The sequence below is a fragment of the Chionomys nivalis genome, chromosome 8, assembly GCF_950005125.1.
Source record: "Chionomys nivalis chromosome 8, mChiNiv1.1, whole genome shotgun sequence".
In the NCBI taxonomy this organism is placed as follows: domain Eukaryota; kingdom Metazoa; phylum Chordata; class Mammalia; order Rodentia; family Cricetidae; genus Chionomys; species Chionomys nivalis.
Genome location: NC_080093.1, coordinates 22964071 through 23096081, shown reverse-complemented (window position 1 = coordinate 23096081; position 132011 = coordinate 22964071). Strand labels below are relative to the sequence as shown.

Genomic DNA, 132011 nt, shown 5'->3' with positions numbered 1-132011 from the left:
ACTCAGTGGTAGAGTGATTACCAAGCATTAAGCAAGCCTACCCAGCACTATCAAAAAAATTATTGATCTGCAAAAGACTAGAAATTATAATTTGAGTCAGGTGTGGTGACACATACCTCTAATACCAACACTTGGGAGGCAGAGACAGACTGATCTCTGAGTTCTAGGCCAGCCTACAAAGCAAGTTCCAGGACAGCTAGGGCTACACAGAAACCCTATGTGGGAATTGGGGTAATTTGAAAAGTTTTAGAACCGGGTGGTGGTGCACACCTTTAACCCCAGCGCTAGGGAAGCAGAGACAGGTGGACAGCCAGGCTTGAATGGATGAATGAATGCAGCCAGTGTCTAGGTGAGCAAATAAAGGCTGATCCCTGGAATCCACATGATGGAAGGGAAATTCCTTCATGTATACGTGTGCACATTCACCCATCCCCACATCTCATGTTCACACAAAATAAAATGTAATTATTTTATTTGTTTAGGTTTTTTAAAACAAGCCTTCTTAGTCCAGGATGCTCTCAAACTCAGTTCTGTCTCAGCCTCTGTGGTACTAGGATCACAGGCCTGTGCCAAGCAGGTGGTGTATAGGCATACATGCAGGCAATATACCCATACATATAAAAAAGCGCTGAGAAACTAAAAGGCAACTCAGAAAAAGAAGTCTGCCACCTGAACCTTTCATTGCCCCTCGAACAGAGGGGAACACAGCCACAAACACACGTGTGCCACTCCAGTTGTAACGGTGGCGATTGACATCCTAACCTTAAGAGGAACCCAAGGTTGTCAACAGGGTTTAAACCCAATGTGGAGGGATTGGTCTGAATGGTTAGCTTTTTGCAAGAAATTCATTGATAGTGCTCGCCATGTACTCTAGCAGAGTTATATAAACAAGGCATGGCTACTGCTGGGAATCAGAAAAGCCAGGAGACAGTTCTGATCACACAATAGGATGTTATTTTGTTGTGCATTACTGCACACAACCAGCTTTGTAAATAGGTGCTGAGGATTTGAGCTCAAGTTCTCATGTGTGTGCTGCCAGCACCCACTGAGCCATCTCCCCTGCCCACTCTTCCCTTCCAGTCTGCACACCATCACACAGAGGGAGCAAGCTAGTAGAGATACTACAGCAGTAACAGCATAGCAAGGCTACAACTAGTAATAGAAGTAAGTCAGAGTTTTCTAAGAGATTGACCGCCAAGAGGTGAAGAATAGAGACTATGGAGTACTCAACTCTAAACGAGTATCTGTTACAACCTCCCCCCAGTGCTCTGGGATCAGCACAGAAAAGGGGGCCAAGATCTAAAGAGCTACAAGTCTGTCTGCAACAGAACTATTTACTGGATGTGACAGGGCTGTTGCACACATAACTAAGATCTAGCCAACAGAAATCTAGGCGTAGGTGGAAGAGGGAATTATGAAGTCCTTTAGCTGTGGCACTATTTGGCAAATGATGGCTGAAAAAGAGGGAGGGAGTAGCTTTTTCCAGGAATACAGATGAAGCTCCAGTAGATGGCTCCACACCCATGCCCATCCGATCAAACACTAAGTGGACTCTGGGTGTTACTACATGACATTGAGAAGGGGATAGGGGAGTCACTGGAGGAGGAGGAATAGTGGTGGGTTAGAACCAAACGTGTGTATGAATATTAACTTTTTAAAAATAATACCAGTCAGTTATTCTCAAGTCTACCACCAGTTATAGCAATAATACGTATCACCCAACTCCCTATACACTGAGCCAGATAATCCCATATTAGAGATTCAGTCCATCTTCAGATGAGAGCAGGAGCACTCAGAAATTAAACTCAAAGCCCATGACTGGTAAGTGGGGTCCTTCCTGACACCCCTGTTTTCAGAAACTCACCCTAAATGTGCTATGTTCCTGGCATCTGGGAGAAAGCCACAGACATGCACACCATTGAGATGCAAGACGGGTAGCTATATGTGGTTCTCACAGTCTCAGCTCACTCTAGGACTCTAAAGGAACCCCATTTCCTCCTTATCACAGCCAGTTCACAGCTTTACCAGAAGAGCTCTTATCTTGAGGCAAAAACCCACTTGAGCTTACCTTCCAAGGAGGCCAACGGAAATCAGTGCCTAGGCCAGGAGGAGTGCATCAGATCCCCCGGACCTGGAGGATGTTTGCGAGCCACTGTGTGGGTACTGAACACTGAACCTAGGTCAGCTAGTGCTGTTAGCTGCCCAGCCATCTCTCTAAGGCTCCAACTCCCCACAACACACACACAAACATCTGTATTTTAAACTGACCCAGGTAAGTCAGGATGAAGCTGTAATGGAAAGGCTTATAGCGGTTCCAAATGACAGTTTCAACCCCACATACTTGTTCACAGTGATCTCTCTGTTGAAGGAGAGAGTTTCTGTTCTGACCACTGAACAAAAGAATGAATCTGGGTAGAAGTGACCTGGTTGCCGGTTAATAGATTTTCATAGAAAAAGGCTAGCAGGTTCCAGTGGAAGTTTATATAGTCTGTTTGTTATTTATAGACAGGGAGTATAAAAGCTAATTCAATGGGAGTCTGTGCTGTCCATTGGGAATACGATGAATCCGTCTGTGTGAGAAGAATCTTTAATGAGCAAGGATCCATGGCTCAGTGGGCAGGAAGGCACCGGGGAGACCACCCGTCTGGATAATCAGACATTCACATTGCCCACTGTTTTGCTCCATTGTATCCAAAAGTGAGAAGCTGCTCTCCAGTTCTCCTGTACAAAGCTCTTTATTGGACTTTACTGAGGCATGATCCCAGCTGCTGAGCTCCAACTGCCAGCTACTGAAGGGGCTTGGCTTGATGGTGTCCGGCAGCTTTGCCCCCAAGGAGATTTATGATCTGTGAAAGATAGTCAAATTAACACCCTGAGCATTGCTGATAGGATTAGAGGCCTGCATTTGCACGCTTCTCTGACATACCACACAATCTTTTCTCAGTCTTGCTGGGTGGGGTTTGTGGAGGTAATTGGAAGGAGCTGGCCACACAGCCCTCTCCCATCTGGCCAGGCAAAGGGTCACTATGCATTTCCAGAGGGGTTGTCTGAGCTTCAGCACCTCATTGTTGCACCATGTGGGGAAGACTGAGGAGAGCCTCGGGTTCCGGTCTCACTTTCCATGTTAGAGATAGGATTTCTGTTGTTTCTGTGCTGCAGAGACCACACTCACTAGCCCTTCAGTGCCTCACACTGTGCTCCAGCTTTTATATCGGGTCTAGTATTTTGAACTCAGATCCTCAAATGTATGTGGGGGATGCTTTTATCCATCAAACCATCTCCCCAGCCTGTTACTATCTTTTTGCCTTGGGAGGCAGGACTACTAACAGAAGAATCCTTTCAACATACTTGAGCCCCATGAAATAGAAGTAACACTCCAGTAAACAGCAAGCAATGTCTGCCATGGCAGAAGGATGTAGGATGTATATGCATGTGTGCGTCGTGTGTGTGTATGTGTGTGTGTGTGTGTGTAAAATCTCCAGAATTTCACAGAACCTCTAGAAAAGAAAGTGAAGGGAGAGCTCAGTGTGTTTGTCCTGATGTTAAAATGCCTTCCAGATTCTCCAGGACTATGTCCACAAGGCGGATTATCCTTTGCCAGCACAAGCTCCAGTCTCTTAGTTGCGTATCTGCTGGATTTTTTTTTTTTTTTTTTTTTGGTTTTTCGAGACAGGGTTTCTCTGTGGTTTTGGAGCCTGTCCTGGAGCTAGCTCTGTAGACCAGGCTGGTCTCGAACTCACAGAGATCCGCCTGCCTCTGCCTCCCGAGTGCTGGGATTAAAGGCGTGCGCCACCATCGCCCGGCTCTGCTGGATTTTTTTAAAGGATGTACTTGCTTTTTATTTTCAGAGTTAGACTGTTTCTGGTATGAAATCTATTTCAATATACTTGAGCTATGTACCTAATCTGTATTCAGAAATGAATTTAATTTTTTCTGGTTTAATTGAAGACTATGACCCAGGAATCAATCATCTTTAGTGTCTTGTCCAATAGGAAGTTGTCTGATATCCACTGTGAAAAAGAGTTCTCAAGGCTGGTTGCCATTAGAATCAGTACCTATAATCAATCCCCTCTCTAGGGGTTGGGGGAACTGAGGCAGGAAGACTAGCCTGTCTTCAAATCCTGAGCTGCAGCATGAGCCCTTCCCTTCCTCCCCAACACATACACACATATCATGGGGAATTTAAAGAACACTTAATTCTGATTATCTGTTAAGTATGGACTTGGAAATTTTAGTTAGCATCCAAACTTGTTTCTCACAAGCAATGCCTTGTGAAGCTACCTCCAAAACAAAACACATGGACAAGAAGTCTTGTTTATGACTCTTCCAGTCGGTGCTGGGGACATTCATGTTAAATGAACACAATAATGCCCTTGAAGCTCACTGATTCAAAGCCTGAATGACAGTCCAGTTAGATTATCTACTGGGTATGGGGGAACTGAAGACTCTTGGTACTGGTTTGCATCAGGATTGGATGATAGTGATGCAGACTCAATGAGAACACTCAAGGAGCAGACAGGATCTTAACAAGATTTGGGGCAGGCTTGGCTGACCTGGAGACAGGTTCCTTGGGAAGGCAGTTCCTTATCTCATCAAGGACTCTGATCTGCCGCACTCACACGTAGCTGCAGAGCTGTGTGTAAATTCATAGCTCCCTCTAGCTCAGTGGCTGTAATACACTAAGTACCACTGATTGTTCTAGACTGTCTGTTGGCAATCAGTTTCTTGTTTCTTTTATTCTATGGTTTTTGTTTTGTTTTGTTTGTGTGTTTTGTTTTTGGAAAAGGGATTCTCTGTTAGCCTTGGCTGTCCTGGAACCCCACCTGCCTCTGCCTCCCAAGTGCACGACTCCCACTGCTGCATGATTTTTTTTAATTTTTATTTTTATTTATTTTTTTAAAATATTTATTTATATACAATATTCTGTCTGTGTGTATGTCTGCAGACCAGAAGAGGGCAGCAAACCTCGTTACAGATGGTTGTGAGCCACCATGTGGTTGCCGGGAATTGAACTCATGACCTTTGGAAGAGCAGGCAATGCTCTTAACCACTGAGCCATCTCTCCAGCCCCCATGACTTTTTTTTATTATATTTTATTTGTTGTTTTTTTTATATATATTTATTTATTTATTATGTATACAATATTCTGTCTGTATGCCTGAAGGCCAGAAGAGAGCGCCAGACCTCTTTTACAAATGGTTGTGAGCCACCATGTGGTTGCTGGGAATTGAACTCAGGACCTTTGGAAGAGCAAGCAGTGCTCTTAACCACTAAGCCATCCCTCCAGCCCTATATTTTATTTGTTAATGTATTTACTAGGTGTCATATGCCATAGCAAATGGCAAGTACTTTTACCCGTTGAGCCCTCCTGCCAGCCCCCTTTACTCTAGTCTTAATTGCTCATATTAACTCTCAGACCACACATTACACTTCATGTTGCGTTATACACACATGCATGGACATGCGCTTGAATACTACAGAATGGTTGGAGAAGAAAGCCAAAGTATGAGTTTCACGTTTGTTTTTAAATAGCAGTTAATATTTGAATATGTATTACATTTATACAGCTTAAAAATATTAAACCGAAAGGTATACAAGAAGGTCTCTCTCCTATCCCTATTCCCCATTCTTCTGGTTTCCCCATATTAAATTAACTATTAATGTATGTGTGCGCGCGCACACACATGAGCATCTGCGTGGCATGTGTGTGTTGCTAGGGATCAAATTCAGAAGATCTGTTTATGATACATGCAAGCTTCTTTTTTCTCTTCTTTTAAAACACGAACAGTAATCTGAAAGACATCTTGTATTTTTCTTCTCAACAATACATCTCCACACATATCTACTCTACATCAGTCTAACATTAACTCAGTCAAAGGAGAATTAAGTTTTGGGGATGTTGGAATTAGAACACAGTGCATACCAAGCAAGTGTTCTACCATCTAGCTACACCCCCAGCTCTGAAGGGGAATTTTTCTAAACATAGTCCATTGTGGCTCAGTTATTGTCACTCCTTTTAATTTTTCTTTCATCTGAATAGAAAGCATCTTAGTTAAATACTGAGATTCTCATTCAATCACAGGCCCAGGGTGCTAAAATGCGATTGAGGGCCAGGCGGCAGTGGCGCACACCTTTAATCCCAGCACTTGGGAGGTAGAGACAGGCAGATTTCTGTGAGTTTGAGACCAGCCTGGTCTACAGAGTGAGTCCAGGACAAGCTACAAAGCTACAAAGAAATCCTGTTTCCAAAAGCCAAAGCCAACAACAACAAAGATTCGGTTGGGGTCAGCTAGTTATATCCGTTTACGTTGCTGTCTCTGGACAGCAGCACAGGAGGAAGAAAGAAGTCCAGGAAGCTCAGAAATTGGAGCCTCATCTGTGCTGTAATGGAGTACTGGTACCTGTCCTTTAGGTGCTTGCAAGTCTTCTGTATCGTGTGTGTGTGCGCGTGTGTGTGCGCGTGTGTGTGCATGTGTGTGTGTGTGCGTGTGTTCATTTGAGTATGTTCATGTATGTATGCATGTGTGTGGAAGCCAGAAATGTCCTCCTCTTACCTTTTTTTTTGAGACCAAGTCTCTTCACTGAATCTGGAGCCCACAGATTGGCTAGAGTGGCTGGCCAGGAAACCTGAGGAGTCTCCACCAGGCAGCACTGAAGTTGCAAGCCCTCGCGGCCTTATCCAGTTCTCTGAGTACTTATGCCCTCTTTATGAGTTCTGCTGAGCTGAACTCAAGTCCTACTGCTTGTATAGCAAGCACTTTACCTTCTCCGGCATCTTCCTATGATCTTTCTCTTTGCCTTAGTTACTGCCCCTACCCCCTTTTTTTAAAAGACAAAGTTCATTCCATAGCTCCAACTGACTTGAATCTTAACCACTGAGCCATCTCTCCAGCTCCAACTTGCATGCTTTTGTAAGGAACTTTGCAGGGAGGTAATTTCCCATACACCAGTTCCACACACCACCAGACTCAAGTCTTTGAGGCGTCTGTGCCCAGGGCACCCACCTACAGCACTTGGAATTCATCCTTTATAACATTGGTTTCCTCAGGGGTACTAGGAGGGCAGGACCATGTCCCTAGTCACCCTAAAACATCACCAACTCCCTAAGTGCTAATCGAAGTGATCAATTTATCTTGTGTTTGCGTGTACAGCATTCTGTTTATGTCTTCATGCTAATTTATTTTCCCTAGTTAAATAAATGGACTCAGTCTCACTTTCTCTGCTGTGATCGGATGCCAAAGGGTGGTCAGTCTATGGCCAACTCCACAGCACTAAAAAGGAAACAAATAGGGAAGCATTTACACTATTTGTTTATCAAATATCTTGGGGATCATTGCCAGCTCAGGCCTATCAAAAGATCCCAGCGTGGGTTTGTCAGAGAGTAGGTTCAGTTCTGGATTGTTATTTTCATTTAAATTGCCATAGCTTAAAAACTTATTTTCTCATATACATTCATATTTCCCAAAACATACTTTATAAAATTAAACAACGTCGAATCCCGCCCCCTCCCCCCATTATCATGGACTCAGTGACAGGACAGGCAACAATCTTTAGTAGCCGTGCCACGCTTTATTTCCAAAACGCAGACAAAGAAACATTCGTGAACACCAGCGAGTTACACTACAGAAGCGGTCAGAATGCAAGACGGGGCGACCCGGCCTAAAGTGCCACGGTAGCTGTCCCCGATCCTGGCCCCACGTTTCTAATTACAGCGACGCCCGCAGACTTCTTAATGTCCGGGCTTTGTAAACCCACAGGGTCGCCTGAATGGCTGCGAAGGTAACGTGACCGCGCGGCGCCGGGGCGGCCAGGGAGGGGCGCGGGCTCGGCCAGTGGGAGGGTAGGATGTGAAGAGGCGAAATCACCCCACCGGCATCAGACCACCCGCCCCTTTGAGCGACGGAATGTAGGCGGGCAGAGGCCCCTCGCCCCGGGTTAACCCAGTGTGCGCCGGGGAGGGTTGGGGCTAGGGGTGGGGTGCTCCCCAAGACCACCTGGTGCGCGCAGCGGAGCGTTCACCTTCCCTGGCTCGTGCTCAGGACTCTGTTGATATAGCTGTTTCTAGAACCTCACTTTTTGATGCCTTATTTTTATTCCTAGAACCACGAATTCTCACCTCAGTTCAAATAATTTAGGAAACCCTTTCAGGAGGCTGTGGAGCTAGCTGAGTTTTAACTCACTGGAAAATATGGCCCAACCAGGCACCTAAAACTGCCCTTCGGTGGCCCAAGCTTGTGATCTCAACACCTGGAGAGGTGGAGGCAGGAGGATTGTGATGCTAGCGAGATCACTAGGAACGGTTCCCATTCAGAAGCCTTTGAGAGACCAAGTAAAGTCGCTCAGTGAAACAGATTGCCCCCAAGATAACCTACCGATGTGTGCTAAAGGCTGGTCCGTCCATGGCCTCCTGGCGGGTTAGCTCCGCAGCATTAAGAGGACTCTGGTTCAGCGTCAGCGCTCTTCTCTGGAGAAATCACTTAATGACTGAACCTGATTCCTCACCCATGAAATCCATCTCATTCCAGGCCTGGTGTCACATGCCTGTAATCCCAACCTGAGGGAGATGCAGGTAGGAAGAATAGGAGTTCAAAACCGGCCTCAGCTATACAGTGAATTTGATGCCATACTGGGCTGCATGACATGTTTTGTCCCTTGAGAATTTCCTTCCCAGGAATGTGGGGAGAACACAGTTCTCTTTATGTTAAATAGGGGTGGTTTCCAGTCTCTCTAACCCTCTACTACAAGGGTTAACTAACTCTTGCAAAGAGAGTGCAGTACAAAATAGAAAACCCAAAGCCCAAGGTTGGGCATCCCTGAATCCCAGATCCCAGGAGGGTATACTAAGCTCCTAAGAGGAAGGCTCCACAAGGGAAGACCAGATGGAAAGACCTCTACCTGAACTTGCTCTGGAGAAAGCCCTGGGTATCACAGGCACCCTCTCAAAAAAACAATAAAACCTGCAACTATGTTTATGTTAGACAAGACACACAATCGACAGCCCAGGTGCTCATAAAGAAAATATAAGATAGCCGGGGGGTGGTGGCGCACGCCTTTAATTCCAGCACTTGGGAGGCAGAGGCAGGCGGATCTCTGTGAGTTCGAGACCAGCCTGGTCTACAAGAGCTAGTTCCAGGACAGGCTCCAAAACCACAGAGAAACCCTGTCTCAAAAACCAAAAAAAAAAAAAATTAAAAAAATAAATAAATAAAGGAATAAACAGATGGACAGAAGCAGAGGGCAGTGTGGAAGTGGAAAAAACCAGACACAGGGAAAACACTACGTGTTTCCATTTACATGCAAAAGCTAGAAATTGGTGCAATAGATATAAAAAAGTACAGCCTGATCCAAATGACGAACTCCAGGCCCGCCAGAGATACAGTACAGTGGGAAAGCCTGAGACCAGGGTGTGGGGGATGGGCGGGTGGCAGGCCCCTGGAAGTGGAAGTAGAGGTGCAGCCTAAAAGGACTCAGTGCCAACACTTCCCAGCACAGCAGGCTAACTACGGTTAGTAACAACATTACATATCTAAACCCAGCTCATGGACAGGGTTTTGAATATTCCCAACACAAAGAAGGAATAAATGCCCAAGAAAGTATATATACCAATAACACTTTCATCATTATATGTGGAAAAAAAAAAAAAAAAGAAGAAGAAGAAGAAGGGGGTAACTGGTTTTTTGGGATGATTGGTATTTGTGAATTACTGTCTATAGAAAATTGTACTGGTACTGTTTCTTGTATATTGATATGTTAAATATTGAATATGAGTGTTCCTACCTCTATTTTTGTATGAGTATGCTTATAACTTTGTCCATATTGTATTGATACATCTACCATATTACATTGTACATTTCTACCTCTGATACTATGACATTGTTTACAGTTGAAGATCATTGTCTTCATATATTGCACAGTTGTTTATTCTTTTAGTCTTCAAAGTTAGATAGGTATTGAGAATTATATGTTTGTCATATTTATTTTTAAGTTTATCAGGTCTTTTAGTTACATAGAGATTATATTTAGTATAGATAGTATGATCTTCAGCCTCTTCGAAGAGCTGTAGAAAATGGCCTTTAATCTAACCTAAAATTTCTATGCCAAAGAGACACAATTACTCCTGGCAACACCACTCTACTCCCGAGAGAACGTTGAGCACCAAAGACACTCCACTGGGAGCTTGTCTTCTTGGCAGAACTGGCCTTTGGGTTAAGAAAAGCCCATACCTCAACTTCTGACAAAGATACAGAATATCCCTAAGTGGATGAAACAGGATTGTCTTATCTTGCCAAGACAGGGTAGGATAGTCCTAGGAAAGTTCCTTGCCTTTAATAATGGTATGCCAGTTATGTTAGGCCTTAGCCAAAGTTGGTTGACTCAACATTGCAAACGAGACTTTGGGTGATTGCCCAGGTAGTCAGTTGTCTCTGTCAATTGTTGCACATTTTGGATATCTCTCGATTGTTAAGTGATATTTATTCCCTTCTCAGATCTTTGACGGAGTTGAAGATTATATAATTGTAGTTACTCTCTATGTTATTTAGACTCCTTGAGATAGAATGTTTAGCAAAAGTTTTGTTCTCAATATTGTTTGTTATATTTATTATTTGTTATTATTGTATATAGTTGTATTTGGTTTGGTTCTATCTTATTTAGACAAAAGGGGGAGATGTAGGGACATAGCCCCACCCATTGGGGGCGTGTTCGCCTCGGGCTAATGTTTATGGATAAATCTGCCGGGCATGAGCCCAGCAGCCCTTTTTCTTTTGCTCCGCTTTTCCGGTACACCGCGGGAACCTGTGGTCCTGTAAGTTTATTTCCTTATTAAAGCTGTATATATCTATATAATCTGTCTACATTCATTTGCGCCACCACAATTATACATTATATACGTGTATGAAAATGTATCCCATAAACACGTACAATTACTGAGCATCAGTTAAAACAATAAAAATACGTTTTTAAAAAGATGTATTCATTTCATTTTCTGTGTGTTTTGCCTGCATGCATGCATGTGACCACTTGTACCCTCTCAGTCATCTTCCTACCCGTGTGTTGTAGATCTTAACAGGGTTTTCCAAGAGCATTAAGACCTGTCTAAGCAAACCTTTATCCAAACTAACCAAAAAACAGAGAGAGAATATCTTAATTAACAAAATCAGAAATGAAAAGGGGGACATAACAACAGACATGGAGGAAATCCAGAGAATCATCAAGTCATATTTCAAAAACCTGTACTCCACAAAATTAAAAAACTTAAAGGAAATGGATAAATTTTCTGGATAAATATTACTACCAAAATTAAATCAAGACCAGATAAGCAAATTAAACAGACCTATAACTGCTAAAGAAATAGAAACAGTTATCAACAGTCTTCCAACCAAAAAAAGTCCAGGACCAGATGGTTCAGCACAGAATTGTACAAGATTTTCAAAGAACTAACACCAATATTCCTCAAATTGTTCCACACAATAGAAACAGAAGGAACACTACCAAACTCTTTTTATGAAGCTACAATTATCCTGATACTCAAACCACACAAAGGCATTCCTAAGAAAGAGAATTACAGACCAATGTCACTCATGAACATTGATGCAAAAATACTCAATAAAATACTGGCAAACTGAATCCAAGAACACATCAGAAAAGTCATCCACCATGATCAAGTCAGCTTCATCCCAGAGATGCAGGGATGGTTCAACATACGAAAATCTGTCATTGTAATCCACCATATAAACAAACTGAAAAAAAAAAAAAGCCACACACACACATGATCATCTCATTAGAGCTGAAAAAGCGTTCGACAAAATACAACATCCCTTTTTGATAAAGATCTTGGAGAGAGCGGGGACACAAGGAACATACCTAAACATAATAAAGGCAATATACAGCAAGCCAACAGCCAACATCAAACTAAATGGAGAGAAACTCAAAGTGATCCCACTGAAATCAGGAACAAAACAAAGTTGTCCACTCTCTCCGTATCTCTTCAATATAGTTCTTGAGGTTCTAGCTAGAGGAATAAGACAACAAAAGGAGATCAAGGGGATTCAAATCAGAAAAGAAGTCAAACTCTCACTATTTGCTGATATGATAGTTTACATAAACAACCCCAAAAATTCTACCAGGGAACTTTTACAACTCACAAACACTTTCAGTAATGTAGCAGGATGCAAGATTAACTCAAAAAAATCAGTAGTCCTCCTGTATACAGATGATAAAAGGGCTGGGGAAGAAATCAAAGAAGCCTCGCCCTTCACAATAGCCACAAATAGCATAAAATATCTCAGAGTAATTCTAACCAAACAAGTGGAATACCTACATGACAAAAACTTTAAATCTTTGAAGAAAGAAATTGAAGAAGATGCCAGAAAATGGAAAGATCTCCCATGCTCTTGGGTAGGTACAATTAACATTGTAAAAATGGTAATCTTAATAAAAACAATCTACAGATTCAATGCAATGCCCATTAAAATCCCAGCAAAATTCTTCACAGACCTCGAAAGAACAATATTCAACTTCATATGGAAAGCAAAAACTCAGGAGATCCAAAACAATCCTGTACAATAAAGGAACTTCTGGAGGCATCACAATCCCTGACTTCAAACTCTACTACAGAGCTACAGTACTGAAAACAGCCTGGTATTGGCATAAAAACAGACAGAAGGACCAATGGAACCAAAGCAAAGATCCAGATATCAATCCACATACCTACGAACACCTGATTTTTGACAAAGAAGCAAAAATATAAAAGGGAAAAAAGAAAGCATATCCAACAAATGGTGCTGACATAACTGGATATCAACATGTAGAAGAATGAAAATAGATCCACATCTATCGCCATGCACAAAACTCAAGTCCAAATGAATCAAAGACCTTAACATAAAACCAACCACACTGAACCTCATAGAAGATAAAGTGGGAAGAACACTTAGGAGACCACTTCCTAAATATAATCCCAGTAGCACAGACACTCAGAGAAACAATTAATAAATGAGACCTCCTGAAACTGAGAAACTTCTGTAAAGCAAAGGACATGGTCAACAAGACAAAATAGCAGCCTACAGAATGGGAAAAGATCTTCACCAACCCCACATCGGGCAGAGGGCTGATCTCCAAACTCAAGAAATTGGTCATCGAAAGAACAAAGAATCCAATTTTTAAAATGGGGTACAGTTGGGCTGTGGTGGCGCACGTCTTTAATCCCAGCACTCAGGAGGCAGAGGCAGGCGGATCTCTGTGAGTTCGAGGCCAACCTGGTCTACAAGAGCTAGTTCCAGGACAAGCTACAGAGAAACCCAGTCTCGAAAAACCAAAAATCAAAACAAAACAAAAATGAGGTACAGATCTAAACAGAGCACTCTCAACAGAGGAATCTAAAATGACACTTAAAATCTAAAAAGACACTTAAGGAAATACTCAACATCCTTAGCCATCAGAGAATGCAAATCAAAACAACTCTGAGATTCCATCTTATACCTGTAAGAATGGCCAAGATCAAAAAACACTGATAACAACTTATGCTGGAGAGGTTGTGGGGTAAAGGGAACACTCCTGCATTGCTGGTGGGAATGCAAGCTGGTACAGCCCCTTTGGATGTATGTATGGCAGTTTCTCAGAAAATTAGGAAATAACCTTCCTCAAGACCCAGCAATACCACTTTTGGGTATATATCCAAAGGATGCTCAATCGTGCCACAAGGACACATGCTCAACTATGTTCATAGCAGCATTGTTGACATAGCCAGAACCTGGAAGCAACCTAAATGCCCCTCGACCGAAGAATGGATAAGGAAAATGTGGTACATTTACACAATGGAGTACTACACAGCAGAAAAAAATGATGACATCTTGAATTTTGCAGGCAAATGGATGGAGCTAGAAAACATCATATTGAGTGAGGTAACCCAGACCCAGAAAGACAAATATAATATGTATTCGCTCATGAGTGGCTTTTAGACATAAAGCAATGAAAACCAGCTCACAAATCACAATCTCAGAGAACCTAGACAACAATGAGGACCCTAAAAGAGACTTACATAGATCTAATCTACATGGGAAGTAGAAAAAGACAAGATCTCCTGAGTAAATTGGGAACCATGGGAAAGGGTATAAGGGGGGAGAGAGGAAGGGAGGGCAGCAGAGAAAAACGTAGAGCTCAATAAAAACAATAAAAAAAAAGACTTGTCTAAGACAAGCATTTAATCCCTGCACTTGAGAGTCAAAGGTCGGTTGATCTCTGTGAGTTCCAGGCCAGCCTGGTTCTACAAAGCAAGTTCCAGGACAGCCCCAGATTTGTTATACAGAGAAACCCTATCTCAAAAAACAAAACAAAACAAACAAACAAAAAAGTCTACCTTAAGAGGCTAGTTGCACGTCCACATACTGACCTGGGTTACAGGAGCCAAAGCAGTGGTTCTAAACCTGTGGTCTGGAACCCTTTAAGGGGTCCCATATCAGATACCTTGCATATCAGATATTTGCATTATGATTCATAACGGTAGCAAAATTATGGTTCTGAAGTAGCAACAAAATAATTCTGTGGTTGGGGTCACCACAACACAAGGAAGTGCAGTTAAAGGATCAGAGCATTAGGAAGGTTGAGGATTATTGAGCTAGAGGATTAAAGAGAAGATGATTCCCATCTCTGTCTCTGGAGTGCTGGGATTAAAGGCACGTGACAACACCGAGGTGAATCTCTGTGAGATCTAGGCCAGCCTGGTCTACAGAGCGAGTTCCAGGACAGGTTTCAAAGCTTACAGAGAAACGCAGTCCAGAAAAACCAAAAACTCCACCAGAGAGAAGGCGATCCTAAGCATCCTCTAGATACTATCGCTGCTGGCCAATTTCAGGACGTTCCAGTGCCCCCATCTTGTTTTGTTCCCCCTCTCACCCATGTTTTTAATTGAGAGCATTCAGAGCATTGAGTTTCATAGGAAGAGATATTTAGAGGAGAGGAGGAGAAATGGGTGCCTCTGCATTCCGTTTGCTTTTTCACCCTGCGCTCGGCCTAGGAACACTTCCACCGCACAGGACCAAGCGCTAATTTTGACATCTCACCCTCCTGGGATTTCTGGGATCTCCCACAACCAGTTTTCCCTTCAGCTCGTTCCCCACATCTTTACAATCGGTAAGCAGGGGATCCCTGTTTTAACTTAGAGAAGAATCATCCTCATTGTAACCATTGTCCCTGAGAACAAAAGAATATATGGATCAAAGCCTAAGGGTCTTCGACCCCACCACCGTCACATGACCACCCAGCTCAAAGACAGCTACTGTTCTTTCAAATGAAGCCCCGGTCCTATCTGGAGCTTCTAGTCTTTTTAAAGGAGTCCCCGTGGTTACCTAGAAACAACACCCCCACCACAGCGTCGCATTGTGTGAGGCTGTGTTGCCAGCATTCCCTCTTCGGCGAGACTGTATTTAGCCACTTCAAACTGCGTGCTCGGTAAAAGCATCTTTCTCCTCTCTGAGTCACAGAACTTTTCCTCTCTCCTCCCCGCTGCTCGCTTACTTCATTTTGGTTTGCCGCAGGAATCTAAGACTCAGCTTACCTAACTAAATCAGGCCCGAAAAATCCTACTGGTGTTTAAATGTAATCGCATTTAAACGTATACATTAGTCTAGGGAGACCTTTTCTTAATGTTAATTATTTTATGTAATAATGATAACCCATATGTTTTCATTTGAGTCTTTGTTTTCCATCCCCAAAGGAGTTCTGCGTTTTTCATAGAGCTTTCCTGTATCTCCTGTTGAGCTCACTCTCCTTTTACCGTGCGTTTCTATCAACAGACATTTCTACTGCGTTTCTTAATTTCTTGCTGTCCCTATGTGATGACCACCTCTCTCCACCACCACCCTCGACCCCTCCAACCGTGATGGGGATGAAACCCAGAGTGTTGTACATGCAAAGCATTTGCTTTGCCTCTGAACTACACTCTAAGCGCGCATGGTTTTAATATGATTGAAGTGGGCTTCTTGGTTTTTTGTTCTGTTCTGTTTTGTTTTGTTTTAAAGGACAGGAGGAGTTTATAGTTGCTTTTATATTTCGAAAAGGAGAGAATGTTGAATGTGATGAGCCAGAGGTCACAGGGGGGACAGAATTCAGAGTAAGTTCATCAAAGCCTAGCTGCTGTCAGCGCTGGTCAAGAACTAAAGATGCTTTTCTTTGAAGTTAGAGGAAAGCTGAGGAGCTGGGGGGTCAGCTGTGGTCCCCTAGGCTCTAAGGCCGCTCTCCTCCCCTTTCAAGTCCTCCACATTGAAGATTTCCCAAACCACCCCCATCCAACCCTTGTGCTTAGGCATCAGAGATGTGAGTGCTAAGTGCCAGCCAACTCATATCACTCCTCTCTTCTCCCTGCCCCTCTTTTTTTCCTCTCCTTTCTTTTCAGTTTCTGGTGCTGGAAAAGTGAAACTCAGTATTCTCATATGTCCAAGTATACCCTGGCCCTGAGCCACACCCCAACCTTCTTTTTGTTTGTTTGTTTGTTTATTGCTGTTCCAAACTGAGATGGAGAGTTGCTGATGATTATCATGGAGCCAGAGATCCCCCTTTTGATGTGCGTGTTGGTATACAAAAGAAAATAGGCTTTAACAATATACCAGCTGCACACTTGGATGAGTCAGGCACTTAGCTCTACCGTGAGCAGCCCTTTTGAGCCTATCCACGCCTTCTGGTTAAAGTACTATATGACCATCCCTATTTCACAAATGGCAAAACTGAGGCTCGGAGAGGGGAAGTGAATTGCCCAAGATTACAGGGCTGCAAGGCCTCGTGTTTGTTGCCTTCTATCGCGTATGTTGCTACTTAGAGTTTCCTATAATATTTTATAGCTACGGGAGGGGAAAATGCCAAAATCTTGTCTCAGTGATTCTGAAATAGTTTTTCTTAAATTTCTTTGTATGGAAGCTATAGAAACTAGCATGTGTAATTGTGCATATGGTGACTGGGTACCATGTTAGCCAGCTACATCTCACCAACAGCATCTTGAGAAGACACCACAGTTCCCATGAGACCATACTCTGTCTGGGCCACTACAAGTACCTGCCGAGAAGCTAGGATGGGCCACTCCTGTCCAATACAGCATCCTCCCATGAGCAATGTCTGTGCTAAGACTTGACAAGGCACGGCCAAGGTTTTCTCAGGGCTGCAATTCTGAAGCTATTCCTTCTCACTTTTCCCTCCTCCTCTCCTCAGCCTTTTACTCTGCCACCTTAGGGTACTGCACACCTCCGCATGGTTAAGGTTCCCTTTCTAGTGAACCCTTGACTAAAGTGGGAGGAAAAGGCAAGTTCAAGGCAAGCCACAGCTTTAAGCAGAGTGAAGCTGAAGTTGCACAAGTCACTGGCAGAAGGTTTGTCACTTGTTCACACTCCCTCACTTGGGGCATTCATCCAGGAAAAGAGGGGGACCGGATTTGGGTGACTAACTGGTACTTTATCATGATGAACAATGGAGAAATCAGAGGCATATTTTCCCTTCTCCCTTCCACTCCCTTTGCTCCCTTCCCCACCCACCAGGCAGTGGTGGTGCACGCCTTTAATCCCAGCACCCGGGAGGCAAAGGCAGGTGGATCTATGTGAGTTCGAGGCCAGCCTGGTCTACAAGAGCTAGTTCCAGGACAGGAACCAAAAGCTACGGAGAAACCCTGTCTCGAAAATAAAAAAAAAAGAAAGAAAGAAAAAGAAAAAAAAAAAAAAAACCAGCCTACCACAGTCCAGAGGTTGATCTCTTTTCTTTCTTTCCCTTGTTGAGACAGGGTCTCATGATGTATCCCTGGGTGTCCTGGAACTCACTACATAGACCAGGCGGGCCTCGAACTCACAGAGATCTGCCTGTCTCTGCTTCTGAGTTCTGGGACTAACAGTTTTCACCCTGATGTGGGAAGGTCATACATCAATCTATTGATTTCATTGGTTAATAAAGAAACTGCCTTGGCCCATTTGATAGGCCAGCCTGTAGATGAATGGAATAGACAGAACAGAATGCTGGGAAGAAGGGAAGTGAGCCAGATGTGATGAAGCTCCAGCCCAAGATGGACGCAGGTCAGACATGCTGAGTCTTTCCTGGTAAGACACCACTTCGTGGTGCTACATAGATTCTTAGGAATGGGTTAAGCAAGATATGAGAGTTAGCCAAAAAGAGGCTAGATATAATGGGCCAGGCAGTGTTTATATGAATACAGTTTGTGTGTTGTTATTTCGGGTGTAAAGCTAACCATGCGGGAGCCGGGCGGGATGAAAAACAGGCCTGCCCGCAGCTCCTTCAACATCACCCGACTACTGCAGAGGTTGATTTCTATTCCTGAGACTGCGGATCACACTGGAAGCTTGACAGTCTCTGGTTTCCATTCCTCCTCTGCTGTCTTTGCTAGCAGATGCAATGGAACTATAAGATTATCGTTTTTTATTTCTTTGCTTATTTTGTTGAGACACGGTCTCACTATGTAGACTTGTTGGACTTGGAACTCATGTCTAGACCAGGCTAACCTTGAACTCAGAGATATCTGCCTGCCTTTGCCTCCCAAGTCCTGGGACTAAAGTTGTGTACCACCATGCCTAGTGTTTTTTGTTGTTGATGTTGTTTTGGTTTTGTTATTGTTTGTTTTGTAAAAGAGAGAGGCAGGTATGAAAATGAAATTCTGAAAAACATAAAGATAGAATCAGTGAATGAGATGTTGCCAGCTTCAAAGATGGAAGAAGCCTGTGGGCCAGGGAACGTGGGCGTCTTCTGACAGCTGGAAAAGGCAATGAAACTGGTCCCCCAATTCCAAAAGATTCCATTCTTTATTTCCTTTGCAACTGGCTGAGTGCCCTTCTACGGTGACCTTTTCAAGGACTCTGTTTAGCTTTGAACTTTGTGCTGAATATCAAAATGGGAAGATTATCCCCAGGATGTAAAGATTAAAACACATCTTCTGGTGACTGGAGAGATGACTCAGAGGTTAAGAGCACTGGTTGTTCTTCCAGAGGTCCTGAGTTCAATTCTCAGCAACCACATGGTGGCTCACAGCCATCTGTAATGAGATCAGGTGCCCTCTTCTGGTGTGCAGGCATACATGGAGGCAGAATGTTGTATGCATAATAAAGAAATCTTTTAAAAAATGATAAAGCACAGCTTCTAGTTGATAATTATGCTTAGGCAATGAGATATGATATAAAGTTAGCATTTTTATGAATCTAATAATATTCTTGTACAAATTTGCATTCTGGGCTAAAAATGTAGGGCAGACTGTCAGTGTACCAAGACGCTGTGACTAGTCATTTTCCATTTCCTATGTCTGCCAAGCAAATTTATAAATTGGACCAGTATCTTAAGGCAGATATCTTTTCTTTTCTTTTTTGTGAGACAGAGTCTATCATGTAGACTGGCCCAGAAGTAACTATATAAACCATCCTAACCTTGAACTTAGGCTCTGCCTGCCTTTGCGTCCTGAGTGCCAAATAATTTTTTCAAATATTTATTTATTTATTATGTATGCAATAGTCTGTCTGTGTGTATGCCTGCAGGGCAGAAGAGGGCACCAGACCTCATTACAGATGGTTGTGAGCCACCATGTGGTTGCTGGGAATTGAACTCAGGACCTTTGGAAGAGCAGGCAATGCTCTTAACCACTGAGCCATCTCTCCAGCCCCAGTGCCAAGTAATTTTGAACACAGAACCAGAACTAGATGGCTTTATGTCTATGATAACCTCTCTTTCTCCCATAGACAGAGGCCAGTGCCTTCCTCTTTGATACCTTCCAATCTCAGCACTGACTGTAAATGTTAATGTATCCCGGCAATTCTCCCTCCACAGGATGGTACCCCTGTGGGAAAACACTCATGTTTCCCAGAACCATCCTCCTTGTTATTATAGAATTTTGATTCAGTTCTCTCCCAGCTGCAGACTTGTCTTGCTAGTGTGTTCTTCCAAACCTTTGCCCCAGACACAGAGGTTTTTCTCTCTTTCCCCGGTCATCTCAGGTGCCTTTCTTCAGTTCTTTGAAGTCCACCATCTTTCTTGGGTTACAGCATGTACTCTGCATGTTATATATCTTGATATTCACGTTGTTATCTCTGTGGAGACTACGTGTATAATTCCTCAAGGCGATGGCTTTAAAGTCCCAGACTTAACCAAACCCAGTCTTCATACAGCCCTGGAGACCCTGGGACTTAGCCAATGTCATTCAAAAGACAGATGGGAGGATCTGATCCCTTCCAGTCCCACTGAAAGTAGCTGACTCCTGTCCCTCTATTGTGTTCCCAGGGCGGAGTCCTGGCACAGCTCTTCCCGGAGAGTAAGGGAGCAGGGATGCTAGCTGCCTGCTTGCTTGGACACACAGAGCGTGACCTTTTCCTCTTTCTTAGAAAGAAGTTTGTCAGTCCATCAGGGGGGTTGGCAGACCTCTTTCACCAAGAGCTGGAAGCACGATCCTAGCTGTGTGCCTGTCCATCACTTCTTTCTCGGGAAACATGCCTTTTGCTCGTTTTTTTCAGATACCTCGTACATTGGGTTATACTTCTGGAGAATGGTCTCCAGATACATTGAGTTTCCTTTCCTTGACCAGGATGAATTTTAATCTAAGGGTCAGTGCTACTCAACATGAGACCACATAAGCCTACCCAAACACTTTGTTCAATGGGCATGCTTTGACAAGTGTGTGAGTACAAAATAACACACAAAAGGAGCACAAAATAGTTTCTATTTCCCAGAGGCAGATCAAAACAGGGAAAGTCGGGAATGTGTTGCCCTTACTGATATTTTTTAAGGGAAAGAGTAAAAATAGAAGGGGTCAACAGAAACGTATTATACCTGGGGAGTGGACCTTGCATTGGCATTGGACTCAGGCTGGTAAGTAAGAAGATAACTGGGCATGGTGGGCATGCCGTTCATCCCGGCTATTTGGGAGCTGAGTCAGGAAGATTTCAGGGTTCATGTGGTTGCAGAACACGACCCTGTTTCAAACTAAAATTTAAAAACAAGTTTAGGGGCTCAGCAAGATGCCTCAGGTGGTATAGGAGTGTCTAGGCTGGACACTCTGAGCTCAATCCCCAGGACCCACACAGTGGAAGGTGAGAACTAACTCCGGGAGGCAAGTTGTCCCTTGACTGCCATGTGTGCACACCTATAGACAAGCACACATACAAACACATATACACACCAAAAGCCCAGCTTGGATGTAGCTCAGTGATCAAGTGCTTGCCTAATATGCACAAGGCCCTGGGCTCAATCCCCAATTAAACACACACACACACATACACACACACACACACACACTCACATACCACATTAATAAAATTGATTGATGCATTGGAATAAGCAAGAACTCTAGAAAACACACCTAATCCAAACAGAGCCAGCCGACAGTCAGTCAGTCAGTCAGTTACCATGTGGGAAGACAGGCCTGGTGTCAACAGATCTGCTTTTGTTTCAAGAAAACCCAAACTTTGGGGTTTTATATAAAATTATTTCATCTTAAAATGCTGACAGTTAATCCAAATTGGAGGAAAGAGGGGAGGAAGAGGAGAAGGAAACAGGGGGCAGGAGAAACAAGCAGGGAATGAGAGAGGGATGAGAGAGGACAGAGAGAGAGAGAGAGAGAATGCCCTGTGAAGTTCAAGCAGAACAGTGCAGACCCCAGAAGCTGCCTATTAATGGCCCTTGCTTTATACACATTTTTGTTTCTTTTCACAACAATTCACATTGTGTTTAAGAACTTAATTCAAGTTGGTCATGGTGGAGCACCTATAAACCCAGACTTGGAGGTCTGAGGCATCAAGATCTTGAGAAAACGACGGTAGCGCACACACACACACACACACACACACAGATGTGGGCTTTAACAAAAGTATATTTAGAAATAGATAAATGGCCGGGCGGTGGTGGCGCACGCCTGTAATCCCAGCACTCGGGAGGCAGAGGCAGGCGGATCTCTGTGAGTTCGAGGCCAGCCTGGTCTAGAAGAGCTAGTTCCAGGACAGGAACCAAAAGCCACGGAGAAACCCTGTCTCGAAAAATCAAAAAAAAAAAAAAAAAAAGAAATAGATAAATGACAAAAGCAGAATTTCCATTGTTTTATAACTCTTTGAGTATTTTTATTAAAGATGATCATTACATCATATTAAAAAAGAAAAAAATTAATTTAATTGTACAGGCAATAAGGGCCCAAACAACTGAGATACATGTCTACATTTTATCTGAGTTTCAAAAGAGCAAGCGATCAAATGTAAAGACTTGGGGATTTTTGTTTATATTTGGAGATCTAAGGAGCATTGAACTCACTGATTTTATGTAGTTAGTGACCTTTCAGGACAGTATGTTCAAAATTCAGTTTCAACGTAGCAATGCTAAAGAAACTGAAAAGCAATTATCCTAATAATCCATTCCTGGATTTATTTTGTACCTTTAAGCCTTCAATCCACATAGAAAATGTGATGTTGTCACAGCCAGAGTTCATAACAATCCAGAAAAGGGGGTGGGGAGAAAAACTAATCAGTCAGCTGAATAGCCAAGAAGACTTTGAACAATTCAACCTGGCTCAGGTTCTTACTCACAATTACATTTTAATAATAATGTGTTAATATACATCGTCTCCTACTTCACAGGAGAGATTCGCACCTCTTTAGTGACTTCATTCCCTCTATTCTTAGCTCCTCTCCCTAGTCTACAGTTTTTGCAAACTTAATATAAACCTATCCGTTTCCACTATTCTTCTGCTCTTAAATCAAAATTGAGATGCTTCAAGAACGTTTCTTCCTCTGCCCTCTCAGATTCTCCCTACCCTGACCCCTGCCCTATTTTGGAATCCGGACTCCCGCCTACTCTCCTTCCCGGTTCCCACTGTCTAAGATGCCCCGAGCCTCCCGTCCCGGCTGCACTGCCCTCTGCTCTGCAGCACCTGGCCCTGGTGCCCCCCCTAGGACCGCAGCATCAGCCATTCCAGAAATTGACGAAGAAGTTGCAGAGGGAGTGCCACTTCTCCGTGCAGTAGGTCTCAGTGAGCTGGACATTCTGATCCAGCCCGTCTGGCTGGAGCCCGGCCACTACGGAAGGCTCTGGGACCGGGTCCAAGCCCACCTTCCTCCTGCCCACTCTGGTCTTCGTCCTCGAGGGCTTCTCCTTGGGCGGCGGCGAGCTCCGGGACAACACCGGCTGTCGCTGCCGAGCCTGGCTCCGCGCCCTGGCCCGGGTCTGCTCGACGGAACGCGCGGACAGGGTGGGGCGCGCGGGCGGGTGCAGCTCGGCGCCTACCTTCTTGCGGGCGCACAGGCGCGGTGGCAGCGGCTCGGGGTCTAGACAGGGTCGCGGTCTCCTGCGCAGTGCTCCCAGCAGCCGCTTCCAGTAGTGCGAGCGCCGGGCGCCCGAGGTCGCGCAGCGCTCGGGATGCCCGCGGTAGGCGCAGTGAAGGCGAGCCCCGCCCGGGGCCTGGCAGCTCAGGACCAGCTCGCCGCCCGTCGGTGTCCCCGGGGCCGGCACCAAGAGCTGCCAGCTGCACGCGTGCTGCTCTGGGCTCACGAAGCGACCCGAGGAACCGCCCGTGGAGCCCGAGACCCGGCCCGCCTCCCTACCAGCCGCCCCCTTGTCCTTCCGGGCGGCCGCGAGGAGACAGCATTCCAGCAGTAGCAGCAGCCTCAGCGGAGAGAGCAACGCCCGCGGCCTCGGAGGACTCCTGCTCGCGGTGGCCATCCCACTCTTCTGGGGTCCCTGTGGCTTCAATGAAGGCAGCACGCGGCGAGGAGCATCCTCGGATCTGCGGATTAAGGCTACGGATGAGTCCCATGCAACCCTCACCCTCTGCACAGGAACCTGCCAACTCTCCTGACCGTACTTTCTGGAAACTAATGATATCAGTTAGCTGCAGGGAGCCCCTCTAAAGAGTTGTCCTAGGAGAACAACTTACTGTTTAAGAAATCGTTTTTGAAACGTTTATTGAGATAGGAAAATGACGTTTAATAACCGCCCCCCCCCCCCCCGCCAAAGTGTCTACAAAATCATTTCAGGTTAGTCGTAGGTCACATGCACTTTTAGCTTACCGAATTCTAGAAGAGGTGGAGGGGCCCTATTAGAGTAGAGCGAATGACTGCATAAGGGATTAGTCTGTTTTAAAGGGTTCTCTGAATGAACCTGTTATCAATGGGACAGAAGGGGCCTCCCTCTCTATGCCCCTCCCAGATTTCTCTCACACTGGATTTCCCACACCACAAACACAGACAGAAGAAACACCCTCGTGCAGACCCACACGCCACAGAAGTATGGGAGAATCAGCCGTGTGACATGAAACATAAATGCTGTATTTTGCTTCCATCTCTGAAAATAACGCAAATGTTAACAAATCTTTCTTTTCTTTTGTAACTTTTACTTATTTATCTGAAGACCTAAGTTTTAAGATAAAAAAGATAAAATGAAGCAAAAATTTCGGAACCAGATATTATTTGACTATTTGTACAGTTTCCTTTTTCTTTTTACATTACATGTGTTGTGTGTGTGTGTGTCTGTGTGTGTGTGTGTGTGTGTTTGGGCGTGCGTAGGTCAGAGAAAAGCCTGCGGGAGCCAGTTCTCTTCTCTCTCTGCCTTGTGGGTCCCAGGGATCCAACTCAGTTTGTGGGGTACGGTGGCAAGCTCTTTTACCTCCTGAGTCGTCTTGAAGGCCTCATTATTTTTGTTTTTTCATATCACTCAGTTCTATATTTTTATCAGTGCATCTAGGGATAGGTATTTTGGGTTTTAACTATTTAGGGGTATGACAAATTAGTTCTAAATCTCTTTCAAAACTTACAGGTTCTAACACAGAACTATTTGCTTCGTAGTCAGAAAGTAATAGGAACTAAAATAGTGTAACACTTAACTATTCACCTGTAGTGGAGGGATAGACTTTGGGTCTGATTAATCTGCAGTGTGATTTTTTTTAACTTACAAGTGTTTTTTATGATAACGTGTATAAGGTGAAAGAGAGTTTTACATTTATTATTTATTTATTTGCTGTATATGTGCTCAAATGCTACAGCACATTTGTGGAGGTCAGAAGACAAGTTTCAGAAGCCTATCCTTGAGACCCACACGGTCTCAAGGATTAAAGGCTCAGACTCTGACGATGAGGCTTGGCAGCTCAACCCTTTACTTGCTGAGACATCTCTTTAGCCCCCTGCCTTTTGAAATTGGATCTCACGCACCCAATCCTGGCTTGAGTTCACTCTGTATCTGTGACCTTGTATTTTAAGCAAAGTTATTTTTAAGCTTTGGGATTTTTGTATTCACCCCTTTTCACCCCATAATATATGTGACCTCTCTTCTCTCTCTGTCTCTCTCTCTTTAAGAGTTTATTGCCAAGGGGCTGGCGAGACCCATGTAAAGGCAGAAAAAGAAAAATGACTTCACAAAATTGCCCTGCAATCTCCATTCAGGCACAGTGACACATGCCCCTCCCATCCACACACTAATAATAAAAGAAAACATTTTTGACTTTGTTTTGTTAAAGCATTTATTCCTACAGGGAAGGTCATGGGGACGTTGCTCACTAGAAGAGACTTGCTTAGTGTGTCCAAGGCACTGTGTTTACATATCAGTACTGAAAATATTTATTTCCTAATCTAATTTTGGTATTAACTATACTAGTTAAATGGTAAATAAAAACAAATTGGTATCTACAGCTACAGCATTAAGAAACACTAATAACATTGAAACAGGAATATGCTAACAAAAGTTTTGTAATTACCAGTAGATAATTAATGAATTTTAAAGATGGAAATCCTTTCTAAATTTCTCTCCGAAAAAAAAAATATTCTCACAGGAAAAACACCAAAAGGGGTCACAGACTTTTTTTTCCCTGTAGCTCTGTTATCAAGAGCTGCATAACATTTGAAATAGATTTTTCAGCTAAAGAGTGACATCTTGTGGCTTTGTTGTCTAATTACATTAAGATTATCTAATGAGATCCACAGATTGAGTATCCCTGTCAGAGACACCGCTCCAAGAAGAAAAGGAAGGGCACAAAGATGTGCTAACAAGTCAGAAAAGGAAAGATAAGTTCAAAACCACGGTAAAGTGAAGGAGAACACGAGTAGCCTGGTGGCTCCTGCCTGCAATTCCAGCACCCTAAATGCTGAGGCAGGGGAATCAGACACTCAGGGCTGGACTGGGCCGCACAGTGAGGCTCAGGTCAGCCTGAGAGACAAGAGCCTGTCTCAAAAAACAAAGAGAAAGAAAGAAGTCATAACGTAAGACTTAGCAGTTTAGGGGCTGGAGTGAGGAAGGTTTACTGCTCTTGCAGAGAACTGGAATTTGGTTCCCAGCACCCGTGTCAGGTAGCTCATAGCCTCCTGTTACTTCAGCTCTAGGTGATCCATCGCCCCCTTCTGTCCATCGTGGGACACCTGCACTCCCATGAGCATACCGCCACAGAGATACATACACATGATTAAAAATAAAAATAATCTTTCTAAGGGAGGTCCAATCTCAGCAGCCCTGGGCTCTCCTTCCTCCAGGACTCGGATGCTGCAGGTCCCTCTTGGTTTAGCCTGCTGCTAGGAGGCTTACGTTAATTGTGAGTGGTTTGTAAATTTTCTCTTGCCATGTTTTTCTGTTCTGGAGCTCTCCCAGAGTCTGTTCTTGAGCATTTAGGTTTCACGTGTGAGCACAGGGGTTTTCATTACTCTCCTCCTCCGTTAACGTCATTCCGCCATCTCATCTCACTGCTTCCTTCCTAGGCCCGATCTTCCTCCTCCTCCCAACTGCATTCTAGCTGCCTTTTTAGATGAAAAAGGATTGGAGAGGGTGGGATGGAGCCTTTGAGTCCTTTCTAGAAACCTGTGTCCAGTCCAGCAGTACCCAGCTTGCTGCAGTCCATCCTAACATCTGATGGCATGGGTTGGATATGTTGGATCATGCCTGGCCCTGGCCCTGGCCCCTGTACCTTAGCTCTGGGTGACCAAGTGGAGAGGCATCCATACCCCTCCTTAGTTGTAAAGCCCCGCCCCCCAATCACAGATCCCAAAGCACAGTCTCCTGGTAACTTGGCAAGCAGCTGAGCCTGGCCAAGGTGAGGGCTTTGTCAGGTAGCAGTTCCCTGGTACTTGGAGGTCTTGCAGCACAAAGCCCATTGGTTCCAAGAATCTCAAGTGGTGGCTCTGGCTCCTGGGACTGAGGGGAGTCAGTGTCAAGTCAGGAGAGCAAACTACTCAGCGGGAGAGTCAAAGACAGGGTTGTGTCTTATCCCAGGAGCCACCTTGTGGTCTCCCTGTGCCCCTCCTTTAGTGGTCTGCTGCTTGTCCTGTCCTGACCTCATGAGCTGCATACTCCCCCACACCCTGGGCATCCAGGAGAGTATGAAAAAATAACCCACCTCGTAGGGAAGACGACTAGGGAAAACACTCAGTGGCTGCCTCACACCCACCATGCCTCTGTCAACGGGCAGCCTTGCCAAGGGCTCGTGTGAAGAGTCAGTTCCACTTCTGCCCCCTCCCTCACCGGCCCAGAGACAAGCTCCCACCCCTGCACCTCCCACCCCCAGCCCACAAAGGGGACTGCACACTGTATGAAGAGGGGCAGTGAAGGGAAATATCAACCCTGGCAGTAAGAGATGCTGAGAAGAATACATGGGAAGTCTTTATAACAGGGAAATCAATAATTACCGTCTTAGCCATTTAAAAGTATATATATAGTTCAGCAGCAGTGAGAACATCCATGCTTGTGAAGACATTGTCACATCCATCTCCAGAATTTTCTTCACTTGTCCAAATAAAAGTTTGTCTCTCTGGGGTTGGAGGCATCGATGCCTCAGAGGCTAAGAGTTCTTACTGTTCTTCCAGCGTTCATCTCCCGGCACCCACCTGTAACCCCATCTTTAGGGCATCCAGCACCCTCTTCTGGTCTCCCCTGCATCCACATATTCACACAGACAAACAGACACTAAATAAAAACAATAAAAATACATAGTAAAAGTTTGTCTCCATTAAAACTAACTCCCCATTCTTCTCCTTCTCCATCCCCTGACAACCATAATTCTATTTTCTGACTCTATGAATATAGCCATCTACTATAAAGTAAAATCATATGGCATTTATCCATTTAGGACGGGCTTACTCCATCTAAAATGATATCCTCCAGATTCAGTCATGTAGTAGCATGTCTCTAGATTCCTTTCATTTTCAAGATTAAATAATATGCCATTGTATTTATATGCCACATTTTGCTTATTCATTCATCTGCTTATAGCTTTCAGCTATTATCAATAATGCTTCTATAACCCTGGCTTGCAAATATCTGACCAAGTTTCTGTGTTTACTTATAAGGTTCTGTTGTATGATGTTTTACTATTTTGGCTTTTTGGGGGGCCTGCCATCCAGCTCCCAAATAAATCACATACAGAGGCTTATTCTTACTTACGAATGTCTGATCTTAGCTTGGCTTGCTTGACAGTTTTTCTTAACTTAAATTATCCTGACTACCTTTTGCCTCTGGGCTTTTATCTTTCTCTATTTCTGTATACCTTTCTTTATTTCTTTCTCCATGGCTTGCTGTGTAGCTGAGTAGCTGGTTCCTGAGGTCATCTTCTCCTTGTTCTCTTGCTTCTCTTCTTCCTCCTTTCTCCTTCTATTTATTCTCTCTGCCTGCCAGCCCTGCCTATCCTTGCTCCTGCCTTGCTATTGGCCATTCAGCTCTTTATTAGACCATCAGGTATTTTAGAAAGGCAAAGAATCACAGCTTCAAAATTAGCCAAATGCAGCATAAACAAAGTCACACACTTTAAAATAATATTCCCCCACAAAGTTTCATTTATATTTTTTCCAGTTTATTTTTATTTTTTATGTGCATTGATCATCTCAGACAGCAGTCTTTTTTTTTTTTTTTTTTTTTTTTGGTTTTTCAAGACAGGGTTTCTCTGTAGCTTTGGTGCCTGTCCCGGAACTAGCTCTTGTAGACCAGGCTGGCCTTGAACTCCCAGAGATCCGCCTGCCTCTGCCTCCCGAGTGCTGGGATTAAAGGCGTGCGCCACCACGTGCTCAGACAGCAGTCTTAAAGCTATTCTGGATGCAAAACTCGGAAGAAACTGCAACACAGGTGCTCTGAAATGTTGGATCATCTGGTCATCCATTCCCAGATGAAATAGAGTAGCTGGGTGAGGTGGCACACACCTTTAATCCCAGAACTTGGGAGGCAGAGGTAGGCAGATCTCTGTGACTTTGAGACCAGCCTGGTCTACCAAGTGAGATCCAGGACAGTTAAAGACACACAGAAAAACCTCGTCTCAAAAATACAAAAATTAAGAATAAAAGAAATAGAAATTGGAGATTTCTCAGGGGGTCTTCCTTGATCAAACATTATTTTTCTTAATCAAGAATGAATCCACAGCCTCACATTTCTTGTGGAAACAAAAGCAAAACTTCTTCTACAAAGTAACATATCTTTTGACTTAAATTTTGAAGTCAAGGCATTTTCAAAAATATATATGTTGGATTAGCCCAGCATCATTTATAATCAAATGTCTTTAGCAGCTGTTGTTCCTTACACAGCAGTCAAACAATTCAATGACAATATAATAACATACAGTATCCAGATTCTCTATGTATTTTCCATCTTTATGTGGCTTTTTTTTTTACTCTATTTTTTTTATTCTTAATTTTTGTTGTTTTGAGACGAGGTTTCTCTGAGTGTCTTTAACTGTCCTGGATTTCACTCGGTAGACCAGGCTGGTCTCAAAGTCACAGAGATCTGCCTACCTCTGCCTCCCAAGTGCTGGGATTAAAGGTGTGTGCCACCTCGCCTGGCTACTCTATTTCTTTCTTTCTTTCTTTCTTTCTTTCTTTCTTTCTTTCTTCTTTCTTTCTTTCTTTCTTTTTTTTTTAAAAAAACTTTATCATTTTTCTTTTATTTCCCAAGACTACATATATATTTTTAAGCACACCATAAACTGTTCAGAGTTTTATTTTTCCCATCTGAATTTGTCTTTACTGAATATGTGTATATATATATATACATACATATATATATATATATATATACATACATATACATATATATATATATATTCGTACACGAGTCTTTAATCTGCTAAATGGCATGGCTAGGATGCTGTGGTTTTGGTGATTGGCTCAACTCATTCCTTAGCTTCCTGAGAGTCTAGTTTCATGGTAGAGGTACAGGCAGGAGTCATGTTTATTGGCACAACTCTGTGGAGTTTCTAGGTCCATGCCATCATCAAGAACCATGCCACCAGCTGCTCATAAAAGCTATTTAAGTGTTTGGGGGCAGGGCCTTTTAAAAGAGCTGCAAGGTTTTTGCCACTAACCTTGAATCAGGAAGCCTTTCTTAAAGGAGTCCATACCTCTGTTTTCAAACAGAGAAAAGACAGTTACCAAGACGCTGTGTTTGATTCTGTTCTTGTGTGTCTAGGATTTTTTTTAAGGTTTCTTAGGCTTTATGTGGAAGTTCTTGCCCTATGATGGGTGCCGTTTTTAGACTGAGACTACACTTTTGTTTCCTGGCTGCCCAGTCCCAAATCACTGAAACTATATTAATTACAACACTGTTTGGCCTATTAACTTAGGCTTATTATTAATTAGCTCCTACAAGTTAAATTAGCCCCTAATTCTTATGTATGTTTAGCCAGGTGGCTTGGTACCTTTTCTCAATGAGGCATTCTCATCTTGCTTCCTCTGCATCTGGCTGATGATTGCATCTCTGCCTTTCCTCTTCCCAGAATTCACCTATACTTCCTGCCTGGCTACTGACCTATCAGTGTTTTATTAAAACATACATATTAAACCAATACAAGTGACAAATCTTTACAAGAGCATTATCTCACAGCATACATACACATACATACCCCCAAAACAAAACAACCTGAAAAGTTTGGCTGGTGAGATGGCACAGCAAGCAAAGTGCTTGCTTACATCCTAGTAATAAGTAAGATGAGTCCTCTCCTATTTTTATGTGGGTTCTTGGGATTAAACAGCTGAGTCATCTTGCTGGCCCAGTTACCGTTTTCCTTAGTGACTCAAAAGTCTTTTGTTGCTGCTGTTTTTTTGAGACAGGGTTTCTCTGTGTAGCTCTGGCTGTCCTGAAATGCACTTTGTAGACCAGAATGGCTTTGAACTTACAGAGATCCACCTGCCTCTGCCTCCCGAGTGCCGGTATTAAAGGTGTGCACCAGCACTACTCCGACCCAAAAGTCTTAACAGTCTAAAAGAAGGCAAAGTTTGTTGATGACGTCAGTGATTAAGCCAGGAGTGGTTGTGCATGCCTAAAAGTTGAGGAGGCTGGGACAGGATAGCTACCAGTTTGAGGTCAGCAGGGATATATTTTTGTTTTGTTCTTTGTGTTTTTGAGACAGGGTTTCTTTAGGTAACTCTGCCTGGCTGTTCTGGAATTAGTTCTGTAGAACAGGCTGGGCTTGAACTCAGAGATCTGCCTGCCTCTGCCTCCCAAGTGCTGGGATTAAAGGCGTGCGCCACCAACACCCGGCCTACTTTGTCTCAAGTTTAAACAAAAGATAAAGCTTACATTTCTATTACCTCTTTCATATCCCATCTTCTTCTCCACTCAGTTTCCTTCCAGGGGTAGAGAATATGTTATAAATCTAGAGTGAATTCTTTTTTTTTTTTTTTAAGATTTATGTATTTATTTTGTTTACAGTGTTCTGTCTGCATGTATGCCTGCAGGACAGGAGAGGGCACCAGATTTCATTACAGGTGGTTGTGAGCCACCATGTGGTTGCGAGGAATTGAACTCAGGACCTCTGGAAGAACAATCAGTGCTCTTAACCTCTGAGCCATCTCTCCAGCCCCTGGATTGAATTCTTTTAATCCATTTGTAATAATTCTATACTTGCTTATGTCCATTTATGTAAATATAGACCAAGTATAGTTACTGTATCTTTATGGATATTAATTCAAATTGGGAAAGCCTAAATATTAAGTGTTTTGAATTTTTATGTACTGGAAATATAATATTAGTTAAGCAAATTTATACAGACCACTGTGGATTGCAAGTTCAAAGACAGCTGTGCTACATTGAGACTCTCTCAAAGATAAATGGGGGATGGAGAGACACGTCAGTTGGGAAGGTGTTTGACAGGCAAGTATGAAGATTTGAGCTCAGATCCCTGAACCCATGTAAAGCCTAACTTGGTACCACATCTGTAACCCCAGCTCTCCTATGGCAAGAGGAGAGGCTGAGAAAGGAGAATTCCCAGAAGCTGGTAGACCAGCTAGCCTGGCACAAAGAGCAGCAAACATCGGTTCAAAGAAGATGATAGTCGAGGACTGATACTCAGGGCTGTTCTTTGACATATGTGTGCTGTGTATGGGGAAGACACACATTCGTTAAAAAACAAAAAAGGAATGACAGTGAAACCCTGTCTCAACCCCCCCCCCAAAAAAAAGAATGAACAAATAATTTATACCTTAATCCCAGAACTCAGGAGGCAGAGGCAGGCAGATCTCTAAATGGAGGCTAGCCTGGTCTACAGAGTGAGTTCCAGGACATCAAGGGCTACACAGAAAAACCCTGTTTCAAAGAAGAAAAAAAGAAAAAGAAAAAAACTTACAAAATTATATTCTGGATACATATATATTCAATGTATATTTATACAAACTCAAGCTTCATAGAGATGTTATTTCTGGAATGGTACAGAGGATAGATTAGAGAGGAGTAAACGATAAGTTTAACTATAATTTTGTAGAAATTTATCTAAAGCAAATACAGTAGAAGTATTAAAATATTTTTAATTTTTCTTAATTTATAATTTGTCCACAAATCCTGTTTATTCACTTCACTTGCTTTGGGATTCTATTATAAAATTAGAGGTAGATATTTATTTAGATGGATATAAAGCCATGGATTCAGATCACATCCAGGTTTTCTATGTAGTAACAGGGCTTCACTATGCAGCCTTTGCTGGCCTGGAACCTGCTATATAGACCAGGCTGGTCTTGAACTCACAGACCTTCTTCTGCCTCGAGTGCTGGGATTAAAACACTTTAAATGTTCTTTCTTAAAAACACATTTATATGTTTGTGTGTAGGGGTGTGAGTACCATGTCACATGCGTGACCGTCAGAGGACAACTTGCAGGAGTTGGTGCTCTATTTCCACTGTGTGGGTCCCAGGGGTTGAACTCAGGCTAAGCTTGGTGGCAAGTGCCCTTACTCACCGAGCCAGCTTTCCAGCCCTCAGTTAACATTCCTGTAGGGATCATCTCCAGCAAAAGAGTGTGTTTCTACAGCCATTATCTTTAACTTGGGGATTCATGGATCCTCAAGAAATGAGGTCTATTAGTACCATGCTTTTAAAAGTCAGTGTACCACAACTATAAATATATTTGATTAAAGAGCATTGTCCTCGAAGCTGCTGGGGTGTGGCATCATAAAAGTTATATGTACTAGATTACTTTTCAAACCCCAAATCTGTAACTTAGACAACCATCTTACTAAATTGTTAAGATACAGAAATAAAGTAAGCAGCTCAAGGTCATGTTATTAACAAAAGGAAAAATCAGGGATGGGGTTTAGCTCAGTGCTGCAGTATGTGCCCAGCCCTGAGTTCCATCACCACCACTGCACAAAGCACCAAAGGTCAACGTGTTAATAGTTTTGAGTGCTCATTATGTAGTCATTTGGGTAAATGTTTGCGTTCTCATTTAGTCTCCACGTCTGAGTCCACTGCTTTCCTCACATCCCAGATGCTGAGCTGAAGCTCAGGGAGACTGAAAGACTTCTTTGGGCACGGAACAGTCAAGTGTGATGAGAAAAGACTTGGCCAGCCTCATCTACATAGCGATACAGGACAGCCAGGGCTACACAGGCCTGTCTTGGAAAAAGTCAAAACAGAGGGCTGGAGGGATGGCTCAGAGGTTAAGAGCTCTGATTGCTCTTCCTGTGGTCCTGAATTCAATTCCCAGCAACCACATGGTGGCTCACAACCATCTGTAATGATATCTGGTGTCCTCTTCTGTCATGCGGGTATACATGTAGGCAGAAAACGGTGTACATAATAAATAAAAATAACTTTAAAAAATATAAAGCAAAATCAAAAAAGAAAGAAGTCAGTCAGTCCTATATGAAAATATTTGACCATTTGACGATTACATTATCCTTACATGTTGAAGGGGTTGGAAACATTACTCAGTAGTTAAGAGTACACACTACTCTTCCAGAGGACCTGAGTTTGATTCTCAGGAGGCTCCCAACCATCTGTAACTTCAGCTCCAGGAGGATTAGATACTCTGGCCTCTGTGGGCATCTGCCACACAAACATAATTGAAAAAAAACCCAAGTTGATAACAATAGTCCTTTCCTCTCTTTGAAGCTTAATTTACACTACAGAGCTGTGTATCTTTGATATTAAAGATTCTTAAAAATGTAAATCAGGGGGTTGGGGATTTAGCTCAGTGGTAGAGCAATTGCCTAGCAAGCACAAGGCCCTGGGTTCAGTCCTCAGCTCTGGGGGCAAAAATAACCAGAGTAAATAAAGTTGTTACCTAGCTGTGACGCATGGGAAAAAAGAATGTATATCAGGGCAAGGTGGTGGTGGCGCATGCCTTTAATCCCAGCACTCAGGAGGCAGAGGCAGGATCTCTGAGTTCGAGGCCAGCCTGGTCTACAGAGGGAGTTCCAGAACAGCCAGGGTTGTTGCTGTCACACAGAGAAACCCTGTATCGAAAACCAGAAGAAAAAGAAAAAAAAGAAACCAAACTTCTTTTACAGTCCGAGGGTTAAAGTTAGTGATAAAGCAGTGGCCAAGCTCTTGTGAGGTTTCTGAGTTCTAGCCCCAGCACCATCAAACAACAAACTGGAAACACATCACATTATATAAAGCCTGTAATTGTAAGAGATGATGAGAGCCACCTCCACAGCTCTTCAGCGGGTACTTGCTTTATTTCTTCCCATTCATATCTACTGTGTAGTTCACCGAGTTCTTGTGAGTTTTTCTAGATACATGACCTCATTTTATTTTCACAGCCTTCTAGAGTGCTTCTCATCTCACAGATGACAAACAGACTCAGGGATTGAGACATAACTTTGAACAAGGTGATGAGAAGCCGATGGGCATGTTTTATAAGCGGAGGGCTGACACGACAGGTGCCTTTTGAAGATTAATCTGTCAGGGGCCCATAAACTGGGCTTGCCGAAACTAGAGAAATACTAGTTTGACTGCCGGCACAAAATGTACATTTTGTTGTTTTAAAAAAGGAACTTAAACTGTATCCGAAGAGCCCTCCTACAGGGTTTCTGAGATTATTTTTCTTTGTGTAACAATATTTTGTATCAATTTCTATTTTTCACTTTTATACATAGCAATCAGATGACTGAGGTTTTCGAGGCAGGGGAATTATGAGTTGCAGGGAAGCCTGAGCTACATAATGAGTCCTAGGCCAGCTCAATTTAAAAAGGGGAAGCTGCTTCAAGCAAGCAAATAAACCAAATCGATCTTTTATATAAACAGAAGTCTTTGCAAATCCTAATAGCGCTCCAGAAGCAGAGGTAGGTGAATACAAAGTCAGTCTGATTTAAACAGTGAGTTCCAGTACAGCTACCTAGGGAGACCCTACCTCAAAACAACAAACAAAAGCCTGGGGCAGTGGCCCAGGCCTTTAACCCTAGCATTTGGGAGGCAGAGGCAGGCAGATCTTTGTGAGTTCTAGGTCAGCCTGGTCTACAGAGCTAGTTACAGGATGGCCAGGACTACGCAGAGACCCAGGTCTCGAAAAACCAACCAATCAAACAACAAACAAAAACACGACAAAAACGTTAAGGTCCTAATAAATTTTAAGTGTAAAGAAATCCAAGATGCTGGACATAGTGATGCACGCCCTTAATTCCAGCATTTGGGAGGCAGAGACAAAGGAATCTGTGAGTTCAAGGCAGGACAGTCAGGGCTATGTAGTGAAAGAAACCTTGTCTTAAAAAAAAAAAAAAAAAAGGAGGGAGGAAGGAAGGAAAAAGAAAAAAAATCCAAAACTCCCATCCTCAAATTGAAACCCACTGAACTAGATTCCTGGATCTCTAGCCTTTAACACGTCAGGCGTCCTAAGGCCAGGCATTTTGTAAGGTATGGAGGTTACAGCGATGAAGAGACTTCTCTCCCTACTCTGATAGTTCACATTTGGATGAGATGAAAACTGAAGCAAGGTGATTTCTGAGACTCCGGGTTTAATAAAGGAAGAGGCAGGGCGGTGCTCGCTGTTACCCGCTCTCTCTGCAGTAAAGGCCGGCGGCCCCTATATAAACAGTACATTTTAAGGTGGCAAGAGGCCATAGGAGGCAACAGGAGTGTTTAGTAGTAAAAGGAAAGAAGGGAGAGCGGGAGGAAAAGAGGGGAAGCAGGCCTGGTAAAACCCTAGGCAGTCTCTTCGGCAGTTATGCGGAGCTTTGGCAAACAATGGCACACACTTGAGCCTCCTTCCTCGCGGAACCACTGCAGATTCTTGGCCTGGAAATCGCTATGTAGCCCAGACTGACCTCCTATTTAACAATCTGCTGCCTCAGCCTCCCGGGTACTAGGATTATAGGCGTGCACCACCCCACCCAGCCCTGTGCAGGTGCTCCTTGACTTCACCGCGCCCACAGCATCGCCATCCCGGCCCGAGTCCGTTCCCGTTTGGAATCGGCCTAGAGGGGTAGGGTCAGGAGGGAAAGCATTCAGGAAGCGACGTTTTTAGCTTCCAGAGCTCTAGCTGGGCAATCTTCTTCCTTCCCTGGGAAACACAGACCTCTTTCTACGTCTCTCCCTAACCTCAGGACAAAGAGTCCCGTCCGGATCCGCACTGCGAACCAGCTCCAGCAGCGGCCAGCCCCGCAGCCGCTCCGAGGGCAGCCCACAGCGCGCCGCCCCACGTGTCGCTGACGTTACTTCCGGCGCCCTGACGCCGGGTCCGGCGTTCCGACGTTGGCGTCAGCAGAGAGCGGGGCTGGGGGCACCGGGTTTGAAGTGGTGCGGGTCAGAGCGGCGCCGCCTCCGCCCGAGTGTAGGACCCCGGTGGCGTTGGGAGACGAGCTCGGGTGGCCGGCCCATGCCCGAAGGCCCGTGCCGGTCGCTACACGCCGCGCCGCCTGCTGCCCTGCGCCCGACGGCCTGGGCCTGCGCCGCTCTGCCCGGGAAACGAGCGCCCGAGCGGCGCGGCGTGTAGCTCCCCGGGAGTTCCGAACCGTCGGTCCCGGCCATGGCGGTCTCCAGGTGGGTGTCGCCGCCTGCCAGCTAACGGGGAGCGCGCGTGGGCAAGGCTGTCTGCTCCCGGTGCCTCAGCGCGGCCCGGGAGCGCTGCTTCTCTCTCGTCCGGACTTCCGAGTTCGCCCCACGGCCGCCGGCGCTTGGGGCTCGGGTTACCCGGAGAAATCGGCTCAAGAAGGGCTTTTTCCCCCTTAAATGTGACTCCTTGGCTCGTTCCAACTGGCTCTTTCTTTCTTTCTTTCTTTCTTTCTTTCTTTCTTTCTTTCTTTCTTTCTTTTTTTCTCTTCACCACGTTTTTCTTTGGTTTCTCTTCCCTCTTTGAATTGTAGGCGAGTCTCTTTTCTTTCTTAGTATCTAAGTCTGATCCCTAACCACCATTTGACGGCAAAACTTGGTGGTAAACTGCCGAAGGAAGCGGAGGTTGAAATACTGTTATCTAAGAGACCATCTGGTTATACTAAATTTAAAAAATTAACAGCGTTAAGGGAATAGCCTTGCTCATTTTTTTCTTAAGGTATGATTCCTTCTTTTGTTCGGCAGTAAGCATTCCGTCATCAGCGTGTAGTCTTAAACTGTTTTAGCATTTACCCCCCCCCCCCAGAGATATCATAGCTTTTAAATTATTGTAAAATTTTGCCTACTGTGGAAAAGTCTAAGAAAATGATAGAAAAACTTACAAGCATTTGACTTGTATAGCTTCTGATTATAGAACAGGTTGGAAAACTTGGAAATGGTTTTGGTGTCCCGATGACATCTCGGTGTTTAGTCAGAAAGAGTTGCCAAGTTCTTTAGTTGGGGTGATGAGGTAATACTGAGAATTGAGTCCTTTCGCCATATGGACTCAAGGAGAGAAATGATGAAAAGAAACAGCTTTCCTTCATTTTTCGCAGTTAGTTGAACACATTCCTCTGAGTACGGTATGTATGTGCTGAAGTTTTCTAACAAAAGACTAACCCATCCCTCACGACTCCCTACGGAACTGATGAAATAGTGTGTGGGAGAAGCCCATGGGAGTTGAATGAAGGGGGTTGCTAGGTACCAGTAGTACGGGACATCTAATTTTTATTTCATAAGCAGACTCATCCACTCAGTGTTAAGTTTTTCAGCATCTATAAAACTGCTTTGAGAGAATTCAAGTGGCATTTCCTTTTTTCCCTGCAAGTACGGGATAACTTTATCTTATAATTTATCTTCAATGTAAATGCGTTAATATGTGCGCAAGAAATATGTTGCTACATAAACAATCTCTCTCTGTCTCTCTCTCTCTCTCTGTCTGTCTCTCTGTCTGTCTCTCTGTCTGTCTCTCTGTCTGTCTCTCTGTCTCTGTCTGTCTCTCTCTCTCTCTCTCTCTCTCTCTCTCTCTCTCTCTCTCTCTCCAGACAAGGGTCTCATGTAGCCACAAACTCAGAAGGCTTCTCTGGTTCTGGGATTAGAGCTGTGGTGTCACCTTGCCTTATCAGGCCTTTCTAGTTTAAAAGAATTGGTACTTCTTTTCTTAAAGTAGATGTATATTTGTACAGTGTTAAAAACCTTATAGAGACAAAATGGCAGTGCTCAAAAAGACTCATCTTCTTTGATTAACACTAACCTATTGACCCAAGTTTAGGACACCCAGTTTTTGAAAGTCACATTTTATAAAAACAGCTTCTGTGCTTAGCTTAGAAATACAAGTTCAAGCGAATATTTTGGAATACTTTTTTGTTTGTTTGTGGGAGATGGAGGGTACTGGACTTTTAAAAATATTTGTGATTCAATTTGAAAATCAAACTTTGTGGTTTCAGCTGTGATATGATCTCATGCACTCAGCATATGTCTGTGCTAAATAAGCTTCATTTTTTTCTTGCTGTTATTGTGGAAATGGAGGCTCATTTCAGTACTTTTAGGTAAAATAGGCAAAAAAATTTTGAGAAGTGGAAATCATATGCCAGAATCAAATTCAAAATATTTTTGCCCAATTTGTGTCAGTGTGCATAGCTGTAGAGAAACCTTATAATATTAAGGTTTTATCTAAACATTTCTAACAGGCAATAAATTTGTACTATTGTTCCTTCCTCTGTCTGGAGTTCTGGAATAATCTTTGACTTTTGATTCTTTTCTGTTCCCTCTATCCTGCCAGTCATTAAATCCAATTCTGCGCTGCCTTTCTAAACTCCTGCAGCCAGTCCTTTCTTCTGTAATTGTCACGGTCGTCTGTGATCTGTCGTCTAGTCCAAGACACCTGCAATAGTAACCCCCTCTTTTTTTTAGAATGGGTTTTCTTTTGGCTCATTTTGAAGGTAAAGTTGATCATGATGGGGAAGGCGTGTAGGATCATGAGACAGCTGGCCACACTGCATCCAGTTAGGAAGCAGAAAGGAATGCATCTCTCTCTGTTTTCTTTCTCTTTCTTTTTTTGAGATGCATTTTTTTTAAGATTTATTTATTTATTTATTTATTTATTTATTTATTTATTATGTATACAATGGTCTGCCTGCATGTGTCCTTGTAGACAGAAGTTGGCACCAGATCTTATTATTATGGTTGTGAGCCACCATATGGTTGTTGGGAGTTGAACTCAGGACCTCTAGAAGAGCAGTCAGTGCTCTTAACTACTGAGCCATCTCTCCAGCCCCTTAAATGCATTTCTTTAAAAAATATTTTTGTGTGAGTGTACATGTAGCGGGCAGAGGACACTTTTGGGAGTAAGTTTTCTCCTTTCTGCCTTGACTTCCAGGGATAGAACTCAGCTTGTGAGGCCCACTTGTCCAATGCCCTCACCTGCAGCAGCAGGTGAGGCAGCAGATTGAGCTGGTCAGCTCACAACAGCCTTTTTCCTTGTACTTGTTCCCCCGGCATCTCTAATTTATTCATCACTTCGGATGTGTTATTTGCTAATATGCAAATGTTAATGCTATTATTTTTCTACTTAAAACTTGCTAGCTTTCTGTTGTTTTAGGATAATTCCCAAATCCCCCCAAATCTTGTAGATCTCTTGGTTCTTGCTTCATGTTGCATCAAGCTCTCTGCACTTCCCTCCCTCACGTTTATCTTCTTCCTCAGAATGTTTTTATCTCCCATTCTTTATTTCTGGAACACTTATCTTCCCATCTCAGGTCTTTCTCGTTATAATCTTAGCTGTGCCCTAATGCCTACATATCACTTTGTTCAGAAAGTCTTCTTCCTGAGTTTTACTTTACTTACGCTATTCGGGGTTTATTTATTTATTTATTTATTTTTCTTTTTGGAGATTGGGTCTCAATTTAGTTAGTGCCCAAGATATCCTTACTTCAGTTTTCCATAACAGACCACAGGAATGTGCCACTTTCCCAGTGAGTGTTTCCTAGTTCCGCTAAGCTATAGGTTTTTGTTTGGTCATACTGGGGAGTGAACTCAAGAGACTTGTGAATGCCAGGCAAACACTTTACCACTGAAATACAGCTCTAACTTTGGTTTTGTGTTATAGACTCTGGATATGTACCGAGGGCTGACCAGCAACTAACTATCAGTCTGTCTCTACCTCTGGAAAGCTAGGTTTATAGGTACTAACAAGTCAGGCGTCCAGCTGCTTTTTTGTTGTTGCTGGGAAGAAAAACATTTACTTTAGTTTTGCATATTTCGTGTTTATAAGTGTATTATGAATGTTTCTAAAAGGATAACAGTTATAGTTAAAAATATTTATTAGTTTTAATTATGTTTGTGCCTGTATGTGGGGTATGTGGATGTGAATGCAGGTGACCTTGGAGGCCAGAGACATCAAATTCCTTGGACCTGCAGTTACAATTTATTGTGAGTGTATTGATATGGGTGCTGGGAATATAACTCAGGTCCTCTGGAAGAACAGGAAAGTGCTTTAAAAAAAAAGATTTATTTATTTTATGTCTGAGTGTTTCTGACAAGTACAGCTGCTTGTCAGAAGAGGGCATCAGATCTCATTATAGATGGATGTGAGTCACCTTGTGATTGCTGGAAATTGAACTCAGGACCTTTGGAAGAGCAGCCCGTGCTCTAAACTGCAGAGCCCAGTATCATGTTAAAAAATAAGTCATCAGGCTGGGTGGTGGTGGTGCATGCCTTTATTCCCTGTACTTCGGAGGCAGAGGCAGGCCATCCTGGTCTACAGAATGAGTTTCAGGGCAGGACTACACAGGGAAACCTTGTCTCTTGTCAGGTCCTCTGGAAGAACAGGAAAGTGCTTTAAAAAAAAAGATTTATTTATTTTATGTCTGAGTGCTTCTGACAAGTACAGCTGCTTGTCAGAAGAGGGCATCAGATCTCATTATAGATGGATGTGAGTCACCTTGTGATTGCTGGAAATTGAACTCAGGACCTTTGGAAGAGCAGCCCATGCTCTAAACTGCAGAGCCCAGTATCATGTTAAAAAATAAGTCATCAGGCTGGGTGGTGGTGGTGCATGCCTTTATTCCCTGTACTTCGGAGGCAGAGGCAGGCCATCCTGGTCTACAGAATGAGTTTCAGGGCAGGACTACACAGGGAAACCTTGTCTCAAAAATAACAAACAAGAAGCAGGTGGATCTCCGTGAGTTCGAGGCCAGCCTGGTCTATAAGAGCTAGTTCCAGGACATGCATCAAAACTATAGAGAAATCCTGTCTCGAAAGTCCAAAAAAACAAAACAAAGCAAACAAAAAAACCCATTGTAATAGTTTTAAATAAGTCCTGTTATGACATGACTTTTTATGATGTAAAGTGTATATAAAGTGCATATAATCTGGTTTTTCTTTTTCTTTTTTTAAACATTTATTTTTATTTTATTTTTTTTAATACTTATTTATTATGTATGCAGAGCATTCCTTCCATGTATGCCTACAGGCCAGAAGAGGGCACCAGACCCCATTACAGATGGTTGTGAGCCACCATATGGTTGCTGGGAATTGAACTCAGGACCTTTGGAAGAGCAGGCAATGCGCTTAACCTCTGAGCCATCTCTCCAGCCCCATAATCTGGTTTTTCAAGACAGGGTGTATAATTGGTTTTTCGAGACAGGGTTGTTTTTTTTTTTTTTTTGGTTTTTCGAGACAGGGTTTCTCTGTAGCTTTGGAGCCTGTTCTGGAACTCCCTTTGTAGACCAGGCTGGCCTCAAACTCACAGAGATCCGCCTGCCTCTGCCTCCCAAGTGCTGGGATTAAAGGCGTGCGCCACCACCGCCCGGCGAGACAGGGTTTCTTTATAGTTTTGGAGCCTGTCCTGAAACTCACTCTGTAGACCAGGCTGGCCTCAAACTCACAAAGATCATCCGCACTCAAGGATCTTTAATCTCACCCAAGTGCTGGGATTAAAGGTGTGTGCCACCACCGCCTGGCTTAACCCTTCATTTTGTATGGTCAAAAATTTTGATTCTGCTTACATTGTTATAAGGATTGACTTTATTGTACTTAGAATGTGTCACGTTGTGAGCTTTTGATCTCTGGATGAGGATATAAATAATTTTAAAAAAATATTTTTTATTTACATAACGTTTTGTCTGCATGTTTGCCTGCATGTCAGAAGAGGGTGCCAGATCTCATTGCAGATGGTTGTGAGCCACCATGTGAGTGCTGGGAATTGAACTCAGGACCACTGGAAGAGCAGTCATTGCTCTTAACCTCTGAGCTGTCTCTCCAGCCCCAAGGATATAAATCTTGCATAAATAACTGAGTCTTGAAGATTGCAAATGCAAGTAGAATTTGGAATTTTTTGTAAAATTCAGCAAAGTATCATTGGAAGAAAAATTCAGCAAAATATCATTGGAAGATAGTGTCTCCTTTAGGTGCTCGAAAGAGAATCTATATGTCAGAATTTTAAATAATTTAACTGTTTAACTGCTGTTGTAATGTGGAGGCTAGAAAGTCAGCTAAACTAATTACTATGTGACTTGTGACTGTCCCATAAATTTTACCACCCCTAAACCAACTCAGTACTTGTTAAGAGCTTGGGGTGTTGCTTGGAAACAGTCATACTTGCTAAATCTTTGAATTCCATCTTCTTGCTTTGTGGAAGTCTCTTCTGCTATCTATTTTACGTAGCAGGAATTAGAACAGAAAAGGCAACCTTAGTGGGTTTGTTAAGGCTTATTCACTGGTAAAGACTCTGTAACTGTTAGGTTCTGAGTTTAACATAGATTTGCTTTCTTTGAGATTGGGTCTTGCTTATGTAGCCCAGGCTAAACTCCAGTTGGTGGTCCTCTTCTCTCATCCTCCTGATGCTGGGCTTACAGGTATGTACCACCATGTTCCGCTTAATGTGGATTAGAAAATATTGTATGTGATACACACTTGCTTAAAAGGCAATTTGAGGGAGTCGGTTTCTTTTACCATGTGAGTCTGGGGATTTGAACTCAGGTTATTAGGCTTAACAGTGTCTTTAGTAGATGAGCTATATTGACAGTCCTGATACAGGTTTTTAAAAAAAGGATTGTTTTTGGTGTGGTTGCCTGTTTATTCCATAACTGACTGAGTTTACTGTTGTACATTAATATTTTCCTATTAGCCAGGCAAGTTTTTTTCTTTATTATGTCATTTCAGAAATGTACTATATATTATTTTTCTCAAATTTACACATAAAAAGTAATGTCTAAAGTATTTTGACAACGTTGAGAATTTATTTTAGAAGCTCTCCTCCCTATCCCCGCAAATATATGAATTGTAGGTAATATAACCAGAAAAGATTCAGGGAGGAAAAATGTCTCTTAAATTGTTATATACAAACTGAACTTTTGTTCTCACTACACTGCTGATACTTGAGAGAAACATGGTTTTTACAGGCCTGCTCTACAAGTAAGAGGAAGTGGTACTGCCCACCCCCACCCCCATGGTCTTGTAGCCTTCTGAGTCTGCTTTCTCAGTACTGAGCTTACATGCTGACAAAAGGAAGTTCCTTGATGTGGGAAAGTGCTAAGGACAGGGGAAATAATTACTTATATGGGTCAATTCCAGTATGCTGTGCCTGATACTCCGCCTCCCTTGCCATTAATTTTAGCCTTTATAAGATTGACAGGGAGCTGGGCGGTACTGGTACACTTATTTAATCCCAGCACTTGGGAGGCAGGCAGATCTCTGAGTTTGAAGCCAGCCTGGTGTACAGAATGAGTTCCAGGACAGCTAGGGCTACAGGACTATACAGAGAAACCCTGTCTTGAAAAACCAATAAAAAAAAAAAAAAAAGAAAAGAAAGAAAAAAAGAGTGGCAGGAAGTATTACTGTAAATTACATTTTTAAAAATATTTCATTCTTTAGAAAATTCAGAGATAATCAGGAAAAAGTAGAGGAGGCATTATAGAAGACTTTCCATTTCACTGTGATAAATTTCAACCTGTTGATTTGGTTTCTCAAAGTACACTTACAAAGTTTGCTTTAATTTATTGTGTTGGATATTATGCACAGTAGGCAAGTCCCCTACCACTGACCTACACTCCCAGCTAGGTTCTTGTTTTTAACTGTGGTACTACAGCAAAATGCACTTCAGCCATTTCAAAGGATGTAGTTTCATATTATTTGAAATCACATGTATTTATGCCAAATATTCTAGCTTACTATTTTTGATCTTTAAGATAAAGTCATGAAAGACTATTAAGTTGTTGGATAGGGGTGGAGTATAGGAAAATGGCTCACCCGTTTAGTCCTATTTATGGACTGCTTCTGTGTCTTCTGTGTTCTAGGGACTAGAATTAGAACAGAACCAAAGCATTTTCCGCCTGTGCTTGCACCTGACTGTGGTTTCTCATCTTCCTGCTCATTATGAGTGTGCTACATGGCATCTTAAAGTTAATCTGCTTTCTTGTTTAGGAAGAAACGTCAACATGGTTTTATGTTGCTCTCAGTAGGAACTAGAAGATAGTCCATTTTAAAACAATAGAGAACTTGGAAAATAACTTGATACAAGGTACTTGGTGTAGCAGACCAGCCTTCCTCCACCCCACTCCCACCCCAGGTTTCTCTGTGTAACAGCACTAGCTGTCCAGACTGGCCTCGAACTCCCAGAGATTTGCCTGCCTTTGCCTTCCAAGTGCTGAGAATTAAAGGCGTACGACATCACTGCCCGGCTTATTCTCTTTATTTCTTAAATAGCACAGGCACTACGTTAAATTTTACTGTATTTAATTACATGTGGAAAAAAATAGCATATGCCCTTAATCCTAGCACTCAGGAGGCAGAAACAGGTGGATCTCTGTGAGTTCAAGGCCAGCCTGGTCCACCGAGCTAGTTCCAGTATAGCCAGGGTTACACAGTGAAATCCTGTCTCCAAAAAAACAAAACAACAACAAAAACCCAAAACCCACAAAAGCACTCAATTGGACAAACTTGACTGACCATTGTTTCTTTTTTAAAAAGATTTATTTTGCTAATGTGTAGTCCTCTCTCTGTCTTTGTCTCTGTGCAGTGGCTGTAGAGACTAGATGAAGGGCATTACATCCCTGGAATGGTGTTACAGGTGGTCATGATCTGCCCACTGTGTGGGAGCTGTCAGATGGTTGCTGGAGCCAAACCCAGGTCCACTGCAAAAGCAGCCAGTGCTCTTAACTGCTGAGCCAGCTTTCCAACACCATTACTGGAGCATTGTGTTTTATTTTATGGCTTTTTGTGTCCTGGGATAACCTATAGTCCTGCTAGTGCTAGTCACTCTTAACTGAGTTTACATTACCACTTTTGTGAGCTGTCTTGTCAATTGTCCTTCCCCAGTTTTTCAGAGATTAAAGTCTTAAGAATTCCAGTGAGGTTTTTTCTTTTCTTTTCAGGTAGGCATAGAGTAGAAAATGTAACTTTTGTTGTTGTTGTTGTTGTTGTTAAAAGTTGTAATCTGGTGCATGTTATAGTTTAAAAATGTACAAGATTTCTTTGTCTTTTTAATAGTTTAACTGTTATAATTTATATTGCCAACCTCTAGAGAGGAGAGAGGTTACATTGTAGTTACTTGCAGAACTTCCACAAACATCCATATACCCTTTCCTCTTTTAAGGCAATTTTTAGGACATTTGTTTGAAATCAGTTTGATGAAACAAAAATGAATCATGTCTTTTGTATTACTTTTTTTGAATTGAAAGCAGGCTAGATTTCATAGAATCAGTTGATTTCACAACTAGTGAATATTGTCAAATATAATTACCTTATTTTAAAAAAGATTTGTTATTTTTTACATGTATATGTGTATGTCTGAGTATATAAGTTACTCTCATGTGTGCAGTGTCCATGGAGGCCAGAAGAGTTTCAGTTAGTTGGCCACTTAACATGTGTGCTGAGAACTGAACTTAGAATCTCTGCAAGTCCGGTAAATGCTCATAGTCTGAAATACCTTAAGTTTTGTCTAAATTGCTCTGTAGTCTCTGATACTTTCTATTCAACTTGGCATTTGTTATTTGTTTCTTCCATCTGTTATCCTTTTGAAAATTAAGATAAGATAGGATTTTACTACTAGCTCTTGCTGACCTAGAACTCACTGTGTAGATGAGGTAGGTCTTTAGCTCACAGAGATCTGCCTGCTTCTGCCTCCTTAATCCTAGTACTCTGGAGGCTGAGACAGGATGATCTCAAGTACTAAGCCAACTTGAACTATATATTGAGACCTTGCCTTAAAAACAAACAATGGAGCCGGGAGATGGTTGTGCATCCCTTTAATCCTAGCATTTGGGAGGCAGAGACAGGTGGATCTGCAAGTTCAAGGCCAGCCTGGTCTACAGAGCAAGGACAGCCAGACTCACAGAAAAACCCTGTCTTGAAACCCCCCTTCTCCAAATACGACAAGAAAAACAGACAGTGGTGGAGATGCCCAGGAGTTAAAAGCACTAGGTGCTCTTACCTGAGTTGGATTCCTAGTACTCACATGGGGGCAGTCAACCATCTGTAAACTCCAGTTCTAGGGGAACTGACACCCTTTTCTTGCTTCCACTGGCACCACACACACATGATACATAGACATATATAAAAGCAAAACACCTATACATATAAATTAACAATATAACAAACATCACCTCTTATTTGGGGGAGGTATGCTTAGAGAAGAAGGAAGGGGAAGGGAAGAAAAGTACTACATTTCAAACTCTTGCCCTTCTTTACTTTCTCTTTTCTCTTGATATCTAGCCTCCCTCATCAAGGGTTGTGCATGCCATCTAACATAATACTGATTTTATCTCTGGTGTTTCCCCCATCACCTCTACCAGCTTGCACTCATTGCTGTGGTCTGACTCTGATGAGTACCCTACTTGTCTCATTCCTGGCTACCCTAGATTAACAGGTCAGACTGCCTTGTTGTTAGATCCTTGTCTGTTCATTCCTTTGTTTTTTCTTTTTTGTGCTCTCTAATTTGCTGTCTGAAATGAGGGATAGTAGCATGAATAATAAAAATCCAGAGACAGATATTGGGGTTCAAGCTGAAGATTGGAGATGCAAAGCAGCCAACCACTAGAGAGACCTTTTACTTCTACCAAACCTTCAGGTCAAAAGATCCAGTCTACACAAATCCTCAGACTCCCCACTCCAGTGAGTTCCTGTCTCTTCCCCTTTATGTTTCTCTCTGCCCAGCTATATCATTCCTGTCTCTACCTCCCTAGTGCTTGGATTAAAGATGTGTGACTCCCAAACACTGGGATTAAAGGTGTGAGCTGTCACCACCTGGATCTGTTTCTGGATCAGCTCTTGTGTAGCTCAGGGTAGCCTTGAATTCACAGAGATCCATCTGTCTCTTGTCTCTATCTCCTGAGTGCTGGGATTAAACATGTGTGCCCCTACTGCCTACCTGGCCTGTATGGCTGACTAGTATGGCTGCCTTGCCCTCTTATCTTGAGGCAAGCTTTATTTATTAAAACACAAATAATATACCACTATAAGAAATTGAGGCCGGGCGGTGGTGGCGCACGCCTTTAATCCCAGCACTCGGGGGGCAGAGGCAGGCGGATCTCTGTGAGTTCGAGACCAGCCTGGTCTACAAGAGCTAGTTCCAGGACAGGCTCCAAAACCACAGAGAAACCCTGTCTCGAAAAACCAAAAAAAGAAAAAAAAAAAAAATTGAGAACTCAAAAGTGCTTTGGTCAAGAAGATTAGAGAAGCATTCTTGTGTGTTATTCTTCTAGTCAAGGACGCAATTTTGGTTATTACTACAGTGGAAGAAATAAAGAGTAAAGCTGGAATTGAAGGAGACAGTGATCGCAAAGCAGTTGTCTGATAGATGAGCAGAGATGTGACTTGGCATTGGGATAAAGGCTCCGCAGGAAGGAGGGGCAGGACCTTTGTGGGATAGATAGGGTCAGCATTGCATTAGAGAGGTATCAAAAGATGTTTGTGTAGGAGAATGGTGAACAGAGGACAATCCCTCAGGTTAGTACTTGCTTCTTTTTTTTTTTTTTTTTTTTTTTTTTTTTTTGATTTTTTGAGACAAAGTTTCTCTATAACATCTCTGGCTACCTGGAACTCAGACCAGGCTGATCTCAAACTCACAGACATATGCCTGCCTCTGCCTCCTGAGTGCTTGGATTAAAGGAGTGAGCCACCACTACGAGACACTTCTACTTTTTTTGGAGGCAGGGTGTCTTGTCATCTTCTCCACCCCTGTTTTGTAAACCAGGGTGACTGGCTGTGAACTTCCCAGGATATGCACTGCTCCATCTATCTGGTCGTGGTGTTTTATGACAACAATAAAAGCAAGCTAATACGGAAGTTTACTGGTGAACCAAGACACTATCATGGTTCTGTAACACAGGTTGGGTTTGAACTCAAGATTATAGTCTTCAAACCCAGTTTAGAAGACGTGGTTAATACTGTGGGAATAGTTCAGTTGGTCGAGTGCTTGAATGCATAAAATCTCACAAAGGCATGGTGGCACACACCTGTAATCCTACCTAGCCCTTGGGAGGTGGAGGTAGAACAATTAGGATTTAATGGCCAGCCTTAGCTGCATCAAGAGTTCAAGACAAATCCAGGCTACATGAGGAACCTTGTAGCATGAATTCTAATTGGTCTTAAGAAGTAAAGCCTGGAGTCAGATATTACGTGGTGAAAGCTGAAGTATCAGAGAAGCAGAGCTGCCAGCCACTAAAGAGACCTTTTACTTCTACCAGTGTTCAGTCCGAAGTGAAGATCCTGTCCTTAGACTGCCCTGAGCTCTTGTCTCCTCCTGCCTTATATTCCTCTCTCCAACCAGCCACATCACTCCTGTCTCCATCTCCGTAGTTTTGGGATTAAAGGTGTGGGATCACACCTTTGTGTGAGCTGTGTTTCTCTTTTATACAGATTCAATCTTGTGTAGCCCAGGGTGGCCTTCAACTCACAGAGATCCGTCTGCCTCTGTCTCCCAAGTCCTGGGATTAAAGGTGTGTGCCACTACCCCCTGGCCTCCATGGCTAACTAGTGGCTTAGCTCTGCACTTTGATCTTCAGGCAAACTTTTATTTGTTAGATTACAAACAAAATATCACTACTTTGTTTGTACTGGTTGTAAACAAATAATAGTGTGGAGTTTCCTGAAAGAGAAACTGGTGAAATGAGCAATCAAAGATGGTGTGAGTTCTGAAGGTTCATAGAAAGAGTGGTATGAATAGAAGGTGAAGTAAAGAAGTACTTGGTGACTACAAAGTAATCCAAACTTGAGAAGGAAAGGATTCAAGAAGGAATACTTGCTGGTATCAAAAGCCATAGAAGAGTCAAGAAAATTTGAATTTATAAGAATGCTATTATATTTGGAGCTTAAGGGTTCCTTGGTGACCTACACATGTGATACTTCTGTCTTTTATAATTCAGGTTATCCAGAATTAAATTTCACAAGTTCAGAAAAAAATGGTGTGTATACATGTGTGTGCACATTTGTTTGGAGGCCTAATGACAGTCTTGTGACATCCCTAATAGCTATCTAGTTTTTGGAGACAGTCTCTCACTGGCCTGAAACTCCCTGATTAGAATAAGGTTGGCTGGTCATCGAGCCTCGAGGACCCACCTGTCTCTGCCTTCCCAGAACTAGGATTTCAAGTGTGCTGTACAATGCTTGCCTTTTTAAATGTGGGGTGCGGGGTGTGCATTCAGGTCCTCATGCTTGGGCAAGGCAACCACTTTGCTGACTGAGTTGTTTCACCAGCCCCAGGAATAAATGTATTTGATATTTAAGCACTTGCTGAAGATGTTTGTTATTATAGAAAATAGAGATCAAGAGATCTTTGCATAGTTAGTGGGAGGTAGAGAGAAAGGATTGATGAGACAGGTATTGGGGAAATGGTAATTGGGGTTAGAAAAGTAATGGTATCAAGACATGGTCTTATAAATAGGCTAGTAGTAGGCATTCCTTAGAGTGTATTTTGCTGTATATGGACTTACAAATAGATTGGTAATGGCTCTTTAGAGTGTTTATTTTTCACCTAGCCTTGCTTTTGGTCATATAAAAAAACTGCAGAAATTAAATTTTAGAGTGTTGAAGTTTTTCCAGAGGCACAATTTAACAAATTGGCATCACATAAATGAAAGATATCACAAACAATGGTCTCGAAAAACCAAAAAAAAATAAAAATAAAAATAAAAAAATAAAAAACTTTTGATATATAGATATCAGTGGTTAAAAAATATAAAAAACTTTTGTAAGAATGTTAGACTGTCAAATATATACACAATCTAGTTCTATTCTCCAAAATAAGAGGAGCCTAAGTAAAATTTTAGGTGAGTCTGGCAGTCTTCCAACAAATGGACAGACGTTGGGTAGTGGTGGCACACCTTTAATCTCAGCACTCAGGAAGCAGAGGCAGGCAGATCTGTGAGTTTGAGGCCAGCTGGTCTACAGAGTGAGTTCTAGGACAGCCAGGGCTATGCAGAGAAACCCTGCCTAGGGAGTAGAGTGAGGGAGTGAGGGGAGGGTGTGTGGGGGTGGGGACCACCGACAACAACAAAACCAACAAATGACAGTAAGATTTTGAATTTAGGAAGGTCTTTTAACTTCAGTCTATTTCTTTTTGTGGGTGGGGGTATTTTTCCAAATGAGTCCTCAGTGGATGTGGATTACACAGATTGTAGGAGAGCGTGTCCGTGATATTTTATTTTATTTTTTAAATATTTATTTATATATTATGTATACAATATTCTGTCTACATGTACGCCTGCAGGCCAGAAGAGGGCACCAGACCTCATTACAGATGGTTGTGAGCCACCATGTGGTTGCTGGGAATTGAACTCAGGACCTTTGGAAGAGCAGGCAATGCTCTTAACCACAGCCATCTCTCCAGCCCCGTGATATTTTAAAGAATACAAATATAGCCAGGTGTTGGTGGCACACACTTAATCCCAGCTCTTGGGAGGCAGAGGTGGGTGGATCTCTGTGAGTTTGAGGCCAGCCTGGTCTACAGAGCAAGTTCCAGGACAGGCTCCAAAGCTACACAGAGAAAACCTGTTTCAGGAAAACAAAACAAAAACAGCAAAAAGAATACAAATATAAATATCTGTGGTGTAGATTTGATCTTCAGCTCTTTGTGTTAGTATGTATGTATATTGTTGTGTGGCATGCATGCTTGCAGAGGCCATAGGAGACTGTCAGGTGTCCTGTTCTGTCATTCACCACCTATTCTCTTGGGCCAGGGTCTTATTGAGTCATGAGCTAGGTCAGTAGACAACGAGCCTCAGCAACCCGGCCTGTCACTGACTCCCACAGCCCTGGAATTACAGGGGGCATGCATGGCCATGCCCAACTTTTTACAAATGTGGGCACTAGAGATTTGAGTCAGCCTTCATGTTTGTCCAACAGTGTGCTATCTCCCAGCTCCTTTAATTATTTCTTTATAATAAAAATTATTTGAATAATTAATTTTTGGCGATTATGCCTTCTATAAAAGATTTAAAATGCGTATCTGGCCCAAGTGAGGCTGCAGTTTCTTAAATACTTTAAGTAGAAGGTTAAGTTTAGTTGAGTCAGGGTGGTGGTGGCGCACGCCTTTAATCCCAGCACTCGGGGAGTCAGAGGCAGGTGAATCCCTGTGAGATTGAGGCCAGCCTGGTCTACAAGAGCTAGTTCCAGGACAGCTAGGACTGTTACACAGGGAAACCCTGTCTCGAAAAACCAAAAAAAATAAAAATAAATAAATAAAAAAAATGAAAGAAAATAAAAAGAAGGTTAAGTTTAGTTGAATTTAACAAGAAAACTTAAAAAAATAGATCCTTGTCATGGTGTCTATTGCATGCTTAAAATTTCTTTTTAAAAACATTTATTTTGGGGGTTGCAGGGTGTACATGTGTCATGGTATGTATATAGAGATCAGGAGATAATTTGCGGGATTTAATTCTTTTCTTCAACTAAGTGGATTCTAGAGACTGAACCCAGTTCATCAGGCTTGGTGGCAGACCCTTTTACCTGCTCAGTAAGCCATCTTGTTGGTCTCCTAAAATTTTGTTAATTTTTTTTTTGTCATTGAGTTTGAGGCATTCTGGATAGCAATATGCAGATGCTTGTCATCTTCAAGGATATTTGTTGTGAAGATTCACAGAGGGTGTCCAACTCTGACATGGAATCTCATGAAAATAAGTCAGAGGGCTCAAACCTGATAACCACAAGTAAAATGGATTAAGGGAATCAGTTTATAGTGAAAGGATTTTAAGTTTGACCTCACCTTAGAACTTTTTAAGAATACTATTGGTCCTAAACAGTTTTCCTTTCTTTTGTCTCAGTCCAAACCTTTCCACCAATCCTTTAGCAAAAACCAGTGAATGAAAGGTGTGCCAGTCAGTGTTTTGTCATTGTGCCAGGTATCTGAGAGAGAGCTTTTGAGGCTAACCTGGTGTACAAGAGCTAGTTCCAGGACAGACTCCAAAGCTACAGAGAAACCATAAGCAAACAAAACAAAACAAAAAAAGTAGCTATTTTGGCTCACTGTTTCTGAAGTTACAGTCCCTGGTTGACCTATGGGAAGGCAGAATGGCTTGAGTAAAGGGTGTGGTAGTGCAGGACTACCTCACCCCAGGCAGAGCAAAGGAGAAGGGAGAAAGAGGCAGAGGCACCCTTTGAAAGACAGCCCCAGTGATCTACACCCTTCAGCTAGACCCACCTTCTGAACTTCTACTACATTCCCAAATAGCACCATATGCTGGGGAATCAAACTGCCAACACATTAGTCTGTGGAGATATTTTATATTCCACAGAGGGGTAAAGGCAAGCGTTTAGGTAGCTATGAATGAACAAAAAAATACAATCTACATGCACTGTATATGTGTAAATTAATTTTTGCATTTCTTTTGGACTTTAACTGTTTTTGTTTGTAGCTTTAATTGCCTAAACGAATTTTCTTGAGCCATATCTTCCTTACAATACCCTTAAACTAGGGCTGGAGAGATGGCTCAGTGGTTAAGCACATTGCCTGCTCTTCCAAAGGTCCTGAGTTCAATTCCCAGCAACCACATGGTGGCTCACAACCATCTGTAATGAGGTCTGGTGCCCTCTTCTGGCCTGCAGACATACACACTTACAGAATATTGTATACATAATAAATAAATAAATAAATATTTTTTTTAAAACAATGCCCTTAAACTATAAAATATAAATCATGTCTCGTTTCAGTTCTGAAATGCTGAACATTTTAATACTATTAATATTGACTAAAAAAGATATTTTAGTTATGTTTCTAACCATATATAACGATTTTGTGTTTAATATGAATATGACTTTTTTTTTCTGGGCTTTTTTTTTTTTTTTGAGACAGGGTTTTGCTGTATAACAACTCTGGCTGTCCTGGAACTCACTTTGTAGATCACGCTGGCCTCAAACTCATAGATATCAGCCCACCTCTGCCTCCTGAGTGCTGGGATCAAAGGCATGTGCTACCATCACCTGACTTTTCTTGATTTTTTTAGGCAGGGTTTCTTTCTCTATGTAGCCCTGGTTCTCCTGGAACTAGCTCTTTAGATCAGGCTGGCCTGGAACTCAACAGAGATCCTTCTGCCTCTGCTTCATGAGTGCTGGGGTTAGAATGCACCAACGCTGCCGGCAATATGAATCATATTAAAATACCATGTTTCTGTCTTACTATGTAGCCGTGGCTGACTTTGAACTCAGAGATCCACCAGCCTCTGTCTCCCTTCTGAGTGTTGGGATTAAAGGCATGTAGTGTAAAGAAATTCATCTATTTCATTTGTTCTCTAATAGTCTTTATTTCTTCAGCCTTTTCTCCTTCTCTTCCTTTTTTTTTCTTAAATAAAAGGCTTCCAGAACTTTGTAACATTTTGATTCTGTGAAACAAAGAGTCCTATAAGTATTATAAGCCTCTTAGTTTATTGATGCTTAAAGCTCATGTCTACCTTTGAGACTGTTCTCTCTTGCTCATAGACGAAATGTAAAGTTATATCCACTAGCTCTCCCCTCATGTCAGATGGGCAGTTATAACCTTGCTCATTGTTCCTGTCCATTTTGTTTAAAGTGTCCATTATGTCAAATACGAAGCCACCTTTCATAAACATGGCATTAACTTTACTTCAGTGGGTTAGTTTAGTGGCAAGGCTACTGTGTGACATGTAGGTCAGCTGGGTAGTTGTGACTTTGTCCACCTTCACTTCTTACCATCTATAGTGGTTTTATTGCACACCTTGTTTATAAGTAGCTGAACTAGGGTTTGGATTTGTATCGTATCCATACAAGTTACAAACTCAGGAATATATTAATTGCCATGTTTATCACCTCTGCGCAGGTGACTCTTACCAACTCTCGTCTGACATCAGCTGTGTATGCCAACTGTTGTTCTCTGTTCTCCTAGCTATTCTTTCCCTGCCACCAGTGAGCTCGCCATCTTCTCTTGTGTTTCACCTGCCTTTCTAATTTCTTTCAGTGATATCTTTTTTCTTTTTAGGGAGTAGGATGGGATGGGGAGTTGTGGCAGAGTCTTAATATGTAGCCCAAGCTGGTCTTGAACTCAGTTGTAACCCAGGCTGGTCTCACCCAAACTAATCATTCTGCGTCATTTTCCTAAGTGCTGGGATTATAAGCATGTGCCACAAAGCCTTACTTGATATCTTTATTTCTAAGATTCAGAATCTCATAGTTCTTCCCACACCCATGATGTTTTGCTTAATTACCACACTATGTATGTTTTGTTACTATGTATTTCTTCTGTATCATGACTGTTAGCTTCTTTGTGTTTCTGTTTGGATTATGGTTTAGTTGTCTACAAAGCGTCCCACGACTGCCAGATCATTCTTTCTAATGCATAACTCCACTTACACTTGGTGTGCCCTATCTACTCTCTTCTGCTTGTCTCCTTTCCCCTTTCTTTTTATGTAGTCCAGGCTGGCTTTAAATCCACAGTCATCCTATTCCAGCCTTCTGAGTACTGAGATAATTGTGTACCACTATGCCCTGCTGGGCCCATCATTCCCTCCCTCCTTCCCTCCCTCCCTCCTTCCCTCCCTCCCTCCTTCCCTCCTTCCCTCCTTCCCTCCTTCCCTCCTTCCCTCCTTCCCTCCTTCCCTCCTTCCCTCCTTCCCTCCCTCCCTCCCTCCCTCCCTCCCTCCCTCCCTCCCTCCCTCCCTCCCTCCCTATCATTGCCTGCCTTCCTTCCTTCCTCTCTTCTTCTCTTTTTCATTATTTTATTATTTAGACAAGGTCTTCCTATGAAGTTCTGGCTGGTGGGAACACTTTATGTAGACTAGGCTGGCCTCAAACTTATAACCTGCCTCTGCCTTCCTCCGGAGCTAGGAGTTGTACCTGATCATCCTGTTTTCTTTTTACCCTGAATTATAACCAAGCCATATTATTTGCTTTGCAAATTGCATTCGTTTTTTTTTTGTTTGTTTGTTTTTTGTTTTTTGTTTATTGCTGTCTCTTCTTAAATTTCATTTATTTATGTATTTTTGAGACAGGGTCTTCTCTGTCTCCCAGACTGGACTAGAACTCACTATATAGCCTAGGTTGGCCTTGGATTTGTGACAGTTTTGCCTCAGCTTTCCTAATGCTGGGATTATAGGCGTGAGCCACCACCCCCAGTTTATTGCTGGCTCCTGTTCCTTCTTCCTTATAGCCATGGCACAGATCTTTTATATCTATTTTTATTTATCTTTTAATTTTTGAGACAAGGTTTTGCGTAGCCCAGATTGGCCTTGAATTTGCTCTGTAGCTGTGGCTGTCCTTGAATTCTCAATATTTCTGCTTCTTCTCAGGTAATGGGATTATAGGTACATGCCACCATGCCTGGCTCCCAGCATAGCTCTTTGTTCAGGGGTCTTGAATACATTTTCTGCCTCAAACTTATGAGGAAACACATCCAGAATAACTGTTATCTTTTTGATCTTGTTATAGACTCGATCGTCTTTTTATCCTACTGGATACTGGTACTACTCCAGTTACAAGAAAAGCTGCTGCACAGCAGCTTGGAGAAGTAGTGAAGCTTCATCCTCATGAACTAAATAATTTGTTATCTAAGGTAAGAACTTATTGTTTTCTTAATGTAATGCAAGTATCAAGACTTGTCCATGGGTAGAGAAACAACAGAACAGGTAAAATCACCCTAAGTAACCTGGTGTTCTCTGAATTCCATTAAATATCTTTAGTTCTTCAAATAGTTTTTCAAAGTTGCTATTTGTTTGAAAGATAAAAGTATTTAAATCAATTTTAATTGTTTAAGAGATCTGTCAATATTGAACCTTTTGCTTGTGTAACAAACTTGAATCTGACCCAATTTGGTAATGGACTAAGTTGTTAATCTGGTTTGTTAGCAGTCTAACTTGTTCTTAATGGCAAATAATTATATGATAGTTGGTAGTTTTCAAAAGCTTATGGGAATGCTTGAATATGTAAGACGCTAGTTGAGCTGTTTGGGATGGGAAATTTTTGCTTTGATGGGTCAGTGTTTCTGTAATCCTAGTACATGTCTTTTCCTATGTATTTTTGCTTAACTGTGGATATGTCGCAGTGCACCTATACATCACTATTTGACAAAGGCATTCAGAGTAAAGTGGTAATACTTCGGGATGGTGGCAGCAGGGAGGTGGCAGGAGTTAGAGTAGTGGTTTTTAACCTGTGGGTTGTGACCCTGTCAGGGGTTCACAAATCAGATTATCCTGCACATCACATATTTGCGATTCATAAACAGTAGCAAAATTACAGTTAGAAAGTAGCAATGAAGTAATTTTATGGTTGGGGGCAGTCACCACAACATGAGGAACTGTGTTATAGGGCCACAGCGTTAGGAAGGTCAAGAACCACTGAGAAGTGGACAGGGTGAGGGCATATTGATTGCCTAGACATTGGAAACCCTGAGATAGTCTAGTGACTAATAGACTCTAGTCTAACCCTCTCCTTTCATTCTGACTTGTCTCCCTGATGCATAGGAGTCAGTTATAAGTCTCCTTCAACACATACTGTATATGTATTGTGTGATTGGTGCCATAAGCGCTAATAGTATCAGATACTATCTGGAATTCTTAACCAAGGTGTAGATGGAGAGACAGATTTGTTACCTATAGGTCCCACATTCTCAGAATGGAAAAGGTTACATATTAGGCATTATTATACTCATCTGTAAGTTGAGTGGAGAGGCATATGTATTTCTTTTCTTTTTTCTTTTTTTTTTTTTAAGATTTATTTATTTTACAGTGTTCTGGCATGGAGGACACCAGATCTCATTACAGATGGTTGTGAGCCATCATGTGGTTGCTGGGAATTGAACTCAGGACCTCTGGAAGAGCAGCCTGTGCTCTTAACCTCTGAGCCATCTCTCCAGCCCCCAGTATTTCTTATTATTACAAGAGAAGAAATGGAAAACTGCCTTCCAAGGTCTTTTTCTCCTTTTTGGTTTTTTTGAAATAGGGTTTCGCTGGTGTAGCTCTGGTTGTTCTGGAACTTGCTCTGTAGATCAGGCTGGCCTTGAAGTCACAGGGGTCTGCCTGCCTCTGCCTCCAGAGTGCTGGGATTAAAGATGTTTGCCACCACTGCCCCAGCATCTTAATTTTAAAATGTTTTTTATACGACAGAAGGACATCATAGCCCTTTTAGCAGTTGCTGTAACACACACTCAATACTTAGTCACATGCTCAGCTTGATTTGTCTGTTTGAATATGTTGTGCAAAACAAATTGTGCTGTGTGATGTAGAATATGTGTTTGTATTGTAGTGTGCTTTATTCATTCTTCTCTATTGCGAAATGTTAGTTAATTCCGTGGCCATAATTGGACAGTACTTACACAGTGTACTGCCTCCTGTCTGCTCATCAGTCAAGGGGCATTTATGTTGTGAAAAATACCGCCGTGAAAACTTATGTACAATTTTTTTTTTTATTGTGTGGGAATGTGTTTCTTGGTGTGTTCTGTTTCTCCTCCCTCTCCCCCTTAAACAGGATTTCTCTGTGTAATAGGTCTGGCTGTTCTGGAACTTGCTATGTAGACCAGGCTGGCCTCGAACTCACAGAGATCCACATGTCTTTGCCTCTTCAGTGCTGGGATTAAAGATGTGGACCACCATGCCAGGTTTGACACTTGCTTTTCGTGTGTGTGTGTGTGTGTGTGAGACAGAGAGAGACACACACACACACACAGAGACACACAGAGGGAGACACAGAGAGACACAGAGAGAGAGAACGAGAACAGACATGTGCTCTGTGTACTTCAGAGGTCAGCCATGTTTTGTTGTTTTTGATTTGGAGCCATAATCCATGTTGGGATGTTTTGAGACAGAACCTCAGAGGCTTGGAGATCACTGAATAGGGAGATCTAGGTTGATTGGTCAAGTAAGTTCCAGAAATCTATTTCTCTCTGTCTCCCAATGCTGAGATTATAAATGCTAGCCATCATTCCTGGTTTATTTCTTGGGTTCTAAGGATTATTGAATTTACATCTTCATGCTTGCTTGGCTAGGAGTTTACTTATTAACTGAGCTATCTTGCTGGTCCACATTTGTTTTTCAGTGTGTTAAATAGCTATGTTATTTCTAAAATGCCTTTAAATATTTTATCCTGCCCCCTCTTTGTTTTTTTGAGATGGGGTTTCTCTGTGTAATAGCTCTAACTGTCCTGGAACTTCCTTTGTCGATCAAGCTGACCTCAAACTCAAAGAGATCCACCTGCCTCTGCCTCCCGAGTGCTGGGTTTAAAGGTGTGCACTACCACACCTGGCTTCTCTTTCCACTTTTTAAGATGCTAATGAAGGCAAGAGAAATGGCTCAGTGGGTAAAGGAGGATGCTGCCAAACGTGGTAACTGAATTCAGTTACTGGAATGCTGATAGTGGAAGGAGAGTACTGACTTCTGCAAGTTGACCTTTGACCTCCACACATCCACACACAATAAATGTAAAAAAAAGTGATAATATTTTCTTTGAATGATCAAACTTTATGAATTAGTTTAATAATTATAAATGTTTTATATGTATTTGAAGGATTCCAGATTATAAATTAATAGCAAATTAATATTTTTCTGGTTACCTGGAACAAACTATTGATATGTAATTATTTTATTTTATAATTTTAAGGTATTAATATATTTAAGGAGTGCAAATTGGGATACTCGGATTGCTGCAGGACAAGCTGTGGAAGCTATAGTGAAAAACGTGCCCGAGTGGAATCCAGTGCCAAGAACCAAACAAGGTGCCTTTAAAGTGCAAAAGTAGTTTGAAATCAGACATAACTGTAGAATTAACTACAGTGTGAAGTATGTTGTTAATAATTTCAATTTTGATTTAAAGACTTAATTTACACATTTTCAGGTTCAGCTTTCCTGGGAAAGAATATTGAATAATATGTTTTTTGCCACTAGACTTAAAAAAAAGAAACTTCTGGATAAACTATTTTCATATGTATTTCCATATATATTTAATCCTATAGGGTACTAAATTTATTACTTCCCTCACAGGGATGAATATGTTGTTTGGAAGTTCATATGGTGTGATATTTTCTAAACTTCAGCATAATTATGTATGAATATTTGGCAAACTAAGTCTTTAGTAATGTCCCTCTCAGTGTAGGGGTTTTGTCTTCTGGTTTGTTGTTTGAGTTTGTGGTATTGAGGATTGAACCCTTGTGGATGCTAGACAAGAAATTCTACTACTGAGTTGTACTGCTCTCCCAAATTAGTGTTTTTTGTTGTTGTTCTCTTTGAATGTTGTATAGAGGTAAAAGGTTGTAGTACTTATTTTATGATTGCCTCTACTGATAATTTAAAGCAAATCATGTCTTGGAGTCAATATAAGGCATACAATTATTTCTTGTTTTTTAAAGATGGTATCTCAGTGTAGCCTTGGCTGTTCTGGAACTTTGTAGACCAGGCTAGCCTCAAACTCAGAGAGATTCATCTGTCTCTGCCTCCTGAGTGTTGGGATTAAAGGCATGAATTACTACTGCCCAAGGCAGACAATTTAATTAAGTGATTTTATTTTAATTAATTTTTTTTGAGATAGGGTTTCTCTGTGTAACAGTCCTGGCTGTGCTGGAACTTGCTTTTGTAGACCAGGCTGTTCTAAAACACAGAGAGATCTGTCTGCCTCTGCCTCCTGAGTGCTGGTTGAATTTGTTTTCTTATTCTAGCATTGTACAGTACTTCATAAGATATAAATATTCCCTAAGTGAGAATCCAGTAACAAGCAGCTAGATTCATTTTAGTCTTTTTGCATAATAATCTTGTCTTTCTTAAAGTTTTTGTTTTTATTTTCTGATGTTATTTTGAATTTTTGTGTTAATTTGTCTTTTACCAAATGTAAAACCTTTTCAATTACAGCTCCTTTCCCCCGATTATCTTGTTAGATGGACACGGTGCAGCTTATTTTATTGAATTAGTTACACTAGCATTAAAATTTATAGTGAGACTGTTTATCATTACTAGAAAACATTCAGAGTTCTGTTTTTTTTTTTAAATATTTATTTATTATGTATACAATATTCTGTCTGTAGGCCAGAAGAGGGCACCAGACCTCATTACAGATGGTTGTGAGCCACCATGTGGTTGCCAGGAATTGAACTCAGGACCTTTGGAAGAGCAGGCAATGCTCTTAACCACTGAGCCATCTCTCCAGCCCCCAGAGTTCTGTTTTTTAAGTTAAAGCATTTATAGTTTACAGTAAATGACTGAAAATGCCAGATTAACTGTTGTCTTAGTAAGCAGGTATAGTTTAGCATTTACAGCTAACCTGTTTTTGGAACGAATGGAGAACATTTTGAAGATATTCTTGGGTCTCAAATGGATGTAGAATTTCAATAGTTCGTCATGAGTGTGGAAAATAAGTTCTCTGTTGAATGAGTAGTTTCTATCCTAGCTATTCCTATTCCTCCGACATAGGGAGGGATGATGTTATTTATGAATACATTTTATGTATGTTGTCTTCTGATTTAGCAGTGTAATAAACTCATACTGTAACTCTGGAGATTTTAAACCCTTAAACAGTAAATTAAAGTATGATATTTAACATATATGTCAACATGGAAATGCATTTCTTTATATAACATGCTTTCACAGTTGGAAACTCACACCCACTTACCATCTGATGGTTTGTAGAAGAGTCACCAAGTTAATAATTGTTTCACAGATAACTAAGAGTGATTGTAGATAAATCGTAGTGTTTTTTCTATTTCTTCATTTTTCTTATTAGCCAATACTGCAAGTAATGCTATGCCATGTTCTTTGATTCTGCGTTTTTGACTTTATGGTCAAATTGATATTTTTAAACTTCTAGAACCTACAGAAAGTTCTATGGAAGATTCATCTACTACAGATCGATTAAATTTTGACAGATTTGATATATGCAGATTGTTACAGCATGGTGCATCACTTTTGGGGTCTGCTGGTGCAGAATTTGAAGTCCAAGATGAAAAATCAGGTTAGTAATAGTCCTGAAGAAGTCTGAAATTTTGCTGTCAAACTACTTATAATTTGGTGTGCTGTTTAATACATAAAGGAATCATGAAACATAAATTGTGTGAAGCTTTTATGTGTAGGGGACTTATGGGTAGTCAAAGTAACCAACAGTGCTTGTTCTAAAGCTGGAATAATCAGAACCAATATAGAATGTGCCAATGCTTTTATAATTCTGGGAATTTGAAGGTTATTATATTGTATATTATCTTATATTTCAAGTAGTATTGTATCTTGTGCCTATGTGCAAAGTGAAAAATTCAAACCAAACCTTAGCAAGGTACCTGGCTTATCTTTAAGCTAACAGAATATATAGATATATATAGAATATAGGATATGTAGATACAAAGGTGAATAGATGCCTTGAGTGCGGTGGCTATCGTGCCAGCAGCTCCTAGAGGCCGAAACAGGATCATTTGAGTCTTGGGATTTGGGATTAGACTGCAACAAAGGGAGGCTCTGCCTCAAAAAAACAAAAAACAGTGATCACAGAAAAATAAATGTTTTCTTACTCAAGATTGTGACTTTGAGTAGAAAAACATCTAATGTTTTTAATGGATTTCTGTAAATAGGTTGTTTCTTAACTTCAAATGGGGGTAGGGTGTGGTATCACACACCTTTATTCTTAAGCCAGCCTGGTCTACATAGTGAGTTCTAGGCCAGACAAAGCAACACAATGAGATTTTTTTTTTTTTTTAAAAGCAATAGATGTTATCAGTATGATTTTGACTATGGTCTGTGTCTTGTGGCCATTTATTTTTTTATTTTATTTTGTTTTTGTTTTTTTTCGAGACAAGGTTTCTCTGTAGCTTTGGTGCCTGTCCTGACCAGGCTGGCCTTGAACTCACAGAGATCCACCTGCCTCTGCCTCCCTCCCAAGTGCTGGGATTAAAGGTGTGTGCCACCACTGCCTGGCATGGCCATTTATTTATTAATTGTGTATGTATGTAGGGTGAAGGGCTTGTGTGTCATGGTGCTCATGTAGAGGTCAGAGGAAGTATTTGGTTCTTGCTATCTGATATGAGTTCTAGGGATTGAACTCAAATTATCAGGTTTGATGGCAAGCACCTTTATTATGTATTTTATGTATGCTCTGCCTGCATGTATGTCTGCATGCCAGAAAAGGAATTGGATCTTACCCAGCAAGCACCTTTATGGACTTGCCTAGTGCAGCAACCTTCTGCTTTGTTTTCTGTATTACCATGAAGTGAATTGCTGATCAGGTGGTATTTCTAAGTTTTCTGTTGCTCCTGCATCATTTCATATTACCACTAACAGTGAACGGGGATTTCAGTTCTTTCTTTCTTTTTAATATTTATTTATTTATTATGTATGCAATATACTGTCTGTGTGTATGCCTGCAGGCCAGAAGAGGGCACCAGACCCCATTACAGATGGTTGTGAGCCTCCATGTAGTTGCTGGGAATTGAACTCAGGACCTTTGGCAGAGCAGGCAATGCTCTTAACCTCTGAGCCATCTCTCCAGCCCCAGTTCTTTCATGCTCTAGCCAGAACCTTCTTTTTTTGGCATGCTAGGGACTGAACTTAAAGGCATAATTCATTCTATAAGATTCAACAGTAAGTTATACTCCAGTCTTTTTTATTTTTCTTTACCCCCTTTGGTTTGATTGTGTGTTTGTGGGGTATGTGCACACATGTATGCCTGAGGGCCATGTTCCTATTGGCTTTTTGAACTCACTGATGTGACTGGGCTGGGTGGCCAGTGAGCTCCAGAGTCCCATCTCCACCTCTTTATCACTGGGGTTATAGGTGTGTGCTATCAGACCAGGGTTCTGGAAGCTTGAAATCAGGTGCTACCTCTCTAGCCCCCATTTTCATTATTTTGATAGTAGTCTTTTTGTTGGTTTTTTGGTTTTTTTGGGTTTTTTTTTTGGGGGGGGGTGGCTTTTTAAGACATTTTCTCTGTAGCTTTGGAGCCTGTCCTGGAGCTAGCTCTTTTAGACCAGGCTGGCTTCAAACTCACAGAGATCTGCCTGTCTCTGCCTCCCGAGTACTGGGATTAAAGGAGTGTGCCACCACTGCCTGGCTTGTTAGTAGTCATCTTAAGGATATGAGTCATATTTTATGGCTAAATGATATTTCATTTTGTGGACACCATATTTTATTTATTCTCTCCTCCTTTGGGTTGTTTCCACTTTCTGGCTATTAAGAATAAGCTTCTGTCAGGTCTGGGAATATGGTTTACTGGTTAAAATTTTACTGCTCTTTTAGAGGATCCGTATTTGTTTCTGAGCCAACGTGTCAGGTGATCAAGCCACCTATAACTCTAGCTCCAGATCCAGTGCCTTTATTCTGTGCACATATCTCCCCCACATACACATGATTAAAAATAAAAAATAAATGTTGAAAAGAATAAGTTACTATAAATCATTCATTTACAAGTTTTAGTATGAGCAAATGTTTTTATTTCTTCTAGGAGTAGAATGCTGGGTCATACTAGCCATATTTTTCTATTAGAGAAACTACCAATTTTTAAAAAGTAGCTCCTCCATTTTATATTCCACCAGCATTGTATGAGAAAACGAATTTCTTTATAGCCTTACCAACACTTTATTATCTTAACTTTTGATGCTCGCCACACTAGTGAATATGAATGCTAGCTCTGTGGTTGTCATTTGTAATTTCCAACTGACTAGTGATATTGAATATCTTTCATCTTATATTGTGGTTGTTGTCCATTTTAATCTACTCTTTGGAAAGTTTCTTTGTAGAAATGCCTGTTTAGGGTCTTTTCTCATTTTAGAATTTGTTATTTATTATGAGTTGGAAGTATTCTTTGTATGTTCTAGATACAATGCCTTATCAGATATATGACTTGCATATTTTCATTTACTAATTTATTCTGTGGGTTGCCTTTTTATTTTCTTGGCCATATTTTTTTTTTTTCTTTTTTAATGGTGAGCTGTGAATCAAATCCAAATCCTGGCACATATTTTGCTAATGCTCTATCACTGAATTAAGTCCTTGTTTTATTTAAATTATTATTTTTTTTTTCAAGAGGGATTTCTGTCCTGAAACTAGCTCTGTAGACTAGGCTGGCCAAAAACCCACAGAAATCCACTCGCCTCTGCCTCCTGAGTGCTGGGATTAAAAGCGTGGGACACCACCACCTGGCTGTTTTAATTTTCTTAATGGTGTTCTTTGAAGCATAAAATATAATTTCGTTAGGTCCAATTTATGTGTTTTTCTATTTTTTGTGTGTGTCATATGTAAGAAACTTCCTCCAAAGAGTTTTCCAACATGAATTGTTCTAGTTTTTTTTTTTAACTTTGGCTTTTGCCATATGTAAGATTGATTAATGTTCTATTTTAACAAGATTTTTGTTTTTGTTGTTTTAGACAGCGTTTCTGTGTGGAACCCTGGCTGTCCTAGAACATACTGTAGACCAGGCTGACCTAGAACTCAGAGATCCTCCTGCCTCTGCCTCCTCCCAAGTGCTGGGATTAAAGGTGTGCACCATCACTGCCCGGCCCAGCCCTAGTGCTGTTTTAGAAAAAAAGTATTTTTTTGTAGAACTTAATAAAATAGCTGTTTTAAGGCCAACTTTTAATTTTTAAAGATTTATTTATTTTTATGTATATGAGTGCTCTATTGATTTTATGCCAGAAGAGGGCGTTGCATCCCACCGTAGATGGTTGTGAGACACTGTATGGTTGCTGGGGATTGAATTCAGGACCTTTGAAGAGCAGCCAGTGCTTTTAACCACTTGCCATTTCTCCAGCCCCCAAGTTTCAATTTTTAAACAGTCTATTTACTCAGAGTCTCACTATGTAGCCCCCCTAGCTGACCTGGAAAGTAGAGGTTTGCTTCCCTCCTGGACTCTGAGATTAAAGATAGACGCTGCCACACCTAGCTCTTATTTATTTAATTAAAATATATATTTTATATGTGTATGGGTGTACACCCACATGTGTGGCTGGTGCCTGAAAAGGCCAGAAGAGGACATCAGATCCCCTAGAACTGCTTTTATAACCTTTTTTAAACTGCTGTTTGGCTCTAAAAATCAAATGTAGGTCCTCTGGATGAGCAGCCAGTGCTTTAACCCTAAAACCATCTCTCCAGCCTGCTCAATTTTTATTTTTGAAATGACAATTTTTTGGTATAATTTTGTTTTACTATTTTTCATCGAAAGATTTGATATTTTGCTTGTGACATTTCAAAACTTAGCTCAACTTTGTATCCTAGACTGACCCCTACTGCTGCCTCAGCTTTCTGAGTGCTGGAATTACAAGCACGTGGTACCACTGGCAATTAACCAAGCAAATGTCAGTATGTGTTTTTTAATGTGGTGGGAGTCTGATCTGCACATAAGAAAGTTCTAACTAATTAGGAGAGAATGTATTTCTTTTCTGTTTACAGGTGAAGTGGATCCTAAAGAGAGAATAACACGTCAACGGAAATTATTACAGAAGAAACTTGGACTTAATATGGGAGAAGCAATTGGAATGAGTACTGAAGAACTCTTCAACGATGAAGATTTGGATTACACCCCAACTTCAGCAGCCCTTGTAAACAAACAATCTGTAGGTAAAACATTGGGTTGATTGCAAATAACAACACAAAAGTTTATTTTACTACGCAACTGAACCAAGAAATTTCTATAGACCAAGTATTGTGTGTCCATTTAGGCCATATTGACCATTCCCCACTAAGTATAGCTAGTATATCAGTATATGTAGATTAAACACATTTATGTGCGTAGTATATGTATGTGTTCATGTGGGAGTATGCATGAGTTTTTCCAGGTACATTTGTATGTGTGTGTTCTTATGTGTGGAAATAAGGTCAAATTTAGTATCTTCTTTCTTGATTAGTTGCCTTAGTTTTAGAGACAGGGTCTCCTTTGAACCTGGAGCTCATCCATTCACTAGGTTGTCTGGACAGTGAGCTCAAGGGACCGGTCAGTCAATCTCCACCTGGAATGCCTGACTTTGACATGAACTCAAGTCCTCATGCTTACACAGTAGACACTTGATTGACACTCTTTTATGACAGTCTCATTCCAATTTGTGACTGAGTCATAGTTTTACTTTGTCCTATTTTTTCCCTTTATTCTTTCAATTCTCAGTGGATACATATGAACTTTTAAAAATTGTTTTTATTATTTTAGAATTTTATAGGATGTATTTTGATCATAGTCACCCTTAAGTCATCCCAGATCCACTCGCACCTCCTTCCATTTCCTCCAGTGCACGCTAACTTTATTTTGGACACTGTCTTTTGAAGTGCGAAAGACTGTGACTCTGTTTCACATAGAAGTGCAATGTTATGTTTCAAGAGGTTCAGTATTCATTCTCCTATCCTCTAAAACCTGTAAGGGCCCTTTTGCTCCATCAATATTTCTTGCTTCTGGTCAGGTACAGTGGCACATGTCTATAATTCCATGACTCTGGAGGCAGAAACCAGCCTGGGGTACAGAAAGAATTCTAGGCTAGCTTGAGCTCAGGGCAAGACTTGTCTTATCGGGGAGGCTTTGGTCCTAACAGGTTGGTCTTGCATGTTGAGGTCCCTTAGGGAAGTTTCTTAAAGGTTTGTGTTATCATCTGCTATTATAGCTCACTGTCACATGCCAATGGTTCCTGGTTCCAAGACATTATCACCATATCCATATTAATACTCCTTACTAGTTGTAAATTATATAATTTCAGTTAATTCTTAGGATAGATACAGAAAGGAATTTCTTTTCTTTGTCCCCTCCTCCTCTTCCCCTGAGGCAGTGTTGCTCTGCGTAGCCCTGGCTGTTCTGTAGACCTGGCTGGCTTCTAACTCACAGAGATTCACCTGTCTCTACCTCCTGAGTGCTGGGATTAAAGGAGTGCACCACCACTGCCCAGCTTCAGAAAGGAATTTTTAAGATAATTTTTATTATATAAACAGAGTATATCTTTCTGTCTCTGTGTGTCTCTCCCTCTTCTGTCTATGATACTTCTGCCTCTGCCTACAGAGGGCTAGGATTCTTACTTACTATGTTGTTTAGGTCCAAATTCCTGGACTCAAGTTTTATCCTCTTGCATCAGCCTCCTGAGTAGACAAGCACCTTGATATTTGCTTATTATGCAGTTTTTATAGTGTTTCCAATGGACAGAAAAAGATCAAAAAAAGCAGGAAGTGGCTAAGATAAAAGAATCATATGACTAAGTTGATGATAGCATGCTTGGACCAGCAAGTAAGTCACTTAAGGCTACACCTTTTTTTTTTTTTTTAAACATGATAAGCATCGGTTTCTTTTATTGAAAATTTTATTTTCAAAACTTGATTGTTTAATTGTTTTGAAGACTCAACTCTTCAGAAACCCTCTTTTTGTTAGGATTATTTATTTATGCCACACCTGTAGTATAAAAAAGTTATGAAACAAGACTTAGTCTGTTGGGAATTAGATAATTAAGAAGGAATTTTTTTGAAAGTTTTAATTATTTTTTGAGACAGGGTCTTTCTATGTGTTTCCGACTGTCCAGGAACTCAGTAGACTAGGCTTACCTCGAACTCACAGATACCATCTGTTGGGATTAAAGATGTGCCTTTTGTTGTTGTTGTTACTGTTTCAAACAATTTTTATTACTGGTTTTGCTTGTAAGTTTGCTTGTTTTGATTTCTGTTTTGGACTTCTTCCTTTTTTTATTTTATTATTTAAAAGCCATTTTTGTTTTTGAGACAAAGTCTTACTAGGTAGCTCTGGCTTTCTCATCCTCCTCCAGCCTTCTAAGTGTTGGGATTTTAAGTGTTCCAGTACACAGGGCTTGAGAGTAAAATCATGATGCAGCCATACAACACAGTAGTGTAATATTATTAAAAAGAATGTTCATCTCTATATTAATTTCTATATTAGGTGTACTACTATACACCTATTTCTCTCATAAAATTGAAATTATAGATATTTTAATTTCTGACAGTTTAAACTTGTTTTATTTTTTTAGACTCTTCAGGCAGCTGAATTGATAGATTCAGAATTCCGAGCAGGAATGAGTAATAGACAGAAGAACAAAGCTAAAAGAATGGCCAAGTTATTTGCAAAACAGAGATCCAGGGATGCGGTAGAAACAAATGAGAAAAGGTAGTAATCTCTTTATTTACTTGAAACAGAAATTGTGCTTGATTTACAGATAAAGATTTTGATTTTTTATTCGGCTGAATGGTACTGTGCTTGTATTGTTTTACTCAGGACATAGTATTTGCTGTTGCTGCGAAATGAGATTTCTACAGAAAAATCTATAGGAGTAGAATTTTTTTGTTTTGTTTTATTAATTTTCCTCAGTGATTTTCAGCATCACATGAAGACTGAAGACAGAGGGAAGAGCATTCCAGCCACAGGGAGAATAAGTGCCTTCACTGTGGAGTATTTAGGATGGAGATCATTAGAGAAGGAATTCAGAATGCTGGTCTAAGGATGACCAGTCAAGATGATAGGCTTGTTAAGATAACGAACTGTCATGGTGTTTTCCCTTGTTCTTTGTTTGGGGCTGTGCTAAATTGCTGGTGATAATCCAGACTTGCTCGGTTAATCTTTTCGTGGAAAAGAATTCTGAAGTAGAGTAATTGTCTTATTGACTTGAATTAATAAAAGTGTTATCTATCCTCAAAGGGTAGCTAGTTCAGAACTACATCTTTAAGATTGGTCTCTGAAAGTGCTTATTAAATTATAGATTCTTGGGCCCCTTGTTTGTTTGTTTGTTTGTTTATCTATTTATTTACTTACGGTATTTCGAGACAGGGTTTCTCTGTAGCCTTGGAGCCTGTCCTGGAACTAGCTCTCATAGGCCATGCTGGCCTGAAACTAAGAGATCCGCCTGCCTCTACCTACTGAGTACTGGGATGAAAGGCGTATGCCACCACCGCCTGCCTGCCCCTTGTATCTATTAAACCAGAGTCTAATGGTGTTCAATAAATGTTTGAGCAAGTTATGAATTAATAAATATTGCAAAGTATAAAAGTAGGTCTTTGTAGATGGTGATACTTATCCTTTTTAAATTCAATTGAAGTTGAAAAGTGTTTACAGTGTTTAAGAGTTAAGCACAAACGGATGCATAATAAACTTACTTGATAGGAATCCATGCTTGAGCCATACAGTAGTGACTCATGCATTTAATCCCAGTGCTCAGGGAGGCAGGCAGATCTCTGTAAGTTTGAGGCTAGCCTGGTCTACAGAGGGAGTTCCAGGACAGCCAGAGATAAACAGAGAAACCCCGTATCGCCAAAAAAAAAAAAAAAAAAAAAAAAAAAAAATCAACACCTCACCACCACCAAAAAAAAGAAGAAGAAATCTATACTTGGGTTTTGTTGATGTTTTTGTTTTGTTTTTTAGATTTATTCTTGTATTTTATATATGCGAGTTCTCTATTCGCATGTATGTATGCCTGTAGTAGGAGCTGTTGGGCTGTGTTCCTGCCGCCCTAGCTCCTGGTCGCCTGGCTAGCTTATGCCCCAAAAAAACAACACACAAACTGTATTCATTTAAACACTGCCTGGCCCATTATATCTAGCCTCTTCTAGGCTAATTCTCACGTATTAATTTAGCCCATTTATAATAATCTGTGTAGCACCACTAGGTGTGCTTACCGGGAAAGATTCAGCATGTCTGACCTGGTGGCTTGCTTCATCGCGTCTGTCCTGGAGAGCAGAAGCATGGCGTCTGGCTCTGTGAGGAGCTGCCCTGCATCTGAGCTCACTTCCTCTTTCTCCCAGCATTCTATTCTGTTTACTCCACCCACCTATGTTCTAACCTATGAGGGCCAAGCAGTTTATTTTTTAACCAATGACCTTCCTCCATCATATGCCTGTATGTATGCCTGTATGATAGAAGAGGATTTTAGTTCTCATCATACATGGTTTTGAGCCACCGTATAGTTGCTGGGAATTAAAATTCAAGACCTCTGGAAGAACAGCCAGTGCTCTTAACCACTAAGCCATCTCTCCAGCCACCAAGTTCTAATTTTAAAAAAATTTATTCATTCAGAGAGAGTCTCATTATGTTGCCCTGTCTGAGCCATCCCTCCAGCTCCAGTTACTTGTTTTTTTAAAGTGTAAACTTCATTGAATTTGTTAACTATGGGATTTTTAAAAGTGAACAACTGGTTAAGGCCATAGACATTGAATATCCCTAAGCCAAAATGTTCCAAAAATCTAAAACTTTGAGCATAAGTTTCTGATTCCAGAGGATTTTAGGTTTTTGCTATTAAAGAGACTCATCTAATAAAGCCTATGCAAATATTTTCAAATTCTATAAAGTCTAAGAGCAGAATGTTTCTGGTCCCAACCAGAAATATTTTGTATATACCTATATGTATGATGCATCATATTAATATAATCGTTAAAAGGGGGGAGAAAGACATAATAAGGAAAGTGTCTTAGTCACTGTTCTATTGCTGTCAAGAGACACCATGACTAAGGCAACTCTTATAAAAGAAAGCATTTCTCCAAAGGCTTGCTTACAGTTTCAGAGATCTAATCCATTATGGTGGGGAACATTGCAGCATGCATGGCACTGGAGCAGGAGAGATACATTTTGATCCACAGGCTGAGGAGGGAGGGGGCGGTTGGCATGGGCGGTTGGCATGGGTGTTTGAAACCTCAAATCCCACCTACCAGTGATATACTTCTTCTAACAAGGCTCCACCTCCAAATCCTTTTAAATAGTGCCATTCGCTGGTGGCTAAGCATTAAAATATCTGAGCCTATGGGGTCATTCTTACTCAAACCACCACAGAAGAGGAAATAAGAGTTTGAAAGATTTGATTGGATGGTCTAGGAGGCCTTCACAGAGGTTAGAGTAAAGATCTAAAAGAAGGCCTTTTAACTGTCTAGGAAGAGACACTCCAAATGCAATTTTAAAGTCAAATATCTAGAAGTAGAATTATGCAGGCTTTAAAGATGTAAGATGATGTACCAGTATAACATGATAGGAGAGAATTAAGGAAAGACAGGGGGTGAGGTGACAGAGTCTTCAACCTCTTGATGACTTTATAGAACAAGTACCTTGGCCAAAAGTTTACACAATTAAGATGCAGAGACTGAGCACTGGGCATGGTGTTGCACACACCTTTAATTTTAGCATTGGGATCTCTGAGTTTGAGGTCAGCATGATCTACAGAGCTAGTTCCAGGACAGCAGAGAAGTCTTGTCTCCAAAAACAAAACAAAAGATGTAACAAGAGGGAAATATTCAGAGAAAGTAAGTCTATCTATACTTTTGATTTTTCAAGACAGGATTTTTTTGTGTAACAGTCCTGACTGTCTTGGATCCCTCTTTTGTGGACCAGGTTGGCTTCAAACTCAGAAAGATATGCCTGCTTTTGCCTCCTGAGTGTTGGGATTAAAGACCTGCACCACCAGTTCTTTTAATGATGTATAAAGGTAGTTTGTGTTTTGTTGGTTTATTGGCTAAGATGACCTTGAGTTCGTCATGTTTTTACCTCTCCTTGGTCCTGGGGTAAAAGGTGTGTGCTACCACACCCAGATTAAATAAAAGTAATATTACTTGTCTTTTAATTTTTAATATTTATTAGGCTAGCCTTTATATTTTTTTTCAAGTTATAAAGCAGTGCTTTTCTCAAATGTTCTGCATACTTTTTATCAGTGGTCAGATTCTGTATATTTTTAAAATTTTTGCTAATTTTTCCATACAGTATATTTTAATCATATTCTTTCAACAAATAAGCATAATTATAGTACTTCGCATATTAGTTTTCTCTAGGTTGCAAAAGCTTAAAAATGTTAATGCCATGCGTGGCTAGACTAAGTTGATGAGTTAAAAGAATTTAAAATTAAAAGAAAGGGAACTAACTGGTTATAGAGATGAAAGAATGTTAGTCTTGAGATTTTTCAATTTCAAAGAAAAGATTTACCAACTTAAAGACTAGTGGGGTTTTTTATACTTACTTTATTGTTTTTAATTGAGCTATACATTTTTCCAGCCTCCCCTTCCCAATTTACTCAGTAGATCTTGTCTTTCTGTCCTTCCTAGGCAAATCCATGTATTTCTCTGTTAGGGACGTCTTTGTCTAGGTAATAGGGTATATTTTGTTCAAAAATATTAATGAGTTCATTTTAGTTGATTTTTCTAAAAGTAAGCTACGTAAGCAAAATTGATACATCTGTGAAGATGATGGATTTTTCTTATATGCATTGTGTATCATTCATATTTTCCTTCATTTACTTTAAATTTGGTGACTTCTTTTTTAGCAATGACAGCACTGATGGAGAACCAGAAGAAAAGAGACGGAAAGTAGCAAATGTTGTTATTAATCAGCCTACTACTGATTCCAAAGTCTTGGTTGATAATGTTTCAGAAAGTTCTTCCATAATTGAGGAGGTATATTGAAATTGTTTATAACTTTTAACTATTATTATTACTATTATTATTTGTATGGATGTTTGCTAATGCTACAAATAAATGCACTTCATTAACTTCCTTAAATTATTAGTATAAAGCTTTGATGTAGTTGTAATTATATTTTTCTTATTTAGACAAACGAATGGCCTTTGGAAAGTTTCTGTGAAGAACTTTGCAATGATCTTTTTAATCCCTCCTGGGAGGTAAAGTATCTTCTTAGCTCCGTTTGGTGTAAAGTAAGGAAACAATGCCAAGGATAGAAAACGTGCTGAGATTCTTATTTTCCCCTTGGGTATCTCTTAGGACTTAGGGCATATTATATAGTTTTATTGTCTCTCTCCTTTATGTGTGTATGTTGGAGTGGGGTTGGGGTTGAGGCCGGGTCTCATCATGTAACTAGCTTTCTTTGAACTCACAGAGATTCCTTTGTCTCTGCCTTCTGGGTGCTAGGATTAAAAGTATACTCTACCATACCAGGTTTGACTTCTAAGTAGAAATTTTTAGATTTTTTTTAAAAAAATAGTTTTTATCCTTTATGTTGTGAAACAAATTGTCCTTTCTTTTTATTCTTTTGGCTACTATAAAAACTTGTATTTTCCTTATAGACAGTAAAATGTGTTATTTTTTCATTGAAAATAAACAGTTTTGGGGAATAGGATGGCAGTCTCATTGTAGTTCAGGATGGTTTTGAACATGTGATATTCTTGACTCCACCTCCTTTGTTCTGGGTTTACAAGTATTCACTGTATCGTGCCTACAGTGGGCAGTTTTGATTTACTAAGATTAGTAATTTCAGTGCCTGGGTGTTTATTCAGTGTGTACAGAAGCATGTGTGTACCATACTCAAGGCTCTGGACTCATACCTCAAGATCACTCCACCACCAAAACTAAACAATATAGTTTTGAGTTGAGATTGGGTACTTCCAGGGTGGTATGGCCATATACAGGGTGGAAGTTTTCCAACCAGTTTCAGAAGTAATTTAGCCTCCAAAGTATTTCTTTAATGAAAACTTCAAACTTTTCCCAATATGTAGAAAAAGTGAAAATGAAGCCTTTGGATGAATTGCTAATTGGTCATTTCAGACCTTTGGTTATCTCTTGAATTAACAAACAAGACTTTGGGGCCAAGGAATGTAGCTCATTGGTACAGCACTTGTATGAGATCCTGCCTGGGTGTTATTGTCAACATGAAAAAAAAAAGGAAAAGAAAAGAAGGGAAAAAAATCCTAGTGTTGAGTACTTCTGAAGTTAAGTAAGTCTTTGCTCAGATAACATTTTAAATAAACGAATATAGTGTCAGTGGCTCTCTCCCTCCTCCCCCGGCAGATAACATGTAAGAGTATCCTCATCTATGAGAATGGTGCTTTATCCATGGGCTTTAGGGAAGCATTATATTATTATATTAGACATCTTGGGTAAATTCTTTCTTCTGGAACTTGACCTTACTTTTTAATGCATGTACTTCTAAAATATTTAGTGTTTGGGCTATACAGAAAAATATATGGAAATTTCTTTCCCTTGCTGTTTAATTCTAGAGTGCAGGTAGAGGCTGGGGGTGAGGATAAGAGCCTGGCTAGAGTTAGAATAACCATTTTCTTGCTTAGCTTTTTTTTATTTCTCTTTTCTTGAGACAGGGTTTCTTTATGTAGTACTACTGGCTGTTTTGGAACTCACTCTGTGTAGACCAGGCTGGCCACGAACTCACTGAGATCCACCTGCCTCTGCCTCCCAGATTCTGGGATTAAAAGTGTGCACCACCACTGCCTGTCTTTGCTTCACTTTTAAAACCTTTGCACATAACCAAAAAAGTTGTGAAATAAATATATGTAATTTGTCTCAGTTGAAAAACTTAGTCATATAAGGTAACACTTATTTTACTTTCTCTGTATCCCAGTACACAATGCTTATTCTTAAAAGCATTATTGTAGGCCAGGTGTGGTGTCACATGCCTTTAATCTCAACATTTGGGAAGTAGAGGCTGACCAATCTTTGTGGGTTCTTGGCCAGCCTTGTGTACTGAGCAGCTTTCAGATCCTCTAGGGTTAACAAAGTAAAACACTGCATTAAAATGAAAGAAGGAAGGAAGACAGACAGACATAATTATGTTTTAATAGATGTTTCTGTAACATCATCACTGACTGAAAAACATTTTCATATTAAAGAAAAGTTGAACTTGACTTCTTTAAACATTTGACCTCTGATATTTCCTTCCTGGGGTTTTTTTAGGTTCGACATGGGGCAGGTACTGGACTTAGAGAAATTCTTAAAGCTCATGGGAAAAGTGGTGGTAAAATGGGAGATAGCACTTTAGAAGAGGTAAGTATATTAAAATTATGATTTAGTTTTAGTAGTCAGTCTCTCTTCCCAACTTAGGGGAAGTAACAAATGTTACGTGCCATTAGAGTGGACATGCAAGGTGAGAGGAAACACTGTTAAAAGGTTAAAAAAACCAAGCTTGTAGTCATAGAATACATCTAGGGATCAGAGAGATTCAGAAGGACGAGTGCAAAAATTGTAGAAAGAAGAGCATTTGAGCAGGTTATAATGCAGTAGAAAGTAGTAGAGGAGATGGTAATGTCGAACAGCAGCCATTATGTAGTGAGAAACACTGGAAACAGCACAGCTAAAGTAACCTTCTTTTGTATTGTTGGAGGTTGGGGGTGCTTTGAGACGGTATCACTGTTTAGTCCTGGATGACCTGTAACTCCTGTTTACCTTTCTAACCTGGAGCTCACAGAGACCTGTTTGCCTCTGGGTCCTGAATGCCCAGCCTATAACCAGTTTTTTTTGTTTTCTTTTGTTTTGTTTTTTTGAGACAGGGTTCTCTACAGAGAACCTTTGGAGCCTGTCTTGGAACTTGCTCTGTAGACGGCTGGTCTCAAACTCACAGAGATCCTTCTGCCTTTGCATCCCGAGTGCTGGGATTAAAGGCGTGTGCCACCACCACTTGGCATAATTAGTTTTCTTAAGAGTACAGGTAACTTAATAGAACCATGAATAGAAGAATTTTGATAGTGTTTCTGAATATAATTTTCAAAGAGGACATGTTTACAATTAAAGATGGTATGTGGAGCTCTTCCACTGGTAACTGTTAATTCTCCTAAGATAATCTGTTCCAGTATTGTATTTTTTCTTTTTTGGGCCTAACAGCTATATTTTTATTTACTTTTAAATTAATTAATTAATTAATTTATTTATTTATTTTATCTATCTACCTATCTCTATCTATCTATCTATCTATCTATCTATCTATCTATCTATCTATCTATCTATCTATCTATCTATCATCTATCTATCTATCATTTTTTAAGACAGGGTTTCTCTGTAGCTTTGGTGCCTGTCCTGGAAGTAGCTCTTGTAGACCATGCTGGCCTCAAACTCAAAGAGGTCTGCCTGCCTCCGGGTGTGCCACCACTGCCTGACTCTAACACTTCTATTATCCCCTAGTACAGAGTTGATTTTTACCTGTTATTAAAAATGATTGTATCTTAATAGATGATTCAGCAGCATCAAGAGTGGTTGGAGGACTTAGTCATTAGACTCCTTTGTGTTTTTGCCTTGGACAGATTTGGAGACTTTGTTTCTGATGAAGTAAGTATCACCTGAGTGAAGCTTTGCCTAGATTGTAAATTCTACATAAGTACCTTTTCTGCATATGTAACTTCTTTCTGTTCTCTAGGTTGTAGCACCCGTTCGTGAAACTTGTGCTCAAACATTAGGTGTGGTTCTAAAGCACATGAACGAAACAGGAGTTCATAAGACAGTGGATGTGCTACTGAAATTACTGACCCAAGAACAGTGGGAAGTTAGACATGGTGGTTTGCTGGGAATAAAATATGCTTTGGCAGTTCGTCAGGTAAATAACTCAGTTTGGAAAGTGCATGGATTTTTTAGTCATAGGTGTTTTGTTGTGATGAGTGTATGCTTGATTGCTTGTTTGTTCCTTTGTTTTATGATCTAGGTATGTAGCTCCACCTGGCCTGGACCTTGCTATATAGACCCAGGCGGGCCTCAGAATTGCAGAGGTAGTTCCGCTTCTGCCCCTTGGGTTCAGAGATTATAGGTGTGTGTTGTCATGCCTTCTTGAGAAAGTGTCACAGAAAAAAAGATGTCTATCAGAGTCAGACTTAGTTTGCTCAATATAGTGGTTTCCAAGTCTCTCTATTTTTCTGCAGTTATCGCTCTTTTAATCCTTTCTTTTCTTTTCCTCCTTCCTCCTTTCTTCTTTCTTTTCTTCTTCGACTGGGTTTCTCTGTGTAGCCCAGACTGGTCTCAAACTCACAGAGATCTGCTTCCTCTGCCTTCTGAGTGCTGGGATTAAAGGCATGCACCAGCACCATGTAGCTAATAATCTTTTTTTCATATGGTCTTATTATATAGTCCTGGCTGGTGTAGAACTCACAGATATTGGGATTATAGGTGTGTGCCATCATGACCAGCCTTTAGTGCTTGATAGCTTTTTTTAAAAATTAATTTATTTTTTATTTTATGTGTATTGGTGTTTTGCCTACATGTGTGCCTATGTAAGGAGAGGAGAGGATGTTGAATCCTTGGAACTGGAGTTCCAGACAGTTGTGAGCTGCCCTGTATGTGCTGGGAATAGAAGCCGGGTCCTCTGGAAGAGCAGTTAGTGCTCTTACCCACTGAGCCATCTCTCCAGCCCCAGTACTTGATAGCTTTAATGAAGTATTTAATAAAGCTTTTAATAAAGTATTGGAATCTTTCTCTAGTGGTATTATTTATGTAAGCTTCTGCTAACTTATTTTTTTTTGTTTGTTTCTTTTCAAATACAAAAATATTTTAAATATTTGTTCAAAGTTAATAGAGATGTTTGAACACAGTAATTATTCCATAGAAAATTAGCCTGTTTTGGTGTACTATTTTGCAGGATGTAATTAATACTTTATTGCCTAAAGTTTTAACTCGAATAATTGAAGGACTCCAGGACCTTGATGACGATGTCAGAGCTGTTGCGGCAGCATCCTTAGTGCCTGTGGTAGAAAACCTTGTCTACCTTCAGACACAAAAGGTATATTAAAGATTTTTCAGCATTTTTTCCTATAGTGCATGTTTACATTTGGGTATGGAATAGTAGGAAAAACATTGAGTTCTTGTTATTTTATCTCCTACACCTTTTATAGAAATTCTCTTGTTTCTAACAAGGCACATGCACGCTTGATTGTGTGTTGTCTTTGGGAACAGTGAGTTGTGTATTATCTAATTCCCTTTATGTACATAATAAACAGAAGTTCCTTGAAAAAGAAACAGCTATTTCTTCCTAAATTTACCCTTTATGTTTAGAGATATCAAGTTTTAATTTTTATTTTGTTTTTTAACATTTTAACTTGATCTCATTTTTAAGAGACTGTTAAATTTTAGCTACAGTTCCATTTCATCAAATCCAGAATATGAAGTTAAAAGGGCAGCCAGCGTTATTTTGTGAGCTCAAAAACTAAACATGTATTTTCATGATTGTTTATATCACTTAAAATTCCCTGAAGCTATCCTGCCCAGTAAACCTCTGGGTAGGAGGAAGTGAGAAAAGTAGACCCTAATGACATTAAAGGAGGTAGAGAATTGTTAATGCAAATAGTGTCTTCTCCTTGATACTACTTAAAACTGACACTGTCCAAATGCATCGAGGTTATATATCCTATTGACTCGTCAGTTACCCTTTGGATATAATTTGGCAGGATTTAAGAATTTGTTGTGTGAAGTCAATAACTTTTCTTAAAAACTGATCTTACAGGTACCCTCCATTATAAATACCTTATGGGATTCTCTCCTGGAATTAGATGATCTAACAGCTTCAACAAATAGTATTATGACTCTTCTTTCATCAATGTTAACTTACCCTCAGGTCCAGCAATGCAGGTAATTATTTCTTAGTAGTTTGATAGAATAATAAGCCTTTCTATGTCTTTCCAGATGATTAAACTTAGACTTCTAGCAGCTTTAAGAACAGTGCTGTATATTGAGGACACCACTTTTTCTAGGAAGTTTTTTCCCTTCTTTATTCTAACTACTAGAAATTTGGGACAAGAAACGTTATTTTAGGGGCTAGGATCAGACCTTAGTGGGAGATTGCCTAATGAACAAAGCCCCGTGTTCTAGCACTGCATACACACAAATAAACTTTTTAAGTAGTTGTTTGCTTTACCTTGGGTATTAGTTTTATAGTTCATTATCTTGTGGATCTAAAATAGATAGCTCAAAATAGTTTATTTTAAAAACGTCATTTTGCTGGGTGGTTGTGGCTCATGCCTTTCATTCCAGCACTTGGGAGACAGAGACAAGTGAATCTGTTCGATGCCAGCCTCATCTACAAAGCGAGTTCCAGGACAGCCAGAGCTGTTACACAGAGGAAACCCTGTCTCGAAAAAAACAAAACAAGAAAAAATCCAAACAAACAAAAATCAGTCATTTTAGAGCCTTTAATTCTAGCATGCAGAGGCAGGCAGCTCTCTGAGTTCCAGACTAAACTGGTTGTCTAAGTGAGTTCCAGAACACATAGGGCTGTTCTTGAAAAATCCTGTCTTGAAAAACCAAAAACTAATCATCTAAACAAAAAAGCAGTCAGTTTATATTATCTCCAGTGATGGTCCAAAATACAGATTTTTGAAATTTAACATGCCAGAATGCTGTTATTGTTTCTAATAATAGTATCCACAAAAATGCAGAAGAAATTTATACAGCTTTTTTAAAATTCACAAATGGGGAAATTGCTGTTCTTAGCCTAGTGAGTTTATTCAGTGAATGTTTATACGTTTATGATTTTAAAGTGGCTGTATGAATATTTCGTGAAATTCAAACATATTTGAAAAACATGTTCTTCGTATATTATCAGCTAATAAGTAGTATTTAGTGCAGAATTTAGTGGGCTATCAAGTGAGTTCCCATAGATCTAATTGAAGATAGCAGCTGAAGCGGTAGTACACGTGTGGGGCTTCCCACTTTTGATAGCTTCTGATACTAATACAGCACAAAGGGATTGGGTGTGTTCAAGTTATAGCTCTCCCAAAGCTGTATAGTCACAGGGGTTTTAAATTTCTTTAAACTAGAGGTTAAGTAAATCTCTTTGAAGGCCTAAATACTGAACATTTTTGATTGTGAATTAATCTTAGCTGAAACTATTCCACTATTTTACTATACAGAAAACTGCCAGTATACAGTATATAGGGGACATGTTCCAGTAAAACTTTCACTAAAAAAGAAAGAAGGAAAGAAAAGCCTATATAGGTTTAGCCTATGGACCTTGATAGGTGGCACCTAGAAAGCTAAATTTTATAGAACTGGAGAGATCTTAGCAGTTAGGAGCACTGGTTGTTCTTCCAGAGAACCCAGGTCCAATTTCTTGCAGCCACATGATGATGTGAGGACTCACAGCCATCTGTAACTCTAGCTCCAGGGCTTCCAGTGCTGCCTTCTGGTCTCTGTGGATACCGAATGCATGTTAGTACAGATACACATGCAGGCAGAACACCCATGCGTATAAAATAATGAAATAATTAAAAAACCATAGGTAATGTAAGAAAACTATGCAATGAAATAAAATTTCTGATAATCCAATGTGGAATAATGTAGTTTTATGCCCTTTTTAAATTTCTTTTCTTTTTTTTTTTTAAGATTTTTATTTATTTATTTATTATGTACACAACATTCTGCCTCCATGTATGCCTGCAGGCCAGAAGAGGGCGCCAAATCTCATTACAGATGGTTGTGAGCCACCATGTGGTTGCTGGGAATTGAACTCAAGTCCTCTGGAAGAACAGTCAATGCTCTTAACCACTGAGCCATCTCTCCAGCCCCACCCTTTTTTAATTTCAAAGTTGGCCTTATTAGATAACTTGTATCCTATGTTGTGATAATTGGCAGATACTTTCCAGCTTATACAAGAAGAAATGTAGCATGTCATGTGGAGCTTGAACAATTACACTATTAACAAGTCTTTGTTATGATGCTTGTGTGTATTCTAAATTACTCATGTCCACATGTGTGTGTGTTTAAATTAAATTTACTGAGTGCAAAAGTAAAGTTTATGTATACTTGCAAGTAATGAAAATATCACTGAAGGATCCTCTGAGGGGCATAGAGGATGACAGAATGGTAGTGTTGATATTAGTGTGTCCTTCTGTTGTCTGTTTGTTTTTTCAAGACAGAGTTTTCTGCATAACAGTCTTGGTTGTCCTCTTGTAGACCAGGCTGGCCTCAAACTCAGTGAAATCCACCTGAGTCTCCTTCCAAATGCTAGGATTAAAAACATGTGTCACCGCCTTTAATCCCAGCACTCGGGAGGCAGAGGCAGGTGAATCTCTGTGAGTTCAAGTCCAGCCTGGTCTACAAGAGCTAGTTCCAGGACAGGCTCCAAAACCACAGAGAAACCCTGTCTCGAAAAACCAAAAAAAAAAAAGGTGTCACCATGACCTGGCTGAAATGTCCTTTTTTGTTCCTACCTTTTTCCTATTCAGGGATGTAGTTCAAATGCTACTGACGAAGTATTTCCTAATTTGAAGCACCTTTTAGAAATGCTCCTGAATGTGGCAGAAGAGCTATGATTCAAGTTAGCTTAGGTTTGACTTTGTTTAGTTTCTCCATTTAAAATTTTATCTGAGAAGGAAGAAATGAGAGTCTTTCTAATTTAGAAAATGCTAAACCAGGATAAGAAATTTCAGAACTCTATTATCTCTTAATCTCTTGCTTGTTTAAGGCCTGAAAGATGAATAGAAGTAATGATTAGCTACCCATTGAGATTAGCCCTCGGGATGGAAAAGAGTTATGCGAGCCCAGTTTTGTAGCTAGGATACATTTTTCATTTTTTGGGGAAGAACAAAGTTACAATTGCAGATATATTGGAAAGTTCTAACTTAATGAGGTTAATTAAAGCATTAGTGACATTGAGAAACCTATTATTAAAACTTTACCCTTTATTGGCGGTATTTTCTGTCTTTTGGTTTTACAATAATATTTTTGAGTAAGTGTTAAGTGAATACTCATGAAAATCAGATCATCTTTTATTTATTAAAAAGCCATGTTAACATCACCAGTGATACTAGATAACTTATTTATGGAGTTTAACTGAGAATGAATGGGACTCCTTTGTGTTTCCTTTGCAGTATTCAGCAGTCACTCACAGTTCTAGTTCCACGTGTCTGGCCATTTTTACATCACACTATATCTTCAGTCCGAAGAGCAGCACTGGAAACTCTCTTTACATTGTTGTCAACACAGGACCAGGTAAGAACTGATAGCTATAAATACACCCTTAGAACTTTTGTAAGTTAATTTTATAAAACAGAGCAGATCATTGCCTCCTCATTGCTAGCTATCAAAAAATCAGAATGCTTGGGCATAGTAGGTTTATAATAACCATATAAACCTAAGAACATCATCAATATGAGATTAGAAATATTTTATAATTTTGTTTCAGTGTTATATTCAGAACATGGAGAAATGCTTAATAAATAGGAGATATTGAATATTTGTTAAATGAGTTAGGGATTGAATAATTCCTTCCTATAGGAGGCATGTTAGTCTTTATTTATGGTTGGTAGATGATTGGCAGAAACCATCCCAGGTTATGAAGGCTGCATTTGAAGCACTGAAGTAAAATTCCTTAACGACTGGATTCCCAACTTGCCTTTGCTTAAAAATTGCTGTCACAAGAGCATGCGTTTTCAAGGATTGTATAATTTATTAGTCACATACTGGGATTCCCACAGCATTCCTTCAGGTCCTGTTAGTGTGAGCTGACGAGTCCTGTTTACATTCCTATTTTTGAAATAATTCTGGAGATTGAAGAAACTATGTCAGGAAAAAATACCAATAAGATGTTATTGTTTGAGCCAGTCATTTGTTTATATATTTATATATGTAATTATATATGTGTGTATACATACATACGTATGTATGTATGCATGCATGCATGCACACACACTCTCCCCCCCTTCCCCCAGACAGGTGTTTACTGTATGGGCTTGGCTGCCCTGGAACTCATTATGTTAACTAGGCTGGGTGCCAGCTGAGAGATATTTGTCTGCCTCTGCCTCCTGAGTACTAGAATTGAAATTTGGGTCAGTCGAATTTGGATCTCAGTAAGTTTGAGGCTAGCCTGGTTTACAAAGCGAGTTCTAGGACAGTCAGGGTTGTTACATAGATAAACCCTGTCTCAAAAACAAAAACTTAAAAAAAAAAAAAAGTAACAATACTTTGAAATATTATTGCGATTCATTTTATGCTTGGAACTGACTAGCACTTTACAGGAGATGGCTACTGCTTTTTATATTTTGCAAATGAGAGAACTAATGATAAAAAAATTAAGAAACTTTCCCAAATTTACATAGATTACACCGCTCTTTCAGCTTTAACCTAAATTTGACATAAAAAGAAAATGAATTATGTACCTACTGAATTGCGTTCAACTTCTGAATGTGAAATGAGCTTAAGCACAGAGTGAGAAAATGAGCCTGGTGTCCGAGTTCCTGATCACTGTTCCTTTGTCAGTCTCTCACGCAGCTGTCACGTTTGAGTAATTGCGCAGTAGCTTGGTGGGTAAGGTCGCTGTAACAGTGTATCACCTCGTTAGAGCTCTTCTGTTTACTCAAAAAAAAAATTTATTGTTTTACCCATAAAATTGGGAGATTCTAAGAAGATACATTATTGTCCACTGTATAAAGACATGTGTCCACCATTATCAGTATCATAGACAGCTGTTTTCATTGCCCTCAAAGTTGCCTTTGTTCTTCTCATTTTCCAGCCTTCCAGCCTCTCAGAATCACGTGTTTTTCACTGTCTCCAGAGTTTTGCATATGTCATGTAGTTGGAGTCATCAGTTTGAAACCTTGTTATTACTTCATAATATGTATTCAAGTTTCCTTTGTGTGTCTCATGTCTTGATAGCTTATATTTTTAAGGGTATCTTATACTCCTATTGTTTTGTTTTACCCTAATTTATTCATCCACGTATTGAAAGGATACCTTGGGTACTTTCAAGTTTTGGTAGTATACACATAAGGCTTCTATAAAATACAGGTTTTTATATGTATAAATACTTCTTTCCTGTGGGCAGATATTTAGGAGCCCACATACTAGACTCTACTGTAAGAATATGTTCAGTGGTGGCGCATGCTTTTAATCCCAGCACTCGGGAGACAAGAAGCAGATGGATCTCTGGTTTGAGGCCAGCCTGGTCTTCAGGAGCTAGTTTCAGGACAGGCTCCAAACACGCCATGTTGCTTTTTCATCAACGTTCAGTACTCCACATTCTGGCCAATGTATATATAATATTATCAAGTGTTTTTATTTAGGCCATTCCAGTAGGTGTGTGTCTCGTTGCAACATACCATGTGGACCATTTTCTTTTCTTTGTTTCTTTGTCATAGTGCTATGGACTAAACCCAGGTTTGACACTGCAAGGCAAGAATTCTACCACTGAATCTATGTGCCTGGAACCATTCCCCTTCTCTCCCCCCCTTTTTTTCTTTTCTTTTCTTTTCTTTTCTTTTCTTTTCTTTTCTTTTCTTTTCTTTTCTTTTCTTTTCTTTTCTTTTCTTTTTTCTACACAGACCTGGCTGTCCTGGAACTCCCTGTGTAGACCATGCTGATCTCAAACTCAAAAGATATGCCTGCCTCTGTCTCAGGAATGCTGAGATGAAAGGTGTATGCCACAATGCCCAGATTTCTTAGAACAGTTTTGAGAGAAAACTGAAGTGTTCCCATATACCTTAATCTCACAATATATACACCATCCCCTCTGTGAACACCCTATATGGGAAAGTAAGGCAATCATTATTGTCAGTTGATTTGTATTAACCAAGTTTATAGTTTCCATTAGGGTTCGCCCATGGTGTTTACAGCCTGTGGACTTAGATGCTTGTGTCATGTTTGTACAATTACATAGAATAGTCCTCTGTGCTCTCCCCATGAAATTTGTCCTTTCAGTCAGATTTGAATACTTAAAATGTGTATTTATCTGCATTTGTAGCATGAGACAGCAAATATACTTCATATCACATTTTACTTGTTCTTAGTAAAGGACAAACATCTTCCTTTAGAGTTGCAGTTTGCTGTCTACAGGTAACTGTTTAGATTGCCAGTGATTGAGATGAGAGTAAGAGAAGAAAGTCAGACTATTCTAAGTACCTTGTATTATTGATGGTTATGTAGAATTTAAGTTTTGATCTTTTTGCCCAACAGCAGTAACTGAACATTTCCCAGTTTCCTGACAAAGCCGTGATGTATGCTGATGACCCTGCTGCTTACAGCTTGGTTCTGTACTTCTTACTTACTTGGGAAAGATTTCATGTTAGGGTAAATCAGGGTCTTCACACCATTTCCCTGTGATTATAGGATTGTGGAATTTTTAAGCCATTGCAATAATGATGTGGTACTTGTTGCCTCTTAAGTCTTACAAAAATTTATCACCAGTTGACTCTTTCTGATAAAGCCATTTGGTCTTTTCGTGATAACGTTTGTGTTATTTGACTTTTTGTTCATGTAAATTAATGTCAAGGAACTACATGTCATAAATTTGATTATGTTTTTGTTTTCAGAACTCTTCATCTTGGCTTATCCCCATCCTGTCTGATATGCTGCGACACATTTTTCAGTTTTGTGTTTTAGAAAGCAGCCAGGAAATTCTGGATCTTATTCATAAGGTACATGATGAATCTGTATTTCTTATCTTAATAAATTTGCAAATATAAATAAAAAAATTACTATGCTATTGGTGAGGGATTTTAATGAATTAAACCAACTAAGATATTTGAAGAGTCCAGTAATCTACCAGATGGTCAGAAGACTAGACTCCTTATAGAATATGACGTAAATTCTGGTTAGTTATGTTTCTTTGATTCTTCTTTCATTTATTTATGTATTTTGTTTGTTTTGTTTTATATTTTTTATGGTTTATTTAACTTTATTTTATGTGCACTGGTGTGAAGGTATCAGATCCCCTGTAACTGGATCTTCAGGCAGTGGTGAGCTGCCATGTGGGTGCTGGGAATTGAACCCCAGTCCTCTTCTTAGGAAGAGCAGTCAGTGCTCTTAACCACTGAGCCCCTTGTTCTTTGTTTTTTTGAGACAGGGTTTTGCTGTAGTTTTGGAGCCTGTAGGCTGGCCTCGAACTCAGAGAGATTGCCTGCCTCTGTCTCTAGAGTCCTGGTATTAAAGGCATGAGCCACCACCACCCTGCCTGATTCTTCTTTTTATATGTCCTATTAAGCTAATATTTTACTTTTTAAAAAGAGTATTTTCTTTTTAATAGTGGGGTGGGGTGGGGAGAGAGTGAGAAGAGGAGAGGGAATTTCTGTGGAGGTCAGAGGTATCCAGTTTCTTTTGTGTGGGGAGTTTATTGGAATATCTGAGACAAGGTCTCACATAACTAAGGCTGGGCTTAGCTTGCTATGTAGCTTGGGTTGGCTTCAAACTCCTGGTCCTCTTGCTTTCGTCTCTCAATCCTGGGCTTTCAGATATTTTGAGTATCCCTGGCTTGGCATATTTAATTTATAAAGTCTTTTATAAACTATCAAATATTCTCTCGGTTTTTGTTGTTTATTTGTTCAGTAGATCTGTGTGCCTCAGGCTGACCCTGAACCCTAATCCTTCTGCTTAGTCCTCCTGCGGGCTTCATAGGTGTGTACCACCATGCCCAACTCCTACATTCCTTTTTTGTTTTTGTTCTTTTAGGTTTTTCGATATAGAGTTTCTCTGTGTAACAGCTCTGGCTGTCTTTGAACCTCCTCTTGAGACCAGGCTGGCCTTGAACTCACAGAGACTCACCTGCCTCTCCCTTCTGAGTGCTGGGATTAAAGGCCTGCACCACCTGTGCCTGGCTCTTACATTCCTTTTTTAAAACCTTTTTTACTGGGATGGAGATTGGCTCAGTGGTTGAGAGCACTTGTTGCAGAAGATCAGATTTGATTCCCAGCACCGGCATGGCAGCTCCTAATCATCTGTCACTTAGTTCTAGGAGATATGATAACTTTCTCTGACCTTCATGGCTACCGGTCACACATGTACATATACATATATGCAGGCAAACACACATAAAATACACACATAAAAATCAATTTAGTCTTAAAAAAACACAACTTCTATTTTTGGGTGTGGTGTGTAGGACAGGGGACAGCATTTTAGGAGTTGGTTCTCTCCTTTCACCATGTAGGTTCTGGAAACTGAACTCAGATTGTTAAGTGTGGTGGCATGTGACCTTACTCATTGAGTCATCTTTGTGGCCTCCAGGATATTAAAAAACAACAAAGCCAAAAACTTTTCTTTGCATATTTCATGTAGTGTAGAAACCTATCAACCAAATCAGTATTTCAAAGTGAATCTCTTATGTTGACTTTTCAAATGAATCTCGTGCTATATTGTATTCCCCCTAGTTCCTTTTCCCTAAAAGTGTGTTTTAGATTTTGTTAGGACTTAATGGAAAAATTTGTTTTCTATTCTCCTTTTCACTTCATAGGTTTGGATGGAACTGTTGAGCAAGGCTTCAGTTCAGTATGTGGTAGCAGCTGCTTGCCCATGGATGGGCGCTTGGCTTTGCTTAATGATGCAGCCTTCTCATTTACCTATTGATTTAAATATGCTACTAGAAGTAAAAGCTAAAGCCAAGGTAAGTATAAAGAGACCTAAGGGGTTTCTGTGTTCACCTCATTACTACCAATGTAGTAGCTGTTTGAGAAATTTGTATTTATTGCTTAATTCTAAGGGTGCCTTCATTAACATTAGGCAGATTCAATTCTTTATTAAGACCAACAAACTGAATAGTAATTATTAGTCCTTAGTTTTTTTTGTTTGTTTGTTTTTCGAGACAGGGTTTCTCTTTAGTTTTGGAGCCTATCCTGGAACTATCTCTTTTAGACCAGGCTGGCCTCAAATTCAGGACCTGTCTACCTCTGCCTCCCAAGTGCTGGGATGAAAGGAGTGCACCACCACCTTCTGGCATCCTTAGAATTTGTTTTGTTTTGTTTTTGTTTTTCTGAGACAGGGTTTCTCTGTGTAGCTCTGAAGCCTGTCCTGGAACTAACTCTTGTACACCAGGCTGGCTTCGAACTCATGGAGATTCGCCTGCATCTGCCTCCTGAGTGCTGGTATTAAAGGCGTGTGCAAGCCCTTAGAAATTTTTGAAAAGAACTACATTTTACTGGCTTTGTTGTTTCCAAAAAAATTTTTTGATTAATCTTTAATTATTGCTTTTCCTTCCTGCTTTTCCTCTAGGAAAAAACAGGTGGTAAGATACGGCAAGGCCAAATCCAGAATAAGGAAGTGCTTCAGGAGTACATTGCAGGTGCAGACACCGTCATGGAAGACCCGGCTACGAGGGATTTTGTAGTTATGAGGGCCAGGATGATGGCAGCTAAGTGAGTATTCATCAAGTGTCAAGTATCATAGTTTGAAGATTGTGGCTAATAGCTATAACATTTAACCAAAAGATTTTTTTTCATGTCTGTCAGTTGTTCTTCCTTTATACTAGTTACCTAAGAAAAATTAAAGCAAATAAACATTTTTAAGTTTTTGAAGCTTTAAAAATAGGTGGTTGGGTGGTGGTAGCCCATGCTTTTAATCCCAACACTTGAGAGGTAGGTGGGTTTCTATGAGTACAAGGCCAGCCTGGTCTGCAAAGAGAGTTCCAGAACAGCCAGGGCTGTTACACAGAGAAGCCCTGTTTTTTGTTTTTTTTTTAATTTTTTTTTTTTTTTTTATTTTAAATAGGTGATTGGGGTGTATTTTTCTTAGTAGAATGTTTAGCATGTCCCCAGCTCTGGATTCGACCCCAGATAGCACCTAAACAGTGTGGTGGTGCACACCCACATTGTCCCTGCAGAGGTGAGGGAGGGAGCAGGGATTCAGAGTTATCCTCAGTGATGTAGAGAGTGCAAGACCAACCTGAATTATGTTAGACCTGTATCAAAAACAAAAATGAACTATCTCCTGTCTTCATGAAAATAAGCTAGAAGATAAGTTATAGTTTTATGGGGAAATTTATAACTTTAGTAAGAAATTTTTCTTCAAGTAATTTTTATAGTATGGTCTTTCCCTCTCTTTTAGGTTGTTAGGAGCACTTTGTTGCTGTATTTGTGATCCAGGTGTAAATATGGTAAACCAAGAAATTAAACCAGCAGAATCCCTTGGCCAGTTACTTCTATTCCATTTGAACTCCAAATCTGCTTTACAGAGAATTAGTGTTGCATTAGTGATATGTGAATGGGCCGCTTTACAAAAGGTAAGATATATTCCTAAAGTAATGAAGGCAGATTTAGTAAAACCAATTTCCATTAGCATTTAGGACTATTTACAACTTACGATATAAAAGTAGAAGCAATTTCTTTATGAAAATCTAGCAGTTATGGGAAAGTATTCCATATCATATTGAACATTATTTGTCATCTGTTTAACTTTTTTTTAGCACCCCATTCGTACCTGAGACTACTATGCTGTGTTCATATAGTATCTGTCCATCCCTACAGTCTGTTACAAAGCTCCCTGTTAAGACTTCTTTGTGTAAGCCGGGCGGTGGTGGCGCACGCCTTTAATCCCAGCACTCGGGAGGCAGAGGCAAGTGGATCTCTGTGAGTTCAAGACCAGCCTGGTCTACAAGAGCTAGTTCCAGGACAGGCTCCAAAACCACAGAGAAACCCTGTCTTGAAAAACAAAAAAAAAAAAACAAACAAAAAAAAAAGACTTCTGTGTGTATAAAAAGAAGCAAGCCAGCGCCTGACTGTGTAATCCAGTTGGTCATTACTTTCAGGCAGCACATTTTCAGTCAGTTGTGTTTTTGGAGCTCTATCTGTATGGATAATAACAAAGGCAGAAGTTTTGGTCACAAGAAAAGAGATCTCTACATTTAAACTCAAATCTTCATTTCTAGATGAGCCAACTTCCCTTCTAGTCTCTTTAACTTTAAACTTCTATAAGATGTATGATTTTATGTAAGATTTATTTCTGGAAATTTAACTGTCTGCACTTGCTGTGAGAGTTGCTTGTTACTGCCTCTTAGCAGTTTGTCAAAGCTGTGTCGAAAAGTAATTGAACCATGCTTTATTGCAATTGAGACCCTACTTTGCCTCTGGAAAGAAGCAAAGCTTATCTGTTTTGTTGTCAGGACTCCATGTGCTGGAGAGGCAGTGATGCTGTGTTTTTGTGCCTCTCAGACTCAGCAGCAAGTGTTGACAGTTCGGTTTCTGGACCCTCACAGAGCTTCTCTGGATTTACTCTGTGAAGCCCAGGCTGATCACCCAGATCCCACAGAACCCCTCATGGCTCACCACTGAGGCCATTCCCCCTCTTGTTGGGGCAGGCAACAACCAGAGAAAGTGGGAAGGGTTAGTTAAATTTGGGGGCAGGTAAGTAGCTTTTAAATTATATCCATTTTTACAGTACAGCATGTGAAGCTGTGGTTGAACCTTTAAAGATATCTAATATCAAATTTTGAATAATATTTTTAGTGCATGCCAGATTGTTTTCTGACTGGTGTTTATAGTAATATACTTCTAAATGTCTGCTCTATTTGTTTGTTTGTTTGTTTGTTTATTTGCTCATTTATTTATATGCATATTTTGAATACATTCAGAGTACACTAAGAATAATCAGGTTGAAAATTAAATGCAGTTATAGTGGTTACATGTGCATGTCCTGTAGTCATATTAAATTTTCAGAGCAGTTTTGATGTAATATTTTTTCTTTGTGTAAATAACTGTTCTGAAAGGTAACAGACTATAGATTCAAAATCAGTGGCAATGAAGTCTTTGGTTGTCTAAATTCAAGATTTAAACGTCTCTACCATTATATTTCTATATTTTCCCTGAATCTTGTTATCTATTGTATTTTAGGAGTGTAAAGCTGTTACCCTAGCTGTGCAGCCACGTTTACTTGATATCCTTTCAGAACATTTGTATTATGATGAAATTGCTGTTCCATTCACAAGAATGCAGAATGAATGTAAACAGTTTATATCATCATTAGCTGATGCACATATTGAAGTTGGTAATAGAATAAACAACAATGTTTTAACAATAGATCAAGCTAATGACCTGGTGAGTAAAGAAGTACCTTTTTTTAAATTTTATTTATTGTTTTTTTCCAGACAGGGTTTCTCTGTCGCTTTGGAGCCTGTCCTGGAACTAGCTCTTGTAGACCAGGTGGCCTCGAACTCACAGAGATCCGCCTGCCTCTGCCTTCTGGGTGCTGGGGTTAAAGGCTGGCTGGAAGTGATTTTCTTAATTTTACGCCATGAAATAAAGATTGGAAATGTGCCGTGCTGTGTCACCACAGAAGTGTACCAATATGTTGGATCTGTTTGTGAAATGGTATCTTGTCATCCTGTTCTTTAGAAAGATTATTTCATTGTACTCAATTTCTTGAAATTATAGTACAGAAAACTATTCAATACACCTTACTGGAAAACTGGCCAGGTTTTGTCACTTATTGGTGTATCATAAGGTTTTGGTAGATGGGAAAACTGCATCTACAGCTTACTTAATACATCTTACCAGAAAACTTGTGAAGTTTTGTCATTTTTGAATACATCATAAAATTTTGGTATAAGGGGAAAACTACTTGTATGATTTCTCGCGTATTTTTCTTCTTGGTGTAAGATGAAAATATTTGAACATATAGAAGCAAAAGTGTTACATAAAACTGCTCATGTACTTAGCATTTAGAATAACAACACCCATACCTAGTGGTTAGATTTTGCAGTTAACATTTTACCAAGTTGGCCGGGCAATGGTGGCGCACGCCTTTAATCCCAGCACTCGGGAGGCAGAGGCAGGCGGATCTCTGTGAGTTCAAGACCAGCCTGGTCTACAGAGCTAGTTCCAGGACAGGCTCCAAAGCCACAGAGAAACCCTGTTTTGAAAAACAAACAAACAAAAAAAAACCCACATTTTACCAAGTTCATTATATTATACATGTACTTAAAAATATCTCCATTTTTCCAATCACCAGTTCATCTGATGATTTCCTAACATTTCTAAGTAAATACAGATATTTGTACATGTTAGGTGAAGACACAGATCTAAAGTGGACCAATATGGATTTTTCACAGATACATAAACCAGAGAAGCACAAATGCAATCAAGATAGAGAACAGCACTGTTTCCAAGCCTATCCTTTCTTCTCCTTGCTCCCAATAACAATTATTCTGACCCGTCTGTTACTAATTTATTTGTGCATTCTATAATTCTGTATAAATTATACCATATATTATGCAGTTTGGTATAAGGATTTTAGGCCATGAAATTTTTGAATTTATTGTGTCTTACATATTATTTTTGTTGCTGAGTTTACCACAGCTAGTGCCAGCCATTTGCCTCTTTATAAAACATGTCCTGGGGCTGGAGAGATGGCTCAGAGGTTAAGAGCATTGCCTGCTCTTCTAAAGGTTCTGAGTTCAATTCCCAGCAACCACATGGTGGCTCATAACGATCTGTAATGAGGTCTGGTGCCCTTTTCTGGCCAGCGGGCATACACACAGACAGAATATTGTATATACATAATAAAAAAATATGAAGAAAAAGAAAAAAAATAAAACATGTCCTGTTCCTAGTTTTTGGCTATTATGAATAAAGATGCTATAAATATTATTTCAATCATTATTATATAAATTTGTAATATATAGTTAGATTTTTCTTAGATATAGTAGAATTGCTATAAGAGATGTTTGGCTTTATTTATATATATATTTAAATTAATTTCATTTTATATGCATCGGTAGTTTTGCCTTCACGTATACCTATGTGAGTGTCATCCCCTGGAACTGGCGTTACAGTGGGTAGGAACCTTCATGAGGGCACTAGAAATTAAACCTGGTTCTTCTGCAAGAGCAACAATTCTCTTAACCACTGAGCCAACTCTCCAGTCTCCAATCTTTTATATTTAGGCATTTCTACTTTGATTTTTTTTTTTTGCTGCCATTTTTATATTAGTTGACCTGAGGTTTTTAATAGAAAAGTGATTCTTTTATCCATATTTGGAGAGTTGTCAGCATTTTCTTTTAGAAAGACTCATGTGTTTACCCTTTATCCCATTTTTTCTTTTTTATTATTACAGCCCAATCAAAGACTTTCTTATCTTATGCCTAGTTCCAGATTCTTTTCTAAGTCTTTAAGCATTTCCTTGTTCATATAGCCTATGTGATTGTGCTAGGTTTATATAGTCTTTTAGGGCCTCTCTGTCACACCCCTCCTCTACTTAAAAACATTATTTCTAGTCAGACGTATTCTGGGTATTCATCTAATCCCAGCTTTTGGGAGAGTAAAGCAGAAGAATCTCAAGTTCAAGGCCAGTGTGAGCCACATTCTGAGACTATCTCAAAACAAACAAATGAACACGCGGTTCCTCTACAGTTTTTTTCTTCCATTTCTTTGAGTTCCTCTTCTTCCTTGGGTTAGCTTGCTTCTTGAATCCTTTTCAGTTCTTTGGAAAATAGCCTGCTTTCTACTTCTTCACATTTTCTTTAAACAAAGACATACCAATAACGCACGAACTATTCTTTTAAAACTAGGCTCCAAACTACAGAGAAACCTTGTCTCAAAAAGCAAAACAAAAAAACTAGGCAGGATGTCATGTGTCTGTGGTCCCAGCTATTTGAGACTTGGTAAACTGAGATTGGGAGAACCCTTAAGCCTTGGAGTTTGAGGTCATCTAGGACAGTATGGTAAGACCCGTCTCCCAAAAAAGAACAATGCTGGGCACACAGTGTTAATCTCAGCACTTGGGAGGCAAAGGCAAGTGAATCTATGTGAGTTAAAGTCCAGCCTGGTCTACATAGCAAACTACATAGCCCTAGGGCTCCATAACCAAACCCAGTATCAAAACAGAAAGCAAAAGCTTAAACGGCCAATGCCTGTGGCGACGTAAATGAATGCAGACAGATTATAAAAATATATACAGCTTTAATAAGGAAATAGACTTACAGGACCACAGGTTCCCGCGGAGAACAGGAAAAGCAGAGAAAAAGGGGCTGCTGGGCTGCTGGGCAGATTTATCAGTAAACATTAGCCCAAGGCGAACACGCCCCCAAATTATCCCTACAAATGCCGAGTCTTCACTGATGTCTTCCACTATAAAGAATCAAGCAATTCTGTGGCCACAGGACTTGTCTTCCCTTAGATTTACATTGATTCAGTTCCTTACTTGTGTCTCTTCCACATTTGCTTCCACTTTGAGAGGGAATGAAGGGGTTTAAGACATCAGTTAAGTCTTAGGGATTAAGACATTCAGTTTTACTCATCTGTTAGATTAGTTAAATGACAGCAATAATTTGGGGTTGTTTGAAAATTTATCCTCAGTTGTCAATAGTCAATGAAGATTGGCAGAATAGTACTTTAGACAGTGTTTCAAATTTTTAAGCCTAACAGTTTCTTATAAATCTTGAGCATAACAACACCAAATGGACAAGACAAAGTGGAAAGTATAAGTTAGACATAGTGATTTCTGTTCTTTTGTAATGAGCAAATTGGCATGATCATGTAGCTATAATTTAAAACTTTTTTTAACCTTTTATATTTTTAATTGATAAAGAATAAGATCTCATATAACTATTTAGTTTTTTATAATAAATATAGAATTAGGCATTTTGTCTATTGTGGAATCATTTATTTATGGATCTTAAAAGATAGGTTCTTGGGGGCTGGAGAGATGGCTCAGTGGTTAAGAGCACTGACTGCTCTTCCAGCGGACCCGGGTTCAATTCCCAGCACCCACATGGTTGCTCACAACTTGTCTGAAGATCCAGTTCCAGGGGATCTGAGACTTCACACCAATGCATATAAAATATAAACCATTAAAAAATATTTAAAGAAAAAAAATATAGGTTCTTGGCCGGGCAGTGGTAGTGCATGCCTTTAATCCCAGCAGAGACAGGCGGAGGCAGAGACAGACAGATCTCTGAGTTCGAGGCCAGCCTAGTCTATAAGAACAAGTTCCAGGACAGGCTCCAAAGCTAAAGAGAAACCCTATCATGAAAAACAAACAAGCAAACAAAAGATAGATTCTTTGTAGGAATGGTGGCAAATACCTACAGTCCCAGCATGCAGGAGAATGACGTTGTGCTACTTGGTGAAACTGTTCCTGTAACTAAAATAGAAGCAAAAACTCAATACCCATGAAAAGTTTTGCTTTTCAATGTTTACTTGTTTTGTGATCAGTAATTATCAGGCTGTTACCTATTTATGAAAGCTCTCAAATGTACTTACCCAGCAAAGATGACCTACCCACTTACTTACTTATTTACTCATTTGTTTATTTGTTTATGGGTGTGTTTTGTTTTGTTTGAAACAACATTTCTCTCCATAATCTTGGCTGTTCTGGAACTTGCTTTGTGCGACCATACTGGTCTTGTACTCCACCTGTTTTTGCCTCCTGGGTGCTGGGGTTAAAGGTGTGAGCTCCCACTGCCTGGACTATTTTTGTTATATAAGCCTTTACACAATCTTGATGTGCATAAAATTTCAGAGCAACATTACTTATAATATTCAGAAGATAGGAAGAACCCAAATATTAATCAACTGAATGGATAAATGAAATATAGGATAGAAAAGTTATATATGAAAGTTAAATATTGTTTGACAGAAAATATCATTACATGGTGCAACATAGATGGACCTGAAGAACATTACTTATATTGAGATTTCATACATATGGCATAGCCAAAATAAACCTATTTTTATAAGAGGGAAATAGGTTCCATAACACTGGGGAAATGAGGAGTAATTGCTAATAGGTAAGATGTTTTCACTGTGGTGAGCCATAGTTCTTAAAACCACTGAATTATTTACTTCACATGAGTTAACTTATGGTATAGGAATTATATCTTAATAAAGTTAAAATGATGAAGAACAGTCTTTTAATGTACTCTGTCACAATGGTATTGGGCCTTCTACAGTGGAACAGAACACTGCATCTGTTCGCTGTTGTTTCTGGAGTAGAGAAGTAGTTTGTAAATTTTGATATTCCTCAAACTAACAGTTTGTATTTGCCTGTAGCTTTCATATTTTACCAGTTAGGGGAAATTTGATATATTTAATAGTAATTTTATTTCTCTTAAGAGACTGTCCCTTTTCTTAAGCTTACTCAGTATTACAGCAAATCTTGATACTATGGGAGACAAGTGAAAGAGAAAACTGCCATTTAGGATTTTCAAGTCTACCTGGAGTTGTTGTAATTAATGATTTTTCGTTTTTTCTTCTTTTTTTTTTTATTAGGTAACTACTGTTTTTAATGAAGTCACATCAACTTTTGATCTAAATCCTCAAGTGTTACAGCAGTTAGATAGTAAACGCCATCAGGTCCAAATGACAGTTGCAGAGACGAACCAAGAGTGGCAAGTGTTGCAGTTGAGAGTGCATACTTTTGCTGCATGTGCAGTTGTGAGCTTGCAGCAACTTCCGGAGAAGTTAAATCCTATCATAAAACCACTAATGGAAACAATTAAAAAAGAAGAGAATACGCTAGTACAGAACTATGCTGCTCAGTGCATAGCTAAGCTTCTTCAGCAGTGTACAGCAAGGACACCATGTCCTAATTCAAAAATTATTAAAAACCTCTGTAGCTCTCTTTGTGTGGACCCATACCTCACTCCCTGTGTAACATGTCCAGTACCAACACAGAGTGGCCAGGAAAATTCTAAAGGTATATATCTAAACCTTTATTTGCAGAGAAGGAATTGACCATTTAAGTTTGCATTACCATTAAATTATAGTTATAATTTAAGCATAAATAGAGTTCCTTTTAGAGCCTACCCCCCATTTCCTATTCTCCATGAACAAAGAAGTTGTCTTATAAGTATGTGTATTTGCCAGTCAATCAGCCCTCTTAGATGCAAATTAGCTGTACATATAAGAAGTGATGTAAGTCAGCTGAAGCCTGTGTTCACCCTTCCTTAATCTTTAAAGTCATTGTGTGGCTTCTTATAACTAGGCTAGAAAACTAGTTAAATCAAATGTTAATAATTTGGTTCCTTAATTTAGTGCCATGATATGATGTAAGTGAAGTCTGTTTAATAATGCCAAGTAAACAAGTTTTCTATTCTCATGTAGAAAATTTATATGGAAAACAGCTCTTTCATTAAGATGGTTTTAGAAATAAGACTAACACTGGTGTAGTCATATGACTGAGTCTTATGATTTTTTAATCAGTAAGATTTTAGAAAACCTAAATTATACACAATGTAATAGACTTACAACTTTAAAAAACAAATGAGAAGGAAGAAAGTTCTGTACTTGTCCTAGAACTCACTCTGTAGACCAGGGTGACCTCAAACTCACAGAGATTGGCCTGCCTCTTGTATCCTGATTGCTGGGATTAAAGACATGCACCACCACCACCCAGCTTCAATATAAATCTTAATTCAAGTAGACAACTTTGTTACCATTTCATTGTCTAATAACAACATCCTCTATAAAAATTGAGGTCTTGCTCAGTTTAAAATTACATTATGTCTCTTTAGGAGCAGGAAGCATTTTCTCATCTATATTTTGATTAAATGGCTATTTTCTTTATTAGGCTCCAACTCAGAAAAAGATGGGATGCACCATACTGTCACCAAACACAGAGGTATCATTACACTCTATCGGCACCAGAAAGCAGCTTTTGCTATCACAAGCAGGCGAGGTCCTATCCCCAAAGCAATCAAAGCTCAGATCGCAGAGCTGCCTGCGGGGAGTAGTGGGAATGTCCTGGTTGAACTTGATGAGGTAAATGGTTTTTTATCTCCCTTTCTGAATGCTTATACTCTTTAAATATTTAGTTTCTAGATGAAGAATCAAGTTGTCTTATTAGCTGTCAGAATTGTATTTTTGTGCTTACAAGTGAATTAATAGCTTTTTGAAGCACGATTAAAATCTCAGAGTTAGAAACTGGGGTTCAACTTGAAGATCTGAAAAGCAAAGCAATTAGCCACTGGCTCTCACCGAGACCTCAGTCCAAAATGGTGATCCTGCCTCCAGGAATCTCGGAATGAGACTGAGAGCTGTCTCTTCCCTTTTATAATCCTCTCGGGCTGGGATTAAAGGCATGCACCACCCGGTTTCTATGGCAATTAGTGTGGCAACTAGGATTAAAGGTGCGTGTTGTGGGTACTGGAATTAAAAGGTGTGTGTCATTGCTGGCTGGTCTGTAAGTCTGGCCAGTGTGGCTGTTTTACTTTCCTGATCTCCAGGAAAGCTTTGTTTATTAAAATACAAGTGAAATGCCACTACATCTTTTAAAAGTATTTTAGCAATATTACCAGAAAATTTAATTTAATTTTTAAATATCTTATTTCTCTTCTAATTTATACTAATTTAGCTTGCTTGGTAACTACCTTTTTTTATTGTAGGTACATAAGCTATTCATAAATGTAAGCCAACTCACACTCAGAGCATTGGCTGCAAAGATCATATTAAATGGCAGTGGCGACTAATCTTTCTTATCCTATCAGTGCCAAGAATTCCTAGTGATATTCTGAGAAAATTTTATATTAACACCTACCGTTAGTCAACCAGGCTTTATATTAGATGTGTTTTCCCAGGGTAAGGAACAAAATCTAATTTTCCTATAAACAGCTAGTCGCTTCACTATGAAATACTTTCATCTCTGATTATAATGGCATATCAGTATAATGACATCTGCTCTGAAGATGCTCCATCCTATTCTGTTATAAACTACTGAAAATTATCCTCTGTGTTTATGCATCTATCTCATGTATTTCAGGCTGACTGAAAACATAATGATATAGCCAGGGATGACACTGAACATCTCATCCTCCTGCGTGCACTTCCCAAGTGCAACCACACTTGGTCTATTTGTCTAGTCAGTACTGGAGATGAAACTCAGGGCCTTATGCATGCCGGGCAAGCACTATGCTAACTGAATAACATCCCTGGCCTATAACCAGTGTTTCAGAAAGGTCTTTAGGCTGGGTGTGGTGGTAAATACCTGCAGATAGTATTGCAGGGCAGGGAATGTAGGCAAATGCTTTGCACTCTCTAAGTCATAGCCGCAGCCCTTACAGTAGCATATTAGCAGCGGGGTGACTGTCCCTGTTCTTTTGATTGTAAGACTTGGATACCACAGTAAACTGTTAGTACTAAAAAGATTGTTTTCGTAAAATGGGGGCCGTGGATAAGTTTCGGATTAAAATCAGTATCCTACTGTTTTTTCTGAAACATTTTATAAATCTATTTCACTGATTATCTCTCTCCATCATTTTCAGCTCTTTCCTTGAGGTCCCTTTGTAAATCATCTGGACTTAGAGCTCTCAGAGATCCACCTGCCTCTGCCTTCTGAGTGCTGGGATTGAAGGTGTGCAGCACCACCACCTGGCTTCTTTTTGTCCTTTTTGGTGTGGTCCAGGCCAGCCTCAAGCTCTTAGTTTACCTCAGCCTCCTGAGTGTGCCACCGTGCTCTGCATTTCTTTTCCACTTTAATTTAAAACTCTGTATTCTTTGAGAGAAGCCAGTTTTATGACTCTAAATAAATAAAGTATAACCCTTGGGATTAGCAAAAACATGTCCATCTCCCTGGATGATTTTAAATAAGAAGCTGGGCAGTGGTGGCACACGCCTCGGGAGGCAGAGGCAGGTGGATCTCTGTGAGTTTGAGGCCATCCTGGTCTACAGAGTGAGTTCCAGAACAGGCACCAAAGCTACACAGAAAAACGGTCTCTCAGAAAATTAAAAAACAAAACAAAAAACAAAAAACGATGGTTTTGGGTGGGCACATACCTGTAATCCCAACACACTCAGGAGGCAGAGATGGGTGGATCTCTTGAGTTTGAGGTCATCCTGGTCTACAAGTGAGTTCCAGGACAGCAAGGGGCCACACAAACCCTGTGTGGGGTGGGGTAGGAGGAGGAAAACAGATGGTTTCATCTCTGAGACTGCTGTTTCTTTGGGGCAAGGAACACTAAAAAAACGGCACTGGTGACTGTCTCTAGAAGTCATGTGTCCTTTTATTTATTTTATTCCTATTTTAATCAATAACATTAAAAAAATCCAGTTATGAGTTTTAGGCCCGCGTGGAGCCAATTATTGGAAGATGCTTGTAATGCTCCTAAGTACCATCTAGTAACTGCTTCATTGACTAGCAGCAGTATTCTCGGTGTTTAGAGGGTGACTTTGAAATCCTTTTGATTAAAATTTTAATGCATAATGCTTTTTTTCTAAAATTCTTCTTTGAACTAACATTGGGCTGTAGGGTCAGAAGCCTTTCCTGGTACAGCGGAGAGGAGCTGAATTTGCGTTAACAACTATAGTGAAGCATTTTGATGCTGAAATGGCAGTGAAGTTGCCACATCTTTGGGATGCTATGGTTGGCCCGTTGAAGGCTATGATTGACCTAAATAATTTCGGTATGTGTTCATTTTAATCAGTTCTGGTTTTTCAGTATATTTTATATATCCTTTTGAAAGAAATGTGTTTATCTCTATTTATCTTAAACCAGTAGATAAGTTTAAAATGGAATTCTTGTGACTTTCATGTTATTCTGTATGCTTTCCCCTTTTATATATTTAACAATAGATTTGGAATTGGATTATTATCTTAAATCTGTTTGGTTGCTATAAGTGCAGTATTTGAGCACTTAAAGTCACTTCATTTTTCACACAAAAAGCTTTGTTGACACTTGTATAAATACTAGCTCAGAGGGACTAATATTTTTTGTGTTCTCTAGATTTTGAAAATTATTTTAAAAGTGATATAACTTTTATTTGAACAGATGGAAAGTCCCTCCTGGAAAGAGGTGATGGTCCTGCTCAAGAATTGGTAAATTCCCTGCAGGTTTTTGAAATAGCAGCAGCTTCGATGGATTCTGCGCTTCATTCCTTGGTAATTAATGTGTATGGTGCTTCTTCAGATAAAACAAATGGTCATGTTAGATAATTTAATACTTGAAAAATATAATTTCCTCCTTTGAAAAATACCAATTAGTCCTTTTGCATTAATGGAATTTAAAAAAAATACAGTGTAACTAGATTCTTCCTTATTGGTACAGGAGTGATAGAAAACCCAATTTGGAAACTCAAGCATTGTTTCTAAAGGAAACGTGAAAAGCAAACAGAAAGAAAATTGTGCGGGAGATGGCTCAGAGGTTAAGAGCACTGGCTGCTCTTCCAGAGGTCCTGAGTTCAATTCCCAGCAACCACATGGTGGCTCACAACCATCTGTAATGAGATCTGGCGCCCTCCTCTGGCGTGTGGGCGTACATCGAGGCAGCGTGTTGTATACATAATAAATAAATAAATCTTAAAAAAAAAAAAAGAAAAAGAAAAAGAAAAGAAAATTGTAGGTTGTTGAGACCAATAGTAGGTAGAGCTCCACGCAAGGAAGAGCTCAGGCAGAGGGATGCCTTTTCAGGATAAGCAGGTGATCATGTTCTAAGATATAGCTGGTCACAGGTGTGAGGCTTTGGCTTTGGCTTGATTTTTACTATATACTTCTACCAGAAGAGTTTGCAGAGGGAAGAGGAGAGTAGAAAATTAACTTGGTTTTAAAAAAAAAAAAAATCTTTCCATATATCTACATTGGGGAGGCTCTTTGCAATTTATTGTATTGTAACAGTTTTAGCTTTACTTTTCTATAACTGTAACATTAAAATAAGTTTTATAAAAGTGAATCTGGGCGATAGCAGTTAAGAATAAAAGTATGTCCTTTTGCTTATTACAAATTTCTGATAAGTCCTACAGGCCAGTTTATTGGGACATGTGGTAGAATAATTGCCTGTATACAGAAATTTGAGGCCAGCCTGAACAACAGCAAGTCCCCATCTTGAAGAAAACTCTCCCCATCTTCTTATATTAATAAAGAAAGAATTTCATCTTTATCCACCCTGTACTCAACTGAAATGTGAGGCTGGCCTCACTGTTGAACAGTTGCTTGGCTATCATAATGTTCTATGCAGTGGACATTTAATATGAGATGCTGTTGCGATCATAATGCTGGCACCTAGAACAAAATCAGGAACGCTGAACTCTGTAATTATTCCCTAATAAGTATTGTAATCACTGTTTTGTTTTTGTTTTAGCTGGTCCAGCATTTGCCTCATTTGTATATGTGCCTTCAGTACCCCAGCACTGCAGTGAGGCACATGGCAGCTCGTTGCATAGGTGTCATGAGCAAAATAGCTACCATGGAAACAATGAATATTTTTTTAGAGAAGGTACTTCCATGGCTGGGAGCAATTGATGACAATGTCAGACAAGAAGGTGCAATTGAAGCACTTGCCTGTATCCTTTATATTGCCGGACTTGAAAAATTTTATTCATATTGAAAATCTCATTTATTACAAAATGACAACTTTCTACATTTTATTTTGAAGTATTTTACATTTTATTGTGATTTATTATGATTATGTTTTATTATTAAAATTTCATATAAAATTAAAAAATTGTTTCAGATGGGTAGCTTTTTAATAAGCATAGCGACTTTATGTAATTTTAAACTAGTAACTGATCTATATTTGTCTTATGTTTCAATAGTAATAATTAAATACTAGGTCGGTTATATTTACCTTAAATGTATGTTTCCAAACTATGTTCATTTTTTTTTTAGGGGAATATGATTAAAATAGTAAGATAATTCAGCTGGTTTCTCTTGAGATCATGTAAACTTTTGCTTTATACTGAAATATACTAAATCTAGAGATGTACTGCAAACTCTTTTTAAGGACACAGCAGCCACTGTTTGATTCAGAATCTGTCAGCCCCGTGTGTCAAAGCAAGAAAGGTGGATAAGGCCAGATCAATAGAAACCTGGTTCAGAATTTTCATAGCCACAGGATTAGGTGCAGTCTATGCAGGCCATGATTCTTATGCTACTGGCGGAATCAGAATTAATCTTAGTGTTTCACTGAATTGTACTCCCTACTTTTAGTGTGATTCTGTTATTCTGAATGGATATCCTAGGGACATATTTAGTAAGTGCTTACTAAAATTTTCTTCATTTACCTTCAGACAAAACCATAATTATATACACACACACACACACACACACACACACACACATACATACATGCTGGAGAGATTGCTCAGTGACCGCCTGACTGACCCAGAAGTCAGTTTTTAAGAATGTAAAGTTTATTGATGATGTCAGTGATTAAGCCAGGAGTGGTTGTGCATGCCTAAAAATTGAGGAGGTTGGGATAGGATAGCTACCAGTTTGAGATCAACCAGGGATTTTGTGAATTCTTGAATGCAGTAGACATCATCCAGCAAGCAGAATTTTGGGTTACCAACAGTCTTGCCAAGATGCTTGTGCAATAATGGCATGATAATGGTTATGGGTGCGACCAAATACTTCCTTTTTTTTTTTTTTTTTTAAACATACCAATCCCAGTTCTCCTCTTCTCTCTCTGCTCCCCCTTCCTCCCATCTGCTCATCAGAGAGATTAAGGACCCCTCCCCCCCCGGAAGTGAGCCAGGACTGTTCCATCCCCTCATTGAGGCAGGGCCGAGGAAATTGTGTGTCGTATCTGCACCTCCCCACTCCCTCCTCCCGTCCCCTACCCCTGGACTGAGCATGGTATCTCTCCATAGAGAATGGGCTCTCCAAAGTCAGTTGATGCCTTAGAATTATATCCTGGTCCCACTGACAGTGGCACAAGCCACACCATTGTCACATGGTGATATGGGACTCCCCTCTGTATACTGTGAATACCATTGGTTAATAAAGAAACTGTTTTGGGCGTGTACAGAGCAGACTAGAGGTATGCAGGGGAAACTAAACTGAATGCTGGGAGAAAAGAGAGCTGAGTCGGGCACTGAACCTTGCCGGTAAGCCACAGCCACATGGCGATCTGCAGATTAATAGAAGTGGGTTAAGATGTAAGAGTTAGCCAACAGGTTGGGCGGGTGGCACACACCTTTAATCCCAGCACTCAGTAGGCAGAGGCAGGTGGATCTCTGAGTTCAAGGCCAGCCTGGTCTACAAGAGATAGCTCCAGGACAGGCTCCAAAGCTACAGAGAAACCCTGTCTCAAAAAACCAAAAAAAAAAAAAAAAAAAAAAAAAAAAAAAAAAAAGGGCCAGCAAGAAACTAGAGCTAATGGGCCAAGCAGTGATTTAATTAATAATACAGTTTCTGTGTGGTTATTTCAGGGCTGAGCAGCCTACAACAAACAAGAGGTCTTCTACTACAACCTGTATTCAGGAGCCTAGTTCTGTCCCATGTAGGTTCCCCCGTTGTCACTCAGGAGTCAGTTGTCAATCAGGTCAGCTGATTCTGTGGGTTTCCTATCATGGTCTTGACCCGTTTGTTCATATTATCGCTCGTCCCTCTCTATGCCTGGAGCTCAGCCCAGTGATTAGTTGTGGATCTCTGTATCTGCTTGCATCTGTTTCTGGAGCAATTTTATATTTTTACTTACAGTAGTTAAATAATGTTTTTAAAAGAGCACCAGCCTGTAAATATGGTTATAATTTGTAACAGAAGAAGTCATAATCTTGAGCCTGGCAGGATGGTATACATCTGTAATCCCAGCACTCAGGAGGTTGAGGCAAGAGAATTAAGAGTTCAAAGCCATTTTAGGCTTATAGGATACCCTGTTTCAGAAAGCCATAAGAAACAAAATGGTCAGGATATATTATGTACATGTGTGAAAATGAGTTTTTTTTTTTTTAATGCTGGAGTTACAATCTTGGTATACTAATATGTGAAGACATTACCTGGGAACTATCTTGAAATTTCCTTAACAGCTTACTCAGGTGTTATGGAACAATTGGATGTTGGCATTGTTCCGTATATTGTCCTTTTAGTTGTTCCTGTACTGGGAAGAATGAGTGATCAGACAGACAGTGTGAGATTCATGGCTACTCAATGCTTTGCAACATTAATTAGACTGATGCCACTTGAGGTAAGTTGAAGAGATTTTGGCTCACAAATATAGTGTGTTCTATAACATAATAACAACAACAACTATTTTTAAACATTTATTTTGGCTGGGGGTGCATATGCCTGTGAAGATCAGAGGATTGAATTCAGGTCTATCTTTTTATAATAATACCTCACTCAGTTTAAAGGACCATAATGTATCCCTTCCCCCAAACAAACATGTAAACATAAAACAACCCTGCTGTGTTAATGTGTATCTTGTATCTCCATGAGTAAAATTTGTTTAAAAGAATAACAATTATGTGATGATCCAGAGTTAATTATAAATATTTTATAATAAAAGTGTTTATGGTACTAGAAATTGAATGTAGAGTCTTGTACATGGTAGGCAAGTGTTCCAACAGTTAGCTACACCGCCAGCTCATAAATATTTATATCAAGAGTATGATGAGCTGAGGAGATTACTCAGTGGGTAAAAGTGCTTCCTGTACAAGTCTGAGGACCTGAGATGATGTGACCACACATGCCTGTCACTCCTGTCGCTGCTGGCTCCCAGCCCCAGCCTGGCTCTAGGTTCAGTAAGAGAGAGACTGTTTGAAGGGATGGTACTGGGGAGTGATAGAGCCGGACATCTGTTTTCTTCCTTTGGCCTTCATGCATGTGCATTGCATGTGTGCACACAATCTGTCAAATCAATATTGAAACATAAGTTTGGATACAGTCAGCGTATGTCTGTGAACATCACAGTATGTGAAAGAATACTGATGTGTTTACATTTTTAAGGGGAAAAATAGGGCTAGTTTAGCACACAGTTAACAGTCTCAAGTGTTTCTCTTCCCCTTCCCACCCCCGCCCATATTTTTTATTTTGAAAAGGAAGAGTTTTGTATATAGTTGTATTTTGTTTATTGCTCAAGGATGAGACTTTTTTTTTTTTTTTTTTTCGAGACAGGGTTTCTCTGTGGTTTTGGAGCCTGTCCTGGAACTAGCTCTTGTAGACCAGGCTGGTCTCGAACTCACAGAGATCCGCCTGCCTCTGCCTCCCAAGTGCTGGGATTAAAGGCGTGCGCCACCACCGCCCGGCTCAAGGATGAGACTTAATAGCTCTTCCATTTTCACCAGCCTAGCAAAGGCCTTCCTCAGTGGAGCTTGCTGTGGCGTTTTAATTGACACTATACGATTCGGTGCTCCTGCTTAAACCCTTTCCCAGTCTCAAGCAGTTTTGCCGCTAAACTGTACAAATGTTAACGAAATGGAAAAAAGAGCACAATTCCTTCTTTGTTATGAAATGATAGGAAGGTTTGAGGTATTCGTTGGGACTTTTTTATATACTGTATTTTGAGATTCAATACCTGAGGATATCAGGACAGTATGAAACTGATAGTTTTTAAAAGCATGGAATGTAAATTAGATTATATATCATTGTTTCTTTATTAATACTTGTTGCAAATAAAGTCCTAATTGTGTTCTTTAAAATACCAAAGTATATTGTCTTTGTCTAATTCAAACACTTTTTTTTTTTTTAAAGTATTTATTTATTTGTTATGTATACAATATTCTGTCTGTGTGTATGTCTGCAGGCCAGAAGAGGGCACCAGACCTCATTACAGATGGTTGTGAGCCACCATGTGGTTGCCGGGAATTGAACTCAGTATCTTTGGAAGAGCAGGCAATGCTCTTAACCACTGAGCCATCTCTCCAGCCCCTAATTCAAACACTTTTAACATCTTTCAAAATCTTTAGATTTATTCACCCTCAAATCTTTATATTTTAATTGCTTTTTTCTGTGTGTATGTTTGTCTTGGTAAAACTGAAATTATTTTAATAACATTTTAGAATGAGAAATTAAGTAAACGGCATGGAGTATCTAGTAAGACCAAGGCCTTTGGAAAACATAGTAAGACCTTATTCGACTGTGTGTTCCCCTCACACCTACCCACAGAACAAGTATTAGTCAATATTTCTGTTTGAGACAGATCTTATGTAGCTCAGGCTGCCCTCAGACTGTGCATAGCTGAGCATGAACTTGAATTCTGCCTCAAACCTTTAGTGTTATGATTATACAATATAGTTTCACACAGTGCCATGGTTGAACTCAGGGCTTTTTCACGCTAGTAAAGCTTTCAAGAAATGAGCTACTTAGCACATCGCCAGCCTAATTTTAATACATTTTAAAAATCATTTCAGGCAGGCATTCCAGACCCTCCAAACATGTCAGAAGAATTAATCCAGTTGAAAGCAAAAGAGCGACACTTTTTAGAGCAATTATTAGATGGGAAGAAGTTAGAAAATTACAAGATTCCAGTTCCAATCAATGCTGAACTGAGAAAGTATCAGCAGGTAAGTTTACTCTTCGTCTTGTAAGTGTGAAACACTTTTTCTATCTGATTTATTAAAGTCTTAATGTTGAAGGTCCTATATTGATTTCTTTTTTGCTTATAGAAAGATATAGGTCCATGCAAATACGTTTTACAAGAAAAAATTCTTACGGTCTTTTTAAATTTATAATTTTTCTCTACCTAACCTTCTAGGATGGTGTGAACTGGTTAGCCTTTCTTAATAAATATAAGCTTCATGGAATTCTGTGTGATGACATGGGCTTAGGAAAAACATTACAGTCCATCTGTATTCTAGCGGGAGATCATTGTCAGAGGTAATTTAAAATATTATTTCAAAATAAAGGTTCTAAATTCTAATGAATGTTAACAAATTGCTTAATTAGTGTTTTCTTTTGTAAAGGGCCCAGGAATATGCAAGATCGAAATTGGCAGAATGTATGCCACTTCCTTCCTTGGTGGTTTGCCCACCCACGTTAACAGGTCACTGGGTAGATGAAGTAGGTAAATTTTGCTCCAGAGAGTATCTCAATCCGTTGCATTATACTGGCCCTCCTACCGAAAGGATAAGGTAAGAGCTGTACGAAAAAGTAGCATATTTGTCAGAAGTGAACTGGAGTTATCTCTGATTGTAACCATAGAAACCCAGCTTAATGAAGGCGGTACTTTACAAAGATATCAGTGAAGCCCACCGGAATGAAGGACTTGTGCCAATGTCCCACCCAGTGTGGTTCTAAATATTCCCGGGAGAACCTAGTGGCAATCATGTCCATTCTGCTCGTGCTCTTTTCTCCATTCTCCACATATTTCTCTGTTTCCTTTTCTCCTACTTAATATTTTTTTACTTTTGGTCCACAGTGGCTGTTGTAGATATACCATTGTTGTCTCAACAATTGTGTACTCACAATCACCCTCTAAAGCACTGGTTCTCAACCTGAGGGTTGCAACCCCTTGAGTCACATATCTGATACTTATATTATGATTCATAACAGTAGCAAAATTAGAGTTATGAAGTAGCAACAAAATAATTTTGTGGTTGGAGGTCACCACAGCATGGGGAGCTGTCTTAACTGTTGAGAACCACTGCTCTAAGGTGTACTTGTCTGAGATAATGAATTATAAAATAGAGGTTCTGGGTCCAAGATCCCTTAAGTTTTTTAAGTGGACAGAGTGAGGATTTGGACATAAGCATTGCAAATGTTTGTGCTAGAGCGATCTCTGTTGTGTCTCCTCGTGTTCATGAATTAGTAAATGATAGGAATTCAGTTGCTTTAATAAACAGGGAATATCAGTTTACTCCCTGGAATTTCAAGCCTGGATATTTAAATTACCTCTGACAATGATCTCCAGCTAGAAACAACTAGAGTACTCTGTCTTGTTCTTCCTTTCCAAACATAATTTTGTTGAATTGATATTTCCTTAACTTCTTTGTGCAGTTGGTGGGTAAATGGCCCTGGGCAGCCTCAAGCCCACATCCTCCTAGGTCAGTACTGAACATGATAGACTGGCTATGAATCATGTTCAGAGGATAAAATCTTGTAAATAGTTCAACCTGGTTCTGTTGCTTCATCTCTTTGTTCATTATGGGGACATACGATTGATAAGCTTGACTTAGCCTGAGTGGTAAAGCAATATGTCCCAAAAGAAGATACTGACAAAGTGTTGGTCATATTTTGAGTTAGGTACTCATGGTTTTTCTGAGTCAGGTGGCAGGTCTGTGCTATAAAGAATGTGGTCTATTAACTAGAGTAAACACAGATGCTCATTAGGCAGGTTGAAGCACTTTATAACAGTAGCTGTAGTTACACTATTAAAATTGTATTAAGATGGTGCTGGTGGTGCACACTTTTAGCCTTTAACCTTTAATTCCAGCACCCTGGAGGCAGAGGCAGGCAGGTATGTGACTTAGAGGCCAGCCTAGTCTACAGAGCAAGTTCCAGGACAGCCAAAGCTACACAGAAAGACCCTGTCTTAAACAAAACAAAACCAAACAAATGAAATAAAATTGTAGTAAGAAATTAATAATTCTGTTTTCTAATTTTTCTTAAAGGTTGCAGCATCAAGTAAAAAGGCATAATCTGATAGTAGCTTCATATGATGTTGTGAGAAATGACATAGACTTTTTTAGGTAAGAATTCAAATATGCTTTAGAAAAGTTTAGTGTTGATAGGTGAGAGGGAGGGAGGATAAGATAGGATCATGTGGGTGCTGAATATGAACGGCATACTTGGTGTACTTATACGAAAATGTCAGCCAAACCATCACTTTGTACAGTAAATGCATGCTAATTTAAATTTAAAAACTTAGTTGGGAGAAAGCACTAAAGAGATTCCCAGGTTGCTGGAATATACTGTTTTGCTTTGAATTGTGGCTATGTGTGTAAGTACACCTTATAAAATTCATGCATCTAGCCAACATCAGAATTGTATATATATTTTTTTATTTTATTTTTATTAATTAATTAATTTAATTAATAAAATAAATTTCTGCCTCTTCCCCGCCACAGAATTGTATATATTTTTGTATGTATCCTCTATTTCTGTGAAACATTTCTATTTCGAAAATAAGAAAAAATTCATAAATATTTTAAAAATAAAAATTTGATATTGAAATTGTGAGCCTAATATTCTGCTTCTAAATTGCTTCTATGATGCCTGATATACAAGAAAAGATAACAGCTTTTATTTATTTTTTCTTAGAAATATTAAATTTAACTACTGTATTCTTGATGAAGGCCATGTCATAAAAAACGGAAAAACCAAATTGTCAAAAGCAGTAAAACAGCTGACTGCTAACTATAGGATTATTCTTTCCGGAACACCAATCCAGGTAACTATTTAAAAGAAAAACAAACTGGGCAGTGGTGGCGCACGCCTTTAATTCCAGCACTCAGGAGGCAGAGGCAAGTGGATCTCTGTGAGTTTGAGGCCAGCTTGGTCTATAAGAGCTAGTTCCAGGACAGGCTCCAAAGGTACAGAAAAACCCTGTCTCAAAAAACAACAACAACAAAACCAAATTTTCCAGGTGCCCTGGCATTTAGCAGTAAATCAAGAAGTCTTTTAGTTTATAAAGATAATAAAAAGTTTCCAGGAGTTAAATTGTGTTTATACTCGGGAGGCAGAGGCAGGTGGATCTCTGTGAGTTCGAGACCAGCCTGGTCTACAAGAGCTAGTTCCAGGACAGGCTCCAAAGCCACAGAGAAACCCTGTCTCGAAAAACCAAAAAAAAAAATAAAAATAAATAAATAAAGGTTCTTTTGGCATATGGTAGTAGCTAAACTGGGCAAGTATGGTTTAGTTTGAGTTGGTTTTGGTTTTGGTTTTGTCTTGTTTTTAAGGCAGGATCTCACTATGTAATCCTTGACTGGTCTGCAGCCCACAAGAAAGACCAAGCTGGTCTCAAATTCATTATAATCCTCCTGCCTCTGCTTCCTAAATATTGGGATTACAAGTGTGCATGACCACACTTGGCCTTTCATAATGAATCTTTTAAATGTTGTGTGTGAATGTTTGGCTGTGTACTTGATGCTAAGGAGCCCACAGAGACCAGAAGAGGATGTCACATTCTGTGATATTGTTGTACATGGAGGTGTTGGGAACTGAGTCCGGTCCTCTTTAAGAGCAACAAGTTTGCTTTACCACTGAGTTACCTCACAATGTGTCTTATTTCCCCCTGCCATTATAGACCTGTGACTAGCCCAGAACTCACTCTTTATAGATCAAGGTGGGCTTGAAATCAAAGATCTACTTACCTCTTAAACTGGCCAAGTTTTTATTAAAGATTATGCTTAAACTCTAATTTTAGGCTATGTAAATAACATTTTATGTATGTAACAGATTTGATTCTAATTCAGTAGTATTACTCAGCAATCTGGTTTAGCACTAAAAATCTAGAACCAACTGAGAAATGAATCACTCCACAGTAGAGGTTCATATCTTACGTGGATGACCATCTCTAGTAGGAAGATCACCTTGCACCTTACTCATTCTCCGGTTGGTAGAAGGATATTCTCTAGCTCTAAAAACTGATGTTGTGGTCTCTTGTCTCTTTGCATTGGGGTTTCTCTACATAGCCTTGGCTGTCCTGGAATTACCTATGCAGACCAGGCTGACTTCAAACTCAGAGATCTCTCTGCTTCTGCCTCAGGAGTGCTGGGATCAAAGGGTTGTGCCACCACACTTGGCTTTACAATTCTTTTTTTTTTTTTTTTTTTTTTTTTTTTTGGTTTTTCGAGACAGGGTTTCTCTGTGGTTTTAGAGCCTGTCCTGGAACTAGCTCTTGTAGACCAGGCTGGTCTCGAACTCACAGAGATCCTCCTGCCTCTGCCTCCCAAGTGCTGGGATTAAAGGCGTGCGCCACCACCGCCCGGCTTGGCTTTACAATTCTTTTTTTTTTTTTTTTTTGGTTTTTCGAGACAGGGTTTCTCTGTGGTTTTGGAGCCTGTCCTGGAACTAGCTCTTGTAGACCAGGCTGGTCTCGAACTCACAGAGATCCGCCTGCCTCTGCCTCCCAAGTGCTGGGATTAAAGGCGTGCGCCACCACCGCCCGGCTGGCTTTACAATTCTTACTTTGAATTTATTTTTTGCAGTCACTGCTTACCTAAGGTCGTGGTTTTCAACCTGTAGGTCTAGGTCTCGACCCCTTTGAGGGTTGCATAAGAGACATCCTACATATCAGATATTTATATTATAATTTATAACAAACAAAATTATAGTTATGAAGTAGCAATGAAATAATTTTATCATTGGGGGTCACCACAACATGAACTGTATTAAAGGGCTGCAGCATTTGGAAGGTTGAGAGCCACTGTGCAGAGGGTTAAAATGTGGCTAGTTTGTAAGCACTGCATATTTTCATCATCAGAGACAAGCTGTTCATTTACAGTTTTTCCTAAGCTTACTAGGGATTTTGGCTTTTGGTGGCATTATTTTGTTGTCTTGGGGATCAAACCTGGGGCCTCAAAGATTTCAGGCAAGTGTAACCTCTGGATTAAATCCGTAGCCTAAAGTTGGTTTTGTATGTGTTGTAAGCACATAAAAGGAGGGCGAGGCAGCTGCTCTACTAGCACAGCTTCTGGCAGCAGCGGGACAGGGAGGCCTTGAGTGAGGTTCAGCTGCTGGGGGACAGATGGACGATACTAAAGGACTGTGAGCTTTCAGAACTTCTAGAGAAAGCAAAGTTCTGATTGTCAAGGTACTGTAAATTGGGTTCATACATTTGGGGTGTCAGAGAATCAAAAGCAGCCCTGTCTTCCAAATTCCTAAGGATGATGCCAATGAACCATATAATCTAGCACTTAGAAGTCAGCCAAAGAGCCAAACCTAGGAGAGGTAGCAGGCTTGCAGTTTTCAGAAAGAAGCAACTTTGAATCTTAACTTGATAATAAAAGAAGAAATTGAAAACCCCAGTTGGATTAGAAAGAACTGGCTTCTTGTGGCCGGAATGACTTTCAGATAGGTGTCCATCATGAAACATACTTTATACAGAGAGCTACAAAGGAGCCTGTGAGGTCACAGTCCAGAAACAAAAGAATATTGAAGAATGAAGCAAAAATAAATACCTGGGATTATTAATGTCATTAAATTAACATATGCTGGTTATGTCTGGAACCACTTGATTTTGTAGCAGGTAATGCTGAATGTGAAGATTTTCATTCCTGAATAGTTTTGTTAAAACACACAGCAGTGCAATAGAGAGAACATGTGAATGAAATAAAGCTGTATTTACAAGTTATAAAAAAGGGAAGAGGGGGAATACTTTTAGGTTTTATTATTATTAACTGGTTTTTCAAGATAGGGTTTCTCTGTGTAGCCTGGCTGTCATGGAACTCATTCTAAAAGCCAGGCTAACCTTGAACTCACAGAGATCCATCTGTGATTGAAGTTGTACGCCACTGTGCCCACTGACTTTTAGGGGTTTTGTTTTTTGTTTTCAGGATGCTACTTGTACTTGACTGAGACATCAGAAGGTTTGGGGTTTTGTCCAGTTGAAGGGCTAACACTTTTCCCCTTTTTCCCACTCTAATAGTTTAGGCTTTGAAGCTGTCAGATAGGTTTCTGCTCTTCGGAGCTTTATGGATCAGAAGGTTGTCCATATTAGAGAGCAGCTGTCCATGCTGAACCAGAGCCTGGGCTGGATGAGGCTTCTGGAGAGGAAAAAAGTGGGGAGGCACATTAGGATCCAGAAGTAATGGGATATGGTATTTTCAAAACTGAAGAAAAGATAATTGTTATTTCTTTCAGAACAATGTTTTGGAGTTGTGGTCACTGTTTGATTTCCTTATGCCTGGATTTTTGGGTACTGAACGCCAGTTTGCTGCTCGATATGGTAAACCTATATTGGCGAGTAGGGATGCACGAAGCTCCAGTCGAGAACAAGAAGCAGGTAAGAAGGAGTTACAGTAAGTCCTCATGGTTGTATGATTTACTCTGAACACTTAAAACTGTGTTCTCACCGTTGACAGGTGTTCTTGCAATGGATGCACTGCACCGCCAAGTCCTGCCATTCCTTTTGAGAAGAATGAAAGAAGATGTCTTGCAGGATCTTCCACCCAAAATTATTCAAGACTATTACTGTACTCTTAGCCCTCTCCAGGTTAGGAATCTGCTCATTGTTGTGGTTGATAGAATGTTATTTGTAGAACAGCCTTAAGTTTTATCAGATGCCTTATAGAAAATTAAACTCTTCTTGTTTTATTTAATGACTTTTTAGCTACATTTTTTAAATCTTGCTGTTAATTGTAGAGTGTTGTTGGTTGTTTTATTACTCTTTACTCTTTGGCTCTTTTTGACTCTTACGGGGGCCCAGCACCCAAAAATTCACACATGCAGAGGCTTATTTTTACTAATGAATGCTTCTCTCTAGCCAGCTTTTCTATCTTAAATTATCCTGTCTACCTTTTGCCTGTGAGCTTTCCCTTTCCTTCTGTGTGTCTGTCAGTCTTACTCCATGGCTGGCTGGGTGGATGGCCCGTGTGTCTTCTCCTTGCTCCTTCCTCTTCTCCCGGATTTCTCCTATTTATTCTCTCTGCCTGCCACCCCCACCTGTCCTTTTTCCTGCCGTGCTGTTGGCCATTTATCTGTTTATTAGACCATCAGCTGTTTTAGACAGGCAAAGAATCACAGCTTCATAGAGTTAAACATATCTTTTCATTGTTAAACAGTTGTTGCAGAGCATAAACAAATATAACTCACTTTAATATTCTCCAACAGTAGAGTTTCCATGAACCACACCTCACTCTAGTGGAGGAGACTGGAGGATTTCCCTCCTAAGGAAAAGTATATTTTCTCTAAGGATAGTGATCTGAATTCTGAGGATTTAAATAGAGACCAGTGCTCTTCTCCCCTCCAAGTGTGAGGAAATAATCCCCTGGAATCTCTCCTCAAATCACCACGTAAACCCACCACCTCTTTCTCATTAAAATATTTCACTTAACTTCTACCTTCACTGCTCTTGTACTTTGGTGCTGTTGCTGAGTGAAGAAGGCTTCCTTGAACACGGGTATTATAGAGTATATGTCAGTTGATCCTATTAGAATTGGGACTACATGACTGATAAGCAGGTGCCATATGGAACATGGATGTGCTTACAAAAGGGTGATTTATATCCCTGACAGAATGGGATGGCATAGGGTTTTATTACACAGAGCGGCACATGATTTCATGATATAAATTGTTTATTTTTGTAGTTTATAATTAGTATTTTTAGACCACCGGTAACTGAAACTATGAGAAGCAAAAAGGGACAGAGAGTGCCATATAAGCCAGTCTTTATTATGACCAGAGCCTGTCTATGAATGGTGCTGTGTCATCCTTATAGCAGTAGTATAAATATAAGCCTCGTTTTTGCAAATACAGAGAAACTCAGAAAAAGGAAGTAACTTGCTTAGCCTCACTATTAGAGTTAAGTGTGGTTAAGACAAGGCTGACCTCGAACTCACAGATCCGCCTGCCTCTGCCTCCTGAGTGCTGGGATTAAAGGCGTGCACCACCACCACCGCCCGGCCTGATTTCCTTTTATTGCTAATATATTTTCCTAAATGTTGGAAAAATTTAGAGAATGTGTGTATTTAATACTTTGCAGCTAAACTTAACACATTAATCTTTTACAGAAATGTTCTGTAAATTTAAAGAAACCTAAACAGAGGGAGTGCATGATCTCTAATACTAATAATGAGATATAGGTGTCATAATTTGCCTTCATTTATATATCTGAATACTTTTTAAAATGTATACTGTTTCCCTGGGCATAATTTCACAGGTTCAACTTTATGAAGATTTTGCTAAGTCTCGTGCCAAGTGTGATGTGGATGAAACTGTGTCCTCAGCTGCACTTTCAGAAGAAACTGAGAAACCAAAGCTTAAAGCTACAGGTCATGTATTCCAGGTAGAGGTTATAAACTACTTTTAAAACTTGAAGAATGGGAACTGAAGCGATGGCTCGAGGTTAAGAGCACTGGCTCTTAACTGAGTTTAATCTCCAGCAACCACAAGGTGGCTCATAACTATTTGTAATGAGATCTGGTGCCCTTTTCTGGTATATGGACATGCAGACAGAACACTGTATACATAAATCTCAGAGATTCACCTGCCTCTGCCTCCCAAGTGTTGGAATTCAGGGCGGGTGCCGCTACCACCACCCAGCTGGGTATCTTTCTAGATTGCTCCCTCCTTTCTGAGAATCTGTTCCTGAGTCTCAAAGTTTGCTGTAGGCTTATCTGACTAGGACATCCCTGTATCCTTCTCCTGTACACTGAATTACTATGCTCACTGGACTTTTAAAAAAGAAAAAAGGTTAAAATTATTTGTTTACTTATTTGTTTGTGTTTTAATGTGGGTTCTGGGGATCTGAAGTCTGGTCCTCATGCATGTGGTGTGACAAAATGGTTTGTGGGCTGAACTGACCTGCCCAGCTCTGAACTGGTTCCTGAGCACTGAATGGGCATTTTCTAGACAAATGGAATAGCAAAGAGAGGATAGAAAAATAAAAACAATTGTGGTATGAAAAAGATGGAGTTACGTAAGTTGTTGTTGTTGTTTTTCATCTTTTAAAGGCATTACAATATTTACGTAAACTGTGCAACCATCCAGCATTGGTCTTAACCCCTCAGCATCCAGAATTCAAGAGCACTACTGAAAAACTGGCTGTTCAGAATTCTTCACTTCATGATATTCAGCATGCCCCTAAACTCTCCGCTTTGAAACAGGTATGTCTATTTATAATAAAATAATAAATAAATAAATTATGATAGTAGAAAAATTTGCTGTTCCCAAAGATTATTGATATATTTACCATTTACTATATTTTAAATTTTGGCTTACTATTTTTTTTTAACCCCCCCTGGAACTCACAAGAGATCTGCCTGCCTCTGCTTCCAGAGTGTTGGGATTAAAGGCGTGTGCCACCACTGCCTGGCATTTTGTAATATTTTTTTTTCACATATAGTTAAATAGAGTACAGTAAAATTCAAGCATAGCTAGTTTTTTTTTATACAGCTTTAAAAAACATCACATGTCACTTTAACTGTGCGGTTCTGACATTACAGTGTTATACAGCAGTCACTGCCGTCCAGCACCCAAGTTCTCTATAACCCAAAACCACTGCCTACCCAGCAGTCCCCATCTTCCCTTTCCAATCCTTAACCTTTTCCTAGGATGACCTCTTTAACTATTTTATGCACATGGAATCCTACAGTGTGTGTTTTTAACTGGCTTTGTGGAGTCCTTGGCTGGTCTGGAATTTACTATTGTCGACCAGGCTGACCTCAAACTCACAGATCTGCCTACCTCTCTGAGTAGGCATATGTTACCATACAGGACCCCTTTTTATATTATTTGCCTTTTCATTTAAAGAAGTTACTTTATAGCTTTTGTGTGGGACATCTTTGTCACTGCCTTGAATGAACATTTACTAAAGGTCTAGTGGTTGTGGGAGTCCATAGGGGAAACAGGCTGAGTGCTCGGTAGTTTTAGCCCAACTTCTAACGGGCAAATGGGTGACAAATAAGTTTAGCCTTTTTTTCCCATAGAAATAGTTGCAGGAGAAAGTAGTTGTGGTAGCAAATATTTGTTGTCTACTTCCAAATAGCTGTGAAATGTTTTCTTCCCCCAGTTGCTGTTGGATTGTGGTTTGGGAAACGGCAGCACTTCAGACAGTGGCACAGAGTCTGTGGTGGCCCAACACAGAATACTGATCTTCTGTCAGCTAAAAAGCATGCTTGATATAGTCGAGCATGACCTGCTAAAGCCTCACCTACCCTCTGTCACTTATTTGAGACTAGATGGCAGCATACCTCCTGGACAGAGGCATTCCATTGTTTCCCGGTAAGTAGCTCCCCAGCTGTTAATAGAAGACAAGATTAGTGTATTTGTTATTACTTATGTAGGTGTTTGCTTCAAAAAAATCTTTTCATTGGGTAATACCTGCATGTCTGTTACTGGGTAACCCAGTCCAAATAAATGTCCTGTGGATACAGAACTACGGAAGGACTGTGATGACGCAAGTGATCACACCAGGAAGCACCTGGAAGAGCAGAGTGGAGATCTGAGATAATGAGTTTTTTTCTTCCCGGTTTTTAGGGTTTAGGGTGGAAGCAAGCAAACAGATAGCTTTGCTGAGATCCCTGTCCTAGTTATTGTTTCTCTGCTCAAAACAAAATGTGTGTTCTACAAACTCTGCCTAAAATACATCCTTGGAGTCAAGATTCTGACAAACCAGATTCCTATTTGGGATTCAGTCCCAAACCTCAAATGCTCTTCTGTTGTATTTTAGACAGGGTCTTGTCAAATCCAGAGCTCATCAGTAAGACTAGTCTTGGTAGCCGAATTACTCCAGGGACTCCATCTCAACCTTCCAAGACTGGAATTAAAGGCATTCTGCATGTCAATGTGGCATTTATGTAGGCTCTAGGGATCTGAACTCTGTGCTCTTGTGTGTGTGCTTTATCCACTGAGCCATCACCCCAGCCTCTTGTTATTTGTCTTAATGACTGACTGTTCTGAGAATCCATGTAGTTTTAATTTTGATTTCCTTGACAGCTAGTGATGTTACATGTCTATCTTGTTTTGTTCCATATATTTAATGACCCATTCTGTTGGTATCTTCAAGAATTGTGTGTTCATTTCATTAGCCCATTTATTGATTGGGTTGTTTGATTTCTTGGTATTTAGTTTGTGTTCATTGTATATTGTACATATTAATCTTCTATAAAGATGAATGAAATGAAATGAATGTTATTTATGCCCTGGCAATGCTGAAGCATGCACGGGCAGCCCGTATTTGGTGGTTCTGTTGAACTTGTCCATATTGGACTGACCAAAGACTTTTTCCCCATTCTGTAAGCTGTCTTCATTTGATTGTGTTTCCTTGCTGTAGATTTTTAATTACGTGTGATCCTATTTGCCAGTTCTTGGTTTTACTTTATGATTGGAATCCATATTTAGGAATTCCTTGACTATGACTATATCCTAAGTAGTTTGCCTATTTTTGCTTCTTACAGTTGGAAAATTTCAGTTCTTATAGTTTCTGATCTCTTAGAATTGATTCTTGTACAGGGTGATAGGGATCTAGCTGTGGAGATTTGTTTTTACAGTTCTGTCAGTTGAAAAAGAACTGTCTTTATTCAAGTGTATTTTGGCATTTTGTTGACATTATGGTTGCTGTGGCTACATGAGTTTGCATCTAGAGCCTTTGTTTTATTGCATTATTTGTGGTGTCTGTGCCCTTGAAATAGCTTTTACTGTGGAGATGTAATTGAAATCGGCTATGATGACACCTCTCATTGTTCTTGTTTCGCTCAGGATGGCACTGGCTTATCCAAGGTCTTCTGTACTCAATATGAATAGGATTTTCTTTTTTTCTTTTTTGTGAAGAGTTGTTGAAATCAATTTGTTTTGATGTTTGAGACAGGGTTTACTTTGTAGTCCTGGCTCTCATAGAACTCACCCTGTAAACCAGACTGGCTTCAAACTCAGAGATCCACCTGTCTCTGCCTTCTGAGTGCTGGGATTATAGATATGTGCTACCATGCCCAGCTTGTTGAAATATTTTATTAATTCTTTGAGAATTTCATAATTTTATTTTTATCATATTCACCCTTTCCCCACGTCCTTCCAGATCTACTCTCCTGTTCCATTCCGTCCCGACTTTGTGTCATTATTTATTAATCCTATTAGTGCCATCTATATACTCCAGCACAGTTGTCAGAGGTTGGATGAGGTTTGCCTTGAATCTGTAGATTGCTTTTGGTAGTACAGCCCTTCTCACAGTATTCTAAACTGGGCATAGAGGTCTTTCATCTTCAAGTGTCTTTTTTCAATTTCTTTTTCTCAGTTTTTAAAATTTTTCATTGTTGGCTTGGCATGGTGGCACAAATTTTTAATCCTAGTACCTGGGGGGAAGAAGCAAATATATCTCTGAGTTCAAGGACAGCCTGGTCTATGTATCAAGTTCTAGGACAGACAGACAACTACATAGAGAGACACTGTCTTCATAAACAAAAAATTTTCTTTGTAGAAATCTTTCATTTCTTAGGTTAGGTTTCTTCTAAGACCTTTTCTATTTATTTCTCAGCATGTTTATTGCTGGTATATAGGAAAGATACTAATTTGAATGGTAGATTTTGAATTGGTACTTTGCTAAAAGTTTACTTGATCTGGGTTTTCTGATGGAATCTTTAGAACTCTCTCTCTTTCCCTCTCCCTCTCTTCCCCTCCCACTCTGTGTGTGTGAATACACACACGTGTGCATGTGCTTGTTGCTGTAGGAACATTGTGGAAGCTATAAGTTGTTGTTGGAATTGTCTTTTTTATTTTACTCTGAGAGACAGTCTCACTGAACCTGCAACTCACTGTTGAGGCTAGATCAGCTGGCCAGCTGCCAGGACTAATTTGTTGTTGACGTGCCTATCTTTTATGTGGGTGCTGAAGATTTGAATTCAGGTCCACAACAAACACTTTAACTACTAAGCCAAAAACCTTGCCTGACTTTTTTCCTATTTGCATCCTCCTTTTCCCTCTTGTCTCACTGCTTTTTCAGTGTTGATTAGAGAGAATTTGGACCCTTTTCTTATTCTAGGTTTTAGAAGAAATGCTCTCTGTTTTCTCCCATTTAGTATAATGCCTGTCATATACAGCCTTTGTTACGTTGAGATGTGTTCCTTTTATTCCTAATTTCTTCTGGGTTTTGTCATGAAGGAATTGAGGATTTTTTTTTTTTGAGTCCCTCTTCATCTATTGGTATAATTATGTGATTTCTATCCTTGAGTCTGTTTATGTGATAAACTACATCCATTGTTTTACATATGTTAAGCCAACCCCTGGAATGAAGCCATCTTTTTGATGTGTTTTAAATTTGAATTGCAAGTATTTAGTTGGGAATTTTTGCATCTTAAGTTCATCATGGAGAGTATAATTTTCTGTTTTTGATTATTAACTTTTGATATCAGAAGAATACTGGCTTTATAAAAGGCTGGCAGTACTGGGCTGTGGTACACACCTTTAATCCCAGTACTTTTTGGGAGGCAGAGGCAGGCGGATCTCTGTGAGTTCAAGGACACATAGGGCTGTTGCATGGAGAAACCCTGTCTCAAAAAGTAAACAAACAGCCGGGCGGTGGTGGCGCACGCCTTTAATCCCAGCACTCGGGAGGCAGAGGCAGGCGGATCTCTGTGAGTTTGAGACCAGCCTGGTCTACAAGAGCTAGTTCCAGGACAGGCTCCAAAACCACAGAGAAACCCTGTCTCGAAAAACCAAAAAAAAAAAAAAAAAAGTAAACAAACAGAAAAAAACATGTTGGGTAGCAATTATTTGCTTTCTGTTTTAAATTAGCTTGATGACTGTTGGCAATTGGTTCTTATTTGACTGTCTAGTAGAGTTCAGCTTTTTTAGTTGGAATATTTTTTATTACTTATATATTTATGTTGTTTATAGCCACTTAGTTGATTTCAGTGGGTTTGTCTAGAAACATCATTTCTTTTAATTTCTCAAATTATTAGAATATAGATTTTTTTTGTTGTTGTTTTTTTTGTTTTTCGAGACAAGGTTTCTCTGTGGCTTTGGAACCTGTCCTGGAACTAGCTCTTGTAGACCAGGCTGGTCTCGAACTCACAGAGATCCACCTGCCTCTGCCTCCCAAGTGCTGGGATTAAAGGCGTGCGCCACCACCGCCCGGCTTAGAATATAGATTTTAAGGTGTATCCTAATCTAAATTTTGTTGTTATCCATGTCTTTTTAAGCTCTGATTTGGTTAATTTCAATGTTTTGATAGCTTGACTGTTGACCTTGTACCTCTTCAGAGAACCATCTTTTCTCATTGATTTTTGTTGTTGTTTTAGTTTTCTGTTTTAACCTTGGAGGTGAGAGGACAACTTCTGGAGTCAGTCTGTCCTTCTGCCATGCCTGTGCTTGCTGAGCCGTCTCGCTTGCTCTGGAGTTCACTCCACGCTCTTCCCTCTCAGCACTGCTCTCATTGTGCCTCAGGTTCCTGTTGTCATTGGACTCCAGACATTTACAGTTTCCTCTCTTATTTCTTTTTTCTTTTTTTTTTTTTTTTTTGGTTTTTCGAGACAGGGTTTCTCTGTAGCTTTGGAGCCTGTCCTGGAACTCCCTTTGTAGACCAGGCTGGCCTCGAACTCACAGAGATCCGCCTGCCTCTGTCTCCCGAGTGCCCCTCTTATTTCTTGTTCACATGTGTCTGTTTTTCCTCCTGTGTTGGCTGGCTGTTGGTGATAGTTGGTATTAACGTCGCTCACTGTTGCTGTGTGGAGGCTGACCTGTCTTCCTTCAGTAGTGCTTGTTTATGGAATGAGTGCCTGTGTACTGTGGTGTTTCTTCCTTGCAGTTTTGATGCTTTCCTTCTTGTTTGGCATTCTAACTGCCTCCTGGATCTGGGTGTTCATTTCTTTTCCTAGATTTGGGGAGCTTTCCACCATGATTTTCCAGAGAGTATTAACTTGATGCTGTAGTAAATCTGGTCTTTAGTGGTGTTCGTAGACCTCATGTTCCGTTTACACCCTGATTATCTTTCTCGGGGTCTGGATTTTTCTTCTCCTGTCCTTGATATTATGACTTTAGCTTCCTTTGTTCTATGAGGCCTTTTACTGAGTTTTTCATTTGACTTATCTTTTCATTTCTGAATATTCAATTTGGGGCTGATGAGATGGCTCAGCTTTACAAACCTGGTGACCTAATTTCAATCCTTTGAACCCATTGATGGGGGAGAGTCTTCTGTTTTGTGTTAATTTCATTGGTTAAATAAAGAGACTGCCTTGGCTCTTTAATAGGACAGAAAATTAGGTAGGCAGAGTAGACTGAACAGAATGCTGGGAGAAAGAAGCCGAGTCAGGCTTCTCCCACCTGACACAGACGCAGGTTAAGATCCTTCTGGGGGCTGGAGAGATGGCTCAGAGGTTAAGAGCATTGCCTGCTCTTCCAAAGGTCCTGAGTTCAATTCCCAGCAACCACATGGTGGCTCACAACCATCTGTAATGGGGTCTGGTGCCTTCTCTGGCCTGCAGGCATACACACAGACAGAATATTGTATACATAATAAATAAATAAATATTTAAAAAAAAAAAAAGATCCTTCTGGTAAGCCACCACCTTGTGGTGCTACACAGGATATTAGAAATGGGTTAGATCAATATGTAAGAGCTAGCCAATAAGAGGTAATGGGCCAAGCAGTGTTTAAAAGAATACAGTTTCCGTGTAATTATTTCAGGTAAAGCTAGCCGGGTGGCGGGACGCAGGACGCAGCCCCGCCGCTCCTACTACAACCCACTTCTTTAGTGTTTCTATTTTCTTAATAAATTCCTGCTTCATATCCTATATTGGCTTCCTCATTTCAATAGTTTCCTTTTTTAATATATTTAGAAGTTCATTTGTATCCTTTTTAATCTCTTTAAATATAGTTGGAGGCCGCTCATTCGTTTCCCGACCACCCAGACCCAAAAAAATCACACAGAAACTGTATTAATTAAACCACTGCTTGGCCAATCACTTAGACGTATTGCTAGCTAGCTCTTATATCCTAAATTAACCCATTTCTATTATTTTTATTTACCACGAGGCTCTTGGTTTACCAGTACTGGCGTGCGGGTTCTCTGGTGGCTACAGGGCCTCTCTCTTGACTCTGCCTTCTTTTCTCCCAGCATTCAACTTAGTTTTCCCACTTAGCTCTATTCTGCACTGCTATAGGACTGAAGCAGCTTTATTCATTCACAAAACACATTCATAACATACAGGGGGGGAGAATCCCACATCAATTAAACATTATTAATTTTTTTTCCCTTGAGTCTTTTTGATTTCTTTTTGTTTTAGAAGGGAAACTTTATGGGCTGGAGAGATGGCTCAGAAGTTAAGAGCACTGGCTGCTGTTCCAGAGGACCTGGGTTCGATTCCCAGCATCCACATGGCTATTCACTACTGTCTGTAGCCCTCACACCAGTGAACATAAAATAAAGTTAAATAAATTATTTAAAAAAAACCAAAACAAAAACAAGGGAAACTTTCCTAGAACAGATCATGGGCTATGCCACTGAGTAAAACATCCAAGAGAAGAAATAACTAACATTCTAAAACAGGAATTGTATTTTTAGCCTGATTCATTATTTATTTATTATTTTTCAAGACAGGGTTTCTCTATGTAGCTTTGGATCCTGTCCTAGAATTTGCTCTGTAGACCAGGTTGGAAATGAACTCACAGAGATTCTCCTGCCTCTGCCTCCCAAGTGCTGGGACTAAAGGTGTGAGCCACCACCACCCAGCTAAGTCTTGGATTTCATCTGATTCGTTCTCATTGGTATCTTGAATTTTTTCATTATTCTTGATTTTCTTTGGTTAGGGCTTGCACATCTAGGGTTTTTTCATCGGTTGGTCCCCCCACCCCCACCTCCACCATGTGTTCTTTCTGCTCAAGTATTGCAATGTTCCGCTTGGACTGGCTTACGTGGAGCTGAGAGTATTAACTGCAGAAGCAGCCATGGCTACTTGCTAGTCATTTAAAAAGTCATCGTTTTTAACTTAGGAAACTGTTGGCATAACAAAGAACAGTAGTACAGTGATGTTTAGTTGCTAACATTTGAAAGGGAAGTAGGCTACCTTGTCATAGGGGCTAGTATTGATCAGCTGGGGAAAATCAGGGAAAGGTAGATAGAAGGGGGTTTGGAATATTAGGATCTACGGAGCATACTAGGTTAGTAAAGAAGTAGAAGGAGGAGGGAGTAGTCAAGTGGTTAAGAGCCCTTCCTGCTCTTTTAGAAGACTCAGGTTCTATTCCAGGCACCCACATGGTGGCTCACAACTGCTCACAATTCCAGTTCCAGGGGAATCCAGTACTGTCTTCTGGCTTCCTGGTGTATTAAGCATGCATGCAGGCCAAACACTCACACATGAAAACAGACAGTTTAGAGGGAACAGAGGGGTATAAGGAAGGAATGAAAGGGAGCACTGAGGAAAATGGATGCACAGAGAGGGTGTGAAGAGACATGCAGTGTGAACATAAGACCTAACTGAGCAATCAAACAAAAGAAAGAACATTTAGAGATATTTACGTAAAGTTTAGGTTTGTTGGGCCAGGTAAACTAGATTTTAAAATATGTAGCAAAATCAAATCAGGCATGCCTAAAGTTCCTGTACTTGGAACGTGAGTCAGGAGTTCCAGGCAGTCTTTGAGACCAGCCTGGGATACAGGAGAAACCTGGTTAGAAGGAGGGATGGGAGTGGGAGAACGTATCAGTCAACATTCTTTCTTCCTTATTAGAAGGGTTTTGAATTCCTCTTCTCCCTGTTCTTTGTAGCAGATGATGATAGGGGAGGTGCCGTTGGTGGCTCCATTTTAAGTCAGAATTGTGTGTCTGAGTGTCTGTGAGGATTCAGAACAAGTGAGTTTTTGGGTTGCGTTTTGCTTAATGGCCAGTTGCTGTTAGCCGCCTCTTCCTTGGTCTTTCCCCAGCCCCCAGCATGGAGTGTGGAAATTTCCCCATTATGTTCCATATGTTCTGGAGATAAGTCCAAGGTACAGAAAGTGCCCGTGACTTTGCTATTTATCCTTTTGGCAAGGGTCCTGGCTGCCTCCGTCAGCATCTGCTTCTATAGTCTCTACCCAGTTTCAGATCTGGCCAGTTCTTTTCTCATCAGGTGATGTGAGAGTGTCCTCATTTCATGCAGAGGCTTAGAGACTCTCAGCTTCAGCTTCCTCCTGGCTGTTGTTGGAGCCGCCCCGCAAAGGTCCTGCTCACCTCAGCCCAAGCACAGGGCATGAGGCGGCCCCACCCAGCGTGCTCCTGTGCTAAGCGCTCACCTGGCTTATTTAGTCCCTTTGTTTTCAGTTACTACGTTTTGTAGGAGAGGATGATTGTCTCTTTGTTGTTTACTTTACTTATTTATTGGTTTTTTGACTCAGGGTTTCTCTGTAGTTTGGGAGCCTGTCCTGGAGCTTGCATTGTAGACCAGAACTGGCCTTGAACTCAGATCCCCCTGTCTCTGCCTCTGCTTTAATCCCTGTGCTGGGATTAAAGGCATGTGCTGCCACCACCCAACGAAGGTTATTATTTATTATTTGTTTCTTCACAGTGGGTCACACTGAAGGAGCTTCTAATTTGCCATCTTACCCAGAAATGTGGCTGCTACTTTTATTGTTAGTAATAATTGTCCTTTTTCCTAGAGACTACTAGATGTCCCTATGAATATCTTGTAGAGTACAGCTGTCCTGGATGGTGGCTCTACCTCCCTGGACGATGCAGAGTGCTCCACTCATCTGCCTCCACACTTTAAAGTCCATAGTCGGGGTTTTTAGTTCAAACATCTACAATTTTATAACCTGCTCTGTATCTGATATAAAGTACAACCTTTTTAGCCTTATTCTGTTTATGAAATTTCTGATAAGCTTTAGAATGAATTCTTTCTACTATAGATTGGCATTCATGCATACATATATGTGTGCATATATATATATGTTGTTATATTAAAATATGTAATAGTTCAAGAATACAGTTGATGTTGGAGAAGTCGGGGCAGGAGCTTTGAGGTAGTTGGTCACATTGCATCTGTAATCAAGAAGCAGAGAACGATGAGTGCAGGATCATCTGCCTGATTTTCCCTTTTCCTTTAGTCCAGTGAGCCTCCCTGTGGGATGGACCACCCACATTTTGGGCTGTTATTCCCACCTCTATTAACCTAACCTAGAAACTCACAGACAAAGCTATAGACTACAAATCTCATCACACTAACAGTGAGTTTAAGCATTATAGTATATTTGAAGGCTATTGTTGTCTTGGTGGAAAACTACTATCTATACCATGGCTGTGCTGGCTGGTTTATATCAACTTGAGACACAAGCTGGGTCATTTGGAAAAAGAAACCTCCTCTGAGAAAATGCCCCTACCAGATTGGCCCTGGGCTAGCCTGTAGTTCATTTTCTTCATTGATATGCGAGTGACCAGCTTGCTGTGGGCTGTTAGTCCTGGCTGCTGTAAGAAAGGAAGGCTGAGAAAGCCCAGTAGTGGTGAGCAGAACTCCTCCATGGCCTTGAGTTCCTGCGCTGACTTGTTTGGGTAATGCGCTGCTATCTGAGAGGTATGAGATGGAGTAAAACCCTTCTCCCCAAGTTGCTTTTGATCATGTGTTTTATCATAGCAGTAGAAGCCGTAACTAAGACAGAAGGTTTCTACAAGAGTAGTTTTATTAAAGGATCCTGAGTGAGAACTGTACTAACTCTACTTTTTGTTACTTACGTTTGTAGGTTTAACAATGACCCATCCATTGATGTTCTTTTACTTACAACTCATGTTGGTGGCCTAGGGCTTAACCTGACTGGTGCTGACACTGTGGTGTTTGTGGAACACGACTGGAACCCTATGCGAGATCTACAGGCCATGGACCGGGCCCATCGCATTGGGCAGGTAAGTCACCCAACACTCCACTAAAAGCTAGGCAGATACTAGGAAGACTGGATTCAAATTCTTTCTAGGGTGTTACGAAGTGCTGTGACTTTGGCCGTGTCATCCTCGTCTTCTGTGGTACCATTTCCACTACCACTTTCTGAGCTGAGAAAGCCTGGGTCACTGTCATCCTGAAAACAGTTTTAGGTCGTGGGACCAGACAAGACCCCAGTCGCAGTTAGTCTGATAAAAAGGGCTGGCCTGACAAGCCTGGGTTTATCAGTTTTCATTACAGTTAATTGTTTTTCTTATTCAGAAACGTGTGGTTAATGTGTATCGGCTGATAACCAGAGGAACACTAGAAGAGAAGATCATGGGCTTGCAGAAATTCAAGATGAACATAGCAAATACCGTTATTAGCCAAGAGAATTCTAGTTTACAGAGCATGGGGACGGATCAGCTTCTTGACTTGTTTACTCTGGATAAGGTAAGGAGCTCACTTAGCTTGCTCAGTCCTGGTGGTTGTCTGTGAGGTGCAAGCGCTCTGAAGCTCGCCAGGTGCTGTGCGGCAGCCTTCTGAGGTTGGGAGTAAAGCACTGAGAACAGTAATGTGTTCGCTTCAAGACAGTGTTTGTGTATATGTGCACAGGGCCTTTGGAGGCCTGAAGAGGGCATTGACCCTCTGGAACTGGAGTTACAATGTTCCTTGTAGACACCTGAGCCCTCCACAAGAGCATTACGCCTTTTGTTGTTGTTGTGTTTTGAGACAGGGTTTCTCTGTGTAATAGTCTTAGCTGTCCTGGAACTAACTCTGTAGACCAGGTTGGCCTCAAACTCACAGAGATCTGCCTGCCTCTGCCTCCCGAGTGCTGGATTAAAGGCGTGCGCCACCACCGCCCGGCTGCTTTATAACTCTTAACTAGTGCCAGCTCTCCAGGCTCTAACACTTTTTTTTTTTAAGTACATTTACTTCTGTGTAAGTGGGGCAGTTGTCACACATACACAGCACACTTGGTCAGAGCAGCTTCCTGGAGTTGACTCTCCTTCCACCGCCTGCCTTCTGGGGACATGACTCAGACTGTCAGGCTTGGTGGCAGTACCTCTGGCTACTGAGCCATTTTGTGAGCCAGTAGATAACTTTGGGCCACATAAATTTCTCCACACTAGATGTCTGAAGTCTCGGTCTTTGTATTGTCGCCAATATCTTGTCTCAAGGTTTCTTCCTTTGTGTTTTCCTTCTCAGGGCTCTTGTAATCTCTGGAGTCTGTGGAACTCAGGGGGTGTGTGTTTCTGGGCCATATCCTACTAATTGGCAACTTTAGGCAAATTAACTTCGGAGCAGCTACACCTATTACATGGTGTTAAGATAAAGTGAAATTATATCACACACAAAGAACAATACAGGCATTGAGAGCAGACTGTCAATAGATAGTAACGTTACTATTGTGGGGATTAAACTATTAATATATTAGATAACAACATAAAGATGTGCCGCAGCAGAGCATGGTGGCTGAGGCCTGTAATCCCAGCACTCACTCTGGAAGCTGAGACAGCCTGGGCCAAACAGCAAGACCCTCCCTACCCCCCTCCCTCCCTCATTTTATTGATGGGTTCATGAGACAAGGTCTTATGTATCTCAGACTAGCCGTGGATGACATTGATCTCCCGATTGTCCTGAGTGCTGGGATTACAGGTGTGCTGTGCTGTGCTCCCCCCCTCCCTCCCACCCCCCTCCCCCCTCCCTCCTCATTTTATTGATGGGTTCATGAGACAAGGTCTTATGTATCTCAGACTAGCCGTGGATGACATTGATCTCCCGATTGTCCTGAGTGCTGGGATTACAGGTGTGCCCCACTGTGCTGTGCTGGATGGGGTTCGACACAAACAGAGCTTGGAGTGTGGATCCCCTGAGCCTCTCTGGTCTTTTTCTATGGCTGGAGAGTGAAGTCAGGGTCTGGTGCACAGTAGGCACCCATTCTACCTCTGAGCTACAGCCTTTGACATCTTCTGTCTCTTCTTAAATTTTATTTTGAGACAGGATTTCTCTGCATAACCCTGACTTTCCTGACACTCACTCTGTGGACCAGGTTAGCTTTGAACTCACAGACATCCACCTGCATCTGCCTCTAAAAGTGCTGGGATTAAAGGCACATGCTGCCACCACCACCCAGTTTATTTTCTTTTTTGTCTGTCTGTCTCTCTGGTTGAGGTTTTGTTGTTGTTTGTTTGTTTTTGAGACAGTGTTTCTCTGTAGCTTTGGTTCCTGTCCTGGAACTAGCTCTTGTAGATCGGGCTGGCCTCGAACTCACAGAGATCCGCCTGCCTCTGCCTCCCGAGTGCTGGGATTAAAGGCGTGCGCCACCACCGCTCGGCTCTCTCTTTTTTTAGAAAAGATAATTTCTGAAGTTAATAACCTCATTTTAAGCCAGGCATTAGTGGCACATACTTTTAATCCTGCACTCAGGAGGTAAAGGCAGGGGGAGCTCTGAGCTCAAGGCCAGCCTGGTCTATATAGTAAGTTCCAGGACAGCCAGGACTGTATAACGAGACCCAGTCTCAAATAAACAAAAACTCATTTTTATTTTTATCTGTAAATGTTTCATTAGGATGGCAAAGCAGAAAAGGCTGACGGCTCTACTTCTGGGAAAGCGAGCATGAAATCAGTCCTTGAGAACCTGAGTGACCTCTGGGATGCCGAGCAGTATGATTCCGAGTACAACCTGGAGACTTTCATGCGCTCTCTCGAGTAACTGCTGCACGCTGCACACAACTGCTGCTAGTTCAGTTACATTCTGCTGATATTCAGCAATTCCTAAGTCTGTGGTGAACTTTAACTGAATGTATAAATAGATCTGAAGAATATTCAGCATAGTGCTGGCTCTTGTTTCACCGGGGAACAAGTTATTCTCAAATATTTGCACTGTATTAAATTTAAATGTTAATGTGAAAAGGTTTAAATTTTACATGCTGAATAGCTGCAGAGGGAGGAAGCGCCAGGTTTCCGTGTGCTACCTGGAGGTGCTCCTGTCGGGGCAGCCTCCTCTACAGTCACTTTGTCCACGAGGTCACCAGGGCCGTGGTGTCCGCGTGCATTTGTTTCTTTAAAATAGTACTTGTTTTTATAATTGATTACAAATAGGGCTTCTTTTGTATAAAAGCCTTAATGAGCCATACTTTTCAGAATTTCAGAATGACTTTAATATTAGTCACCCCTAGAATTCAGAATTTCAGAATGACTTTAATATTAGTCACCCCTAGAACATGAAAATGTTAAACAATGAATTGAACCAGGCCCTGTGGCAACCTTTGTATATTTAATGCAGATGCATATAGTGTTTTTCAAATCTTTATTAACATCATTTTGTTCACTTTTAAAGTATAATAACTATTCTAAATGCAGGTACTGGTATATTTAAGGCTATAATAACATCCTATTAGAGGGTGGGTTTTGTTTAATTTATCTAATGGCTAGGATATAGCCAAATTCAAAGGATAGATGTACTCGGTAGGTTTCGATCACATATATATATATATAAAGTATATATATATTTTGTAACTATGAACACAGTTTTCCAGACATAAATTTTACACTGCTTGGGCCGGGCGGTGGTGGCGCACGCCTTTAATCCCAGCACTTGGGAGGCAGAGGCAGGCGGATCTCTGTGAGTTCGAGACCAGCCTGGTCTACAAGAGCTAGTTCCAGGACAGGCTCCAAAACCACAGAGAAACCCTGTCTCGAAAAACCAAAAAAAAAAAAAAAAAAAAAAAAAAAAAAAAAAATTTTACACTGCTTACAATTCCAAGCCCTGTGGTGAGGCGATTTACTGTAGCAGAGCATGGCTGGCGGACAGGGAGGAACTGCTCTTCATACACAGCACACAAGGATATGCATATCTATATGCACAGTGTCCATCCCGCACCCAGTGTGTCTGGTTTGGGCACTAAAATCATGTAGTTATACCAGACAGCAATAATAATTGAGCACGGAGCTATTGAACTAGTGCAAGAACAGCTCAGCGGTGAGGGTGGGTAGCTGTGTACAGATATGCATGTATGTGTATGTATATAATTTTATAAATTTCCCACATAAGTTAATACATGCCTATGTATGCAACATGTGTGGATTATATTTGTATATATATGTACAGGTAATAACATCTTCAAGGTTTGTGTCTGGTCCTGTACCTAGGCATCAACTTAAAACCATCAGACCTCAATTGTACAATAACAAGGGTTTTGTTTAAAATAATTAAAATTCTACAGCACTTGGATATGAAGTTTGTCACACTTGAGTAGCCTTGACAACCATGCTGTAATACTGAACCTAGCATTCCACAAGAGAATAAATAGCAAATTGTAAAGCCTGTGCAATTGTGTGTTGTTTACAGCGGAGACTAAACCAGCCCAGATACGCAGGGTTTTGAAAGGCTACTCTTTCCATATCTGTGGCTTATATTCAAATTTAGTAGACCAAAAGGAAAACTCAGGATTTCCTGTAGATTATCCAGTACTTGAGTGGTTTTGTATTTGCTGTTTGCATATCTTCTAAAAGCAAGGGACAGTTTTATCATTGAAGAAATACTAAAAGAACAGAAGATTTCACACCAACATATTAATTTTTTTTATCATAACCTAGGAACGGATATCTAGGCAACTGAAAGTTTGTGGGTTTAATCAGGAATTACATGGCAAACTTTCTCAAAGGGTGGAAAAGTTATTCTGTTCTTCCTGTGAGAACAGTGTCACTTTTAAAACCCTTTATTGT

The 132011-nt window shown here is 40.3% G+C and overlaps 2 protein-coding genes across 3 annotated transcripts; one reads left to right on the top strand and one right to left on the bottom strand.

The window, feature by feature from the left end:
• Positions 1-22908: 22908 nt before the first annotated feature.
• On the bottom strand, positions 22909-23664 carry Fgfbp3 (fibroblast growth factor binding protein 3). Its single transcript, XM_057779890.1, has one exon. It carries the CDS (start codon positions 23662-23664, stop codon positions 22909-22911), a length of 756 nt encoding a protein of 251 aa, XP_057635873.1.
• Positions 23665-36865: 13201 nt separating this feature from the next.
• Positions 36866-131601, top strand: Btaf1 (B-TFIID TATA-box binding protein associated factor 1). 2 transcript variants are annotated; one of them, XM_057777644.1, is made up of 38 exons: positions 36866-37148; positions 56349-56472; positions 59511-59625; positions 61704-61847; positions 66263-66426; positions 68818-68954; positions 73078-73207; positions 73363-73431; positions 75455-75544; positions 76724-76819; positions 76908-77084; positions 78117-78257; positions 78978-79102; positions 82342-82462; positions 85777-85881; positions 87693-87842; positions 88448-88590; positions 89279-89453; positions 91060-91263; positions 96436-96862; positions 97736-97926; positions 100409-100562; positions 100928-101037; positions 102233-102434; positions 104910-105058; positions 107223-107375; positions 107567-107688; positions 107775-107942; positions 109422-109499; positions 110071-110200; positions 113614-113755; positions 113835-113965; positions 115631-115756; positions 116424-116576; positions 117482-117693; positions 127108-127267; positions 127563-127733; positions 129853-131601. In XM_057777644.1, the coding sequence occupies exons 1-38, from the start codon at positions 37135-37137 to the stop codon at positions 129994-129996; spliced, it is 5547 nt and encodes a 1848-aa protein (XP_057633627.1). In that variant the 5' UTR covers positions 36866-37134; the 3' UTR covers positions 129997-131601. The 2 variants fall into 2 exon arrangements, with proteins under 2 accessions (XP_057633627.1, XP_057633628.1); XM_057777645.1 differs by lacking the exons at positions 127563-127733; positions 129853-131601 and having other exon boundaries at positions 127167-127250.
• Positions 131602-132011: the final 410 nt, after the last annotated feature.

What these genes read in the sequence shown, in the direction of transcription:
- Fgfbp3 (XM_057779890.1), bottom strand. Translation starts at nt 23,664, where the DNA reads ATGGCCACCGCGAGCAGGAGTCCTCCGAGGCCGCGGGCGTTGCTCTCT.
- Btaf1 (XM_057777644.1), top strand. An exon ending in ATGCTTTGGCAGTTCGTCAG is followed by an intron (nt 77,085 to 78,116) that starts GTAAATAACTCA and finishes ACTATTTTGCAG; the next exon opens with GATGTAATTAATACTTTATT. An exon ending in TGTTGTCAACACAGGACCAG is followed by an intron (nt 82,463 to 85,776) that starts GTAAGAACTGAT and finishes TTTTGTTTTCAG; the next exon opens with AACTCTTCATCTTGGCTTAT.